Genomic DNA, 107,175 nt, shown 5'->3' on the forward strand with positions numbered 1-107,175 from the left:
TAGAAAACAACCACTTTCAAAACAAAGCGTAAAGCAAGAATCTTAAATTTAGGTAACATTTTTAAAACACGTTTTTGTTGCACTTCAATTTTAAGATATATAATCACATTTATGCGATATTAAATAAGTCACACGTACTTATTCTGGACGCAAAGATAACTATTCCAATTCAACTTATCCGATATGCTTTTTCATTCTGAAGATATAAAGTTTGAGCTTTAAAACTATTACCATATTTGCTTTTAAAATAGGGAAGATAAAACTGCCGACTTTGGAACACTTTCACCCATTTCTTGGGCATATCAGTAATATTCCAATTAAAATATTTTGTATTTTATTTACTTTTTGTTTGCTCTTCATTTCATCATTATTATTGCAGCAATAATTATTTATTTGAATAATACTTCAGAACTACTTTAAGTTCTACTCTTCAAAGCCTGCATGTAAAATAAGTTCGATTTCTGCTGCAATTATTTGCATGTGTGACCATTTACAGTTTACATTTGTCAGCAATTAAATTAAATAAATTTAGAGTATCGCTGAATATTACTTCGATCTTGATGTCTTTGCGACGAATCAAGGATATTTAAGCACTTTTTTGTTGAAACAGAAATATAAAGTTATAGATAATTTAAATAAAAAATGTCTGTCCCTAGAGATGAATAAGAACCACTTCATTTGTTAATTTCACTTTTCAAAGAAATATATAAATTGAATAGATTTGAACAAAGAAATATGAGATTCGTACTAAATGAGCAGCCTATTATAAAACACTGGATCGAACTGTGTCTAATTGTTAACAACTATTATGGCTTGATAGTTTATATTACAGAGACGGTTTCTTCTTCGAAGGATATGCCTAACATGGGCCTCCAGTTGGCACAGGCTCGTACAAGTGTTAAGCGCTATGTGGTTAGTGAGGATTGCTGATAAGCAGCCACTCATTGTTAAATGTTCATAATATCTGTTATGTAAAGTTGACTCCACACTTAATGCCAACTATCATAGAGTATGCGCGCTTAGGAGCATTGCAAAATCTCAGCCATTATTTAGGCAAGGCACCGCTTTAATTTATGAACGAAATTGTTAAAAGTCGACCAAAACCCCCCATGGCTGAGTGTCCACTGTCCGAGCGAGGTTGTCACTGTTGAACAAAAAGAGCAGCGATGGCAACAGCGTGTAGGCGTCGCAGCGAAAAGGCTCCAGCGGCAATGAATGTCCTGACGCTGCAGCTGCACGCCTATAATGAATGCCTTCAAACGCCGCCAGGCACGCGGCGCACTGTCAAGGCGCATATTTTACGCCAGCTGAAACTTTAGACCCCCCTCCCTCCAAAAAAGTAGGAAAAAATAGAAGAAAGGGAAACGCGATAGGGTGCCAAATAGGGACTGCAACTGCTGCTCCTGCCACTCCCTTTCCTGCTGCTGCTGCTGGTGCTGGAGCTGTGTTGGGCGTCGGGTCAGTCGTGCGGGCAAATGGCGAGTGTTCGCGTTGCTGTTGCCATCGTCGCTAAGCGACAAAGCAATTTGACTTAAAAATGCTTAACACTTGCATATCCTGACATCGGGCGACGTAGACATAGACGACAAGGACAACGCCAACGACGAAGTGAAGGAGGAGAACGATGGCCTACGCTGCTGACGATGGTGACGGGCACGAACGTCGGCATGTCAACTAAATAACGCAAAGGCTGGTCGACTCTGAGGCCAAGACTGGGGCGACAACAATGCCGACAACGACAGCGTCAACAGCAACAACAGTAACAACAATGGATGGTAGCAGCAGCCAAAAGGAGCAAATAAGTAGTAAAGCCTTAAAGGATCAAGAGCTGTGAGTGCGCTTAAGCTCATTTATTTAAATTAAAACAAACACTGCAGGCAAAAGGCAACACGAAAGTGCCGCAGCAATGCAAGCAGCAGCAGCAGCAACAACAACAAAAGCTACAACAACAATAGCAGCCGCCAAAGCGCGTGTGAAGAGCAGTCGGCGTAGGGTGTGGAGCTCCAAGGTGCATAGGAGTGGGTGTACAAGAATGAGAGTGAGAGCCAGTTGGAGTTGGAGTCGGCGTTGGAGAGCATTTGGCTGGTGCCTGCAGCCAGCCATGCCTGAGTGAACACATTGTGAATGCCTTTTGCCTATGCTGGAGTATGTTTATGTATGTGTGTGTGTGTGTGTGTGTGGCTGTGTGTGTGTGTGCATGTGCGTTTGTTTTGTGTGCCTGCAAGGCGTCGTTGTTGTGCATGTGTGTGGAACTTTGGCAACATTTCCGATTGCCGACGCCAACGTCGCTGCACGTCGTTTTATGCTGTTGTCCTTTGTCCTATTGATGCAGCTTTTGTTGTTGTTGTTGTTGCTACTGGCACTGCTGCTGGTGCTGCTGTCATTGTCGCACATGCAGCCAAGCGCTGCAGCGTCCATCTGTCCAACTGCACAAACAAAGCAAATTGTTTGCAATAATGCGCGTGCCAAGTGAGCCAAGCTAATGTCGACCCAGCCAGCCCCCCCCCCAGCCCCTCCCCCATCAACCCAAACTGTCGCCCATACACCAATCAAATGAATGACAATAGCAATGTGCACAGCATATCTGTGTTTGTGTGTGTGTGTGTGGATTGAAGATGGAGTGGAGTTTGTCGCCTGCCTTCAGCATTAATGAATTTTATTTGAAGTTGTAAGTGGCAAAGCCAACAACAAAGACCACAACAACAACAACAGAAACAACAACGACAATTTAGCAGAAGCATCAATTTAATGAGCATTTCAGAAAGTGTCGACAACTAAATACCCTTTGGAAACTGTGCTGAAGTGCACAATATTATCCATTTCTTTTTCGCCGTACGTTTGATTTTGTCTGTCAGCTAAAAAGAAAATACCAAACAAAGATCTAATAACGACTCTAACTCGTTGGCAGAAAGTCAACGGCCCATTTGGCCGGCAATGACCGGCAGTTTACAGTCAATTGAAATCATAGACGATTATAACAGTCACGGAAAATGTTACACTGCAAACTAATTACAAATTGCTTTAATTACTAATTAAAATACACGATGTAATAAAAAATTAATAATAATGTAATACACAATAATAAAGAAGGGAAATCTCTGACTCGATTCGATTTTAGGGATATAACTAATTAATTCCATTTCTCAATTTCAAATGAACGATATACAACTTTTGTTGGGATATAAAAATGTAAAAATTAAACATTTATCAGTAAATAGTTATAGACAAAAATGACGTTCGTTGACAAACGTTTCAAAAGCTTACTAAACATAATACCACTTATTTTCATTAGCCATATCAAGGACTCACGACATCCAGCATTAATGAATACCAGAAGTGAAAGCTCGGAATGCCTCTAGGGCTTTCACAATAAATCTATATTTGTGGAGAAGCTAACACTAAAAAGACGCTGATTGCTCTTTTGCCTTGTAGTTTAAAAATTACTCTGCTTCCATGACATTCCATTTCCACCTCAAGATACGCCTCGATCTCCCGCTTCCGGCTGCACTGAGTGTAGCTGAGTGTTGACTTCTCTGGAAACGCCGACAACCTCTGACTGTTGAACGCAATAATGCTCACGTCTAGATAGACTTCAGTCAACTGTGCCACCTCCTTGCTTTGCTATCTTAAATCTACTTATTTCTAACTGCTGCACTGCTAGACTTGTCTTGCCTCTATCGCTGTGGATCCATGCTTGCTTATTCGTCCCTTTCTACCTTGCTAGTAATTCCACTTTCTAAAATTTATTAAGTTTTTATCGGAATAGATGCTGAACAAAAGTATGTTCGTATAGAGCGTGCAGCCCCCACATTTTCACGCTTCACATGTCTATAGTCCTTTTTGCAAGCAACCTTATTTGTGTTGATGGTATTTAACTTAAAATAGTATAATTATGACTACAACTTAATTCATTTATGCCCTCAAATAAGTACAAGTTATAGTAGTTAGTGCAAGTTTTTAAGTTTTTAAAGTTTAAATCACCAGAAGAGAAGTAACAAAATTAGATTGATGTTATGCTCAGAAATTAATTGTGAAAGCACAGCTGTTTTGTTAAGCAATTTAGTTCTTTAAGAGATTAAAATTAATATTATTTGAGGCAGTGAAGACTAGTGACCAGGAATTTATATTGGTGCTGATATATGTACCTACAACTAATACTCTGCTGTCACTAAGCAACTCTATTTTTATTAAAGATAAAAGGATAAAAGGAGGAGTATAGTGTTATGTATCTGATGCCATTTTAGTTCACCTTTCTGTAAAACACTATTGTCTTATAGCGATTAAATATTTTTTTGATTAGAGAATTTTTCAAAGGCAATGAGCTCACTTCATCGGCACATTGAATGGAGAATTACCACGTATGTATATTCAAAATACATAATTATAGATATTATTTAGTTGCCTATTCATAAATTAATTGCATTATTATTGAACAGCAGCTCATCTTTATGTAGAAATAAATATTATTTCTAGCTTCGTTATGTTAAGGATTACTTGCTTTGGATAAGACGCTATCCATTGTGTGTAACAATCTGTGGCTACTAAATAAATCTATCCCTTTACCCATTCTGAAATACTCAAGTGCAGCACGCTTCTGCCGAATAGCTGTGAAATGAGGAGCAAAGCCAAATAAGTGGGTGAGATACTATCTCCAAAGTTGCAAACTTACAAGAAATTGACATCATAGCTATTCTGAAGGGTATGAAAATGTTTTGCGCTGACAAAGTTGCAGCGCAAAGTCACAAAATGCAAATGTTAATTGTTTGTTTTGCAAAAGTTTGCATTGCCATTAAATTTTTTTTATTTTATAAATTTTATTTTTATTGAACTTGCTTGCCAAGTTTCATGCGCCGCCATTAGACGCCAATTATTGGCGACTTTTTACGCCTGGGCGGTGAAGTGAGCGGAAGTGCATTTATATTCCATGTCATCGAGTCCAACTATTTGACTAACTGCATTAAAAAAGTTGCTGCACAAGGAGGACGAGCCGATAATGAGCGCTTAATAACTCAATTTCGACGACGCGGCTAAAATCGCGAGCAAAACGCGCGGCACGCTAATTAAAAATCGCCCGTCCGCCCACACTGTCGCCCTCGCCATCGCCCTCGCCACATTTTCAAATGCAAATTGCGATGTTTTGCGCTATGCACTGAGCGTTTTAGCTTAATTAAACATTTGCGCTTGACTTTTAATTGATTGTGAGCAAATTGAAAAGCACAAGCAGTTGCTGTTGTTGTAGCTCTTCTTCTCCGTCTTCTTCTTCTTCTTGTTTTTGTTGTTGATTTTCAAGACAAACATTCAAACTAAATGCCCCGCAAAGTAGGCAACACGTTGAATGCTAAGCCTTGAGCAATAGAATCGTATGGAAACGATGAGGCTGGCTGACTGGCTGGCTGGCTGGCTGGATGGCTGCTCACAAAGTGTAAATGTAAACACAGAATATAGCCAACAAAAGCAACAAAAGCAACTGAGCAGCAGAGCAACACAAAAGTCGCCAGGCGAAAGCGACAGCGACTACGAGGACTTTGACGACAGCGAACAATGCGTGACGCTGAATCTCTGAATGCTAGGAACTGGGTCTAAATGAATGTAACAGCAGCGGGCGTTTGAATGAGCAGCGCGTGCTTTGGGGGCGCACAGTCAACAGAATACCGACACCGTGCACTGTACACTGTACACTGCACACTGTCTCAGCCCCATCGAAAAGCCACCCAAAGTTGAGCAACTCATTCAAATGCTAATATTGTAAATGATTTTAGCAGAAAAAACAGATCCGGATCGAGGTACCTCATTAATTTAAGTGTTCGTTTACTTTTTATTTCTTTGCCAATTTGTGGCAGTTAAGTTGAATTGAATTATAAATCAAAATGTTCGATAAACTATGTACTAGATAGTAGTCAAAATTTTTAAAAGAAACCACTATTCAAAAGCATTGTTAATCAAAATATTATTGAAAAAACATGTAATTATTTAATTACAACAGGAATGTAAATACACAAATGGAATTTTAAAAAATGTGATTTACCTTGAATTCAAGCACTTCAAATCATTATCACTTAATTATTGGGTTGTATTCTTTCAGACTTTTACCAACCTAGCTAGTAGAATTTTATTTAAAAATTGATTACTTGGCTTATTTTTGGAATCAAAAATGTTTTCAATTTTAAAATATTTAGATGACAAAATATTGTGTAATTAGCTCAGTAATTTGCTCTTAAAACCACAGTATTTCTCAAACAAATTATTTACCTATCAACTAGCAAAGTGTCCATATAAAGAAAAGAAGGAAAAACTCTAAAAAGTATATACAAATTATGCTTATTATACAGTTTTATTAATATATAAAAATATATAAATTCCCGGCTCGGTAGAAGAATTACTTATTTATCGATAAGCTATGCTCCGATTCCCAGCACAAAGAAAGAATTAGGGAAAATTTGTTGACTAATTGTTGCTTATTATATAGTGCACCGATTTAATGCAACTTTAGAATATCATGAAGCACTTCAAATTTAAGTGACGATATCTTAAAAACAAAAATAGTTTTGCGAGCCCGATCAATATTCTATAGCTGGTTATAAATGTACAGATGGACGGACCTATTGCATTATTCCGATTAAGTGTGAACAATTGCTGTAGCTTGAGCTGCTAAAAGGGCAAAGCAATTAAGTACATCTCCGGCAATCAATTTGAAGAACGCTCCTATAGTTAGCGATATGCGATAAGGAGCTAAATTAGTAGCAGACAAGGCAATGAAATTAAAAAGTCGCATTTTGAATATTCTGCCGGTCAGTTATCTGTCAGTCAGCTCATTAACATAGCTTAAGTTTAGGCCTCATAGACATGGTTTCAATTAATTGCTGATAATTAGCCATTATTAAGTAGAATATTAGCAGGCGCATTTTTTTCCTTGTTATAGTGAATTATTTGCAAACCAGTCGCCTATTATGAAAATGTATTTATTTAGTTTTTTTTCTATCAACAAACAAAGAAACTTGAAAAATTACAAAAACATCTTATTGCTAAATAATTAAATATTTATTAAAAATTAAAGCTGTACTTTCAACAGTAAAAAAGAGCCTGTATAGCAAGCTGCATTTCTAATCCACAATATGGACACAGAGAAATATACAAACAATAATTATTCCTTCCATATTCCATTTATTAGTATATCTGTTTACTCCAGAGGCAAGATGTTATGATGTTGTTGAATTTTTCTATAATGTAGACAAGTATTTATTGATATTGATATTAGGTAATAGATTTCCTATTTGTTCACAAATATTCCTATTATGTGTATAAAATACTTATTACCTAGCAATGAAAGCAAATAGTTGAATACAAAACCAAAACATATTTGTAGCGGCAGCAAGGAGCAGGGGGAATATACTTAAGTCGACAGCTACGACTTGCAAAAAGTTAATCTTCATTTAATTTATATAATAAGATAAAATATATACGAGTATTTGCACACATTCCTCCTAAAATTGACGCAGCCCTGTTTTCTTTTGCATAAAAACGTTTCCTATATAATGAACTCCTAAGCCAGTTCACAACATCAGAAACGCATAGAAGAGAAGTTAATTATTTAAGAGCACCGTTCGTGCTGCTTTCAAATCAATGTGCACTGCTGGCAGTCAAATGAATGAATGAGTGAATGAATGAATAGCTGCTTGGTGCCTGCTGACTGCTCAGTGTCGAGCGAGCGGCGTTGAGTTGAGTGAATGAATGTAAGGACAATTGTGATAATTGCCGTTGTCTCACACCTAGGACATCGAGCTGTTGGTGTTAACTGAGTGCGTGTTTGTATTATTATGTGTGTGTAGGTGTGAGTAAGTGTGTGTAAGTGTGTGTGTGTATGAGCGGGTGCAGCGCGTGAAATGATGACAAGAAAATGCTTTTCCGCAGGCATTTTTCCTGCCAGTGGCCACACTCATCGTCATACTTCTGCTCCAACTCCTACGCTTGCTCCTGTTCCTGCTCCCACTCCTGCTTCTGCTGCTGTTCCTGCTGTTTATTCTACAATTTTATTGTTTACATTTATGTTGCTGCGGCACACAAATGCTCGTACATGTACGGGTATGTAGGAGCATGAGAGGAAGTGGGTGTGTGAGCGTGTTTGTTAGCCGATTTCTTTCATTTGTAAGACGTAGCTGGCTGGCTGGCCTTTTCATTTTCGGGCCCTGATGCTTGCGGGTCATGCTCGACGCGAAACGCTTTCTTCCGCATTTTGCTTGCTTCCTTTATTTTTCTTTTACTATCAACTTTTTCGCGCACAATTTGCATGCGAATTTGCCGCTGTCTGTCGCTTCTATCGTTTCGTTGTCTAGCTCCAGCTGTGTCTGTATGGCTCCGCTCTGCTCCTTTAGTCCTGTGTGTGAGCGTGCGTGCCTTTTCCTGCACGGCTGCCACTTGGCAGTTATGTGCCGAAGCACAGTGGTCCCCAAATATTCATCTCTCTGGACAAAAGGCGGGCTCTTTTCATTGTTGAGAGTGCATTTCATTTCATTTTTCATAAATATTCCATTCATTTCGCATTTAATAATCCCTCCACTACGAATATTTAAGGCACTGCAAGAGAAACTTTATCTTCAATTGCGCTGAATGCATTGTCTATTTGAGGCCCAGTCTGTTGCCAAATCGATCTTTAATGCACCTCGGCATTCAGCTTTGAGATAAGGCTATAGAAATATTGGAGAGGATTAAAGCCCATTTCCAAATGGAACATAATTCAATTAAAAACTGACCAACTTGCTGATACTAGTTCTCCTGATGAAAGATCTTAAAGAAGATTAAAAATAAGAAGTATCACTCTCTTTATCTTTCTTTCACATGGTTAGGAAAAACTTCACTCAGAAGAAAAATATAAAACTAAAGAAATTTGACATTTTTTTATTGGGAAAACATAAGCTCATAAGAATAGTTCGATTACAAACATGGAATGTTGAGTGCAGACAAAGGTGGAGTTCTTAAAGTAATGGCAATTATTGATTCTAGATAATAGACACTTCGCTGTTTTTAATCGCTTCAATTTCTATATTTAGTCAGCTTTTTGTAATAAGTATGTATGTAGTTTATATTAAAAGAAGAAACGCTTGATTACAAAAAAATCATCATTTTAATAAAAAATAGTGTACGCTTTAGAAATAGTCGTTTCGAAGCCAATTTGAATGTTTCAATTGCAATTTCTTGATGCACATTGATCATGTTCTGACCGCATTTTAGGAGTGGTGAATCGGATGGTTTAAATTTCAATAGAATTTCCATTGAATTTATATTTGTAATTTGGTTAACAGCGAAGTGCAGAGCCTACTAATTACTTTTGTTAGTCGTGTTATAACTAACCATTATTTTTGACTCAGTATTTTCAAACTATCATAGGACTGCAATTATCTGTTAATATTTTGCACGAAGGAACTGCCGCTTTCCAACAGCCATAGCTATTACCTTTTCGATAATTAATGGATATTTATTCATATTATTAGAAACCAATGAAAGTCAATTTTATTTTTTTATTGGAAACTCACACAATACGAGTTTGTTTCAGAATACAAAATCGCGGAAGCATGATATCGAAGTTAGGAGTTCTCATCCAACTTAGGACAGAACTTAAATAGCTGACGTTATTAATGACGTTTTGTTCCTGATTTAGGGAATATTTTGAGAATATTTGATGTTACTTCAAAAACATATCATATATTTGTAAAATAAGTTAGAATGATTGTAGGAATTTCAAAAAAATAAAATAAAGTAAACACTATAGCAGGAGCTGGATGCAAATTATGAATCAAAAACATGAGCAAAATGTACACTTAATTAATTAGTGAATTGATAAGTCTCTCAATTGGTTATCTCCTTTTAAAAGTTTTGCAACGCAGTGTTACAAAAAGTGCCAGTCTTTTTCCACAGAATTTTGCATTTTGGCCAAATATTACTTTGACTTCGACACCCACTAAGTGTTGTTATTAATTATTGAAACAGTTGAGTGCGCTGAAAAGCGTTTCCAACCAGGTAGCGTTTGCTTATGAATGCAAGAAAAAACCAGAGAGACTGCTACAGTCGTGTAAGGCCGACAGTGAAATACTCTATACCTATATTAATTACGTGTGCAAAGTTTGGTTTATTTTGGAATTTGGCAACTTTGGAATTACGAGAAAAAATCAAAAATATAAAATCAACATATTTTACAAGAAACTAAATGTTTTATAAGTACGTTCGTCACCATACCTAAGGGATGCCTGACAAATTATCGGCTATCTAACAAAACAAAGGACTATATCAAGAAAAAACATTCACGTTGATACTTTAAAAGCACACATCACACTTTTTCTTTTTGTAAACACATATTTTTTTATATCAACATTAATATTTATTTTTTGTTAAAAATAAAAATCAAGAGTTCACGGTGCTACTTCAAAAGCACACATCGCACTTTTTCATGTCGTTAATTCAAATTATTTTGTATCAACATTGAAATTCATTTTTTGTGTGTTAAAAATAAAAGTTCAAGAGTTGTGCGATTGTGGTTGCATAATTCATACATACTTTAAAGGTATTTATAAATTCAAGTTAAAACTCGTAGACAAAGCTCTGTCTCTTCTGTTCCACTTCAGCGTAATTATCCTTTTCAATTGATTTTTCAATGAGATATTTCTAAAAATTTGTCTACTGATGGCAATGGATTTTCAACCACTGTACGTTAGTTGCGTCCATGCTGCAGCCTGGGCCCTTCTTCTTGGCCCCCATTGCCACAAGTTTCATGTGTATTTTCTTTCATTTTTTTATGCCCCGTTAACAACTTTTACTCGGTTTACTTTTTCCGTGTAGACCGTCCCCGCATTGCCGCCCCCTCTCATTGCCGCTGCCACTGCCACTGCCCCAGCCACTGGCGTCGTCATCACTGTCGTCTCTCGCCGTCGCCGTCGCCGTCGTCGTTGCCGTTTCTGCTTCTTTGAAAGTTTAATTGTTGTTGCATGTCTTTTTTCGCACTCTACGACGTCGTTGTTATTTTTGTTGTTTCGCAAATTGTACGCCACACGTTTTTACGCCTGCAGCGGTGCACACAAACACGCGCACACACGCACACACACATGCAAACACACACACATTTATGTTTAAACTAAGAGCAGCCGCCAGACAGACAAGCAGAAAAATAAAAAGAAAGAAGCAGCAGTGCTAAAGACGAAGAACAAGGAAAAGACGTATCCGACCACCAACCGCCTGCATATGCATATGTGTAAGAGTGTGCGTGTGCATGTGTGTGTGTCTGTGTGTGTATGGGAAGCGGCAGAGCCGACGGAAGTGTGAAACTGAAATTGAGCAACTAAAAGACTGTTGCCTACTTGCCGGCTTCGCTGCCTGCCGCCGCCTGTTACAGTTACTCTACATACATATGCATGTGTGCCCCAGCGCGCGCGCACGTTGTTTGTGTGTGTGTGTGTGTGTGGGCAAGAGTTTTGCTTATGTGTGTGCGTGAGTGTGGCTGCGTTTATAAACGCTCGAGTTTATTTGGTTTGCATAGCGCTTGGCTTTTATTTGCCAGCCGGCCCCCACACATGCCACACAACCAAAGGCATAGAAGAGTTTTCGGAACAAAAAAAAAACAACAACAGCAATAGCAATAGCAACAACAACAACAGCGAAAAAAAGTAGAAAGTTGTTTTTGGAATAGCTTTGGGGAGTTTGTAAAACGCATTTCTCGTATATTGGTTTTACTTTTGTTGAACACTTTTAGTGATAACTCCATTGAACTGGGCACAAGGGCTCTGCTTCATATTCGACTTTTTTCTTCTTCTTTTTTATTTTTAGTCGCCTTAAGCGTGAAGCGGGAAAAGAGAAGCGTACGCTTGTCCGCGATAAGATTCCATACATATGTAACTCATATGGGCTTAATGCTCACATGTGTTGGGCCATGTTTTCACACAAAGTTCGAAAAAGGACTTTCGTGCGTCTGTATGTGCGTGTGTGTGTGTGGGTGTGTGTGTGCACACCCTTGCTTTTAGGGATTTTGTCATCATTTTGCAGATTTGCAATGGCATATCTTTTTGGGAAACTACTAGCAAATGGGTGCATAAAGGAATTTTCAAAAAAAAAATTATAAGTGAATAAGGGACTTAGGTTTATGTGTGTGTGGATTATTCCCAATAGTATATATTATTATGGAAATTGCTTAAATCTGGCAGTGGGATATAATAGATAAAGTTGACGAAAGCTGACATCGAAATTTACAAAAAGGGCAGCAATTTCGATGCAAAAAAAGAAATTGTAAATATGCATTTTGAAAATACACCTTCCGATCAATTTTTAACCATTTGACCTGCATAAGACATTATTTAAATATATATTTACGGGCGATTAAACTTATGCGAAAGCGAACCTCTAACAAAAAAGAAAGTATTTCCCACTTTAGTATAAAATGACGAGCTTTTGCGACCACAAATCGGATCATATACTAAACATATAGTGCATAGAATGAAAAAAGCGTGCGTTACCTTCAATTTTGTGTCATAGACAGTTTTCATTAATTTTGGCCTGATTATGCTTGGAAAGAGAGAGTACTCTACATTTCCCTGAGTCGAAATCATGCAAAAGATATTAGACTTTAATGCACAGAAAACTTCTTAGATGTAAGAAAAATACCGAAAGTGTTTCTAGGGTAAAGCATCTTGCAAACTTGGCAGGCGACCTAATGAAAGGTGTCAGGCAAAGTGTCTTTAAAATTCAAATATTTGCATACCTTCTCCTTTAATTTTTAATTATTTTGTATCATATATTATTTAAGTATTTTAATCTTAATGTGTTTTCTTTTACCTTTTATTGGTATTTTTACATCTTCACTTCTTCTTTGTCAGATCTAATAACGTATCTGACTACTCTTTGCTGGGCGTTTGGCAAATAAAATTCCCCCACCGAGTCGGATTCTTTATTAGACATTTTTATCATTTTTATACGCTTTTTTATTTCTTTAGTTTTATTTAGCCTGAGTTCTCTATTGTATTGATTTTCCATTTTCCATCGACAGCATAAAAAACGTGTATTATTAAGTAACGGTAGTATTAATTGGTTAGTATTAGGGATTAGTATATCTTAGTAGTAATAATATATGCTTCTACTTTTCGAAAAGTCATTCCGGAAACTTGGTAATTCAAAGCTCCTTTGAAAACTATAAAACGTTCTATTGCGAACCTGTGCTGTTTCAATTTTTTAATAGTTGCAGAAGATTAAATCGAAAAAAAAAATTGTTCTTGCCATTACTTTTATTTAATAATATATTAATTATTGCTTCTTTTCTTTGTTAGATGCATTAATTTTTAAATCGTATTATACACATATGTGATTTTAAATGCAGGCTCTATTTAATGGAAATTATGTTTAATCTTTTGTTAATTGATTGTGATGCATTAGTTAGACACCCACTCCACTCCACAAGTGGTCCACTCCACTCCACAAGTGGTCCACAGAGGTATTGTTCATGAATCGGGCATCAAGTTGGGCTTTATTCGCAAACGGATTGGCAAATCGAACCGAAAAAACTTCCTTCTAACTCTTCTGTTTCTATTTCGAACTTTATATATAAGTATATAAGATTAATGGCGTTCAATACAAGTACATTAATTATCGAATAGTTTTGCTTTCAGCATTGCATTCATTCGCTCAGAATGTGAACATACAAGTATATGAGCCATGCATCGCATAAATGTTTAGTCGGAGGGTACTAGAATGTTCTTGAAATATTCCATTTCCCATCTTCTGGCTTATGGAGGACTTTTTTGAAATTTGTAAACTGTAAACAAGACTTAGGATTGTTATTGGGTGTGTCATTTGGCTAGAGACTGCAGCACACAAGGCGCATCATGTACCTACATACATAGTTTATATCCGCCTGCCCCGCACCCCCTCTTTGAAGTTGCAACTTGAAACTCGCACTCATGCCGAAGTAACGCCCAGTCGTATTCAGTGCATATCCGCCCATGGCATCGCATTGACACCTCGTCAAAAGTTTGCTGCGACAGAGCCGCTACTCCCCAGCCGGCCTTCCCGCCACCCCCCACCCTCCTCCTGTCCAAAACATCCACATCCCGACAGCTTACTAACTGGTTTAGTGCAAATTTACTATTACGCGAGCGCTCAATTTCACACACAAATTAAATTACCGCGCTTCGAAATGCACCGAACCGGGCCGACTTCTGAGGCTGTGGCTCAGCCTGTGGAGAGATGGAGAGCTGGAGGTGGAGGTGGAGATAGCGATGGTAGTATTGGGGCTGGGGCGGGGGCTCTGGTTGGACTGGTTGTGTTGCGAGCTGGCAAAGCAAATGAGCGAACACCTCGTTAGTTTTGGTGCCTAGAAACTTTTTTAATATTTACATTCATATTTTGCACCTTTTCTTGTTCTTTTTATTTTATTTTTTTTCAGCTTTTTTTGCGCTGGCATGCGGCCTGCTTTAACCTTTTGCCGCCGCTTTCTTTTATTACAATTTCTTCATAAAGAAGGGCTGCGCAAACAAGCGCCATAGACCCGGGCCCCTCATAAATTTTTGTTTGTGTTGAAAATTGCATTTGCCTTTTGCTTTGTGTGGCACACAGCTGAGCTACGAGCCTCAGTGTCAGACTCAGACTTTGACTCTGGCTCTCGGTCTGGATCTGAGACTTTGCAGCCATAGCTCAGTCGTTAGTTGCCAGCCGCGTCTTCGTCTTCATCTATGTAGTTTACTTGGCTGGCCTTTCATATTGAAGGCGCCTAAAAGCAGGCAAGCAGCGCGAAATTCTGTTGCTCAGATAATCAAGTAAATCCAGCCATGGTGTGAAGGGTCACGCTTTCGTTGTTGTTCTTGTTTTTGCTTTTGTTATTGTTGGTGTTGGTGCTGGTGCAGCACTTAAATTGAACAGCTGTGTGTATGCCATGTTATAAATTCTAAACGAATTTTGATGTTTTGCCTTTATTTTGCAGATGTCAATGACGATTTGAAATGCATTGAAGTGAAAGCCCCTTGAAAAACTTTGCACAAACAACGCACCGAGAGGGTTGACGAAAAATAGAAATTCAAATGCAAATAGAAATAGAAATTGCTGCAACCGAAAAATACCCATAAAAATCACAACAACAGCGACAGCAACACCAACAGCAACAGCAACAACGGAAGCCGCAGCGGCATCAGCATCGGCAGCAACAGTGACAAAACAGAGGCCGCAATTGTGATTGCAACTTAAAAGTGGCAATACACAAAAATAAAAACCCAATTGCCACACAAAAACAGGCCACAATATGGAGAATCGGAACGTGTCTCTGAATTTAAATGCAGCGCTTGTTGTCATATTAATAATGACCGCTCGATTGATTGATGGCATCGCACAAAATCAGCACGGTGAGTTATTTCCCTCATTTGATTAGAGACATCTATCTATCTGGTCAGCCATTTATTTATCCATTTTAATATTTCACAGAGTCCAACTCGCAGCTGGATCCAGATCCAGAATTTATAGGCACCATCAACAATGTCACATATCCGGCTGGACGGGAGGCAATACTCGCCTGCTCAGTGCGAAATCTGGGCAAGAATAAGGTGAGTAGAAGGATCAGAAATGCCAACAAATTGTCCATTTATAATTAATAGCTTTATTTAAACTAAGCAAAATAATGTTTTCTGTTGCTGATATTGAATACCAACTTAGCTTTTTACTTCATTTTGAAAACTATTTTTATATGCTATTAATATAAATTTAATACGTGAATTGAGTGGGATGAAAATCAAATAAAGTTGAACCAGAAATAACATTTTTAGTTGGCGGGGAAAAAAAATATTTTAAAACAATTATTAATTAGTTAAATTAAAATTAACTTACAACGCAAAATTGTATGTAGACACATCATTTTTCCAACTCTAGTTCAGAATAAAAAGGTTCTAAATGGTGGAATAAATACTCCTAAAGGTATATTTTAATTTAGTTTAATTTATTTAATCTTTTTCGGACTCTTGTTGGTTTGTTTACATGCTTTTCGAACGAGCTTTTAAAATTATTCTTGTTTGATTTATTTGCAATTGATTTATTAGAGTTTTCAAAGCAAAGCTTTAACATTCAAGAAAATAAAAATAACTTTTCATATTAAAGAAATTCTAAGATTTTGATTTTGAATTAATTTTGTAGAATATTAGTATTCTCTTCATATTGATTTAATGACTTCGAATTCTGAATAAAAATGTGCATTTTTTAAGAAAAATTAAAACCTTTCATATTTGAAACTTCATTAAAACATGGCACTGTTAAAATAACACCATTTGTAAATCCACTTAATTGGTTTTAATATTTAATTAATAAAGTTTTATTTACGTCATCTTGTTTTCTATATTTTTACTTGCAGTTTTCGTAATAACGTGTATTTATTTATATATACATTTGAGGGAATAATGCCAATGGATAATGTGTTTGTTAAGCAAAAGATTATTTATTGTTTTTGGTAAACTCACAACCCAAATAATTTATTTGCAACATTTCTTTAATATAGCAGTTTGTTAAACATATCACAGAGTTGTTTGTTCAATCCATTAGCGGCCGTTGATATTTTTTTTTTTGGACTAATTGCTTTTCAGAGTAATTTATGATAGAAGCGCGTAAAATGTATTTCTTAAATAAAACAAAAATAAGTAAGGATTATAGATATTTGTCGCTTGAATATCTTGCTTTTCAGATATAACTACGAGAAATTATTTTATGGCTTTCAAGTTATAAGAAAAATAACTCTGTTTACTATCAAATGTATTGATGTCAAGCCAATTAAATCGTTATAATATATTAATAAACTTATTTAATTTAATTTAATTTGTTAGCGTCCCTAAACTCTGCTAATGCGTGCTTCCGCTTTTCAGGTGGGCTGGCTGCGTGCCTCCGACCAGACGGTGTTGGCACTGCAGGGCCGTGTGGTGACACATAATGCAAGGATCAGTGTCATGCACCAGGATATGCACACGTGGAAGCTGAAGATCAGCAAGCTGCGGGAGAGCGATCGAGGCTGTTACATGTGCCAAATAAACACGAGTCCCATGAAGAAACAGGTCGGCTGTATCGATGTACAAGGTGCGCCTTAAAACATAACTAAATACCTACAAAGTATATCTATAATATACTCAACTGATCCCTTGCAGTTCCGCCAGACATCATCAACGAAGAGTCGTCGGCCGATTTGGCCGTGCAGGAGGGCGAGGATGCTACGCTAGTGTGCAAGGCCACCGGAAATCCGCAGCCACGCGTCATCTGGCGACGCGAAGATGGCGAAATGATACTCATTCGCAAGCCAGGCAGCAGGGAGCTGATGAGGGGTAAGTCCTTCCCCGCACCCTCCGTAGCTAACGAGTTTCAGCTGCAAACTGCCTCTATTTACAGTTGAAGCCTATAACGGCTCCTCCCTGAAGCTGCTGCGGCTGGAGCGTAGACAAATGGGCGCCTATCTGTGCATAGCCTCCAACGATGTCCCACCGGCGGTCAGTAAACGCGTTTCTCTCAGCGTGCAATGTAAGTCCCCACTAGATTGTTCAGAACTCAAAAATTACATAATTCGTCGGTTTATCCTGAATATAGAAATCTTTTCAAAATTATTAGTTTGAAAATCAAATAAAAACATAAATTACTTCCCATTTCTCTAACCATTTGCAAAAACAAATTTGCTTTAATGGAATTATAGGTTTTTAATTAAGAATAACTGACTTGGAAAATTTTATGCCTGAAAATTATAGGAATCTCAGTAAAAAAAGCAATCGTAAAATAAAAGAGTTACTTCTTTCACTGAATGTGTAACGGCATATTGCTTTCGGAAAGCTACTTACATTGACGGAATAATGAAAGACCTCATATTTTAAATACTATAGTATATAGCCAGCACGGCAAAACGAATCGAACTCGCTTTATCCGTCTATCTGTTTGATTTAGAACTCCTTTTACACCCATCGAATATATACAACTTTGCATCGAGACTTATGTTGACGGACGCAGATAATATAGAATGTCGACCTTGTCAGATAACCTTATTATATTGCTGACGTAGAAAATAATATGATTTCAAAAGAGTTTTTTTATAAAATCAAAAACTTCTTTATTTCTAAAGATATGGAAACCGATTAGAATATTAAGAACTTTGCAGCCCTGTCTGATGGATTTATATCACAATAAAAATAATGCTTTCTAATGCAAGTTGAGATTGTATGGAGACAGTAGGATAGTTCGAGATCCATGAGCATAGAGGATTAAAGTTTTATGTTTAGGGTCAGTGAAGTATATGAGGCTTCGGCGCAGACAAAGATAAATGCTTGCATTGAATAAATTCAACCCGATATTGAGTTAAAATTCAGTCCTAGTTTGGGGGAAGAGGGGTTTTAAAACAATCATAATTACGAAAAAACTGTTAAGGAAACATGGAAGCGTAGGAATTCCTGGAATTTTAGTTAAAATAACTTCAAAATATTTCATAAATAAGACGGTCATTCTAGTTTTTGCTGTACACAAAAAAATAGAAAAACAAATGTAACTCTAAGTATTATGCTTTTTTATTTCGATTTTCCAGCAAGATTTTAAACAGTTTCCAAAAGTTTCGATATGTTTGAGACTATGGATCTGGAATGGAATGAATAAAATATTGCCAAAAATAAAATCGATTCAATGCCTTGTCTTGTTGCAGTTGCGCCGATGGTGCGCGCCCCCAGCCAATTGCTCGGCACACCACTGGGCTCCGATGTACAGCTCGAGTGCCAGGTGGAGGCCTCTCCCTCCCCAGTCTCCTACTGGCTAAAAGGAGCACGCACGTCTAGCGGCTTTGCCAGCATATCCACAGCCAGCCTGGAGACGGGTTCGCCGGGTCCCGAAATGCTACTGGACGGGTATGTGTGTGTGAGAGAGAGAAAGAGAGAGCGAGCATCATTTTGGCTCACATTGAAATCACTTTTTATTCCCACCGTTCCCAAAGGCCCAAGTACGGCATCACAGAGAAGCGCGACGGCTATCGGGGCATCATGCTGCTCGTGGTCCGTTCCTTTTCCCCTTCCGATGTGGGAACCTACCACTGCGTCAGCACAAACTCGCTGGGCCGTGCGGAGGGCACTCTGCGTCTCTATGGTGGGTATGCTGTGCCTTATCTCCGACCCGCACTCTCCTGCGATATTATTGTTGTAATTGCTGTCATTGTTCTTGTTGTTCTCGTTGTTGCAGAAATCAAACTACATCCCGGCGCCTCAGCCAGCAACGATGATCAACTGAATTTTATTAGCGGTAAGCGGTTGTTCGCACTTTCGCATTTAATTCATGCACTGAAAGAAATGTCGCTGCATATTAAAAAATGCATTTGTTTTAGTATTTTTATTTAAATTAAATAGGTTTTAATTTCTATTTGAATTCTTTTTATTATTTTCCCCTCAATTACATTTAAACATACTTGTATTTGTTTTTGCGTTTCCACCATTGATCGACATTTAAAAGGAAACCGGATAATGTGTAATGGTTTGTTCAACCAAAATCTAACCATAACCATGAGAAACAGATTTTGAACAATACACGTACGTTCAAATGTCCTCAGAGATATTCCTAGCCAAACAAAATCAATGAAATATGCTAGTCTGAAAATTGTTTACACCTAAAAACAGAATGTTCGTCTAAATTCAAAATTTTAATTTAAAAAATGTCATTTTCATATTGAAAAACAAAAGTGTAAATAGTTATATGTAATAGAATTTTTAATTTTCAACTGTGGAAGTTTCTTTATCATTCCTAGTGTTACGCACTTTATAGAGCCCAATTAATTTTGTTTTCTGTCAACAAAGGTTTTTCATTTATTGTTCTTAGTACATTATGTTTTCAATTTGCATTTAACTTCATTTTTAAGGAGCAACGTTTTTTTAAGTGCAGACTCAGCCAATATTTATCCCTTCCTCTCCTTGTTCTTCTTCTTCTTCCGCAACATCCTGCAGGTCCGGAGGAGGCGCGTAATGCGGTCGCCTGCAGGCATCCCAGCTGCGCGAATTGTGCGTGGCTGTCTCTGCTGCTGCTGCTCCGACTCCGGCTCTGGCTCCGGCCACTGGCCTGGCATGCGTGATATCAAAATTGAGCAGTGCTGGCCTTTATATAAATATATATATATATATAGATATATATTCCTACTGGTGAAACCCCCCAAGACCCTGTTCTCCATTCAGCCGCCTGTATTGTTGTATTTCGTAGCGTGTTTTTATTTTTGATTACTCGTTTTGCGTGAAACTGGAAAAATGGAATACATATACCAACATACTATAAAGTACATACATACATATGGCCAAAGCCTGTGGGTGTGCGCCCACAGTGCCGATATCATTTACGTACGTATCACGAACCGTTGTTCCCCCAACTGCCAAAAAAGAAATAAAATAATACAAAAAACGCTCAGTAAGGATAATGCGAGAAGGCTCGCCAGCAACTCGAAACGCTGGCGCTCCAGCGCATAATGTTACATTGCATATAAAATAAACACGAATACTATAAAATAGTGCATAAATTTATTAACATAATAATATAAATAAAGACAAAATTATTGAATAAATTATCGCAAAAATTTACAATGACCGCAACAAAAAAGAGAAAGAAATTTCCAACGTATTTCATTTCATTGGGCTGGGCTTTTCCCTCAAACAGGGCTTGGTGCGCCACTGATCCGGTATGTTGATCCACTTGGTGGCCACTGTACCAGAGAGCGAGAGAGAGAGAGAGAGAAAGAGAGCACGAAATGGTAAGCAATTTCTGAGAGAGTAACAACCAATAACCTACCCCAGCGAGAGCCCAGAATAACGGGACAGGCGCTGTGCAGAGAGCGCGGATCACAGTTGCCTGCATTGTCCAGATTGTGCCAAAGGAGAGCATTGCCTGGCTTGGCAGCAACGCTTATATTCAGCTCGGGAAAGGAAGTCGCTCCGCCTAGCGCCACTTCACTTAGCTATCGAAGCAATTAGATACATCTGATCAATGATATATAGTATATAGAACTGTGAAAAAGAACTTACATAAAAAAGTACTGTGGCCAAACGATTACCTTTTGGAAAATGTGAGCGCGGCATCTGCGTATTAGGGAGTAAGAAAATACTACAGTTTTGAAACTTATCGATAGCTTATTTAAAAACCGCATTTATCGATTAATTGGTCGAAAAACTAAGGCAGTGGTCAGACCTGCAAAACATTTCCAAACAATTTGTTTGTGTGCTGTTTTTACAAATTGGTTTTGAAAAGTAAGTTTCAATAAAAATTGTTGCTGCAAAAACTGTTTGGAATTCTTAAAGATTTTAAATAAACTAACGTAGTAATGAGCACATGGTTATGGATTGCTTAGCTTTATCGTTATAGTAATTATGCTTTGATTAGAAATAAGCGACGAGCGCATCATTTCAGAGCCACATTTCAAAGCCAATATGTTAACATATTCAGTTCCAGGTTACACTTCAAATAATATTCCTATTGATTGGAAGATGCAATTGGAATATGGAATGATAACCATAAACATTAACGTGCTGTGATACTCTTTTATATCCTATACCCGTAGGGAAAAAAGGGTATATTAGGTTTGAGCAAAGTATGTACCCCATAAAGTATATATATTCTGAATCAGCATGACGAGAGAAATCGATCTAGACATGTCCGTTCGTCTGTCCGTCCGTCCGTCTGAATGAACGCAAGGATCTCAAAAAGTATAAAAGCTGGGATAACCAAATTTGGTATACAATTTCTTCTAGGTCCGAGAAAGGACTAGCTTATTTTATTTTTTGGATTCCCCCCCGAGAAGAGGGGGCTCTTCTTCCGCTAGAGAATTTCGTCAATACTTGGCACAAGCAAGCTATATACCGTTATCTACTTTTGATTTCAATTTCATTTAAATCGGTCAATTCCAGGAAAATTTAGTACTACGCCAATAAGCTGCAGTATCAAGTTCGCTTCTGCTAGAGGCGCACATAACTCTGTGTCGGAAGCCGGTATGGCTACAGGGTATTTCACTGTCGGGCTGGCTCGACTATAGCGTTCCCTCTTGTTTCTGTCACAAAGATTAAAAATTGTGACTACTTACCTCCTTCTCGTTGAAGCCGCAATCGTGATGGTAAATATATTGCCCAGCCATCCCATAGTTCAACACTGAGAGGGCCTCACTATTCGTAATGTCGAAGCCAGTCATGTCGATAATGCTCTGATGGAGCTGTTGGGTCTCGTTTCGGGACAGCCCAGCCGACATGGATGTACGACCTTCCAACGTCTGACCAGTGCCTACAGTTGAATGATTTAAACGGGACTCTGCCAGTTGTCTAATATGAAGCATCTGGCTGGCTTGGACTACGTCGTGGTAGAGCACCAAGTACGGATCGCGGCTCAGTTCTTCGAGCTTGAGTGGTGCCAGCCTTAAAAACGGTGTGGTAAGAGTATTGTAGCGGCATTTGAGCTCAGAGCGCACAGGCAGAGTACCCGGATGGCGACAGTTTTCCAGATGAGCATGGTAGTGCGCGATTCCTTGAGAGAATACCTTTGCCTGTTTCCGTTGCTCGTTCGAGCCGTACTTGATGGCGGTTTTAAGCGCCATCGCTGCCCCATCTGCGTCATCTAGAGAGGCAGGCAAGGATGATAAATCCATCTGATATGGGTTTGTGGTGTACTTACTCATCGCGCTATGCAGGGCGCCTATTTGCATCCAAATATTTGCACGATCCGTTCCAAGCAGTTCGTGTAAGACTTGCGGGGTTTTATCGTGCAGCTCCAGGCCTATCTGTATCCACTTGAATGATTCGTTACACTTATCCATTTTAAACAAGTACTGGGCCATTTCGAAACAGTCTAATGCGCTGAGTTTCGAGCTGTTTTAAGCATTAATATCGAAAACATTGGCCTGAAACAATACTCTACAAGAAGGTGGATGTGGGATAGAAGATAATCCTTGAAACAGGGCACGAAATGAAAATAGAATGGTAGGGTTACAACATTGGAATGGAAGTATAGAAAGCATTTATGTACGCATGAATGGAAGTAAGAATGGAAGTAAGAATGGAAGTATGATTGGAAGTATGAATGGAAGTATGAATGGAAGTATGAATGGAAGTATGAATGGAAGTATGAATGGAAGTATGAATGGAAGTATGAATGGAAGTGTGAATGGAAGCATGAATGGAAGTATGAATGGAAGTATGAATGGAAGTATGAATGCAAGTGTGAATGGAAGTATGAATGGAAGTATGAATGGAAGTATGATTGGAAGTGTGAATGGAAGTATGAATGGAAGTATGAATGGAAGTGTGAATGGAAGTGTGAATGGAAGCATGAATGGAAGTATGAATGGAAGTATGAATGGAAGTATGAATGGAAGTATGAATGGAAGTATGAATGGAAGTATGAATGGAAGTATGAATGGAAGTATGAATGGAAGTAAGAATGGAAGTATGAATGGAAGTATGAATGGAAGTATGAATGGAAGTATGAATGGAAGTATGATTGGAAGTATGAATGGAAGTAAGAATGGAAGTATGAATGGAAGTATGAATGGAAGTATGAATGGAAGTATGAATGGAAGTATGAATGGAAGTATGAATGGAAGTATGAATGGAAGCATGAATGGAAGTATGAATGGAAGTATGAATGGAAGTATGAATGCAAGTGTGAATGGAAGTGTGAATGGAAGTACGAATGGAAGTATGAATGGAAGTATGAATGGAAGTATGATTGGAAGTATGAATGGAAGTATGAATGGAAGTATGAATGGAAGTGTGAATGGAAGTGTGAATGGAAGCATGAATGGAAGTATGAATGGAAGTATGAATGGAAGTATGAATGCAAGTGTGAATGGAAGTATGAGTGGAAGTATGAATGGAAGTAAGAATGGAAGTAAGAATGGAAGTATGATTGGAAGTATGAATGGAAGTATAATTGGAAGCATGAATGGAAGTATGAATGGAAGTATGAATGGAAGTATGATTGGAAGTATGATTGGAAGTATGAATGGAAGTATGAATGGAAGCATAAAGGGAAGCCTGAATGATAACATGAATGGAAGGTTTAGGTATAACTAAGAAAATGGAATGACTGGAAGCACGAATGGAAGTATAACTGTAAGCACGCCTGGAAATATGGTTTAAAGTTTGGTTGAAACCAAGACTGGATGCACAAATAAAACCATGCTTGGAAGCATGACTACAAACCGTAAGTTAGACTGGACGTATGTGGATGAGAGGTTGAGAAAGATGGCTTAGAGTGGAACTGGAAGTACAATCACAAATATACAAAATGGGAGAAAAGAGGTTTGAAGGGCGCTTGGAAGTGGGCTGGAAGTAAATCTGCATATATAACTTACTCGTATTGCTTGTGCCATAGCAGCCCACGACTCATATCTCGCTCATTTAGTTCATATGTCTCTTTAATTCTCAGCAGCCCTCTTATAGCTTCTTCTAGATTTTCCTGATTATAATCACTCAGACCGTAATTGGCAATGAAGTTCAAATGCTCTGTACGGCAATGGAATTGAATATAACATTCAAATACAAATTCAAAACAGACGAGAGTATGAAAGAGGCTTACCTTCGCCTGGCTCACGCTGAAAAAACTGAAATAGTTTGGTTGCATCATGGTGCATGCGCCTTACGAGCGGAAAACTGTTGAGCGGATTTGACACAAATGCCACTGGATCAAGAGCCGCTTTCTGATGCTCTACATCCATATCCTTCAGGACGCTACGTCCACAAAGAAGACTCTTCAACTCGTGCTAAACATACAGTATAAGAATTGAACTTACATTCGAATTTGATAAATCTTTTGCTGTAGGGCCGCTGCATATGCGCCCAAATGCTCCAGTAAATGGTCCTCCACACTCACCAGGCTAGCCATATTGTATGTCGATGACGCAAAGCTTTTACCATCCTCCATTGCAGTGGCAATGAGAAAACCACACAGCGGCAGAAAATAACGCAATAGCATTGGGAGAACAGCTCAATCGAACAGCAATGATTGACTGACAATAATAATTTCAAAACGAACTTGAAAACGAATTCGTTGCAACCAATGCTTTGGTCACACATTAGATTAAATGGAATTACGGCGCAATTATACTGGTCATAATTCTTATTTCTTGAAAACCCACCTTTAAGTTATGCAGAATTCTGTACACCTTGCAAATCTATTGCTACTTTATAAAAAATGGGGTATGCGACGAGACGTTTCAAGAAGTCCTTGTTTCTCCGCCCTCAAGTTCTCGAGTCAACGGTGAAAAGCCTTTATTCACTTTAATTTCATTGTTCATTGATTTTCCCTATAGACTTTTAATTTTAAGAGCTAGTATATCAGCCTTCATAGAGTGGATCATGCTGCATAGAACCTATAATTATTCATTTTTTGTCTTCTGAATTTCATCTTTATACTTATTTTTGTTAACAAATTTTTGTTTGTCTGATTTTATTTACTTCCATTAGAGCCCATAATTACAATTATGGAGACATCATTACATCCACTTTTTATTTTCTGTATAGAGGAAAAAGGTTTGTTATTAAAAATTATTAATAAATTATTCATAAAAAATATAGTATTATTAAAATTGTATTAAAAATAATTGCTAAGTGCGACAAAGTGTTCTTCATTGGAAAGGGGGGAAGTTTCCGAGAGCCACCTTCTGCATAACCAAGCTCTTGGATCGCTCCTTGGCACTGGCCACCTTTATCGTGTACTTCTGGAAAAGGGTGTTAAATAACTCCATTGCTCTCCGGACGGATGATCTCAGTACCTTCGAGTTTTTTGAAAAACATTTTAAAGCAAACATCTTTTGTACCGTGTCGCCAAAATCATCGATGCTTTCGAGTTCCTTCCTTTCCAGTTTATCTTCCGGATGATTCGGATTGTAGATTTTTGTCTGCCATTGGTTTGTCAGGAGTCCTTACTTCTTCCGATTTCATTGCATTTATGTGCATCGGCGGCTCTAAATGTGATGGAAGGTTTGGATTGAATGGCTCCAATTCAATTTTTTCTGCCTCCGGTTCTAAATTTGACTTACAGTTTAGATCTGCTAGCAGCTTAGGTATATCTACCTGAAAGGTAGGAACTCATTTGATATTATGTTCACCTTATTTCGTGACCCCGTTGACTCCGACGTTTTAGGCTGCCTCAGAGGACCTTCATGAACCTGATCGATTTGTTTAGCCAGCGATTCAGAAAAACCTGTCGGTCTACATTTAAATGCGACTGAAACGATTTGGACAGGTCGAGAGGAGACTGGCAGGCTTCTGGCAGCTTTGGCTTCACATTCGAGACAGTTCTATGCCCTAGGGGATGGTTCAAATAACTCTCATTCAACTGCGAGTTGACTTTCAGCTTCGGATTTGGCTTCGATACAAACGTTTGAGCAAGATTTAGGTTTAGAAATGCATCCCGTTTGGAGCTTATTTGGCTGATTTGACTTTATGGATGAACGAACTATCACTTAGCTCTGCTAGGGATTTATAATGTTCTACCTGCGGATTCGACGATGTTGTCTGATCTACCTGAGACTTCACCGAAGTGGTTCCATGATGTTTGTTTGTCAGTTCTATTGATTGGATATACGACTCCAAATCTTGAATGTTGATTATAGACTCCAGGAATGATTTCTCTATTCGTGTTGGATTTAAATTGGATTTAAAAGATTTGGTGTTGGATGACGATTCAACCATTGCTTGCGTTGAAAATCTTGTGTCGAGATGCATTTTCGTGTCCGGCTTTGTCAGCTTATAGGGACTACGAAAAAGATCTTCATGTTGCTGCTTTGATTTTGAGTGCAATTCCACGTTTTGTTCAGCCAGGGATTTGACTTCTTGAATGGGTTCCTGATCACATTTAATTCTTGCTTTGTTGGACGGTCATGAAGATAACTTTCCTCTATACATGGAATATTCGTCAGGAGTTGCTTTTTCTGCTTTATAGACATGTCGATGTTAGGTTGCTTGAAACGTTCTTGCTTGGCCTTTAAATGCGAGAGCGGCCCTTGCTCCACTACCGATTTATTTCGCTCATTTTGAAAAGGCTTTGAATAGCTTAAATTACGATCTGTTTGCGTGGCCCTCGGCCGCAAGTCTTTTAACAGCGGCAGACGGTGTGATTCAGTTATGGGTTCTTTCAAATGCTTCGAATTTAAATACGACTCGAACTCTGAATACGGCTCCAACGTATGCATCTAATTCAGGATTACGTACACTGGGCTGTACATTCAATTTTGCCGTCAGTTTCGCCTCCAATGTTTGGAATAATGTCGCCTTATCCTGCTTGGTAGAGCTTGATTCCAGACATGGTTCGCGTAAATTGACGTCTTAACCTTTGTTAGCATCCTTTATTTCTACTTCGTGCCTCAAGTCGAGCAATGAAACGCACTTGTCGAATTGAGCCTTAAGTTTTTACCCATGTTAAAGAAGAAAAACAAAACAGCTATTTGTGGTTATTCAAACGATTTCTAAAGTCATCTATACATATTCTAAATTAATCCAATTTCTAAACGATTCAAAAATGCAATTTAAATATGTATTGCTTACAAAAGCTGCGCGATTTAGAGCAATGAACTTTAGAAGGCATGTCAATTGCTTGTTGGCAATGTCGAGCAGTGGCGCCCTCTACTGATGAAATGCCCAACTGAGCACATATTGCTCTTCAACGGAACGCGTTAGTGCTTGGTATTTTAATGCGTGGTATTTTCAGGCATGTTCCATTTAGCGGCGTTCCGCGGTCGTTCCATAGTTACACAGACTGCTGCACAGAAGTGCTGCGAAATTTTCGTGAAAAAAACGCAAAAAATGTCAAAAATAATTCAAAAACCATAGCAAAAAATGTTTTTAGGTGTGCAAAGCAGTGTTTGGTGATGAAATTTTAATGAAAATACAAAGAAAATTGTGCTAAAATGTGAATTGAAATGTTGCAAACCTGATTTGTGAAGAAGAAGCAGGCATTTTTCCTCATCGTACGTATATACATATATACACACGCAAAACATATATATACGCGCGGGCGCGAGAGAGTAAAAGAGCGTGAGAATGCTTCGTTTGATGCGCGTGTGTGCGTGAGTGTGAGTGTTTTTCTCGCCGTTTTGTGTGTTTGTTTTGTGCGAGAGCTGTTGAGAGAGCTCGCGCCAAGCAGGCGAATGCAAAAGCAAAGCAAAAACCAAGAAATAACTGAACGAAAATAAAAAACGAACAAAAATACTGAATAGAGCACAAAAAAGTTGAAAACAGTGCGAAAAGCGGTCAAAATGCCCACAAATTGGTAACAAAATGCAAACATTTTATCAACTCTAACGCTCCCAGTCGGCATTTAAGACGCTCCATGGCCGACTATTGGATATATTAGAGCAGCGAATTTTTTTCGTACCAAAAACAAAAGGTAATTAAAAGCCAAACGTAGATAGGCGGCGGCGCAATTGCTCATTTTTATTTTTATTCTATTTTTTTTTTGATGAGACAATGAGTCAGTCGGCTAGTGTAGGCATTGATTTCAACTAATTCATTACATACTCAGTCATACTAAATCATACAATACAAACAAACATACTATGTACATGAAATTACTAAAACACTAATCGTAGTCTATTAAAAATTAAATACATTTGTCGAAGCATTTATTGTCGTTGCTTAGAATTACTGTAGTTGAGTAGCAGCGTCGTCGAATTGTGAAATAATTGCTAGCTTATGTCAATTAGATTTGCTAAGTAAACGTTCAAGTTAAAGCGCAAAATAAAGCTAACGAATGATTTGCATACATACAAGTATGTATGTATGTATGTATACATACAAGTATATGAATGTGTACAACCCATACAGTTACTTGTTTGACTGATGTCGGCAAATGCGATTTTATCTGCGTCGTTTTAATATTTACTACCATCTATAGATACATACTGCCATTATGAAAACTCGGTGGGAAACAAAACGAACGGTAGTCGGTCGCACACATACACTTGGACAGTAAAAACAACAGCAACACAGCATCAATAAATAAAATTTAATGTGTGCTCTGTTGTGAGTACCAACAGTTAATTGTTTTTGTTGTCGGCTCATTTTAAATCAAATTGTGCGCTCCCACACACATGCATAAGCATTATACTTACATATGCATATACGCACATACTTGTACATATAGTCGATTCGTCAAGTGTTCGTATAACTAAAAATTGAGCTGATCGTTAGCGTTGTTGCTTTTTAAACTTTTAATAAATTATACAATGAAATGAAAAGCAGCTAAATCGATTGGCCCGAGTTGCTCTCAGGCCGCCCTGCTTGTTCGGACGTCCAACTGCGCGACACACATACATACTATAACCATGCTTGGTGTCGATATTGTTGTTGTTGTTGTTGTTAGTATTGTTGTCGATTTAGTTGTGGCCGGTTGGACTCTTGTTGTTGTTGTTTGGCTGGCTGGGCTGCTGTCGCGTTGCCGATGATGATGATGTTGATGAATAATTACGAAATACTATACATAAATATTTTATATTTTGTGTGTGCTTTTGACGCCATTTTTACCGATCAAAAAGGCAAATTCAAAATCCAATCTGTGTATGTATGTGTCCGTGTGTGAGAAACTACGCCAGCAATAACATTGAAGCGCAAAACGGGTAATTGCGCATATTCAAATTTGCACACGATAGGCTGTTTCACACTTCATTAATGGGCCATACTATACTCGGAAGCAACGTCCCTGGATATCGACGTTTGAATGTTGTCAGGTTATGTGCCCCTTACTTTAGTGATCATGGTGGGCCTTAACATTGACGGAATTATGGAAGTACAGAAAATAAAGAAAATGCTGTAAACAATTAGTAAATATAAATAACGTAATCCTAATTAATAATTATCTCCGCAACACATAAAATTTGATCAAATTTGTTAATATCGATTTGGCTACTTTTCTAAAGATGATTGAATAATAATTAAATTAAACATTTAATGAAATTTAGGAACTGAAAATTGATAAGCTTACAGTAATTTAAAACTAGAAAACAAATTGCTTTGTCATCGTTTGGATAACAAATAATATCACAAATAATATACAAATGTTCGTTTAGGCGACAGTTTAAATTAATTGGAAAAGATAGTGTAGACAATTCCCATTTTCAAATCAATTTTTATTGATTAATTTGGCAAAAATAATATGTATCTTTTATTTACTTGTAATATTATTCATAATTCATACAAGATCGTTGCTTGCTTTTAGTACCTACAGCTTTTTAGTTTATGATCATAACTAAACTAATTTGTTTTTAACATGCCTTTCGGTATGCATGATGGGTTTAACAAAGTGAAGATGGATAGGGTATATAGAAGTCGTTAATGAGCAGAACGTTTGACCTCAAATTGCATGTGCCAAAATATTTTCAACGCAACAAACTGTTAGTTTTTGTTATTATTATTATGTGTATTTTGCAATACATACAGAGGTTTGCGTGCTGTGCTATTTTTTTTTTGGACCGCAGGCAGCCTTAACAGCAGCTGTCACATCTTTTACCCACCACCACCATTAGCCAGCACCAACAGTAACTTTGCTGTTGTTGTATATTTAAATCGGTGGCTCTGCGGTGGCGGCGTTCGTGGCAAATTGGTATCAAACGGCATTTCACGCTCAACTTTTAATGCTCATTCACAACACAAACACCAGCACAGTCATATGTATGGTTACTATACTAGGCTCCCCTCATATTGGCGCGAACATTTTTTTTCACCTTTGCTGTGAGTGTGTGTGAGTGTTTTGATTTTCATATCTTTTGGGTACGTTGTTCACACACCCCCGCATGCTCGTTAGTTGGCCAGTTTACCTTCCCGGTTTCTGTTGGGGACAATGCGCGCACGAATTCTCTCTCGCTCTCTGTTTCGTTGCCTCCAAGTATCGCTCTCATTTGGACACACATTTGTTGCTTGCTGGTTAAGTCATTATGGCTTTCTCTCGTGCACAACGGAACGTTTTGAATGCGCTCACTTACTCACTCACCAAAGATGCGATGGGATGCGATGCTCTTCTTTACATAAACACATACATGCATACATACATACGTATATTAGTCTCATTTTCTTGTTGGTTGTTGTTGGTGTCTCTGCGTCTGCCTGACCGCCTGACTGGTTGCTTGCTTGCCTGCCATGCACATGTATTTAAGACATTTTTGCATAATTTCATACAAATTTGCATATTTTATGTCGCTCTGTTTGCAGTGCTCGTCGTTGAGGTTGACTTCGATTTTTTTTTTCTTTATTTTTTGTGTGTTTTTAACTTGTTTTGGCTACAACAGCAACGCCAATATGTTGTTGGCTTTTAAGTGGCTTAAGGCTGTTGTTGTTGTTGTTGCTGTTGTCATGTTCGTGCTGTTATATGCTCACGTTTTTTAATCGTTCGTCAGTCGATTCGTTTTTCAATCGTCATCAGTGGCATCGTTGTTACCTGGCCGAACCAACAACGAAGGCCTGTCTGTCTTGACTTTAATCTTCTCAATTACTCGCAATTTGCAACTTGTATGCGTGTGCACCTCTTCAGATTTTGTATCTGTGTGTATGCGTGTATAGTATCTGATGTGAGAGTGTTTGTGAGCGTATTTCGTTTCATTTTACTGCTCATTCTTCTTATTCATGTTTTGTACATTTTGCGCTTGTTTTGATTTCTTAATCTTTTTACCATAATTGATGGCAATTAAATTAAAGGTGTGTGTGCGGCCTCGCGCCTTGTTCGTGTCGCCGAACTTCGTGTTTGCTGTTCGGTTGCACAGTCCCAGCACTCGGCCGGGTCGTCGATGCTTTCAAACTGGCTAGTTGACTGACTGGCTAGTTTGCCGCATTTGTTGTTGTTGCTCTTGTTGACGTAGTTGCTGTTTTTGCTGTTGCTGGTGATTGTTGTATGTATATACAACATTTATATACGTATATACATACACCACACATAGTTTGTTGTCTGCCACCTCAAAACTCAATCTCGGGCCCGTGCACTGCCCCACGCACCTCGCATGACTCTTGTTTATTGTAGCATTCAAATTATTCACACATACATGCATAAATACACATACATACACAAACATGCTCTTTTTCTCGTCGTTTCTTTTTGCCTTTTTGATGGTCGCTCGCATTTTGTCATCTTTTGCGAAAATGTATTGATTAGTTCAATTATTTAAATTAATTAAATTAATTAATTAATTAAATTGGTGTCAGCACACGAATGATATCCAGTTTGACTAGATAACTGTTTGTTGCGCAATTTATGCAATTATCGTTGCAGTATTGTTTGTTTCTTTGTATTTCTTGCGCTTATTTTGAATATTTATGGCTATAGAATTTTATTATGAAGTTAATCCAGTCCCATTTACATATGTATGTCGATGCCTTGAAAGTAAATGTGTTTAAATCGTAGATACTCGGACTACACACATATGTACGTAACTATTAACCGCCCACATAAATCAATCATCCAATCATTGCATAATTACATTACCACCCCGTCGACCCCCTCCACCTTTACACACACAAATTGGTTATTTTTACAGGCAACAAGTTTGCTTTCGAAACCAACAAAATCTGGGAATATTTATAATAATACTATGGAGTGTTTAACACTTAAACACAAGGATGTACTGCACATACTATATGCACAGTATACATACATATACTAACTATACTATGGGCTCAAATTTACATAAGTCCAAGGCTAAGGGGACAAACTATCTTGTCAAAACTTATTGTCGAAGCTGCATTGTATCAAATAAACCGTTAAAAAGCATTGAGTACAGTTGACAAGATTAACTAACTGGTCAGCTGGCCCCAGGAGCTTTGGTAACAATTGTGCACTGCTTACGTGTAAGACAAACATGTATGTATGTAAATACATATGTACATCATATGTATGTATGCATATGTATTTGGTGGTGGCCGGGTGGCAAAACAAATGCGACGAACACCTTTGGAACAAAAAACAATCGCCTAAGCACTGACTCATACATGCAGCAAAGCAACTCAACTGCAGTAGCTAGTTAACAAGCCAAACAACAGAGCGGTGGGGGCCAGACACAAACACACATGCAGAAAAACACGTTCATCGTCTTTCACCTCATTCCACCAATCGAGCCATTAGGCATTTGACAATACAACTTACCTTACCACATCCACATGCCACATGCAACTCCTGCAACGTATCAAATGCACACCAATACATACACACATTCCCACACATTCACCTCGCACACCCACCCACCCAGGTATACTCACATGCACAGCCACACAGACGCACACTCACATGCACACACATTCAGTCAACTTTCAACTTGTTTGCTAAGAGCATCGAAGCGAACTAATAAATTTCTACTTTGTTTTCCCCTTTCAATAATTTTTCCAGATTCATGAAATCGCGCGGGTAGACAAATTCGCACACACACTCACTCGCACACACAAGCTGAACAGAAGCCGAATCGCGGCGCTCAGATTTTTGTGCTAGTGTACGTTTTAATGTGTGCTGTGGGTAATGATGTAGTTGATGTGGCTGACACGATGACGATGATGTTGGTTGCTAAGAGACCACAGCAGCCAAACTGCTACCACAGTTGAGCAACGAACGATTCGCGAAAGTACAGCAATGTGGAAAATTTTGAATACAAGCAAAAACTCGAAACGTAGAAAAACTAAACGCGCAAAAAGAAGAATTTTTCATTCTCGCGTCATCATAAAACCATAAAGCAAAAACAAAAAAGGAAAAAGCAAAGAAAATCTGTCGTAAAAAAGAAGTCATAAAAGAAAACAAGGCAGAAGGGAAAACCCACCACTTAACACAAGAGGCATCCGTGTACCAACAACAACAAGAACAATAAGTAAGAACTTCAATTCCAAGCAAAAGCAACAGCAACAGCAACAACGCCAACAATGCGAAACAAGAAAATCCTGCGAAGAAAAGTTCAAGTTGTGAAGTAGAAAAACCACTTAAAACGTCGATGAGACGTTGACGGGACAACGGCGCGACGCTACGAGAATCGACGCGACGCGACGCAACGGGAAGGTGACGGTGCGATTAATTCTCTCTCGCGTGCCCGAGAGACAGTTGCGCTCTCAAAAGGAGTCTGCGAGTGCAAAGAAATAGAGCGCGCGCGTGCTAAGTGGCAAGAAGAAGAACAAGTTGTTTTTGTCTCATGCATCGTTGTTAGTTGTTGTTATAAGTAATTTATTTCTATAACAATGTATCGGGTGCATTTTAAACTATGAACATATTTAGTGGTAGTAGCGTAAAAAGGTGGTAAGCTGGCAGTAGTCACGCAAGACGAAGCAGCAGACCAGGAGCACGTAGCAACGCATTACAACAACAGTTTACAATATTAACAACAACAGCAGCAACAAGGCAGACAAAGGCAGCTGCAATTGCACCTTTAGCGCGCCGGTTATTGTCAGGAGGTGTGCACATCTGTGAGCGTAAAAGAGAGGCGTGCGAGAGCATTTTTTAAACTGTTGTTGTTGTGAATGCGGTTCGGTTCGCAAACATTAACATTAAATACGAAGCGGCAGTCGACGACGTCACCTTCGGGCTAGAAGTTGTAATTTGCAAAGCAAGGAGCGAGGAAGCCGCGCGAAACGCGTACGAAACGACTCGAAATCGGTAACTACATCAACAACAACAAAAAAAAAAAAAACAGCCCGTGGCGTTTAAGTTTTTTCGGTTGCGTGGCAGCGTGCAGGGGGAAGTTGACACATTCCAAGCGTGGCTCGGTTACAAGCATTATTGGTGCTGTCATTGTTGTTGCTTGCGTTTTAATACCGGTCTTTTATGCTCACATGAACAATGTTATTTTCGCCTTTAGTCGGAGCCATAGCAAGGAAAGTGCCGCCAACGTAGCTATCAGTGGATAACAAGGAAGAAATCGCAAATGCAAATTCAATACCAGCCATTGCGTATATTATGGGCCGCTCCAAGTTTCCCGGGAAACCATCCAAGTCGATTAATCGTAAGCGGATAAGTGTATTGCAATTGGAGGATGAAGCGACAGCAGGCACTGCGGCCACAGCGGCAGCAGCAGCTGCAGCGGAACAGCAGCAACAGAGCGAGCAGAGCGCTAGCTCAGCTTCGCACGAGAAAGGCAACAATTGTGATAACGATGATGATGATAACGCACCGAATGGGGCAATTGCTGCCAGTGGGAATGGGGCAAGCTCAACTACGGCGACAGCAACATGCTCGGGAAATGGCAACACCGGTAGCAGTGGGGGTGGGGGCTCGACAAATGGAGGCGCGGTAAACGGTGCTAATTGCAGTAACGATAATGGCAGCCACAATAGAAGTGCCACAACTGCAGCCACCACGCCCACGCCGAGTGGTGACATCAATACCGTGTCAGAGGTCACGCCTACTGCGCCCAAGGAATGCAAAAGAAACGATGGCAAACAACAAGCTAGCAACAACAGCAACAACAATAACAACAGTGATGTGTTGGAAAGGGACAACAACGACGAAGATGAGCCCGACGATGATGATGACACTGACGCTGACAGCCGTAGCGAAAAGTTGGCCAGTAATACGACGCTTGGGGGAGCAGGAGCCTTTATGCCGGGCACTTTGGTCAGTGCGTTGCAGCGTGCACGCAAAGGAGGCAATAAAAAATTTAAAAACTTGAATCTGGCCAGAGCGGAGGTGATGTTGCCTTCAACATCGAAACTCAAGCAACAACAATTGCAACTTAATTGCCCTTCATCGTCTCCTACGTCAACATTATCATCAACAACAACAACAACAGCAACGACGGCAACAGCGACGTCGCCGTCAGCGTCGGTGACGAGCTCGGGCCCGGCTGCAGGTCTGCTTGCTAACCCTTTTGCTGCCATCGAGTCAAAAGTCGTTGAGGCAAGCGAAGACGTTGCAATGGTAAGTTAATTTGTTGTTGTTTTTGTCGTACAGTACACACCTCGCTCCCGCTTTATTAAAAAGTTTAAGCCGATTTTCCTCAGTGATTTTTGTTTCGCTTTTGCTTTGCGTGCTATTTGCTTCTACTCTATTCTGCGTGTTTTTTTCTTTCTACAAAATGTAAATAAGCAAGTTGAATGGCAGACTATGGTACGCCTTGGCTTGACTCTGTTACCCCCTCAATCCCACATGCCTACCTGCTTCCAACTTTGCTACCGCCCTATTGCTCCCTTCTGTCGTTTGCCAGCCTAATTGGCTTTTATGACGTTTTAGCGCTTTGCCCTGCCTGTACTTACCTGCACATAACTTGTTTCCCCCAAAAGGTGCATTTATTCCTGTTTCCCATACCCGTTTCCCGCGCTCGACTTGTCGTGTTTGCTTGTTTTTCTAAGTATATTTTGCCTGCTTTACTAGTTACTTGCATGAATTATTGATTGATTGTGGGAAGGCAATTATGCACTTCAATTTTCGGGCATGCATGAATTAACGAAAAACCAATATTTATGCATACATTTTACCGATGCATTTTCAGCCACAGAAATCTAGCGAAATGCCCAGTGAAGCAGCTACAACCGTAGGCAACAGTGCATCCGCAACAGCTACAGCAAGCGGTGGCTCAAACCCAAATGGCTCCAATGCAGCGGCCACGACATCGACGGGAGCCTCGACTGCGACGAAACAGAAAAAGACCGTCACCTTCAAAAATATACTCGAGACCAGCGATGACAAGTCGGCTGTTAGGCGCTTCTATAATCCGGATAATCACATGCCGCTAGTCTCCATTATGAAAAAGGAGAGCATGAACCGACCACTGTCCTACTCTCGGAGCAGCGAGTGCATAGTGCGGCCATCCATATTATCAAAAATACTCAACAATAACTCAAATATCGATAAACTGAACTCGCTGAAGTTTCGTTCGTCCCATGCCACAACGTCTACTCTGGAACCAGGCTCCTCTAAGAGCGTTTTTGGAACAGCGCTCTCACGTGCTTTCGGTGCTCCAACCGAAGACGAAGGCACGGATCCGGGTACAATAACATTTCGTCTCAGCAAGCCTGACTCGGATGATGAAGCTAGTGATGACGATGATATGGATGATGATGAAGACGATGAGGACACAGATGATAATATGGAGGACAATGATGAGGCAGCTTCTGAAAAAAGTTCAGAAACGATGCCAAGCCTTAACGAGGAATCGCATGAAAAGACTGCAAAGAATGGCGAGGAGAAACAACTGGTGGTGGACAAGCATTTTGTGCTGCCTAAGCGCAGCACGCGGTCATCGCGCATCATCAAACCAAACAAGCGGTTACTGGAAGACGGCAGCATTAGCAAGAAAAACACCAATGATACCAATGTCAAACCAAAGCCAAAGAATTACTTTGGCTTAAGTAACTTTAATACGGAGCCATCATCCCATTCTTTGAGTCTAAAAACTGGCAAAGACGCATTCTCAAGCTTTGGTAACATGAAACTGAACAGCAGTTCTGTGCTGTGGGAGCCACGCCTGCAATTTCAAAATGATAAGAATGTTCCGTTTGCCTCGGCTAAGTCAATGCTAACGGCTGCCGCCCTCTCGCCCACATCAAGTGCCATTACGCCAGCCAATTCAATGACATTTGGTTTGCTCACCAGTGCTAGCGCAGGTAAGTTCTGTCTATCCATTGAATTAAGGAATTGGATATTCACTGACTATGCATTCTTACAGCTACATCACCAGTATGTGCCGTCTGCTCTGCGGCCATCAACAGCAAAGATGCACCACAATCTCGCAAGTTCGGTGTGACAGCATGTGAAGTGTGTCGCAAATTCATTTCCAAAATGACAAAAAAATCTATTTCGGCACATACAGGCTCCAGTTCGACGGCTACCCAACAACTCCAGTGCAAGGGCTCTGAAGGTAAGTCGACAATTCATATAAAGCAGTGGCCCATATTTATTAATACGCCCAATTCTCTTCTAGATGGTATTTGCAGCGTTCATTCGCTCAAGAACCAAGCTAAGAACTTTAAGAAGTTGTACAAGGAACGCTGCACGGCTTGTTGGCTAAAGAAATGCCTAGTGGTATTTCAATTGCCTGCGGGCCACAAGAGCCGACTGGGCGCAATATTACCCGCCAACATGTTGAAGCAAGTGGAAAAATGTGATTCCGTGCAAAAGGATGATAAATCCATGGAGTTACTGTCGCCGACAGGAAGTCTGCGCTTTTCTGTCGCGCCCATGAGCAGCTCACCAAGCACAACTGGCACAACAATTAAGTGGAAATCCAATGCAGATACTGCAGTCAACTCCATCAAAGCAAATCCATTGGCTGAGAATAATTTAACGTTCGGTAGCACGCCTTTGCTTCGGCCAGCCATTCTTGAAAAACCATTGTTCCTCAAGACGGGCGACCTGAATAGCAATAGCAAAAAGATCGAGGACAAAGAAACGGAGTCTGCCACGGCCAGCTTAAGTCCCAGTGAATCTGTAGGCTCGCACAAGAGTACGAGGAAAAGCAAGCAGGATAAATTGGAAAAGGAAAAATCCAAGGATGCGGTGGATAGTGAAAAGCCTCTTAGCCCGACAACCAAGAAAGCAACAGTAACATCGGAATCATTATCAGCACAGGATCATTCAAAAGAGGAACAGCTCCTACAAGTTGCAAGTGATCAAACAAGCACAGGTACAATGCCTGCTAGTCAGACTACACCGAACTCAAGTTCCGCTGCTCTGCCCACGATCACCGAACATGTCGAAGGGGCTGTTGCTCCACTTGCGGACACGCTGAAGCGCCAACGTATTGATCTAAAGGGTCCGCGAGTAAAGCACGTTTGCCGCAGCGCGTCCATAGTGCTTGGCCAACCGCTGGCCACTTTCGGTGAAGAAGAGGAAGCACTAGCTCCTGAACCAGATCAAGTACCATCTGCTGAATTGCCAAAGCCAGTTGCCACTCAAATAATCACCGATGAGAACGACAATTGCGCTACGTGCAAGGTGTTGCCATCTACAGCTACAACCGAGGGAAATTCACAAACCAAGACCGTAACAACATCAACCGAATTAAAGTCTACAAAGTCAAATATCACAGAATCTAAAAAGGATATTGCACCGACCAAACTCACGGGTAAAATTACCACACGGAACTCGGCCGCAGGTGGAACCTCAAACGGTAATGCCTTGATAGTAAGCTCTAAAAAACATATGCGGCAGTCGAACATTGGCAATATCTGTGAAAGCTCGTCTGGCGGCGCTGGCGCTGCACAGCTTGTGGCAGGCCAGGGTCGGCGCAGTGGCCTGCCTAAGGATTCTTGCAGACTGGCGCTCATTTCCATTGATTTTTGGGAAAACTATGATCCGGCCGAAGTCTGTCAAACTGGTTTTGGACTTATTGTCACTGAGACGGTGGCACAGCGCGCCCTGTGCTTTCTTTGTGGCTCTACAGGCCTGGATCCCCTCATTTTCTGTGCTTGCTGTTGCGAACCATATCATCAGTACTGTGTCCTGGATGAATACAATATCAAACACACCTCCTTTGATGACACACTGATGAACAGTCTGCTGGACACGTCAGTTACAACTACATCAGCAGCAGCGACACAGTTAAATTGCAGCACTGCTGCTCAGCTCAACCAGCTAACAAATCGCCTTAACTGGCTGTGCCCCCGCTGCACCGTCTGCTACACCTGCAACATGTCTTCCGGCTCGAAGGTAAAATGTCAAAAGTGTCAGAAGAACTATCACACAACATGCTTGGGAACCAGCAAAAGGTTACTGGGCGCGGATCGTCCGCTCATCTGCGTCAATTGTCTTAAGTGCAAATCGTGTTCGACCACGAAGGTGTCAAAGTTTGTAGGTAACCTGCCCATGTGCACGTCATGCTTTAAGTTGCGCAAAAAGGGAAACTACTGTCCCATATGCCAAAAATGTTATGACGACAACGATTTCGATCTGAAAATGATGGAATGTGGGGACTGCAACCAATGGGTCCACTCAAAGTGCGAAGGCTTAAGCGATGAGCAGTACAATCTACTGAGCACACTGCCGGAATCCATTGAGTTCATATGCAAAAAATGCGCACGACGCAATGAAAGCTCTCGTAACAAGGCGGAGGAGTGGCGGCAGGCCGTTATGGAGGAGTTTAAGGCTAGTCTCTTCAGCGTTCTCAAGCTCTTGAGTAAGTCTCGGCAGGCCTGTGCGTTACTTAAACTCAGTCCGCGCAAGAAAGTGCGTTGCACATGCGGTGCCAGTAGTGGTGGAGGAGGAAATGGCAAGATGCAGCGCAAGGCTTTACTGTTCAACAGCAGTGACAATGGCTTAGGAAGTGATGGCGAATCACAGAACAGCGACGATGTGTATGAGTTCAAGGATCAGCCGATGCAAAGTCTAGTCTCAAGTAATGCTGCCATTAAATCATCGAGATTGCCATGCACCTGCACTCAGTCCTACAATCAGTCGCAGGCTTTTAGTCTTGTGGACATCAAGCAGAAGATAAGTAGCAATGCATACGTCTCCCTTGCCGAGTTCAACTATGACATGAGTAACGTGATACAGCAGGGCAACTGTGATGAGCTCGATATAGCCTATAAAGAGCTGCTGAGCGAACAATTTCCATGGTTTCAAAACGAAACCAAGGCCTGCACAGACGCACTCGAGGAGGATATGTTCGAATCGTGCTCCTATAACACGCTCAACGATGAAGTGGACGAGTCTCCCGCTCCCTATGCCGAACACACAGCCGAGGTTCAAGGAGTGCTCGATTTACCAGCGGACGTGGACGAGGTTGGATGTGCGCTTAAAACGCGCATAGACACGCGCGTCTGTCTCTTCTGTCGCAAAACCGGAGAGGGTCTCTCGAACGAGGAGGCGCGTTTACTGTACTGTGGACACGACTGTTGGGTGCACACAAACTGTGCCATGTGGTCGGCCGAAGTATTCGAGGAGATTGACGGTTCACTGCAGAATGTACACAGTGCCGTTTCACGCGGCCGCATGATCAAGTGTACAGTATGTGGAAATCGTGGCGCCACTGTCGGCTGCAATGTGAAGTCCTGTGGTGAGCATTACCATTACCCGTGTGCGCGAAGCATCGATTGTGCTTTCCTTACCGACAAATCCATGTACTGTCCGACACATGCAAAAAATGCGCTGAAGGCGAATGGCTCTCCAAACGTTACGTTTGAGTCAAACTTTGAAGTGTCGCGACCTGTCTACGTGGAACTGGATCGCAAGCGCAAAAAACTCATCGAACCCGCCAAAGTGCAGTTTCATATCGGTTCGCTGGAAGTGCGACAGTTGGGGTCTATAGTGCCACGATTCTCTGACTCATTCGAAGCCATTGTGCCCGTAAATTTCCTGTGCAGCCGCCTTTACTGGTCTTCAAAAGAACCCTGGAAAATTGTTGAGTACACTGTACGTACCACTATCCAAAATAGTTTCTCGACGCTCACAACCCTGGATGCTGGTCGTAATTTCACCGTTGATCATAGCAATCCAAATAGCTCGATGGTACAACTGGGACTGGCGCAAATAGCTCGCTGGCAAAATAGTTTGGCACGCAGTGATCTGTTAGATGTAGACTGGTCGGCCAGCGCAGCGGAACTATCAAAACTGTTACCCGATTATCTGGTACACAGTCAAAACTCTTATGTAGCGTCGGATGAAAATACCGAGGAGGAGCCGCAGAACAACGCTGACTTGTTGCCACCTGAGATCAAAGACGCAATTTTTGAGGATTTACCGCATGAGCTTCTCGACGGCATATCCATGCTGGATATATTTATGTACGAAGACCTGGGTGATGCCAAAACGGAACTGTTTGCCATGAACGAACAATCCAAGGATGGTGTAAATAGTAGCGCTCCAACGCAGGCTCCAGCCACCGTGGGCGTAAGCAGCAGTAGCAGTAACGTGCAAATTTGTGATGAGGACACGGGCACCTCGAATAGCTTTGGAAAGCAGCTGGAACTTACCAACTCTTGGCCGGCGAGCAATCCAGTGGAGGATGCTATGCTCTCTTCCGTACGCACTACTAGCCAAGCTAAGCAACGCAATAAAACAGTGGGAGCTATTCCCAATGCCTCCGATGTTTTGAAGAAACCAGGGGCGGCGCATACGCGAGCATGGCCAAAATTAGATGGCAGCAGCGTCGCCGCCATTAAACGGCGCAAGTTATCACGAGGTCTAGCCGAAGGAATGCTCCTGAGCCTAAATCATCAGCGAAGCAAAAAGGAGATGGCCACTGTGGCGGGTGTCTCGCGACGTCAGTCCATTTGTGGTGGTGAGTTAGCGGCAGAGAGTAGCGCAGTGCGCAGCAAGAGCTTCACCTGGAGCGCCGCGACGCGTTATTTTGATAATGGCGAAAAGCGCGAGGAAACGAGCAAAATAAAGATTATGCAAATGGACGGCGTTGACGACTCCATCACCGAGTTTCGCATTATTTCCAGTGATGGTCATATGGCGGCGGCTCAGTTTACTGGACAGGTAAAGTGTGAGCGCTGTCAGTGCACCTATCGCAACTACGACTCGTTCCAGCGTCATCTACATAACTGCGAACCCATGTCAACAAGTGAATCCGATTCGGAGACCACCTCGCACAGCAGCCAGACAACAACGCAAAACGCCACGCATCTAACGGCTGATAGCTTGAACGAGTTACAGAAGCAGGCAGTGGCCGCAGCCACTCTCACTAGTGCCAATGGTCTGCCTTACTTGCAGCCCACCTTTCCACAAGTCCAGAATCTTGCCACGCTGGGTCAGTTTGGCGTGCAAGGATTGCAGGGCATACAGGGGTTGCAGAATTTGCAATTACAGCCGCAATCCCTGGGAAATGGCTTCTTCCTATCGCAGGCGAATCCAAATCATACACAGGCCAGCGCTGCCACCAACAGCAATGATGAGCTGCAGCTGTACGCGAGCTCACTGCAATCGCTGGCTGCCAATCTAGGTGGTGGCTTCACGCTAACACAACCCACGGTGAGTGCACAAGCGCAACCTCAACTCATAGCTGTTTCTACGAATCCGGATGGGACGCACCAGTTTATACAGCTGCCCCAAACCACAAATGCTGCACCACAACTCCTGCAGGCAGCACCCACTGCTACCTACCAAACATTGCAGGCCACAAACAGCGACAAAAAGATTGTATTGCCGGTGACGGGAAAGCCACTGAAGACGGTAGCCACAAAGGCCGCCCAACAGGCAACAGCTGCAGCCAAACAGAAGCAGCTAAAGGCGCACGGTGTCAAGCCGATACAAGCTAAGCTCATGGCACCAGCGACGGTGGCCAATCAGTCCCATAATCCAACGCCGATCACTGTGCTCAGCAGCACGGGTGGTGGCACCAATGGCACAACCACCACACAGCTATTGGGTCAGAATCTCCTACAGCCGCAATTGCTGTTCCAGACCAACACATCGCAAGCACAACAAGCGGCTCCCTCATTGCTGTTACCACAGACGCAGGCCCAGAACATTATCTCATTTGTGACCAGCGATGGCAGCCAGAATCAGCAGCTTCAGTATATCTCAATACCAACTACCGGGGACTTTAAGCCACAACAGCAGACACAAACGCCCACATTTCTTACGGCCGCAACGGCGGGAACCGCGACCAATGCCAACCAGCTCCTGCAGGGTGCTACTTTCTTACAAACGGATGCCAGCGGTAATCTCATGTTGACCACTGCTCAGACACCTTCTGGTCTGCAAATGCTGGCGCCGTTGCAGACGCAGCCTCAAGTAATCGGAACGCTCATCCAGCCTCAGACACTGCAATTGGCCACCACCAACAGTGATGGAAGTCAGAACACAGGGGCTCAACAACCTCTTATCATTGGCGGAACTACAGCGACCTCGGCGACGGGTCTAGACTTTGGTGCAACAGGACCGCAAGTCATACTCGCCACTCAACCCATGTATTACGGACTTGAGACGATTGTACAAAATACAGTGATGTCTTCACAGCAGTTCGTATCTACAGCAATGCCTGGAGTTCTTAGCCAGAATGCCAGCTTCTCGGCGACCACAACGCAAGTATTCCAAGCAAGTAAAATTGAGCCTATTGTGGATATACCAGCCGGCTATGTGGTACTAAACAATGCCGTTGATACCGGCAACGGCGCGGGCAGCTTCCTAAATGCGACCAGTGTGCTGCAACAGAACCAGCCGCAGGTGGATGAGGCCACGGCTCAGTTGCTGCAGAACGCAAGCTATCAGTTCCAACAGCAACACACGACGCCCACTTCGACAGCAAGTCCAAGCATGGAGTATGTCGGCGGCACGACAACACCACTGGTGGTTACTGCTAAAATACCACCAGTTGCTCAAGTGAAACGCAATGTCAATGTTCATGCAACGACCAAAGGAACGCCTGTTTCGGGCATGAGTAAAGTACAGCCCCAACAGCAAGTAATAAACAAAGTTCTGCCCACAACCATTGCCACACAACAGCAGCAGCAAATACAGAAGATGTCCCAAAGCGGCAACCTGAAGTCGATGTCCCAATTCCAACGACAACAGATGGCGGATCTCAAATCGAAAGCGAATGGCGGCAATGTAATGGGTAATCAGCAGCAAATCGGCAGTACATGTGGCGCACCACCTAGTATAGCATCCAAACCGCTGCAAAAGAAAACCAATCTTATACGACCCATACATAAAGTGGAAGTAAAGCCCAAGATTATGAAGCCAGCAGGGGCCAACACCAACAGCAACAATGGACAGGTCAAGCTGCCTGCAACAACTCTGCACCACCAACAGCAGCTTCAACCTCATCAGCAACAAGTACCTAAGGTTGGAGCTCACATCGCCGGCAACAACACAGTCGCTGCAGTGCATCGCCTGCAACAACAACAGCAGCAGCAGCAACAGCAGCTGTTGTCCGCATCCCATGCGCAACACCAACTACAAAGCACTCCCCAGCCATTGACAACCATAAACATGGGCAACACACACGCTGCGGAGCCACAGACAACACAGTTCGTGGTGACACAGAGCCAGCAACAATGCCTTGAATTGGAACAACAACAGAATCAGATGTCCGAGTTACTTACATGCAATGGAAACACTAGCAGCAATACTATTATCAGCAATCGTCTGCAACACTTCACAAGCAACACCTTGCCAACGAATGTAGTAAATCCATTGCAGCAACAACAGCCGACTCTGGCAACCACAAGCGTTACAACCAGCACCACACAACAAAGCATTACGATCAATAGTCGGCCCACAAATCGAGTTCTGCCCATGCAACAGCGTCAGGAACCAGCTCCATTGCCTAACGATCCGGTGGTGCAATCACCAACACCGCCAAAGATCGTGGAGCAAATGGCAGCAGCGGGCAGTACAAACTTCACCTCCACACAAAAGGTAGTGTCAAAATGCTATGCACAGTTGGAGCAAAAGTCGCCAGTATACGAGACCGAGCTAAAATCACCTGGTACCGTCAATAATCTAGTGGCGACAACAACGGTGACGACGATGCTAGCACAGTCGCAGCAGGAGTCCAGCTTTAATGAGCTCATCTATGAGAAGCAACGACCGGAGCAGGCAGACAAACAGAAACATGAAGATCTCATGCTCATGGAAGCAAGCGAAAGCGAAGCGCAGATTGAAGCAGTCGACAATGGATTTAATCTCAATGCAAACGATAACTGCCTTCTGGATAAACATGGCTATCATGTTGAGTCAGCAGTGGCCATGGACACAGACGATCAGTATATGAACAACAATGAACAGCAAGAACTGAAAGATGACGGCATTGAGCAGTGCAATGGCGGCGAAGCTGAAGATGAGGACGATGATGATGATGACTTCAGTCTCAAAATGGCCACTTCTGCCTGCAATGATCATGAAATGTCTGACAGCGAGGAGCCAGCAGTTAAGGAAAAGATCAGCAAGATCCTCGATAACTTGACGAACGATGATTGTGCCGATTCTATAGCCACTACGACAACAGTTGAGGCGGGCGCTGAATTGCAACACAATGCAGGCTATCAGCAAATGGTAGAGGATGTTCTGGCCACAACAGCGACAGCGGCAGAGACTGGGGAATCCTTTGAGGCCACACCTGAGGAAACGGCTGCGGTGGAGGCAGCTGCCAGCTACATCAATGAAATGGCTGAAGCCCATGAATTAGAACTGAAAAAGCTGCAGCATGAGCTGAAGAAACCAAAACCTGATGCAGCGCAAGAACTAACGCCACAATCACCAGCTGTAGAAGTGGCCACAGCCGCGCCACCGCAGCAGCCGCCGCCAATGCGCGAGCCAAAAAAGATAAGTGGACCACATCTGCTCTATGAGATACAGAGCGAGGATGGCTTCACCTACAAGTCCACCTCCATAGCGGAGATTTGGGAGAAGGTGTTCGAAGCAGTGCAAGTAGCGCGAAGAGCCCATGGTCTAGCACCACTGCCCGAGGGTCCATTGGCCGATATGAGCGGCGTGCAGATGATAGGTCTGAAGACAAATGCACTCAAATATCTCATCGAGCAGCTGCCTGGTGTGGAGAAGTGTGGCAAATACACTCCAAAGTACCATAAACGCAATGGTAATGTCTCCACATCGTCGGGTCTAATCAATGGAAGCGGCGTGGGCGTAACTGGAAGTTCAGTTAATGGGGCTGGCATTGCTTCAGTACACAATGTCGGCGACACACATGCCCTACTGGACTATGGCTCGGATCAAGATGATTTGCAGGAGAACGCCTTCGACTGTGCTCGCTGTGAGCCTTACTCCAGTCGCTCCGAGTACGACATGTTCAGCTGGCTAGCCTCGCGACATCGCAAACAGCCCATACAAGTATTTGTGCAGCCCTCGGATAATGAGCTGGTTCCAAGGTGGGTTAGAAAAGAGGAAGGTCTAAGGCGGTTAATGGAACGTAATGTCTAATGTGTTGCCGTTTTTATTGTAGGCGCGGTACGGGCAGCAATCTTCCCATGGCAATGAAGTACCGCACGCTCAAAGAGACATACAAGGATTACGTCGGCGTATTCAGGTCGCATATACACGGACGTGGACTCTATTGCACCAAAGACATTGAAGCGGGTTAGTTCAAGCATTGCCCGACATTCCCATCTTGTGGCAGCACTAATTTTTCGGACAATTTTAGGTGAAATGGTCATAGAGTATGCCGGCGAGCTGATACGCTCCACATTGACCGACAAACGGGAGCGCTACTACGATAGCCGTGGCATTGGCTGCTATATGTTCAAGATCGACGACAACCTTGTCGTGGATGCCACAATGCGAGGCAATGCGGCACGCTTCATCAATCACTCTTGTGAGGTGAGTACTACATTTTAGACGAAAATCTTGGCAATCATTATAATTTCTTATCCGCTTTATTCATTTATCTTTCACAGCCGAATTGCTATTCCAAGGTCGTAGATATACTTGGCCACAAGCACATCATCATATTCGCTTTACGGCGCATAGTGCAAGGCGAGGAATTGACGTATGATTACAAGTTCCCATTCGAGGATGAGAAAATACCCTGCTCCTGCGGCTCTAAACGATGCCGCAAGTACTTAAACTAGATTTAATAACAACTCCGATGTCATCGACATGGCGCAGTGCGTCTAACACACATACTCAAAATGAAATATAAGGATACCTTAATAGAGCGAAAGTGAAGGGAAACACACAACATACACACACACACACACACATGAAAACATTTGTAGTTAACGGTTAATTCGATCTAAGTTTGGTCAATCGTGATACTTTATTCATTTTATACCATACGTTTTAAGTACAGTTTTAAGAGTTAAAAACGTTGATATTATATTACATTTATGTACATATATATATTATACTATAAAACAACATAAATCGTTGCATATTGTGCTAAAATGCACCCATATAAGGTTCCAATACGATAAGTGCAACGTTCACGATATATGCAACATTATTCGATGCAATAGGTGTCTATATCGTCCAAGAAAACTATCAAAAACATGGAAACTCGATGATGTCAGTATTCAGAGCAGAACAGATCAGAACGCAGAATGAAAATGTTTAGCTGTATACATAAGAATACCTTATGTATTAGCTATTACATATTAATATATATATATACACCCACAAAACACTCTATATTTAGGCTTGACAGATTCTATTAACTAACATACCACTTAGATGATGAGCATGCGAACCATACGATCGATCAACAATAATTGCAATAACATTTAACATTTTGAATTGTTTAAATTGAAATTGTTCGATAGTTATCAGAAGCTGGGCAGCAAACAAAACATTTAATGATTATTTACAGGGGCTTGTGTTAGATTGTAAATATAATTAGAGAGCTAATAACAAAATCGTTAAGAATTTAACTACAATACGCAACTCTTTAACTATAACGAACGAAAGAAACTATTTTATGTAGAATCGTGCACACTTGCAAATCGAGTATTTATGTTTGTTATATTAAAATAATGAAACTATTAATAATTATAATATCCGCTTTCATGCATACACATAAATACATATGTATACATATATATGTATAAATATATATACCGTGAAAGTATGTACGAGTACATATAACTTAAAACAAAACGAAATTCTTGCAAGCAACCAACCAACACGCAACTAAGCATCACTAATGAAATTATTATTTAAACAAACAAACAACACCTTTTTGTATTTGTTGTTAATTCATATTTATTATTCCTCTTAAATTGTATGTAATTCTCCAATGTACTTTATTTTAATGTGTAAAAGAGTCCATGTACATTGTATGATTTGTTTGTAATTGCTAAAGCGAAAGTGTTCCAAATTCTAAATTATCCAATTGTGTACAATTAATTAATTGTGTAATGGCCTTTTTTAAAATTACATCCAATCCTTATTTATTAAGCTCCCTTGTATTCTATTAGTTGTAAATTATTCGGTTTAAGCATAATCTTAGTCCATTTTATTTGTATTTGTCGAAATTTCAAAGCAGCAACAATTTTATGCATACATTTTAGACAGCTTAAGTTCAAAAAAATGAAAACAAATTAAAACCAATTAAGCAAGCATACGAATGTACAGACATAGTTTTGTATATTCCAGAGCATTTTTGGCAGCCATTCGGACGCGAGCACTTTTTGCACGCCGTCAAGGAATTTTATATTTTTATTCCCTAAAGAAAAAAATTGAATAAATTACAGAATAAATTATTTTAATACATGAGATTTTATTTATCTTGTCTGATTTATTTATACTCCAACATAAAAAATAACAAATAAACAAGTTGAAAGAAATAAATTGAACTCAAATTAAAATTAATAAATTTGCATTCTTAAAATGTACTGTATCTAGATTTAACAATCCTCTGGTCGGGCCGATTTCAATTTTTCCATTACAGTTTTGGATTTCGCTATCATAAAGAACTTTTCAGCAAATCAAGCGTATCTCTTTAACAATCCTTTGGTCGGGCTGCTCCAATATTCAGCCATTCCAGCATTTGTGGAATATACTCGTTTGGATATTATTTACGTAAATTCATGTAATCTTTTGTGTCCTTATGAAGTGCTTACTATTCCCTTGATCTAAGTCTCTTGTAAGAATTGCCTAGGGGTTAATTGGAACAAGAAAGGAATGCTAAAGTCAAGCAGGCTCAACTCTAAAATACCAACCCAAAAAAAAAAAAAAAAAATTATTAAAAAATGTTTATTAATTTAATTAATTAATTAAAGTAAATATAAAATATTCCAAACATGCATACATACATTTACATTAGAATCGTGTCTATGCGTGTTTGTGTACTTGTAAATATGTATGTGTGCATTACATAATTATGTCAAAGCAGCAACAAATACACCTGCGGACTGAGCTTGCCTCTGGTTGTACCTATCATAATAAAACTTGGGATACGGATATATAATCACTAACTGGATGTGACTACCAAATTTTAGTTTAAAATTCCAAGAATAGCGGGAGTTATTTGAAATCGTGAATAGCGGGGAAGTGGGGGGTGCATCGGGGCAAATGAACAAAGTTGCCCTTTCCCGGGCGTAGGAGAATCTGGATACCAAGTTTGGTTATTCTAGCTCTTATACTTTCTGAGATCCTTGCGTTCATAAATGCTGTGGTTTTGTCGTCGAGTGTAATTGGAGACGGAAGTCAAGTCTGGGATAAGTTCTTATCTGGGGAGTCAATTGTTTTTTTGCTTAAGGGAGTCATGGTCTAGAATATATTAGGAACCAACTGATGTGACCTGAAGGACTTTGAGGACAATGAAGACATTACAGAACATACAACAGTGGCGCCTGGAATTAGTAATTTATTGAAATGTACATTTAAGTACAAGAATGGGAAAATGTGGAACAAATTGAACTTAACGCCATATACACTATTCCTCTGTGATCCATCTCTTTCGATATGTCCTGCGCCGCTGTCGGTTAATGCGCTCCTTGGCCTCGTTTGCTGCACAAGCGGCCCGTTGTGCCGCCTGTTTTGTTTTTGTAAAGTCGTTGCGAGCCTCGGTTAACTGGCGCAGCAAGAGGGTCACTCGTTTCTGGGCCGCCTCTAGAAGGTTTGTCTTATCGGCGAGCGATTGTTTACAGCCATTCGACACTTGTTCTGAGCTCTCAAAATTTTCCCGCGCAACTTTCAAGCCTTGGAGGATTAGTTTCAGCCCCTCCTTGGCTTGGGAGGCTGCTTTCCCCGCAAGTTGACTATTGGACTCGGCCGTACAGAGTGCCTGGGACTCCTCTTGAACTACAAGCTCCGCCTCACGCACCTCTAGCTCTAATTGCTCCAAAACTTGAGCTTTTCCCGCTAGCACCGCCTCAGCAGCCTTGGCGGCAGCGGCCGCCTTCTCGGCATACTCTAGCTTAATTTTTTGGGAGGCTATCTTAACTGCCGAGCTCATATCGTCGTTGGCCTTTTTGGCCTCCTGCGCAGCCTTCACAGCTATACCAGAGGCACGCTGCTTTGTGCTTCTAGAGTTGCCAAGGTTTTGGGAGAACTTCCCCCGCTGATCCTGGGGTCGTCGACCCCTGCCGTTGTCTTCTCTGTCACAACTGGCACCCGAAGCTGGATTCTCCGCATTGGTTATGCCGTCTCCATTGAAGTCGTCTAAGCCAGCAAACGCGCTTGCCTCGTACCGTGGGGGTTGCATGCGCCTTGGCCGTGCCTGGAGGTAGGGGAACTCTGCACTCACCTGCTGGGCAGGGGAGGGTAAGGTGGCAAGTAACATTACTGTTATATAAAAATATATCAGCATTTTCCGAAGTCTCGAACATTTTTCATGTATGTTTTAGTATACATCTAGTCCTTGATTGTTCTATTTCGAAACCAGGAATAGCCCTGACATTTTGATAAATTCGAGTACATTGGGATTCTTAAAATGAATTCTACACGTTTCCCACAATGCTCTATCGCCAAATTGTAACCATATTCCTGCTGATCAACATTAGTTCCCTAACGCAAGGCTTCGTTGCGAGACCGCACGACAAGGTTAGTACGGGTGGTGTCCTTAGTATCAGCCCGCAGCTAATCAGGTCTTTCAGATTTACAGCAAGCGCCATTTGCTGAGGATATATCCCGATTTTGATCTGGAGCGGTTTGCCGACGATGGTGGAAAAAAAGAAGGAGGAGGCGGTTCCGAATGTAGCAGCAACAAAAATTGTGGAGCTTCTGTTAGCAAAGGCGATCCCAAGGTGAAGGCATCGAATATCGCCCAGAAAGCGGCAGTGGAGGCCAAAGCCGCCAATGATGCACAAACGGCTGCAGCAGACGCAGCCGCCGCTCAGGTTAAGCTCGAGCTGGCGGACAAGGCGATGCAGTCGGCTCGGGCAGCGGAAGCGGCACTCGCCGGGAAGCAACAAATTATGGAACAACTGCAGCGAGAAATGGCCGAGGCGGATGCGGTGGTGACCGAAGTAACTGCTTCTCTTCAAAATACCCAGGCGAATGCGAACGCAGCCGCAACAGCTGCCCAACAGGCGCAGGCCGAACTGAACGATCTGAAACGGATAGTGGCCGCTTCGACGGGAAATCTGGCGAATATTGAGAATGTGTCGAGTGGAGCGCAACAAGAGCTGGCCGAGAAGATGCAGCTGCTGGAGGCAGCCAAGAATCGCGTGGAAGGTCTGCAGCGTCAAATGGTGGATGCCCGTCAGGACTTTGAAAAGACCAAACAGGCCGCCTATAAGGCTGCCTGTGCTGCCGTCGAGGCTAAGCAGAAGGCGCAAATGTCTCCCGGCCAATAATGTGGACTTGTTCATCTTGGATTTCGTAGTTGTTTTTCTTTTTGTGTGATATAATATCAAAGTTCATCTACGAAATATATATATTTTTTGTATGGACCGTTATCTGCAGTCTACCCGAGTAGTCTTTGATTGGAATCAACTCAGCTATCAGCATTTCAACTCAAAATGTTCGAATATATATTAGCTCTATCGAAACTAATATGCATAGCCGGAAAGTTTCGCTCATATTTCTTGTATTCCTGCTAGCGATTTCTCAACTGGAAGGCTTCAACTACAAAGCACCTCGTGCAAAGGGCTACGACGATCAGTGCATAGCCAATTTATACGGAGACAGCAGCAGCTCTGGTGGTTCCGGTGGTTCTGGTGGAGCAGGTGCCGGTTGCGAAGGTTCTGATAAGAAATCATGCGGCAGTACGTTGGGCAAGGGCGATCCAAAAGCAAAAGCCTCAAATATTGCCCAGAAAGCGGCGCAGGAGGCCAAGGCGGCTAGCGATGCACAAATGGCCGCTGCCGAAGCCGCCGCCACACAAGTCAAAACGGAGCTGGCCGAGAAGGCGGCACAATCCGCACGTGCCGCAGAGGCAGCACTGGCGGGTAAGCAACAAATTGTGGAGCAACTGCAACAGGAAATGACCGAAGCGGATGCCGTGGTCACCGAGGTCACTGCCTCATTGCAGAACACACAAGCCAATGCCAACGCTGCCTCACAGGCCGCCCAAGAAGCCCAAAATCAACTGAATCAGTTAAAGCGATTGGTAGCCGCCTGCACCGCCAATCTGGGCAACATCGAGAACGTCGCGAATGGCGCCCAACAGGAATTGGCCGAGAAGACACAACTTCTCGAAGCGGCCAAAAATCGAGTGGATGGTCTTTCACGCCAGCTCGTGGATGCCCGCCAGGACTTTGAGAAAACCAAACAGGCGGCCTACAAGGCTGCTTGTGCAGCCGTCGAGGCCAAGCAGAAGGCCAGCAGGTCACGTCGAATGGCCTATTTCAGGCGATATTTCAGAAAACCTCCGAAATTTGCGAGCGGTGCCAAGTTCTAATCCTTCTACGTTTTTCAATGGTTTCTTATATATTTCTTAGATGTAGTTTGCATTTCGTTATTTTAAATAAATTGCCAGATTCTGGCGAACTGTTGAAGCGGATGAAGTCTTCACTCCTGGATCTGGATTTGGTATTTTACATACATTTTACATATATGTACATATATGTAGGTATATTTTCAAATATACAATTTTAGATCTACAATTTCAAATCTACAACTTCAAATCTACAACTTCAATTCTACGATTTCATTCATATATCCGTCTGTGCGTCCTTCTATATGACCACAGGGATCTCAAAAAGTATAAGAGTTAGAATAACCAAACTTGTTATCAAGATTCTAAGCCCGATAAAGGACAATTATAAATTTAAGGCTATACGAGTTTTGTGCGAATGTATGTAACACACAGAAGGAGGCGTACATAAAATGTACAAGAGTATATTAGGTTTGCGGGAGCTGAAAATGTAACAGGCAGAAGGGGGCGTGACAGACTCCACAAAGTATATATATTCTTGATCAGCATGACGAGACCAGCCGATCTAGCCTAATTCTTGGAATTACTTAAAACTTAAATTCGGGAAATACCCCCAGTTAGTAATTATGTGTCCGTGTGCCAAGTTTCATCATGATAGACCGATTTAACAAGAAGTTATAGCCATAAATATATTTGGTTGACTGCGAACATGCTTACAGACACGAATATACGAGCATATACATACATACACTCACATAGACGCAATTGCTTTGTATATGTGCAATTATACACCCTTTACGTGAGTTCGAATACCAAAAGAGGTAAAATCGATCAAAAATATTTTTGTGAATTCTCTACTTTTCTAATTTCTTTAATTATTCTAAACATATGTACAAAGTATTTCAAAGTCGGGACACCCGACTTTAGCTTTTTTACTTGTTTTTTTTTAAGCTCGCTCCGATATAACGAGAAAAAAGAATAGAAAACACTGAAATCACGTAAGATTTTTGTCGACAAAAATGTTAATAATTACTTTTACTTTATCACGTTTTGTTCTTAATTATGTATATAAAATTAAGCTCTATAAACACATGCATAAATATAAGTGATAATCCCTTTTGTAATTTCGAAATCAGGAGAGCGCGATAAATGTAAATGATTTTCTTAACTAATTGATTATCCGTTCCCATCGAAAAGTATTATTAGTGCTATTCGGACATTAGTGTTGGAAAACGAAGTCTGCCATAAATGTCATTCCATCAAAAGAGAGCTTTGCTGTCACTTGCACATGACGGTAAGACAACTGTTTTTCATTCGCCTTTTGGTTGTTCGAGTTCGCCGTGCTTCGCATATCTACTATCTCCATTTTGTGTAAGAATTAAGTGATTAATCCAACACTGCCATTCCGATTTTCTCATTTATTCCAATCACAGATATCTTATTGAAATGGAAAATGAAACGCGCTCTCACCATAGCTATTCGTATAAAGAGGTAATCAATGCTTTCGCCATATTCCATAATCCATTCGGCAAGGATATATTTTGCGTTGCACTCGAGCTGGAATTGCGCCTGCAATGGATCGAGCTACCGCAGAATATTGGCGAAGATATCAATTTAATTGATGTGGCCTCGATGATATTAAGTGATGATGGGGCACGTTGTCACGCTTTAAAATTTTCTCCAGACACTTCGCTCGCAAGGATTCCCTATAAAGTGAAATTGGCTGCGCCTCATGGGTTGATGAATCTTTCAGTTTTCTACACCGATCTAAAATCCAACACCACCATTCAGCATTTGAAAGGAGGCCATACATGGTTCATTAACGACGTTGCTTGGGCGTGCGGTGGTGACATGCTGGCCTCGGTCAGCGACGATTGTTGTTGTGTGGTTTGGGATTTGAATGCCGCCAGTGGCGACGAAAACGTCGGCCGATTCCGATTGAGCTCTGAGGGCACGGCCGTAATGTCCCACCCGACTGACAGTAATTTGGTGATTGTGGCCGAAAAGAAAGGCGCCATACAAATATTTAATTTGCGCACCAAAGAATCCACACGGCTTATTCAGACACCAACAGGTCCGCTTACTTCCATTGACTGGCATCTTCGAGGAGAGAAGGTTCTCCTTTTGGCAGCACTTGCCGGTGGCTCAACATACATTTGGGACGTTGGGAATCCCTCAAGGCCACTCAATGCCAAGAAGATACATGACACGGACGGCATCGATGTGCGCTTTCGAAAAAATTGTGCTGATATCATGATTGCCAGTGTTGGAAAGCCTGGAAAAACACTTTATGTTGTTCGCAATCAGTCTAATGAGATATTGCTTACTTTTTCAATGAACTACTATGGCGGCGTAGCGTGGTACCCGAATTCTAATTACATAGCATTAGCCGCGGGAAAACATCTACATTTTTGGAAAATTCCACAAAGCTCGACCAAATAAGTACATTTTGAACGTTTTACGGTTTTTAACGTTAAAAATAGATAGGAATAGATAATACATTACTTACATTTAATACATTACAATAGAACTTTGTTCAGAATTTCAAATACATTTTTCAAAATAGAGTTTAACTCTTATAAAAATGTGCCTACCACCAACGATTAAACAAATATTGTTGTATGGATAGTTTTTTTTTTCTTTAAAACATAAATGTCTAGTAAACATCTGTGTTGGAAAGTAAAAAGAAATATTTTTAATGCAGATATAGCCTAGGTGGCTAAGGGATGGAAGCTTTGCTATTCACTTAAAAGCAGCTACTGTTATTGAAAACATTGGCAGATTTTTCATAATCTATAATCCAATTTGTTTACAAATTGTACATTAATATTCGTTTCCAGAAACAGAAAGCTGTTTCGACATGACAACTATTATTTTATATTTTTCGAAACTAAAAGTTTAATAAATATTCTGTTCATGGGCAATTAAATATGCGCTTTGAAATGTATGCCACTCTACACTATTACTTTTTCTTTACCGTACTGCATAATGAGGGGTAAAGACCCATTAGATTAAAAAAATATTGTAACATTTGTTCCAAGAACCCAATCACTTGTAATCCCATGGTATTTTCTCACACCCAACTAGTTTCATTAGACAGACGAGTTCAGGCAACAAATCGTTTAAATTACGCATACGCAACGCTGTCCGAATACAGTCGTCGCCATGCATTGGAGTTTCTTGCTGCTAGTCCTCTGCGCCCTAGGCTATAATAACGCATGGAGTATGCAGTATATATACGGCATATTGAGTCCACTCAGTTCACTGATGGGGGCCCAGGAGATAGTCTGGTTTATCAGCCTCGAGCTGCGTACGGAACACGTAAAGGAGATGGATGAATTTATACGAAAAACGGATGAGGCATTTTCCGTGACGCAGACCGTGGTGACCAACAATAGTAATATGCGAATGATACGTGCCCCGGCCAAACGCAATCATGCCAGCATTGTATTTACAATTGGTATTAAGGATCCCATAATGGAGGTTTACCGAAAGGTCCTAACCGGCCGACACTTCTATTTCTCCACGATCATACTGGTCGATAAGATAGGCGACATGCAGTCTGTCTACGATGTCTGTCAATTTTTATACGACTATCAATTTATAAACACGCTGCTTTACTTTCAGTCCACGGATGGAATAAATCAGCTTTTTGGCGCTAGCATTTATCCGGAAATGCGATTTGATAATCGTACCGATCTTTATGCCTTTTTCCGTCAAAAATACAAAGAACTGAACAGCGGCACAAATGTTGGTGGCTTCCGTTTTCACACCCCACTTCGTCAGGATCTGCCTCATCTGTTTAAATTTCGAAGGCGCGGAGGTGGCATGCACTATGAGGGCACTACCTATAACATCATTGCCACCTTTATGCAGCATCTCAATGGCAGTTTTAAGGAGCTCCCAATGCCACCGGATGAGCTGGGTGGGGAGGTCGTGAATATGAAACAAGTCCTCCAGCTGGTACGGGAGCGCAAAGTTGAATTTTCTGCCCACGCATACGCACTTTTTCGGGCAGACGATGAGCTGGAGAAGAGCTACCCCCTCCTCGTCGTACAATGGTGTCTCATGGTGCCACTGTATAACAGTGTTTCTACTTACTTATATCCACTGCAGCCGTTCTCTTGGATCGTCTGGTTATTTGTTGTGGGTGCATTCGTATCTCTGGTCCTGCTGGAGCTGCTATGGCACCACCTTTTTAGAACTGGAAGCCGCCATTCTGCTCTTCTGAACTCCTTCTGCTACATCATCAATGTGACCGCTACAAATCAACTTCAGAGACCCACACCGTTGCGTTTTCTTCTGCTCCTGACGGTTTTCTTTCATGGGTTCTTTCTGTCGGTCAATTATACATCTACATTGGGCAGCATCTTGACTGTGAATCTTTTTCATGCTCAACTCAACACTCTGGAGGATATCGTTCGAGCTAAGCTGCCTGTGATGATCATCGATTATGAGCTTGAGTTTCTGTTGAGTGAGAACAAAGAGCTGCCAGATGATTTTCGGGATCTATTGTTGCCGGTGGACAGTGCCACGTTTGTACATCATCAGAGTGGTTTCAATAGCTCCTATGGTTACTTTGTCACCGACGACCATTGGCATTTTCTGGACCAACAACAGAAGCATTTGAAGCAGCAACGCTTCAAGTTGAGCAACATATGCTTTGGATCCTACCATCTGGCCTATCCAATTGTAGTAGATTCAAGTCTGTGGCGCGATCTGGAGTACTATACCTTTCGTTCACATTCATCGGGATTGCTTTATTACTATGAACGCGCCAGCTTTGAAAGCGCCGTACGTGCTCGGTTTGTGGAGCGCTTACAGGAACATAATGAATATGAATCGGCTGGTCTTCAGCATTTGGCCATAGCCTTTATATGTCTGTTAATCATGAATTGTTTGGCAGCTCTGATATTGGTTTTGGAAATTATGTTTGAGCAGCGTACTTTTGCCATACAGGTTATTACTCCATAATTAAGGTTCTTTGCTTGCACATTTCGCGACACCATTTTCCAGATTTATATTTGCATAAGTATTACTTTTTGTATTTGTACTCACGACGAGAAGCGACCGAGATTAAAAATTTCAATACAATCACAGCCCACAAAAAAAAAGGTATTTTCAACAATTTTTCCCATTTTTAATAAAATGTATACGTTTTTAATAACTGGTAAAAGATTTTGTATTAATATTAGAGTTTGGTTTTGTTTTTTGAAGAATATAAGAAATATAACCTAACACCACTATTGCTTAAAAGTCGAGGCACCAGCTCTAAATACATCACTCAGCAGAAAGGACGCCTGCTAAATTTTATTTCATTTCATTTCTATTCATTTTCATTTAAATTTGTGCAACGAACGCCATCATCAACGAACGTTCAGGCATTTGAAATAGTGGTACCAAATAATGGGTATTCGTTATTTATTAATTTATTAATCTTCATGCGTAATAAAAAATGCTTTTTGAAATGTTGTACTGTTTATACTTTTTACTTCCCCTCACTGTATGGAGAGGGGTTAAGACCCATTACAAAATAAAAACATTGTAACATTAGCCCCAAGGAACAAAGCACTTGTAATCCCATGGTAATTTCCCACACCCAACTTGCTTCATTGGGCCCTGCAACCGAGTTCAGACAACAAATCGTTTTAATTACGCATACGCCACACTGTCTGAATACAGTCGTCGCCATGCATTGGAGTTTCTTGCTACTTGCCCTGTGCGCTCTAGGCTATAATAACGCATGGAGTATGCAGTATCTATATCGCATGTTAGGTCCACTCACTGCACCTATAGCGGCACAGGATATAGTGTGGTTTATCAGCCTCGAGCTGCGTACGGAACATGTAAAGGAGATGGATGAATTTATACGAAAAACGGATGAGGTATTTTTCGCGACGCAGACCGTAGTGACCAACAATAGTAATATGAGAGTTATACGTTCTCCAGTCAAACGAATTCATATCAGCATTGTATTTACGATTGGTATTAAGGATCCCATAATGGAGGTTTACCGAAAGGTCCTAACCGGCCGACACTTCTATTTCTCCGTGATCATACTGGTCGATAAGATAGGCGACATGCAGCCTGTCTACGATGTCTGTCGATTTTTATACGACTATCAATTTGTGAACACTCTACTCTACTTTCAGCTTACTGATGGTACTAATCACATATTTGGCGTAAGGAAGTACCCGGAAATGTTTTTTGAAAACCGTACCGATATTTTTGCTTTTTTCCGTCGTTCATTCAAAGAACTGAACAGCGGCACAAATGTTGGTGGTTTCCGTTTTCCCACCCCACTTCGTCAAGATCTGCCTCATCTGTTTAAATTTCGAAGGCGCGGAATTGGCATGCACTATGAGGGCACCACCTATAACATCATTGCCACCTTTATGCAGCATCTCAATGGCAGTTTTAAGGAGCTCCCAATGCCACCGGATGAGCTGGGCGGGGAGGTCGTGAATATGAAACAGGTGCTTCAGCTGGTACGGGAGCGCAAAGTTGAATTTTCTGCCCACGCATACGCACTTTTTCGGGCAGACGATGAGCTGGAGAAGAGCTACCCCCTCCTCGTCGTACAATGGTGTCTCATGGTGCCACTGTATAACAGTGTTTCTACTTACTTATATCCACTGCAGCCGTTCTCTTGGATCGTCTGGTTATTTGTTGTGGGTGCATTCGTATCTCTGGTCCTGCTGGAGCTGCTATGGCACCACCTTTTTAGAACTGGAAGCCGCCATTCTGCTCTTCTGAACTCCTTCTGCTACATCATCAATGTGACCGCTACAAATCAACTTCAGAGACCCACACCGTTGCGTTTTCTTCTGCTCCTGACGGTTTTCTTTCATGGGTTCTTTCTGTCGGTCAATTATACATCTACATTGGGCAGCATCTTGACTGTGAATCTTTTTCATGCTCAACTCAACACTCTGGAGGATATCGTTCGAGCTAAGCTGCCTGTGATGATCATCGATTATGAGCTTGAGTTTCTGTTGAGTGAGAACAAAGAGCTGCCAGATGATTTTCGGGATCTATTGTTGCCGGTGGACAGTGCCACGTTTGTACATCATCAGAGTGGTTTCAATAGCTCCTATGGTTACTTTGTCACCGACGACCATTGGCATTTTCTGGACCAACAACAGAAGCATTTGAAGCAGCAACGCTTCAAGTTGAGCAACATATGCTTTGGATCCTACCATCTGGCCTATCCAATTGTAGTAGATTCAAGTCTGTGGCGCGATCTGGAGTACTATACCTTTCGTTCACATTCATCGGGATTGCTTTATTACTATGAACGCGCCAGCTTTGAAAGCGCCGTACGTGCTCGGTTTGTGGAGCGCTTACAGGAACATAATGAATATGAATCGGCTGGTATTCAGCATTTGGCCATAGCTTTTATATGTCTGTTAATCATGAATTGTTTGGCAGCTCTGATATTAGTCTTGGAAATTATGTTTATGCGGCGTACTTTTGCCATACAGGCTATTGCAATTCCATAATTAATTTTCTTCGCTTTCCAGATTTATAGTTGCATAAGTATTATTTATTGTTTTTAAACTCACGGCGGGAAGCGATCGAGATTTCAAATTGTAATACACTCATAGCACACACACAAAAAAAACTGTTCTTAAAATGTATTTTCAACCAATTTTAATAAAATGTGTACGTGTTTCAATAGCTGACACAATATTTTAAAGCTAAATTGGATCTTATATTTTTTTGCAAGAGTATTAATATTTTACTACACAGGCGAGCCACCAGCTCTTAATACATCACTCAGTAGAAATGAGATTACCTTCATTTCATTTGATTGAATTCTATTTGAATAAAAAGAAATTCAAATTTGTGCAACGACCGCCAATCGTTCGGCCAATCGAAACAGTGTTACCAAACAATGGGTAGCACTTAATAACAGCTGTGCTGCGAAATCAGTTGTTCGCCCTTTCGTTATTGTGCACACAAAGTGTTATTTATGTTTATATTTAACTGCATTTTAAGTAAATGATTTATAAGAACTATGCTAATTAATAAAATACGCGTTTTAAGGAGACTGGGCGTTCGTTTAAGCAGTTCGCATTATGTTACAACACCGATTTTTTACGTAAACGCCGGTAAGCAGCTGAGGCTCAAAAGAGTTGAATAACAACTTTTATTCGTATTTTTGTAGCACCACACATAGGCCATCTATACTCGGCCGTTATAGCAGATGCTCATTGTCGCTATCGACGGCTGCTACAACCAGATGAAAGTCGCAGCTCCGTGCGCCTTTGCACCGGCACGGATGAGCATGGCACAAAGATTCAACAGGCGGCTGCAGCGAATAATGCGCCGGTGGCTCAGTATTGCGACGATATATCTGAACGCTATCGTAACGTTTTCAAGACGGCGCATATAGCCCACGATGATTTCATACGCACCACTGAGCAGCGGCATAAAAAGGCTGTGGCGCACTTTTGGGTAAGCAAATGGTTATTGGATGATCTACATACACATATTTTATATATTTATCTTCCACAGCGCACTCTGGAATCACGTGGGCATATATATTCAGCTGCCTACAGTGGTTGGTACTGCGTGTCCGATGAAACGTTTCTAACAGACTCGCAGCTACGGCTGGACGAAACTACAGGGACGCGCTACTCGCTTGAGTCAGGCCATCCTGTCGAATGGACCGAGGAGACAAATTACATGTTCCGCTTGTCCCGTTTTCAAGATGACGTGCGCCATTGGGTGAAACAGGAAGGTCGCATTCGACCGATAAAATTTGAAAAGATTTTGCTCGATACTCTTAGTGAACAACTACCGGATGTGTCGGTATCGCGTCCCTCGAGTCGCGTGCATTGGGCCATACCTGTGCCGGATGATGAGACGCAAACCGTATACGTGTGGCTTGATGCGCTGATCAATTACCTCAGCTCTGTAGGCTATCCAGATGAGCAGGTGGGCCTTAAGCTAGCGTAATGGTGAATTATTCGATTCTAATAAATTCTCTTTTTACTATAAATTACAGTATCGTGTGCACTGGCCACCTGCCCAGCAAATTATTGGCAAAGATATACTGAAATTTCATGGCATTTACTGGCCTGCCTTTCTGATTGCCGCTGGCCTGCCACCCCCTCGCCAGCTTTACGTGCACTCACACTGGACCGTCGACGGTCAAAAGATGTCGAAGAGTAAACACAATGTAGTAGATCCAGTGGAGGCGGCTAAGCAGTATACGATGGAGGGTCTGCGATATTTTCTGCTGCGAGAAGGCGTGGCCCACAGTGATGGCAGTAAGTAACCTCTATACACTTTATTGCCATGCAATGGCAACCGCAAAATCCTTTTGATGTCTGCGGTTTTTTCACTTTGTTGCTTTTGGTTTTGCGATTTGTAATATCTCAAAAAAACTGCGGTTTTTCAGATAGTTTTCCATTAAATTATAAGCACTGCCTTTTGTGGGTTGATGTGCTTTTTCAATTGCTGAGATTAGAAACATGGCCCTCATTGCCCCATGACCCCATCGTATTCTTGGACTTTGAACTTTACGCTTAAAAATATTTCATATACGTATGTACAGACATACATATGTCCTTGTACTTATAAATATTTATATTCGACTGGCTCTGCTCTGGTACTTGCCAATCTTATAGTTTTACCTTTAGTTTAATTTGCATTTCAATTTTATGCTAGAAGGGAAACAGCATCAACAACGGCAGCTAACTTAAGGGCGCCTCCTCTACATTTGGAGGCTGCTTTAGTCGACTAGAATAGAAGCTACTGACCTTTGTTTATTTGCTTGCAAAGTTTTTGTATTTTGAACTTGGTTGAAGACTTGTGCATTTGCATAAAACCATCGCTTCAATGGGTTAGCATGCCAGGCGAACCGAAGAGAACGGGCCGTTTGGTCTGGTAGAGTTTTAAAGATTTTGTAAGCGTCTGCAGGATATGATTAGTTTGTTTATTGCCACTGCCATTGTAAGTGTTTGTGTGCTTGTCAAATTGCTGGTATTTCATGAAGTTTTCACTTTGTTGAACACACATTTGCTTTAGGCAGTAAACCCTGCTTACATTGGCCGCAGATAATATAAATACAATAACAAATAAATGTTATTTGAAATCTACTTATATATGGTATCTTACACTCCCAATCGTAGCTTATGGGCACTCTACTATAATATAAATAACATTATACTAACTCTGCTACACTTGTGCAATAATTAAAGCCATAATTCAATAAATGCAGCAAAATAGATGTTTACTGATTCTCTTTGTTTTGTCTCCATGATAAGATTTGGTCTAAAGGTGTAGAGGTTCTATGTTTGTCAATTTTGTATTATTTTTCGATTTTTCCACGCTTGTTCAAATACGGGAATATTTCATGTAGCATAAACCCGTTTCTTTAATCAGATTCCATTAACTGAGAGGTGTTGGTTTATTATGTACCGATATTATATATCCATAAGGCCACACTCAACGATAGTATATAAGATGCCATCACCTTGCTTATTTTCGCAAGATATTTTTTTTTGTTAATGAGTAACTAACTTATTAATAGAGATACCCCACTTCGCAGGGTTTACTGTCTAAGGAATGGGCTTATAACAAATAGGTGAAGGCACAATTCAGATAGTCATGGTCTTTAATTGGATTTGTGATTCTGATGCTGATTGTATTATTTGGGTTCCTTCACATTGTACCACATATATATTCCATATTTGCTGATGTAGAATGCATATGGTAGGCAGATTTGTCCATTTGTTCTAACACAGTTCTTTCTTCATTCACATTCATTTATTCATTTGTGTGGCTAAAGCAATTAATATGCCTCACAAAGCTTCCAGAAGGCGGAGTACTCATTCAGGTTAAGATGCGTTTTGATTGATTCCTTAACCTTCTCAGCATTCAATTTGCATAAATGGCAGTTGTATTGTTCTGGCCATGCTGGCATTTAAATTTAATTTTCAATTTTCAATTATTGTCGGCTTTGCTTTTTGGCCAGCATTGTGTGCAGTGAGGCCTGTGAAGGACTGAACGGCCCTTCAATTCAATTTTTGTTCGCGCTCTGGCTGTGGCTTGTGAGTGCTTCGCTTGGTTTTTTATGGCCCGCTGCCCTGCGGCTAATTTAATTGCATTTTTATTGCATTTTGTGCTGTTTGAGTTAATATTTTGTAAAAAAATACAGAATCCCAACAAAAATACGGAAACCAAACATGAATGCTGTGTACTGCATAATTAAATTGTAAACTTTTTTGTGTACTTTCATTTGATTTTTCTTAATGTTTTTAAATTGTTCGACATTACTAATTCTCTTTAGAGCTTAGGCATTGCACGAAATTGTTTCCAGCATCATTTTTTTTCAATCTTATGTCTAGAATAAAAGCATTCTAAGTTGTGCTATTATGCACATAAGTACATATGTTTTTTCAAGCCTCAAGGCTCAATAAGAAATTCATTTTTCAATGTTATGTTCTTTACCAGTTTAATGTCAGTATTTTCTCTTAGGAATAAAAAGTTTAGAAAGGAAATAAAAAAAGAATCCTTCTTAAATAGCATATCAAATGACACAATTCGGGCTTTGTTAATTGTTAAAACAAATTTATAATGCATTCAGAGTATCAATGTTAAGCATTATTTTATTTTACAGGAAATACATAACTTTTAGGAAGCAAACCAAGCACTTAGTTATCCAAACAAACATATTTTTATTATTCAATATTCATACCAATAACCATTATTATGTGGTAATGGATTAAAAGTATGGTCGGGCACCCTCGTCTATAATTTACATAATATATTTTCCAGGCCATCGTTAAACCGAGGCGAATACACAATCAGCGAATGACGCTACCTTGAACTTTTTATAGTGAATTAAGCGAACGTTTCTACTGCATTCATCTCAATAAGTTTGCATTGCGTTTATTTATGCCCGCAGTTGACAAATCTGGGCGTTGATTGCATCGTCGCATTGGGCTGCGCGGTACTGCTGATTGCAGAATACCCCCAACCCCCCATGAACTTCATTTTGGCGCGCCTAACAGCATTTTTGCATTTTTATGACGATGGCCAACCTCATCAGCATTATTGAGCACACAACTTTTTATGCCAACAACTTAATTTCACTTTACTGTGGGCGGAAGGTCGTGGGACAAGTGCTACATAAAAATTGCATTTAAAATTGTGGTAACGAAACAAAATTCGCAGGCAGCAGGATTAGCATTTGTAGTCAAACGACAAGTGCATCAAATGCTGATCAAGTTTCCTTAAAAAATTGTACTCTTAGAACATCTGTTAAGTTATTATTTTTATTATAGTCATTCAATTAATGTTATTTATTAGCTTATTTTGTGAAAGAAGCGGAAATATATTAGTTTAAATATTTAATTTCGTTTTTAATTGTTGTAAGTTCCAGGATTTGATGTAATGAGCAATATTACTCTAAAAGCAACCTGCTAGTCGTATTATAATCTGCATTTTTAGATAGGAGAAAAAAATAATCACGTTCATGTCAGTTTTAGAAATTATGGTGTGATTCTCTTCCTCCTGCATGGGCACAATTTGATTTCTTTTTAGACAGAAATTCAATTTACTTAAAAAAACAAAGTTTTCGGTGTCATATAGCATTCGTGCGTACTACTTACCTAAGCGTTACAAACAACAGTCTTAAAACTATCATACTCTTTGCAAACTGTTCTTTATACTAAAAGCATGCGTAGTGAGGCGGATGTTGTTCCCTCTGGGAAACTGTCGATTTACTTTCGAATTGCTTGAGGTGAACATCAGCATAGCAGAGAAATTTTAAAGTTAGGTGTTAAAGTTTATTGGCAGCCGATAATAAAAAATGCATAGCTTTAAGGTTTTAAACTACGTAGAATTTGATGAATCATTTCAATGAAAGCAGTTGCTAAGGTAAACATTTAAATTATTTAATAAATAGTTTGTATTTTTGCATTTAATATTACATAATGGATGACAGCCATTTTATTTTAGGTATGTCTCACATTTTGCATAAACATATAGCATGTTTCACATAAAAATTTTAATTACGTCAACAAAGAACAGATTGCAATACACATGCCTTAGAAACTAACATAAAAAGCTTTAAGTCTGAGCCTAATTACAAATAACAGATTGCAATACACATGCGTAAGAAACTCTTTTCTTATTCCGCCCTTATCGCTCAGTATTAGTGTTACAATTTGAAAGAAGCAGGCACTTAAATAACTTGTGGTGCTGCAAAAGAAAGGGGAAACATAAAAGAGCCGTTAAGCTGCAGCCAGCTTATCTGGTGCCATAAAGATGCCATTAAGCATTATCTGAGCTTGCAGCATACACACATCATGTGGGGCCCCAAAAATTAAGGACCATTTGCACCAAAGAAGACTCCAATTGCACACTTGCTACTTAAAACTGTGGAAAGCAGCTAAAATGTTTGACAGCGACACTGTTCAGCTTAAAGCCAATGTCAAAGTGTTGCATCAACTTGTTCTTTTAATATTATACTACACACACCTCAGGCGAAGCACCACTTGAGTCAAAGTTATTGCAAGGCGACAAGCAAACAGCGGCAACTTTCAGTTATTTAAGCTATTTAAGGCGTCCAAAACAGTCTAAGGCGAGTCGCCGTCATGTCGAGTAAAAGGCATTATTTATATTTGTCACTCATACTACACACCCTTGCACACATTCAGACGTTCAGAGAGGTACACATACAGCGCCGCTTAACCGAATAGGTTCGAATAATCCACCAATCAGACTTGTTACCACTTCTGAGGATCTATTAAAAGTAAATCGGCTACAATACACACTAAAAACTTCAATAAATTCAAATATTAAACAAATATTTAAAAATATTAAATATAGATATTTCTACGTTTTATTGTAAATTATAAGCGGAATTTCTATAATAAGCATAAGGAACTATGAATAATATCTCTATTAGTATGATATAAGCGTTGCTAATAGAATGTAGCATTGGGAGAGCTTGTTTAGGAATACTAAACAATACTAAAACAAATAGTTTTCATTAAAAATTAACGAATAATTGTTTCGCAATGGATGTAACCAAATTCAAATCAATACTATGTACAAGTATAGATGTTTTTTTTAACAAATGCCACGTCCTCGATTAGTTTTTATCGCTCTTAAAATGTGTGGAAACAAATGTAAGCAATTATTATTATTATATTGAGTAAACTATAGTATAGCAACCAGTTAGAACGGTTTTTGTGGAATTTAGACTAAAAAAGAGTTTATTGACGTTTTAATTTCGCCAAGTCCCGTATACAAATAGCAGCTCTAGCATTAACTTTTCGGCTTCATCCCTCTTAAAAAGAAGTGCCTAAGAGAATAGCATTTGAATTGTTTTGGTTGCCACTGTCCAGTTGAACAGCAGTGTAGGAGTTTGCACGTGTATATGTACACTTGTGTTTGACTTAGTCAGCCTGTTGTCCTCTTTGCTTCTCCAACTGGCGACTTTTTGCCTTTGAGTCACGTGCTGACGGTGCAACATGTGCATGTGGCAAAAGTTAAATGAAAGTGCCGTTGTACTTGCAACTTTATGTGCTCGAGAACTTGTGCCAGCTCGCTCTTGCAATTTGTTGCCACACACGCAGTGGTCTGAGTTGCGTATACGACACGTGTTGCAAGCGATTATTTCAATTTGATGGGGGCACAGCAGCACGTGCTCTGCTCTACATAATTAATCACTAGTGTGAGGACAGAGAGGATAACTTCAATGCATTTGCATTTCCAATTGACTTATGGTGGAGAACAGGAATGATGGTGAGAGAGAGAGAGAGGGAGAAGGAGAGATGGGAAGTCAGCAAGCCTGCAACTTTCGACTGTCATTTGGCATCAGCATCAAAATTTCAATGCATTGCAAGTCAAAAGCCGCTCAACTAGAAATGTAATTCAATACGATTGCACACCCAAACACACTCACTCACGTGCATACTCGTACTGCATGAATTTCATTTCAAACTATTCAAATTCGAATTGGACGCAGCTGGCGTTGCCAACCTGACTTCAATTCACAGATGCTCGCTCGGGGCTGGAAAAAGTTCCAAATATACATACAATAAAAGTTACCCTATTTTTATTTCTTACTGTTGACTATACGTACGACTATTGTACGTACGAAACAACGCACCAAAAGTTGCACAATTGCATTAATGATGCCGAGCGCACAGAAGTAGGCAACACTTTTGGCAGAGCTCGCTGTCGCTGACGCTTTCAAGCCAACGCCTCTGCTTTGGCAGGCAAGCACAGTCGAATTTCCTTAACTCGAACAGCCAATTTAGCAGTTAATTGTCGCTCTTCATTTCTAAAGGAGAATGTTTCCATTTCAGCATTCATATTTTGATGAATTAGTTCTTGACTTCCCCTGGGTACCAAATGGAATACTCTGCTCTGCACTCTGTATAAATGAAGGAATGGTGAATAGGCTTAAACTTGTCCAGGCTATTGAGATTTTACTGTACAACATCCATACTCGTCCATATGCATGTAGTCGTATTTGCATGCGACTCTTATGTGACATTCAGCAGCTGCCGGCTTCGCCATCGTCGTTGCTCACCTCTGCACAGTTGCTCAAGTTTGTGAAATGCAAATTCAACTTGAAAGCTATGCTCTGAAGAAAATAAAAATAAATAAAAATGTGCATAAAAATCGCTTGCATTGCAGCACTTCACTAAAGTGTTGGCATGTTGGTCTGTAAAAAATCTACATAAATAAATAATCGAATTCCTCCATGCGGTGTGCGAGTTGCGTTCCATTCAGAGTACCTAATGAGCATGCAGCCCAGCATTGAGTTTGCATGCATATTTATGAGTCGAACAATTTGGTCTAATAATGCATACTGCTTTAACATTCCTAACGCTCCAATTGAGATGAACGATAAATTAATTACGCGCAGTTCGTTCAAATTCAATGATCAATAATTAAAAGCTGCATAATTTTTATATTGTTACGATTTGAATGAAGCTGCCCAATTCAAATACATGTTAAAGGTGTTAATATGACTTAAAGGATAAATAAAGTTCTATAGCTGCTTAGACGCGACCTGTGGTGAAAGTTTAAGTCTTCTTACACAATACCACTATAACATTTTAAAGCTTTAAGTAAGATAGTAAGATGCTTGAGTTCTATTATGTAAGGTTTTATATAGCTTTTAACTTATTCACTTATATTCACATAGCAGATTTCATTTCATTTTTAAATTAAATTATTTGTACAATCCTCTGAGCATACAATTATTTTAGTCCATATTGACTAAACGATTAGTTTCATTTCAAAATTTGTGTTGTTAAGCTAAGTTGAAAGAGAACACACTCCTCACACATTCATTCGAGCTTGTATGAAATTGTTATTATTTTTTTTTCCAAATGAGAATATCAAAAAATTCTCATTCCTGTAGCACCAAATGTGCCCTTGCTTGCAAGGAGAGATATGTTGTACATAAAATATATATATTCAATCCATTTTTAATTCTAATGAGGGCAGCTATTTTGTTCAATAGGTTTTAAGTCCTCATTAAATAATAATGTTTATATTTCTATTACCTATTTTGTAAGCCTCTTCGGTATAGAGTATATTTCCATTATCCACGATTATGTTTAGATTTATTTAAATAATTAATGTCTTTTTTACTTTCATATTTATGAGCTAATGATGCGTGTAATAGCAGAACTAATTTCGATTGCGAATTAAAGCTGAAATGTCAGAGCCAGCAAACAGAAACAGCAGCAACAACAACTTTTCACAACAATAACTGTAAAAAATTGCAATAAAGCTGCTGAACCGCTGGCATTGTGGCTTCTGGCCAGGCAGTCAGTCAGTTATTTCATACAATCATTTGTGCAAGCAATGTTTAATGCATTTCTACTGGCGTATTTTTGTTTGAATTTTAAAGTATTATTATTAAATTGCATATGAGTGGGGGATATTTTGCAAAACACGCAGAATTGCTGAGCTCTTTAGCTTAGCGTCAATGAAGTGCAAATTCATTTGGTATGTTTAGATATTCGAGCTATTCAGTTAGGCCATGGAAATTTAATCCCAAAGGAAATAGAACTTTTTTTTTTTTTTTGTATTTGAATGTTATTGTTATTTGACTGCTAAACTTTAAAACAGAATGAAAATATGCGACTGACTGAGCGAAGCTTTTGATTTAAAGTTTTTACATTTCTCTCTATATACTAAATGATTGAAAATGTAGTTTTATTTTGCTATTATATGGAGGCAATGATTTGCCTAAATGGCACCACTTTACCAAAGAATCTGTGGCTTGAATCATTAAGCCCGTAACAGTGGTCAGGCTTAAGATGTGCTCAGACTGGCAAACAATTTGCATATACATTTTGTTATTAATGTTATACATATTACGTGTATATCAATTGACTAAATAATGAGTCTCCACTGAATCAGAGTTGTTTGCCCCAAAAAACTTTTTTGGCATATACTTTTAAAAGCATTTTTGGTTAAATATTGAAATGTTTGTACAAATTTATTACATTTCTGATCATCGCTTAAGTAGTTGGATTAGTTCCAATTATTTATGTAAATTTGGAAAATAATATGCAACCAGTACCGGAGTGTTAGACAAACACTCTATGTCTCTAAATTTTATACACAGCAGTATACATTTTTGTTGGTGCTCCAACTCTAGCTCCAACTCTACTTACTTGTATAATTACCATTCTCATAACTCAAACAATTTTTATACATTTTTAAAGCCTTCTATTTCTGATTTATTTCCATACCGTTTTGTAAATAAATAAATAAATACAAACTTTAGAATAATTTTTATTAGACATGGAGTATTGCCGGCAGCTTTTATTTGTCAAATATTTGCATAAGCAACAAAACAAAACCATTTCCGTAATACATGTTGTCATTAACTAGATTTGCGTTTAGGACCATAATCTTGAAGGTAATTCATTTTCCATATTTTAATTTTGACTTTGAGGACATTTCATGCGTGGCCTTTAATTTACCGCAAAAATAATTCGTTCATTTTTGAAATTGCAAATTTTATGTGCACATTTATGACATCTTTTCAATAAACATATACGTGCCTAAGAAAAGTATTGACCCGTAAATAATGTATATGTGGAACAGGTAGCAGCTGAAAAAAACAGCACAACCACAACAACAGCAACAAACAAGCAGCCAGCGTCTACAATTGAAATAAGAAAAAAGTGATAAACGTTGGCGCTTACAAAATCCTTTTAGTTTCACTTCTGGCCCACTAAGCGACTTAAAACATTTGTTGTTCGAGATTTTTAAAATGCGATTTTTCATGCTGCTAGCATGGCGACAACAACAAAAATAGCAACAACAACAACAATAAGAACAACAGCTGCTATAGAAATGTCAACCCTGTTATGTAGCTTATTTGTGTTGTTGCGTGAAATGCCTTTTGCTATTGTTGTTGTTTTTTTAGGGATCCTTTCACTCCTTTATTTGTGATGAGAATGTGTACACGTATATGTGTTGTGCTTTTTGCGTTTTATCTTCAACTTTGCGAGCTTTAAACGTCTATTTGTCTGTATGTGGGTGTGCCGTCTGTTTTTATATTGCGACATTTCCTTTTGGCATTAGACGCCCTAATCCTTTTAATGGACAACACAACTAGGCAACCCATGTGGCTGTAAATAACAGATATAGATCGATATGAAAGAGAAATTAGTCCCAAGAGGCATATCAATGCGTGTGTCCTGATAAATTGTAATTTACTATTTAATATACTCGTATTTACAATAACGTATCAATTCTTTATAAATCGCAATTATAGTTGTATTTAACAACATACATTAAATGCATGAAAAGTTCATATTTGTGCAAAGGATTGTTTAAATGGTTCAGTATATAGTGTCTAATATAGCCTAGTGTTTACCTAGAGCCAGTCCTTATACCCAAGTAGCTATATAAAAGGATAAATAAGCTCGCACAGAATAAATGCAATTGCGTATATTTCCAGGAATAAAATACCCTGAACACGTTCAAGACTCATGATAGCTATTATTCGTTATAAACATAAATAATATGCTATTTCAGCTTACCACCTTCTATTGAAAATGGATTTATGTTTGCAACAGATTTCGCTTTAATCATAATACAGAATTGCGAACCTTCAATTGAGAGTTAAATTGTCTATTTCATGTTAAAATCGATGTTAAGCTGGAAAGCCATCACTCATTCGTCAACTTGTCGCAGTCTAAAAATGATTCCAAATGGCGGACGTTCTAATGAATATTGCAATGCATGCTTGTAAAGGATGTCATGGCTGCCCAAAGCGCTACCAGACCGCAGTGCACTTCTGCCGAGCCGAGTATTAATCAGTGTGTGTGCATTCGCAAATTGGCAGCCAGTTGATTGGCGGGCCAACACACAGCAACAACTATGAGAGTACGAGTATATTGGCCTACACAACTGACATTGCTAATTAAGCGCATGGGATGCAAATAGGCTCTGGTTAAACGACAATCCGAAATAGAGTACCACTTGCCCTTTAAGTTGCACGATTATTGAGCACTATATTGTGTCTTTCAGCTAAACTTGCTAGTACATTAACTTTAATCGGGGACTTGAAAATGTTGGTATGTGCTTAACTGCGCAGACACTGAAGTATTAGCCGTTTTCGTTTCTTTTCAACTCAGAAGCTCATCCCTCAAATAGTCGGCAACCATTATAAAATGTGGAAAATGCGAATATTGATTTAATTAGAAAATTGTGGCGACCAACTGTGAAAGTCTCTCGGAAAAAGAAAGACAGTCGTGTTGTAGTCGTATTTTTTTACGCACTACGTTTTCTTCTTTACGCTAAGAGTTTGGGTGCATAATTCTTAATAATTCTTCTATAAAATAATCGAATTTTTACGCACTACCTTTTCTCCTTTACGCTAATAATTCTTAATAATTCTTCACTAAAAGAATCGCCTACTACTTTACTTATTTATGCCATAATCGACCAATACACACGTAGATGTGTTGTTAATATCGGAAATAGTTTTTCTTTAAATACAAGTACAAACATCTGGTGCTGACACTGCTACTATATCATGTTTGCTTTCTCTAGATTATAGCCATGTAAAGGCGTTGCGAATACTTAACTCAGAGCTGGCTGACACTCTGGGTAATCTACTATCGCGTGCCTGTGCCAAGTCCCTGAATCCGGCACAAATTTATCCCGCAATACATGCCGAGCACTTGGCGCACCTATTGAAACACTTGGAGGCGGCTCAGAAGCTGCAGGCGGCATTACTTCAACTAGCAGGTAAGCGCATGGCCAAGAGCAAGTCACCATGTCATTTTTAATATTGAAGCAACCAAGCTGAAGTGTGCGCTGTTGTTATTTATGAGAGCTTGAGCTCGCTTCCTAGTTTGGCAAGCGCACTTCAGGATGGCCAACATGAGTGGGCTAATACGTGCTTGGCATTTGCATTACTGCGACTACATTTGCTTACTCATTGCAGAGCGCTGCGCAGAGCACTATGAAGAAAATCACTTCCACTTGGTGGCTGACACGGTCATTTCTACTCTGCATGCGGCCAATAATTTCTTTGAGTGCGCGCGTCCATGGGAACTGAAAGTGGGCGCTCGAGCTGCCAATCCGGCTCAGCTGGAAACGATAATCGGCATAACAATGGATGCGTTGCGGCTGTGCGGTATTGTGCTGCAGCCCCTGGTGCCGCAGCTAAGCGCACGGCTGCTCGATAAGCTAAGTGTACCAAATACTCAGCGTAGCTGGCGCAACTTAAGCGACAACTTTGCCACGGGAAATTCAGTTGTCGTTCAACGGAAAAGTGAAGCGCTGGATGCAGCCACAAGTGCGCTGCTATTTCAGCGCATTCTGGAGGAGAAGGAGCCGAAGCTACCGGAACAGTCACAGCCACAGTCACAGTCATCCAAGCAAACGAAGCGCAAGAAAGTTAACAAGCAGCATCAGCAGCAGCAGCAGGCAGAGAAGGAGCAGGGGGAGCAAGGGGAGCAGGGCAAGCGTCTGGCATCCTGAAGTGTTCCAACTTGTCACGCCTGACTGGCACGTAGCTGCAATAAAATGATCTGAACTCAACTCAACTCAAGTCAGCTCAAACCAAGTCGACACTCATTCGTCGTATTTATTGCGCCGACCATTGTGACATTTATTCATTTCGTTTTGCTGTTTATTGTTGCCATGCGGCGTATACTTAATATGCGCAAAATTTTGCCTGCACATCGCAATCAAACAACTACTCGTTAGTCGGGCGGGAAGCTGAAGCTGAAGCTGTGCACAGCTCTCGCTTGTTACTTGTGGCCTAAACGGCCGCCGCTCATTAAAAGTCACTTAATTATGTTGGTTTGTGCCAAGGGAGGGCCGGAGCAGCGGCGACATCCCATTTAACGGCATATCAGCGCACATATTTTGTTATTTATTACGCATAATTGACATTCATTCAGGTGTTGGGCATAATTTATGAGCCTTTGGCGACAGCCACGACAGCGACAGCATGCCAAATGAGTGCAGGATGGAAGACATTGATGCGAGGGCAGGACATTTATTTATTGGAGAAAGATTGTAGGGAACATGTTTGTAATTTTACGGTAAATAAAATGTGTGACAGTTTTAATTGGCAGTATCGATTGAAATAATTGGCAAATTATGACTAAAAGATGGTCGATTGCAATATTTTGGTAGCTCGAATAACGGATAGAAATGCTTTATTGTTTAGGCAATAAAACTGTCAGTCAGTCTGTTAAGTGACTATATAATATTTTTCAAACGTCTTTGAGAAACTAAAAGCGCTCATAATGTATTTTTACATCAGGGGTTAAAACATAATTTTTCTGCTTTGAACATTAATGAAGCGATCCTTTTAGTAACGCATTAACTAGCCCTCGGACCAAACATAAGACGTTCGTGAAGTGCTAAAAGGCTCCACTGGCTGACGAGCTTAAGTATTTCATTTTGTGTGGCACTCAAGTCGATATGAAACTAAGACCCTAATTAGCTCTCAAGTGGGCCAAAATGCACCGAAACTGAGCGTAATTTATTATAATTTGCGGCAAGCCAGCTGAACAAACAAATTGAACAAACTAAACAAATAGAAAACTGCAAAACAAATGGAAAGTAAGTAATAAAAATAAATGGAAATGTTGCTTTCAATGTAAGTAGAAATTCATGTTATACTAAAAGAAAGAGAAGATAGTCAAGCTGGCTGGACAGTAAAAGTTACAAACACACACAAACACATATATACATACAGATACAAATACATGCACATGCACAGACAACTAATGGCAAAGCGCTGACTATTGCACTTGGCCAACTCCAGCGCCAACGCCAACGAAAAGGCGGAGGCAACTACGAATAGAACAGCATAGAATGGCATTGGTGTGCAAAGCTGATTACATTAAGCCAAGCGCATCAATGGCGCGCAAATTTTATTGACCAGCTACGGGCAAAATGGAGGCACTGTGTGGCGTATACGTAACGTGCACGACTGCTGCCTAAATTGAAGCTGCAACTAAAGCGAAACTCATTACACTCATTCTGCTTCAATGGAGCGGTGTGCACCAAACTATGCAACAATGTAATGCAATCAAAAAAAAAGAAAAAAGACTGCACTGCCAAACAAATTCGAAAAAAATAATTGGCTCGAGCGGCGAAAATTAATATTTCTGCACTGCTATCAGCAGAGCGTGGTGGTTAGTGTTGATGCTGAATATACTCTTACTTAAACAATCAGGCATGACTAGAACCCGCTTGCGGCTGCTTAAAAAAACCGATGTAGTTTGATTGAGACATAAAATTTGTAATTAATAAAAAAAAAAATTTTTTTTTTTATGTCATTTATAGATTGAAACCTACTTAAAACAAACTAATTTTTTTTTAAATTTTTATATAAATTTCTAAATTTTAAATTTGAACTATTGAGGTATGAAATAGCTCTGCCTGCTGCTCTCAAGCATTTGCATTTTCGAACCTTCATTATTTTCTTTGTGTTTTGTCGATTAAACTAGATATATCTATAATATATAATAACTAGAATTATGCGCTTTTAATGGGGTTGGTTTCAGACTCTGCTTGAATCGGCTTTATTAGTTTCATATACGAATATATACACTTACACGTGTGTGTTGATTATCAACTATTTCAAATTATTTTATAATTTGTTAAAAGTAAGCACACGACTATTAGTCATCTGAGTCCCGACATACTATATAAAAATAACATATTTCAGGTAATGCTGTCCACAAAAGCAAAATATTGAATCTGCAGTTTTTTCAATTTAAGTTTTGAAAGTCAGTGTGCTATTTTGTAAATTGGTGTTGTGATTATTTGAGCTTAAATGTGTGTGTAAATTGGAAGTTTGTTTGCCACCGACGCTGATAAAATCTAGTTGTGTCCTGCACGGGTGCGCCCCATTTACATGCAATTTGCTTCCAGTGCCACTCGTTGCCACATCGAGTCTACCTGTAGGCCAGATTCAAGCTGCTTAGGGCAGCCAGTGGGCCAACCTGCCATTTCACGTGTGTTGCCGGCAAACAATTTTGTGGCGCACATACCTTCGGCATTTGTTTGCACGTACACTTTGTTTGCTGTTTTAATTTTGGTTTGGTTGTTTTTGATTCTTACCATAATAGCTACTATATGGGTATGTCTGCGGCGAATGCCGAGAATCGTGCGGGTGTGTGGCCAGATTTGCGTAAACACATTTGAAGCGAGTAATTAGCGTGAGAGCTCTTTGCCTTTTGAGGGGGTTTTTAATCAGTCTGTTGTGTAAGTGATGAGAATGTGGCTGGAACTGGACATCTAAAATGGTGGCGCTAGTAGCCTACCTGTCCTGTCCGAGCTGAGTTTATTTTCGTACATGGCTCGAGCACTCTCAAATCACACAAAGCGTTCTTTAAAAAGTAAACAAATCAGAAAAATATGTAGTTTTCTTAAGTTTAACTGTAATTTTAGTTACTTTTAAGCAGCATATAAACATATTTATTTTTCTATCACAGTCCTTTAATAATTCTAGATTCTGTATATTATAAATAACTGAAATACAACAAAAAAAGACATAATAAACTGAAACCGTTAGATGCGAATGCTGTCTCGATATGTGCTCTTTCCTTGCCTTGACTAAATTACGTTTCTCCCACAGAGCATTAGGTTAATAGCTAATCCTCAAATGCCCTTCATCAAAAATGAAGTGTAATGGATATTTTCCGAACACACACATATTAATATCGACAGACATCGGATAGAAATAAATAGCTACAGCTCGCCATTGCTAATGTACGACGTCAAATTTAACGAATGCCTTCATAAAATATGTAAAAAGGTAATTGCTGCTTACAAAAATATGGGAAATTGAAATGTTGCTTAAGGGCATCTTGCGAAAAACATGCAATTAAAAGCGGGTAAAGATAAGTTGTGTAAAACGAGCATGTACGTGTTTGTGAGTGAAAATAAATTAAATGCAAGACAACGGCAGCAGCAGTTGCGGCAATGGGGCCACAAAAAGAGCAGCATCATCAAGACAGCAGCAACAACGTTGCGTATACGCAATGCAGAACGGCTTAAACTTTACCTTTAACGTACAGACGTAGTAAGCAGTTGCGGTCGTAGCGGGCAAAACATCAGCAACAACAATAACATGGTTGACTTGTAAGAGCCTGTTAAGTTTGTATTTAAAATTTAATTATGCAAGGAAGCCAACGAGGAGGCAGGCCAAAAGGCAGTCTGCGAGAGCCAGTCAAGGGCAACAGCCGCAGCAGCAGGAAGAGGAAGAGCGACCGCTGCTTGGTAATAAGGTTAATGATTGAGTTTTAATGCTGCTTTAACTTGAACGCAAACTCGAACGCAAAGTGCAACATTGTTGTTACCCACGCCCAGCCAAAGGAGTGGTCCTTGTTGTGGTCGCCATCTTGCTGCTGTCGTTGTCGTTGCCGTTGTCGTTGATGTTCCTGCTTCTAAAGGTTCTTGCAATTTGATTAATTGCACTGTTGACTGTTGTTGTGTGCCTTTGCCTTTGATTGTGCCTTGGAGGTATTGCTTTGTTAGGCATAATTGAATTGCACACCACATGGCGTATGTGTAATATTACTATTAAAAGTACTTCATATATAGTATATATGTGTATGTATACAGGTAAACGCAACCGCAATTTATTCAGCATTTGTTGAGAATATTGTAATATGTACTTCTTAAAGTGAAATCTGCGAGTGCACATTGATTTTCATTCATAATGGTGTTCTGTCCTGTAAACCTCTTAGTGCCACTGCCACGATCAGGTGTCTAGCAATTGAAGTGCTTGTTGCGAAAGCTCAGCTCTCTGTTTTCATCCTTCGCACACTTTTGTGCGCTCGGCCATGTCTTAAAGCAGCTCAACGCCATGAAACTGGAGCAGGAAGGTTTCCTTTGATTTATGCTGCCTGTTTGCGCCTCAGCTCTCCTTTTAGCATGTCTTATTCTATTTTAATATGCAAAAGTACTTGCAGCTTACCACAACGTTGCAGTTTGATTAAAAACATACTTTCGAGTTCCTTCTGGCTCGGTGTGCTTTAATTCCTGCGCTGCCAATTCTGACGTTGCACGCTTTACACTTTGCCGCACTCTCATTAATCAGCAAGCTGGGGCAGCATCGTCCATGCATCTACTCAAAATTAATGCCATAACGTTTGCGTAGAACATTTTCAGATTACATTTCTTGGAGTTTACAGATATAATTCCAATTTGTGTTTTACAAGATTAGTGACACACTATTTTATGTGGCTGTGACACATTGTGGGTTTGAATATAAAGTTTTCCTCAACAATAGTTGCTCATGAATGAGTTTTAAGCAGAGATGGTTGATTACAATTTTCCTTAAAGGGCATTGAATAAACGTGGGAGCTAAAGTCAATCGATGCTTTATTATGGGGCCACTTATAGTGCAATAATAGAATGTTGATTAGAATCTTTGCATGGCCGATTTGTAACTTTATCGGCGTGCGATATGTTTGTTTCATATGTCTGTGAAAGTACAGATTCTCTTAGCTTTAGGCGTTGGTATATTAGTGTGCCGTTTTATTGTAATTGTTTTGGATGTTGGAAACTATAGAGAAAGTGGAAATAAAATGTAAACATCCAACATCTCATTTAATAAAGGAATCATATTGTTGAGAAATGTTACACTAAGAATATTCGTAGCCCACTGCTCTTTGCAGCTCTTGGAATAGTAAGAGTAGCTCTTTTTAAATTGGCAAGTAATATTAAAAATAAATTAATTGCAGAACATTTTTTAAACAATAATAAATAAATCATAAAAATATAAAATTCTTCTATTTAGAAAAGGGAAAGTAATTTTACTTTTTAAATTCAAGAAAATAATTTAAACAAGATAGAACGCTACAGTCGAGCAAGCCCGACAGTAAAATAGCCTGTACTCTCCACAAAAAAGAAAAATTAAAAAAAAAAAATTAAAAAAAAAATTTATAAAAAAAAAATTTTTTTTAAATGAATAAATGAATTAATTAATTAAATTAAATTAGAATACATGTTTATGTCCAGTTTTAACAGCATACATTTACATCACGTACCTATGCGTGTTCATATGCGTGTATGTATGCAGCACAAAGTTGAACCAAAGCAGCAACAACAACAACAGCTGCGGGCAGCGCTGCCGACAGAGCTGCAGGCAGCGCATGAGCAGCGATTTTACTTATGGCTATAACTTTCTTCAGAATTGACCTATCATGATGAAATTTGGCACACGGACACACGGAATAGTACTAACTGGATGTACCTACCAAAATTGATTTCAAAATTCCGAGAATTACGGAAGTTATAAGAAAAAACATGAATTGCGGGGGAGTGGGGCGGTGCATCGAAAAAAAATTCAAACTCGTACTTTCTCGGTCTGAGGAGAATATGGAAACCAAGTTTGGTTATTCTAGCTCTTATACTTTCTGAGATCCTTGCGTTCATACGGACAGACAGACGGACAGACGGACGGACGGACACGGCTATATCCACTCGGCTTCTCATCCTGATCAAGAATATATATACTTTGTGGGGTCTGCCACGCCTCCTTCTGTGTGTTACATACATGCGCACAAAACTAGTATAGCCTTTCACCCTTTGGGTACAGGCTATAAAAACCAGCTGAATTTAGTTTTTTTTTTTTTTTTTTTTTTTTTTTTTGTAAGTTACTTTCCCTCTTTGGCGGTACCTTGGCTAATGTGGATTAATTTGGATTAGCTATCTATATACGTTTAAGTCCCTACTACCTTTCACGTTTCAAAAAATTAATAAATTAATTTTAACAAGATAGAACGCTACAGTCGAGCAAGCCCGACAGTAAAATAGCCTGTACTCTCCACAAAAAGGAAAAATTAAAAAAAAAAAAATTTAAAAAAAATTAAATTATTAAAAAAAATGAATGAATGAATTAATTAAAATAATTAATTAAATTAAATTAGAATACATGTTTATGTTCAGTTTAAACAGCATACATTTACATCACGTACCTATGCGTGTTTATATGCGTGTATGTATGCAGCACAAAGTTAAACCAAAGCAGCAACAACAACAACAGCTGCGGGCAGCGCTGCCGACAGAGGCAGCGCATGAGCAGCGATTTTACTTATGGCTATAACTTTCTTCAGAATTGACCTATCATGATGAAATTTGGCACACGGACACATTAGTACTAACTGGATGTACCTACCAAAATTGATTTTTAAATTCCGAGAATTACGGAAGTTATAAGAAAAAATACGAATTGCGGGGGAGTGGGGGGGTGTATCAGAAAAAATAAACAAACTCGTTCTGCCTAGGGCTTATAGGAACCTTGATACCAATTTTGGTTATCCTAGCTCTTGTACTTACTGAGATCCTTGCGCTCATACAGACAGACGGACAGACGGACAGACGGTCAGACGGACAGACGGACATGGCTATATCGACTCGTCTTCTCATCCTGATCAAGAATATATATACTTTGTGGGGTCTGCCACGCCTCCTTCTGTGTGTTACATACATGCGCACAAAACTAGTATAGCCTTTCACCCTTTGGGTACAGGCTATAAAAATAACAAGAAAACTTTTCATATAATTCATAAAAATTACCATAAAAGAGAAAAGGTTTTACGCTTACTAAAAAAATTGAAGCCGTTGCGGTATTCCATTTATTCTTAGAACTATGCATATGAATGTCCAGACTATTTGTTTTAAGCTATTTGTGTAAAATTACTCGAATATACATATACATACATACATATACGCGATATGCATCATATACAAGTATACGTTTTTATCTGCCATCACAGAGCAGTTTAAACGAATTCTCTGCTAGCAATGTTTTCAACGAGCTTCAATTGCTGAAAGCTGAAGTACAAACCCATTTGAGTGTAGTTCGACTAACTTTATTTGCAAAATAAAATAAAATATAAATAAATACATGTGTGGCGGACATGCCTATTATTGACTTAAAATACATAAATTTATGTTGGGAGAACAAATGCAAATTTACAAAAGTAGCATTTAAAACAATAAATAATTGTGCGAATAATATGGTCATTTCCTTTTCAATAAATTACAAAATAAACAGGCAGTCGGGCGGAATGGTTAATAAGTAGGAAAATTCAGGAGGAGGCAATAGAAAATCATGACAGCTACGCGGAAGGGGGCAGAGTGCGGATCTGCCAAGTTAAATAATTTGCGCATTAAGCAATTAAATATTTAAACTGAATTGAGCACATTTGGCATTTACTACAATACATTACTAAAGCGCGTTAATTAGTGCAGATTTATGTGGGACGAGGCCAGTTAGCATGTAGCAAAAAATCACAACAATCCCAGCTCAAGCGCCCATTTAAGCCACTTGAATGTGACAAGGTGGGACAGTTGAGTGGCATTTAAGGGACACATGTGGTCTGGGCTAAACTATTTTTGAAGACGAGACAGCTTAAGCCACTTGAGCCATGTGTGCTGGTGATGGTTGTGGTGGTGGTGGTGTGTGGCCACAATTGGGCAACTTAAACATAATCGCAGGATCCGTCGTCAAACGCATTTGCCGCTTCACATAATTTGTAATTAAATTCCACTAAAAATTCTACGAAAATTCCTAATCCTTTAAAACACACATGGACAGCAGTAGCCCTTGCCATCACTTATGCATGTCTCTGTTTGTGTGTGTATGTGCGTGTGTATATGTCGTTATCCCTTTTAATGAATTTTTTCTGCTCGCCTGGCTTTTGCTACCCGTTTGTGATGCCACCAGTATCGCCACCATTCCCTCCCTGCCCTCTCTTGTTGCGAGAGCAAATATTTTACTGTGGCACTATTTAAAGCGTCCTTTCAGGGCTGTCAGCGCACCAGCAGCTGCAAAATCTACAACGCAGCTGGGGCGTGTTGGCCACAATAGCAACAAACAACAACAACAATATGATAATAACAACAACGATACCCGCAATGAGGGCAGCAAACTGTGCTGAAGCAACAGCCTGGCATTGCTGCCATTTTATTTTGTAATATTTTTCAGGTCAACATGTCGTAGAACTTTTATTAACTTCATGCCGAGCTGGGCGCTTTCTATAGCGCTTCTTTAGTTTGTTTATGCTCGTATGTGTGTGTATGTGTGCGCGTGTATGTCTGTTGACGTCTAAACATCAAAAGTAGCTTAGTGTTGAATCTTATTGCTATTGCGCTATGGATTTTATGAGTCGTACACACAAACCTACGCGCTCATACAGACATAAACAATATGTACTATACGATAGACATACATAAATGGCTAAATATAAACCGGCGCTTTAGTACACTTTACAAATCGCTCTTATACGTTTTCTTTGGTCGTCATAATTATTACATTTTGAGTTTATGTATAAGTTTTTCCTTTAAAGAAGATGCTTGTTGACGAACTTATTTCAGTTAAGTTTCGATTAAATGCTAAAATATTTGTTGATAGAAGCACAAGTTTAAAACGGACAGAGTGCTTAATAGTCGGTAGTATAAGAAGTACAAGTATCAGAGTTCTTTTAGTTAAGCCCCTCTTTGGAAAACTCTAAGTTGTTGAGAATTCTATTCATTACTGCTCTGCATTGATAAAAAGTTTGGGCCAATAGGGGAAATTTTGGCGAATAAATGAAAAACTTGTTGACAAAAGGACCCCATTAGTTGCATAAAACCATACTTTGTGCTAGTCCTGATAAGGTAAAAAATGTTAAGCTTTTTAGTCTTTTATAATGTTTGGTGTAATTGTGTTTTTGTTGGGAAACCATTAAAAATAGAGACTCTGCGAAATTGCTAACAGCCAAAAATTTCGCAAATATCGCTATAATTCGCTGCCATTTTTCTACTTTTTGTGTGTCAAAATTATAATGCTCTTCATGATAAGTAAAACAAATTAATTTGCTGCACTCTTGCTGGTTGCGTTTGTGTTGTTACTTTTGACTAACTCTCGTTTGACGGCATGCAAATAAAATAAATATGAATGAGAATAAAAACAACACAAACAACTATTAGCAATTTCAACAAAAGCGTAGAAATGTAATTTGAAAAGCAGAGTGGAAAGCTGCTAGAGTGGAAAAGGAAGGCGCCGTCGACGACGTGCAACAAATGAGCGCAAAGAAATTAATTTCACCTAAAAATACTTTTCAAAAGCGGCAGTATGTGTGTGTCTGTCTGTCTTACAGTGTCAACTGTGCATTGCGAACTCTGAAGCAAACATTTGACAGGAAGTTAAATGCTGGGGCATAAAACTTGCCAACGCACGAAAGTATGCTACAATAAACGTTGCTAATGCGTTTTGCTTACTCCCAGAGCAGAGCAGAGCACAGCACTCCACTCCAACACCCATAAAGCGCCCACCCGATATCGTGCCAAGTTTGCAAACATAAAATATGGCAAAAAATAATTTGCTGCGCAACTGAGCATTTAGATTGCTACATTTGTCAACACGAAGCTTCTCGTCTCAGAGCACTTGATGCGAGCGACTAAGGAGCTTAATTTGCGCATTGGGATTCGAGCCTTGCCACAATGGGCTGACAAACGGAGCACGCAGATCTACTTGATGGTAATCGGAATACCGTCCGCCATCTCAATATCGTCAACCAATTCCAAATTAGGGAGCAGTGCAATCTTCTCAGCAGTTATTCACAATTTCCCATTTGTTCTATGTTCAAGAGTTGGGGCTGAGACGAGTTGAAGGCCGTGATTTCTGTTAGGTACTTGATAATTTCTTTTTCTACTAAAACTTATTCCTTATTTTCGTTTTTCTTACAGTTAATTATACAAATTATAAACAAAAATCTGCATAAAACAAATCGCAGCACTGATATAAATAGATAAAAAAAATTATTAGCGATTCAGATTCAAATAGATTAAATACAAACATATTAAATATAATTATATATAATAAAATATAAAGATATGAATTATTATAAATTTTTGCAATACTCTGTGAGCGAAAAGAAAAAATAGTAAACAAAGTTATGAGCTGATTTACGTGGCAGTCTTCGTCTTTTTTTTTTATTTTGCTTTGTATATAAGTATGTCAGAGTTGAATTTCCCTAATCCACATACTACCAAATGTATATTAGATGCCTGGCCATAGTCCTTTACAAACCACAGCATGCATACAAATCAGCAACTCACAATTAATATTTATCGCACTATAAGGTAGAAAATCCACTGATGAATTATATTCTAAGCGTTGAACATCAACGAAACAAAGAAACGGACCTCCAATCAATGAAATTTCCGAATACATAGAGCATTTGAGTAGCCATGTGGGGGAGAGTTTGGGAGTTTGGTTCGCAATTGTTGTCTCTTTTTGTAGAAGATTAAAATTAGAATAAAAGTCCATTAGACTCGATTTAGGTACACTTTGCAAATAGATTTCTTGTTATTTCAAGTATGATTCGGGACGAATTTAAGTACGTTAGGCCTGAATTTTCGTTGACTTTCTTGACTGTGGAGTGTTGTGAGTGACTTTTAACATTGTAATGAGGTTATAACAGCTTAAGTCAATTTTTAATGAGCACAAATAGAGAAAACCAGCCAAAAAGAAACGCCAAGGCTAGCATTCCAAACAGAGGCGGACATTTTACAATAAACGCAGGTGCTGTCTACTATTTGTGTTTCCTGATGCCCTATTAACTAGGAGATTTTTTGGAGCATTCGCAAACTGGCTTCAAATTTGATGGGGATATATGAATCTACGATAACTAATTGACGATGCTCGAGCAGTTGTCGTGAGTTTGGTTTGAAACGTGTGCGAATTGTGTCACGCTCCCATTCAATTCACTCAACCCATTTATTCTTGCAACTTGTGGCCACCCTTAGCCTCTGTTGAAGTAGGAAGCGATACTTACAAATTGCAACAGGATGGTCCAGTCAGCGACAGTGCTAGTCAAAGGCAACACGCAAAGCTGCAAAAAAGCAAATAGAAGAAAAAAGTAGAAGGAAAAATTGAGATTAGGGAGGATGGAGCTGCAGCTGGAAAATGGAAGCGTGCGTGTCAAAGTGCAGTTGCTGCCTTTAGTCTCAGCATTTGACTTTTGTGTGCTTAACCTCTGCACAGAGCGATTTAGCACTTCTAGCCCATGAGGGGGTGAAGAAGCAGGCGGAACGAGATACAGACTGAATAGCTAACTGCAGCTTGACTTATGACTTTGATGTACTTGTAATTGAAGTGAATGTACATATGTGTTTGTCTTAGAGTTCTTGTTGCCAGGCAATGCTAACAATATGCCTGTGCTGAAGTAGGTAGCAGGACGAATTGGCCTCTTTAAGCAGCTTCAACATCTAATATTAACTTATCAAATGTTACTTAGCATTGGAATCACTGAATGGCAGATAGTCAGGCAACAACCAATTAAAAACGGCCATAGGCACAAAGCCACTTCAGCTCCATGTAGGTATAAATTCCATGAAAGAAGGCAACATGATGCGGTGCTGAGCCGCTTTAAATATTTTTCTTTTCGCTTTCCTTTCCTTTCAATTCTCTTCCTTTCCACCCCCAAATAAAAATAACTAAAAAAATTGTTTGAGACAACCGAATGAAAATCAAATAAAATGGTGCTTATGCAGGGGGAAAAGCGGCCGGGTTAGGCACAACCGTAGACAATGGAAAGGTGGTTGTAGCTGTTTGTAGCAGCGAGCATAAATCTCATCAATCAAATGGAATTGTACGCATAAAGTTATCGGCTCAACTTACATCAGATAACGCAACTCAACTCAAATCAGCTCAGCCCGGCTCGGCTCAGCACGATTTTGTTGCTTCCACATTGTTGGCTCCGCCACAGCAATTTCAATTTATTGTTTCAGTCTGTTAAAGGGCCCAGGGCAGTGGAAAACAATGAACTGATTGGGCGATTGATTTGCTTGCTGCCCATATGAGCCGATTTCATATGTTTTTGTGTGTTTGTGCTTATGCTTGGAGCATGCCTCTCCTAACAAACGTGTATGGGGTGGGAATCCATATACTCGCCTGCATTAAACACAAATCGAGCATATTCACTTGATACTCGCAATCAAATGAAGGGCCAGACAACTAAAAAATATGTTCAGTGCTCGCAGCGACATTTTTGTTGTGTTTTTTTTTTTTTGGCAAATGTTCGAACTATGCTCGCAATGGAGCTTTATTGGTTTTGTACACATACAAACAAGGATATTAGGAGAGTTTTTTACTTATGGCGTCCAAGTAAGTTGTCCTGGCTTGCAAGAGAGTCCAGCTAGCTATCTGCGTCTATCTGCGGTCTTTTGTTAAGTTTATTGTAAGTATATTGATGCCATGATTAGAAATAGGCAGAAATATTTCCACAAATCAATTCAACAATAAGGTATTAATGTGCTTCATTTATTCATATATAAAACAATAAACAACAATAAAAGTTAAAAATGAAAAGTAATATTTAATAGAAGCTGGATTTTATACTTGGAATGGAAGTGGTTGAAAGATTCGGACTCATCCGCTACAGCACATTTTGTAACTCAAAGATTATGTAATGTTTCTGTGGCTTAGTTTGAATTTCCTGTTATTTACTTTATTCATTTTTTCTTTTTGTTGTTGTTCCAGCAAATCCGATTTATTTGCCAACGGGTGCGCTTCTATTTGTATTATTGTTAGCTGTTTTTGTTTGGCTGCGGTGGCGGTGGCGGTGGCATAGGTCAGTCGGCCGGTCTTCCTAGCCTCAGCTTATGTTCACGCTGCCTTTGTAAACTCTCTAAATACAGTGTCAATATTGTGGCAACTTCAATATTTATTAAAGCTTAAAGTTAAACTTTTAGAAGCGGTACTCGTAGCTTCGCTGCCTATTCCATTGTCACAGCGAGTTGAGAGCAACGTCTGGCCAAAACCTGAACCGCTTAATTAAGCTGCTTAATTATTTATGAAAATTGACTTGGGGGCACTTTTTGTTGGGGCCCACATGCACGGTTCGCCTGTGCAAACATTTGGCTACGTTTCCGTTGCTGAAGCGCCGACGGCCATATTGATTAAGTGCGTAAATATGACTGCGATGTTGGGTGGCTGGACTAGCTTATATGGCCATTTATTTTCCATTAAGGCAGTTGCCTTTGAGCCAGCGTAGCCGATCAGCTGAAATTAATGGATTTCGATTGTGACTCGTCGCACTTTATAAAATTTCCAAGAAACCGCACAGTAGTTACGCCTTTCTGCTGCCCTTCCACCTCGCCTCCTTGCCTTGCTGCTATTAAAAATGATGGGTTCGCCGTCTGCTCTGTAAAACGTTTAACGCGTTGGGGTTGCAAAGTTAGCAAGAGTGCGCAAAAGTTTGTTGTTAATACATTCACTGCCAATATTTGAAAAGTTGCGCGCAGAAGTTGTTGCTAATTTGGCTCGAGCGCTTCACAACTCTAATGTGCCGTAATTAACTGAAACGCTACCAGCAGCGGCAAGAACATTTTAATAGTCTTTGCATAAATTGTGCACGCGCTCAAAAATTGTTTGAGTTATTAATAAACTTTTTTGAAAAGTTTGCTAATAATCGATAGGCACTAGAGCAAACTTTTACGAAACCAAAGTGCAATCGAAAAGCTGAAGCTGTGGCATACGCGCATCAAGTATACGCACTGTGACGCATATGCTGTTGGCTTCTTTCTTTGGCGTGCAATAGGGCTTGACTAATGATGACTGTGACCACACTTAGTGCACATATAATTTCGCTTTGAAAGCAACCTACATCAGCGGAGCGTCCAAGAACAACTCCAACAACAATAACAACAGCAAAAGCAGGATTACAACTCATGGAAAGTAAAGATAAATTGTCGTTGAAATGTTGCTGTTGCTTTCAAGCTGAAACAAAATATGTATCGTAGTCGACAGCAGTTTAAAGAACGTGGAGAATACACACATCCATGTATCTGCTGGATGCGCTCCTCTTATATCGACAATGTATTTGTGTAGGTAAAAATAAAAATGTGGAGGATACGGCAGCCACAGCAACAGCGACAACAAGCGCATTTGCAACATTTATTGAGTCGTTGAACGAGTTGAATGAGTTTGGTTTTTATTTTTAAACGCAAGCTGACTGAAGTGAACGCTGCGTGGACTAAACGAGAGTACACCATTTAAATATTGATTTACGAGCACGGCACACAATTTCTTTCTCCACACATACACACACATGCATGCATATATAGAACATAGGAGTACATATATCCCAGCTTACTCGGCCCTGCAGTGACACGGCATTCAACGTATGCCTGCTGCTGATCCAGCGGTGGACTCCGTCCATAAACGCACGACAATAATTCAATGTTCGATTTCGTATAATACCCAAGCGGTAAAATATCTTATTCATAATATCACAACAAATTTTTACATTTTTACCATATATTTTGCAGTGTATACATATATATTACAGTTGAACTCTATCTTGACGAGTATACTTGTATAATAGTGATGAGGGGAATAAATTCTAGTTTTTCGTGTGATTTTCATTAAGGAAATGAAATCACCGATACAGCTTTATTTTGTTTAAAAAATAATTTGAATTTATTTACATCTTTGAGGTAAAAACTTTAATGAAATACTCTATCTATTATTACAAAAATTGATGATCAAGAACAGAACAGATATGATTTTGAAGCATAAAATATTTTAGTAAAATTATTCGAAAATGTTCATTTCATTTTCACTAAACACGTAATTGGAAAAAACTTGTATTGCGATACTTATTAATAGATGTTGTTATTCTTTCTCTATATACTTGTATTGTACAGCTGCTTGAAAAATCTACTTATATTATATTAAATCGGTTAATTTATTCATATTTTGACCTTTTATTGTACATAATATTGGATATAAGGAATATTGTTCTTCGTACATGTATGGAATAAAATTTTCCTCGTACATAATTCAAAATATTTACCTCCTGTCTAAGTTTCTCTACTTAAAATATACTTTCTTTATTTTTGTCAACAGACGATTCAAATATACTTGTAGTATTTATCTTTTAGTTTGTACTTTAGCTTGCTAACTATTAATGTTTTAAGTAATTGAACACAATTATCAGAAACTGCGTTTTGTCCATTGTTGACAATTTTGCTGGCTGGACCAATTTTATAAACTGTGCATGCATCACGAATTTTTAATATAAATATTACAGCAACATTTTAAAAATCTGTGTGCAAAATGAAAATGAATATTTGAACAAAGGAATTGATGTAAGCAATCTACAACCACAACAAAAATTAGTTGCACTGCACTGCTGGAAGTTGCACTTTCTATTTTTTTTGTTAACAGAATTGTCCATGCCTTCTACACTTGTATTTGCAGTTAAAATAATTATCGAGAATGGAGGCAGAGTATCTTGTGGCAATGCGCTCTCGACTGTTACGGTAATTCTTATTTTTAACGGGCCCATTAATCATGTGTTGGAATGATCACCGCGAAAAGTCGAAAATAAAATCTTTATCTGCGCCGGTATTGCAATCACAACTAATGGATGCTTTAATCTCTTTGAATGCACTGACCTTTACAGCAGGCGTAGACGATGGATCAACTCTATTGATTGCCGCAGTTCATGCTGCAATTTGTGGCAAGTGCAGATGTGGCCGCAGCACAGTCTTTACAGGCCCAATGTATGTGATGGGAACTTTCATTTGGCGCACTTATTGCTTTTTTATGTGCTTGCGTAATTCGTGTCGATGCTTGTGGTCCTGGCAACTTCTTGCTGTTGCCTTCAGTGGAAATTGTAAATACGTATATGGATATGCATAAGTACATAGAATTGCAGAAAAAGCGCAGCTCTTACAATCTGGATTTCAACAGAATCTGTTAACCCAGATAAGTCTAATTAGTGCGCTCTGAAAACTGGCTTTAGTTTCAAAAATGTTTCTTGCTGCAAAAGTAATGCCTCCTAAAGTGCATCATGCCTGGATTCATTTCAATGGAAAGAGTTTCAGTTTCACCTCAAAACTACGCACTGAATCTCAACTGAGCTTCGTGGACTACATTTCCCGTTAGTAATGAATAGGGCCAAGGGACTTAAATAAAAGTGTAGAGTTTTTTTGAGAGTAGCTTCATAAGCGGCTTTCCTTTTAATATGGAACTGCCCTTCATGAGTATACGACATTTAATTAAGAATCAACATTTAAGAAGACTTGCACACATTTAATAAGCACTTTTCGATTTTCTTAACACTTTTATTACAATATTGCATATCTTTCTTTCATTTCTTTCATTTTAGTTAATTTAAATAATGATCACTTTTTTGATAGAACAAAGATTGAGTAAAATGCATTTAAATTAAAGACGAAAATTTAATATCAAGCCCCTGGCCCCAAAACTCATATATACTATATACCTGCCCAGAAAAGTATGCAACATGTTATTCTCAAGGCGCTCTGACAGCCAACGAAGCATTACGAAGTCGTCGCTGTTGCAGATAAATGCGCAAATTGGTTTCAGTTAACAAAGCAAGCGTGAAAATAATGCAGCCACCAGCTCTGATTCTATTTCTCTGACTTCTATTCACAAAACTTTTGCTATTGGAGCCAAAGCTCGACCAGGCATGTCCCCAAACCTTTGCCTTGACTGTGACTTGAGTGTGTGCACATATGTATGTATAGCTTTTCCAAAATATACCTGAATGTTGTATTGCTTATTGAGTAGTAAATGGGTATTAAACAAGGTCAAAATATGAATAAGTAGATAGGTGGAAACATCTACATATACATACATGTGTACAGATTAAAAAACGCATTTTATTTTTTAACTGACAAAAGTTCGGCCTTAGTGTAAAAAATAGAGTTAAAAAAATAAAAGATTCAATTATTTCTGCATACTTAGTCGCTTTTATTTCTTTAAAGATAGCTTCTTTTATGTAGAATATAAAACGGCAACTGTACATTTTTAGTGATGCAGTTTAATTTGATTTAAGTACGTATTTATTTTTATTTTTTACTTTTTTGACAAATTCTAAATACTAAACTTAATATTAAATTAACGAGTGCCAGCTACTCGGGCCTTCTACTCTCATCTAAGTAGTTGTTCTTTTTTCTTACAATCCACGCAAAGCATGTTTTGGGGGTATTTTTATAAAATGAGAACAACATTTTGGTGAGCTTTTTACAACATTAATAGGTCTTTGGAAACTTTTGATAACTTTCGGATGAAAACTCCAAACGCTTTTTATTCAGTTCCGGAACAAATCTAAAGCAACACATGTGACTTTTTAGGTCCACTGTAAAAGGTTATAATTGTTGTACAGTTTCGAACCAATAACCAGGACATCAATTAAATAAATAAAACTAAAGGCCTAAAATGGAGATCAAGGGAAATATATGTATTAATCGATAAAATGCTACAAAAAACCCAAGCGTTTTAAGACTGCCCCGAATGTGACCCTCACTAACTCACTTCATTAGCTATTAGGATATGTTAAAAATATTTCATAGATTCCATTCTTCAAATTCGCAACCCATTGGAGCCTATGAAGTATATACTATATTAGATTATTGAACTTTTGGGTACAAGTAGCTGAAATATAATAAATTGGTGCAATAAATTTAAAGCGTTCTATTTACTTTCTGTTACGACACAGTATACATTCTTCTCTAAAAATACAATATTATATAAACTTACTATATATTTGCAGCTTTCATAAATATGAGTAGCTTGTGCTCATTTGACGGGCCTGTCAAAAGATTGAGCTGCTGCTTAAACATATGCACTCGAGTACAGCTATAACTTATCTATTTGTGGCATGATGTTGACTTTGCTTTAGAAAATTGACGCACTACTCTTCAATGATTGATGCCACGGGCTGTTGTGCATACATCAATCATGCGCTTACACTTGAATGATAATTTGATTGATTTCGTATTCGCTGGCAACGTTAGCAACTGTGTTGGCGTAGCTGCGTCTGTGGTGGCCTTTTTGCATTTCCAATGAACTGGCACATTTAAAATTTCACATTTCGCTTGCAAAAGCTGCCGTTTGATTATTTATGCAAGCAGCAAAATGCGCAGCTCCAAAAAGGCGCAAAGCGGACAAAGTGCACGACTTTGCGGTTGCGTAGCTGCATTAAAAATGCTGCAAGCCAATCTATGCCAAATGTCAGCCAAGCGAGTAGCCAACAAGCTGTGGTTTTCATACCAATGCACATAACTGAATAAACTTTTGGCTCATACTGTCAGCGGCAATTTGGCAGAAAGTTGGTTGGTAGCTGCGAGTTGCTATTCGCGCATTGTGGTCTTATGATGATATTTTGTTTATTTTTTCGTACTGTGGACAACGACTTTCGATGCTCTCCGAAGGATTTTTCCCTGTCTCGCTCGACGCTGTTGGCTTCCATTTGTGTTGAGGTTGTTGTGACAACGGCCACTGGGCCACTTCCGCCGCTGTTGTACAAGTAGTTGCCGCCGTGTGGCTACTGCTTTAAGCTATTTTAAAATGATTGGCTTTTATGTCAATACGCTTGCAGTTTCATTTCTTTTTGGATTCATATTTCCATCGCTTGCTTTTTGTTATTTGCCTTTCTTTTTATGTTGTGTTTTGTTGCGTTGGAGTTGCTTAAGGCAGCAGACGACGCTTTTTGCAGCGTATTCTTAGTCTGTTGGTTCCCCCTTTTAAGTGCCTCAATAAAATATACAGACGAATATAACAGGCACACTTACACTTGTTGACATTGCTCTTAACCCCCAGGCAGTTGCCTTAATGTCGCCCTGCTGGACTGTGTTTTGAGTTTTTACAAGTCGATCCCCCTATGCTGGTAGTAAGGGTCCTAAAACTGGAAGTCGACGTTTCCAAAGTTAAAGCTACACTCATCAAACTTGATATAGTATTCTCCAAATTGGAAGTCAATATCTTTTAAGTGAAGGTCTGGTTTAGCAAACTCGAAGTGGAATCATTGTTTTCGAATGAAAGCTGGGATGACCAAATGTATTCTCCAGATTGGAAGTCAGTATCTTTAAATTGAAGGTCTGGTTCAGCAAACTGAAAGTTGGGAAGCGAAATCATTGTTTTCGAATCTAAACAGGAATGTCCAATTGATATGATGTGTTATAAACAAAAAGTGTGTTCTGCCAAGAGTGAATGCGGGCTTTAAAAACTTAACTTAAAATTATTAGATCTTAAGCTTTAAAACTGTGCACAGTTTTTGAGTTTAAAGATAGCTGAATAACCGATTTGCCCTGCTGCGACAGAAAATGTTAGCATACTTTTTGTAATTATTTGCTTGGGTCTATTGCATATTCTGATCGCGAGGACCCCTTCATGAAACGCTATCGTTTTTTGAACAAGTTTTATTATTCTAATGATCTGTATTTAAATTTCGTTCAATATATTTTTATAATTTAAATCTACCTGTTTTAAACTCGAAAACACTCCCCTGCTATTAGTTCACATCTTCATAGCACACACGTGTAGAATGTTTAATAGCCAAAAGGGCGTGGCTTGTTCAGTCCCTCCATAAATCTTCCATTCACTACATACCCAAGTATGTGTCTTCAAAACAAAGGAAAAGCATGGAGAAGGAATGAAAAACCTCTGCACCGAATTAAATGAAACGACAGCTATTGCTGGAGGGCATGGGCACAAATCAAATTTTCACACCGGTTGCCAACAAAATCAGAATAAAACGCAACGTGAACAAGAAATCGCATTTGCAATAAGTTGTTGAAAATTGAAGCGTAAAATAAGCATTCGTCACTCAATTTTTCTTGTTTTCCCATTCATTTTTCTTCTGTGGCAAACTTAAAATAATTTCAACATACATCCACACAAGCTGACAATCTCTCACCATTGGGCACAAAATGGGGCCAGAGGAAAACCCAAAAATGATTTGGGTTTGATTTTGAATTGGATTTGTTGGATGCTCGATGTTGATAGGGTGGGCAGTCAGTCGGGTACGCGTTAAAAGTAGCACGCACAATTGATTTATGAAAATGTATCGCACACACTCTTACACGTGCGCAGCACATGTTTGTGTGTGGAACGCGTGGCGTATGCGTAATGGGCGGCGGCCTTTGGAACGTTACGTTTGCCAAATTAAATGCATTTAAATGCGCATTTGTTATCAATTCGAGACATGCAGCTCAGCATCAGTTGTCCGACCACCCATCCCGATCAATTCGTTCATCATCGTTCGGGGCAATAAAATCAAATGTTCGACTGCATCTGGTCGTTAAAGCTAATGAGCCTGCAAGTTCCGCTGGTGCTGTCATCGCCATTGCTTCCGAAATTCTTGCCTTTGTATGCCGTCTGTTAAACACACTTACCCAAATTTATGTGTATGTAGTAAGTTTGTATGTACAGTCGAAAAGAATAAAATGGCGTAAAACGCTGCTCGAAACAAGGCGAATGAAATGCAGCTTGGGCTCACATAAAAATGGAGGCTACCTACGACAAATTTGGCATAAAATTTACGAAGATTGTTGCTTGCCGTTGCTGTTTTTGTTGCTGTGTGTGCGCATAAATTTTATACAAAATAAACAAGGGAAAATGTATAGGAAAGTGTGCGACATTTCTTTTCGGGGCTATTTCCTAACGAGGAGAGGGGGGTAATCCAGCCGCAGCTGATTTATGCGTTGATAATAAAATGAAATTGTTGCGCATCGCATTGATGCGCAGGGTCAGACAGCAGGCGTTGATGTGTGCACGTGGCGTATACGTGATGCATTTAATATATACAAAGAGTCTTCAACCAAAACATACACACACTTTGCCATTAAACCACCAGCTCGATAGTCCGTAGGCTAAGTATGTAGGCTAATTAAGCGGCTGGCCCCAAGTTTTGCATAATAATGCATCTATTTAGTAGAAAATTATTCGTGTGCTTGCATTTTGATTTCAAGTGCATCAGTCTCGTAGACGGCAGTAGAGTGATGGTCCTAATTTGCCAACATCTTGGTTTCTATACCGAAGGGGACTCGACAGTTTGATTGGCTTGAACTTGAATACTTGAATATTTAAAATTTGGGGGCTGTCTGTTTTCGTTTCCCTTATATTTTAGTAGATCCACGCCAATTGTGATAGTTTAAGGAAAGATGCATGGAAGTTAATTTGGTGACCATGCAGAGCTTTAAAAGTAAGAGGCAGATAGGAACAATCTACATTATTAGTGAAAAAATAAAATGAGAAGTGAACCATTGATCGTTAAAAATTTTGAGTTGATTTTTATGTACCTGAAGGGTATCGGTTCGCATGAATCTAAATTATATAAAAAAGGTTTCAAGGCTAATATAAATGTTTTCAGGAAACCTACAAATAGGGCATTTGACTTTTAAAAAAAGTCAACAAATGGAGTGAACTTATGAAGTAAGAATTCAGAAAGCCAATCATAGAGTTTGTGATCTGATATGACATCACTATTTTTGCAAAATTAGCGCGACTCTACAGTCAAAGCAATAATGAGATCAGTTTCGAATGAAAGAGCATTCCTAATAACCAACAGTTTTAAAAACGTGTGTAACAAGTTTATTCATTCATTGATGCATAATTATTTTAATAATAGTACATGTTGTCGTTGAAGCTAATGTACAACAATTTGAAAATTAAATAATTTAATAACTTTTTAACATCATCCATGAATTAGTATAAGGAATGCAACGCTTTTTGATGAAATATTCGATGCTTTAAGCTTCAGTGACATTAAATGGGAGCTGCTGCCCAATCGTTTTGCTAAATATTTAAATGCTAATGCTAAGATAACAACGATGTTAAAATTAAGTAGCGTATACAATTTTCACAAAGTTGTCGCTTAAAGTCTAGGAGGTCTTTAAAAATATACGTGTAAATATTTTGTATGGGCAAAGTGAAAATACTTACCAACATACTCGTACTCGTAATTCATTATTTTATTTGGCGAAGAAAATTAAATTTACGCCAAATCGCACAAAATTATAACAAAGCTTGCGCAAACTCGAACTGATTATAAAAGTTTGGAAACAAAAAGTCTCCTGAAAACAGTCGGAACGGCAACAACAACAATCGCCATAAGAGTGCACCTCGAGCGTGCAAAAGTTCGAGTGTGTTTTGGTGTTAAAAGTTTTTGCAAAGCGGTCGATGCTAAGATGGTAGTATTGAAGGGCGTTTTATACACATAATTTTTTATACATTACTATAACATTACACTGCATTACATTATATTACATTACATTATTAAAAGTTGCCGCAAAAATTCGAACTTTTCATCTAATAAGCCGAGCATTCTCTGCAAACTTGGTTATTGTCTGCCAGTCTTGGTGGCAGAATCGGAGGCGACTTCGCCCAGGGGAGGATGAGGGGACAGACTTATTCTTTTTCATTCTCAGAGCAAAGTGAGGGCTATTGTTTTGTTTTCCTATATTTGTTTTATTTTTTCTCTCTCACCAAACAAGTTTGTTGCCTGTGCTCAGAGAAAACATATTAATTCGCAGCTGAGAGGTGAAAAAACATAAACAAAGTGGTATTGAAATTATACATCAGCTGATAGAGGCGCGGCTATCATCTGAACAAAACAGACAACGAACGCCGGATTGATGTTGTAGAACTCTCACATTATGGGTATTACCTTCGGCTCTACAGTGTTAGGTGATCGGCTACTGATTTGCAATACTTGTATGCTGTTGTGTTTTTAGTACACGTTCGGTTCACACCGAGTAGAGATGAAATCGGCACCGACCAGAGCTACATAGGGAAGCAAATCAATGGCTATTTGCAGATCAAGTCTTGGTGCGCGGATGGCATCGTTATCGCTGGTGCTCATTAGTCTGATTAGTCTGGTATCTCGAGTAGATGCACAGCGTCTGCCAACAAACAACTGCGGCAATATTTTACGATATCAGCGTCAAGGCGACAGCTGGATCGGTATTTTGAAGGCATCAACAAATGGCCTTAGAGAATTGGAATGGAGATTACATTTCAACTACCTCGCATCTAATCAGGTAAGCCCTGGTTTCTATAATGGCAATTAAATGGCCTTTTCAATTGAGCAGGATTCTGTTAATTTTGGAGAAGTGCTGTCCTACCCTGATGATTCCACAGCCGTTAGAATCCTTTTAAAAGGCGGACAGGTTGAGATGTACTTACGCTTCCGAAACTTTAACGTTGAGTTGCCAAAATTAGTCCTTGCCGAACTCAATGGCGTACGGATGTGCACAGCTGAAATATGTAAGATGTCACAAATTGTTTTCTTTAAAATGTCCTTTGGGATTGGATTTTTGCGTCTGAAATAGTGAAGATGTAACATTCAATCTCCTAATAGAAGAACACATTCGTTGTTCTAAAACAAATGATGAAATTTTTTAGGGTTAACAAAACTCTTAACTATCAACATTCGTTCTCACACATAATTTTCAATTTTGTATACTTTTTATGCCAGCGCTAGGCGCTGGTTCGACTTCATCTGCACCCACATAGATCGCGAACGCTCAAAGAAAGCGGAGATCTACTCCTACTATGGCTTACGTGCTCGAAATGGAATGTCAACGGCACCACCCTTGGATATTAGAAGATTACCGACAACTTCAGAAATAATTGTCCGTGTAAGGCCTCCTCCGCGTGTACAGCCCCCAGCAGATAAATGTGGTGAAGAAGGTCTTATTGCACTGTTCATTGGTGGCACAAATGTGCCAAGAGGGCGTTTCCCCTGGGTAGCACCTCTGTACCACGATGACAATCCCGATCCGTACGTCGTTGATCTAAACTACAAATGTGTGACAACACTGGTATCGACCCGCACAGTAGTTACTGCAGCGCATTGCATTTGGGGCAAAAAACGCGAGGAAATGCGCGTCTATGTAGGCCGCCATGATCTGGAATCGTATCCCGAGGAGGGCGCCGTTCTAATGGAAATTCAGAGCGTTCATACACATCCGGACTTTATAGGCGATGTGGTGCCCGATTCGGACATAGGCATACTAGTCTTCACCACTCATGCGACGTAAGTTTTCAGCAAGACTAATTAGTAGACTAATCATTCATGTGCGATATTACAGAATATCTAGCTATGTACGTCCCATATGCATGTGGTCGTTGAAAGCTTCCTCCAATGAAAGCTTATTCGAGGAAGCAGTTGTAGTTGGGTGGGGAGTAGATAAGAACCAGAATCACTTACGCTTTCCCAAGTCCGCTGAGATGCAGATTGTATCAAGGGAGACTTGTCAACGGAAAATGATCTCCGCCATTCATTTCTTGACTTCTCGCACACTCTGCGCTGGCAATAAAGATGCGCATGGTCCCTGCTCCGGTGATTCGGGGGCTGGACTCATGGTCAAAATAAACAATCAATGGACCCTTAGAGCTGTCGTTTCGACGGCCCAGCGCTTGGGCAACACCTGTGACTTGAGTGGTTACGTCATCTATAGCGATGTATCAAAGCATCTTCAATGGATTGAGAGCAAAATTGTGCGATAAGAGCATTTTTTAACAAATAAATACTATATATATATATTGGATTATTTATATGTCATGATTTTATCAAAATGTTCCAAAAAATCTTCATTTTTTCTTAAAAGTTGAAAAAAAGGCAGCGGAGGCTGTCGAATTATGTTAATTAGTTAGATAGAATTAATTATTTCCATCAAATAGGCATTAAAACGCACAGATGGGGAAAATCAACAGCTATACATGTGTGATATTTTATTTTATTGATTTTAACATTTCCGCCTGTCAATTCAAAAATAGTTAATGAAACAAATCTTTAAAAGTTGGTAAAATGTGAAACAGTCAAATAAAAGAAAAAATACATTAGATTGCACAATTTTGTGTAAACACTTTCTAAACTCTTGGCAAGTGGTATTATTGGAAGGCATTGTGTGCAAGAATTATTTCCAATACATTTCTATAACACACCTTGTACACATACAATGTATTTCGTTATTGCAAAACAGCCACAACCCCCTCCACCATTAAAAAAGAATTTAACTTTCCATTGTCAAGCTAAAGAGATGTCCCCCCAATTACATTAAAACTTTTTTAACAGACGCTACAACCAGAGTTGCGGAAACATTCAACGCTAAAGCTTACAGGCAGAACCACATAAGAATTCAAACATTTTAAGTATTGACTTAAATGAATATGCTCGAATATTATTAACTGTCAAAAGAATGATGCTTGAATTTCTTGTTTTTGTTTTATAAAACCAGCTTTTTGCAAGTGAATAATACAGAACAGTGTGGGTATCACCATTATCTCATTTCGGAGGAAAATAGGTTCTAAAGGGTCATGGGGAAAAAAACAAAAAGACTAATGGAGTTCCCGTTCAAATTTATCAATTTGTCAGAATAAATAAAAAAAAATAAAAAACTCCAATATTTACCCTTTACTAAGAACATTTTTTAAATGAAGTGTTAATATAAGCTGTATATGTATTCCAAATCTATTTGTTATAGTTGTAAGTACACCTGTGCAACTGTTTCACTTTTATTTAAGACTTATTCAAATTCAGCTGTAGGATGCCGAATAAGCCGTAGAACAGCAGATCAGACTGACCAGATCCACCTCTAGTATGCCAGCCTAAAATATTCCATACCATTTTTAATGAACGATTAGCTTTTAGTGCGGCTTTTAGATATTTGTCAGATTCGATTTTTGCCAGTAGCTTGGGAAAGCCTGAAACAGACGGTTATCCAATAATGCGCTTACTATGCAAAAATAAAATCTACGAGAGACACTCTAAAAAGACATAAATCAGCAGCCTGCATTTGCGTTTACGTTTAAATATGGCTTAATGTCTTTGAATGCCTATGAATATGTTGCGTTGTAAATAAAGATTCTGATAAGGACTTTCCATTTTCTTTGCCTCTACGTTCAATTTTCATGTGCCATAGAATCACTTTGGAATTGAAATTTATCTAAATAATCAGAAATGTACATACAGGTATATAATTAAATTTGTTACGATAATTGTTCATAAAAATATTCGAATTATTCATATTTTCATTAAAAAAGCTTCTCGTTTCCTCTTCGATCATGACTATCAATACTTTGATCTTCGTATATGAAAATATAAACAAAGTGCATCAAAACTGTCGGGCTTGCTTGATTGTAGAGTCTGTGGCATTTGTTTACTATATTGCTAGGGGTAAAGCCCAAACATTGAAACCGGTTATTTGCTATCAGCAAAGCCAGACAGAGGGAAAAAAGAGAGAGAGTGAGAGAGAGAGAGAGAGAGAGCGCTGCTGATGGAATAGGAATTTGAATCTCTTTAACCAATATATGCCGGGCAAGATTTGGCAATTGCCATTTGTTTACTATCTTGCTGGGGGTAAAGCCCAATCATCGATTCCATTTACTTGCTATCAGCATAGCCAGGCAGGGGAAAATATACTGGGAGGTAAAGCATGAGAGAGAGAGAAATGCTGATTTAATTATAATCTTAATCTCTTGAAATATGCCGAGCATCCAAAATATTTATTTTTCGTTGTGCTTGACTTAATATTTGTGTTTAATATTTGCATTTAGTACACTTTTGAGTTGCAAAGCTCTCGGCCGAGCCCATCAGTGCCGATGAATATCAGCGACTTATCTGATTTTATTATTTGTTTATTTCGAAGGAAAATTTGCAACAATGTTAGACAAAGCAGCGGCGATGGATGGATCCTTTCCATATTCCAAAGGACTCGTAACTTTAGCCAATTTGAGCTAATACAAGTGTTCATTTAACATATCTGGGTAACAGAATAAATCTCAGTCTCTTTGATTTTTTTACAAAATGCGATTGTAGTCACAGCGACTAGTTAGTTCAGTATAAAGAATTAAAGTTAAACTTATTTTGTACTTGTTGCTTCAAATGGCGTGATTGTTATGACATGCATTTATGGCTCTTTCTATGAATCGGAAATTTGTTTACTAATTATAGTCGTAATGCTGCTGTTGCTCTCAGCTGCATTCTCAAGTCGTTATTTTTCGCTGATCATTCAACAAAAACAGCGAACCACGTTTAGTGCATATTCAGCTGACGAGCAACCCACATGGATAATGCTTTTACTGACTACCATATGGCTGATAGTATATTTTAGAAGTGTATTTGTATTGGATATAAGTATATGTCAGCATTATCCAATGTCTTGAGGTGGCCAAGTCAGTTACTGGCTGCTTGAAAAATTATGTTTGAATCGGTAAGTGTTATTTATTTTAGTCATTTCATGCAAGCCATATGGCATTTGATTGCTATTTTGTTAACCTCTTTTCCACTTAGATTTTATTTCAATGTGATCATAAACTTTCTAGAAGAGCACATTTGCTGTTACAAAACTTTCGAGCACATGTATTGAGAATTGCTGTTGCTTCAAAGAGATTATTATGCCGTTTACGATAAGGGATTATATTAAATGGAATGATGATCGGGTGTTTTTAGTTCTCTGCATATAGCGAGAGTAAAAAAACACACCAGGGTAAAGAAGGGCTTAAAATAAGTCAATGGTAATCGTGATGTGGAATCAGAACTTATGGATGCTATATCTATTTCTGACACTTTCCCCAAGTGTTTTGTTACGAGCGGCAAGGCAATGACTGGATTGGTATAATAAGGCCACATAGAAATGGCCTCAAGAGCATGAACTGGAGAGTGCGTTTTCTGGTACACGGCCTGGGCAAGGTAACCAGAATGTTCAATATTGTGAGAGTTGCGAGCGAGCTGAACCCTTATCCAGACAACGAAACGGCGATGCAACGGATGCTCCAAGATGGACGTGCCGAGAGTGCCTTTTCGCAACTACGGAGAAGAACTGCCTAAATTAACGTTTGGAATGCTCAATGGAGAAGAGCTTTGCCACAGTCCGGGCTGTGAGTATGCTATGAGATATACAAGTATATGCCACCACTTGACTAACGTTTGTCCATACAGACGATCCGCCTTCGACTGTGATGTCGAGGTATCTGAATATATCGGTCTCAACCTACAAGGATAAAACAGAACTGAGACCTAGCAGTGGTGAATTTGCCAGTGGAGGGGGACGCGAATCAAAGAGTGGTGCTGCCAGTGGATCACACAACATAACCGTTAATAAAATAACGCAAGATAGCCCAGCATCCCATCAATGTGGAGTAGAAGGCTTTGTTGGCCTGCAGGTGGATGGCGAAGCTATACCGCATGGTCGATTTCCTTGGATGGCAGCCCTCTACCATGATGATGACCCCGATCCGAAAAAGGTCAGCCTGAACTACAAATGTGTGGCTACGCTCATTTCTGGTCGCACAGCTGCCCATTGTCTGGGAAAAGAAACTCGAGGAGCTGCGAATATATGTGGGCTGCCACGATCTGAGTTCGCATCCCGAAACCGGAGCTATCGTTATGGACGCGGAAGTGTTACACGCATCCGAACTTTGTGTGAAATGTGGTCCTTGCATGGGTGATTCGGGAGCTGGACTCATGATTAAGCACAGTGGGAAGTGGATGTTGCGTGCCATCATCTCTCTTGCCCAGCGCTCGGGCAACAGCTGCGATCTGTTCGGATACGTCATCCTACTGTGATATTTCCCAGCACTTAAGCTGGATTGAGAGTAAAACTGTGAGATAATTCGAATAAAGTTCTATCAGGCCCGAACTTTTTCCCCGTGATTCTTAGCTGACAGTCGTGAGCCGATCATAAGATTTGATTAAAATATATGTATATAAATATATAAGTATCTTAGGGTCCTAGTTCAACAATATTATATAATGTGTAGATGGGTTTTCCACAATTAGATTTACAATGCAAAAGCTCGCCATTTTGAATTGCGTTGGAGATTCTGTGAGTCTCAATGCTTATTATAAACATCGTCTAGCGGTGGCTCGGGAGCGCGGAATTTCCAGTTTGTTTACCATAAGACGCTGTTGCGATTAACGCTCAGAACGTTCGGAACAACTAAGGCGAATGAAATGTGCATTGACCAGCATTGAGACGACGTGCAACAGGTTCATTTGTTTGCGAGCAGTCGTCGCATGTGCAGCGGTTAAATTGCATATTCATAATCAATTAATTAAATATCTTCCCTTTAATTGAGGCGGAAGTGATTTCTTTCCTCAACAAACCTCTCCCATGCAGATGATGGTAATGAAATGGCTTATAAGTCTAGCATCGACGTTGACAATCAGCTGGACTTGCAATGCTCAGCTGTTGCCCGAAAACAATTGTGCTCAGTATTTTCAATATGTCAGCGATCTGCCCGGCACGTGGCGCGGAGAGATAATGCTGCCGCAATTGTCGATTGGTCGAAACCGGTTGGAGGTGCGTTTCTCACAACGGGGCGTCACCGATGTACGTATTGTGTTAGAAATTTATTTACCTTGTGTCTTAATGCTTCACATTTCATAGCAATCTGTGGTCGGCCAACTGCTGCCCCATCCCGACGAGGCAACGGTGCGCGACTCCATTGGCACTCAGCGTGCCGTGAAGTTTCGCCTGCAACTCATACCGGACGCGAGTGGCACGTTGGCCAAGTTAACGGTCTTTAAACTCAATGGCAGACAACTGTGTGCGGGCAATGAATGTGAGTACCTTCAACAAATATTGGCCGACTGATGGAATGCTTCAAAATCCTACAGATGAGCGACCCAACAGCTTCTTTAACCGCTTCTATGAGATACATAAGAACAGCATTCCAGCACAATCCTTCAACACTCTACCTGTATACAATGAGCAACCGAACTTGGTTGTGAATACATTGTATTTTACTCAGGACCAGAAACCCGGAGCAGGCTTTGAAGTTTTGCCCGTTCCAACAACAAAACCCATGCCACCTGTCTACGCACCACCAGCCACCGCAACACTAGACCCTTGGGCTATATGTTCATTCCCATGTCAGCAGGCAGGCATGTCTTGGCTCCCACCTCCAACCACTGCAGTTACGCCGGGTGCGGTTCAGTTCACCAATACCCAAAGAAGTCGCTTCAATCCCCTACCAGTACCAGTACCAGCGGAACCAGCAGCAGCACCACCACCACCACCACCTACTATTGCAGCTATACCGATACAACCACCCATCAGAAAAACCACCCTGGCTGTCATCTGTGGTCGGGAGGGAACTATAACACCATTTATACAAAACGGACATCAATTTCCGCGTGGAAAGTATCCTTGGCTTGCGGCCATCTATCACAAGGAGTCGCTGACACTTGCCTTTAAGTGCGGTGGCTCGCTAATATCCAGCAGCATGGTCATTACAGCCGCACACTGTGTCTATAAGGTGAGAGAGGATCGCGTGCTGGTGGGTCTTGGCCGTTACGATCTCGAGAACTACTACGAGGAGGGCGCCGAACCGCGGGAGGTCACAAATATACGCACCCATCCGGAGTACTCAACTCTTGTAGTGCCAGATGCGGACATTGCGCTTCTCACATTGGAGCGACCCGTCAGGTACTACTGTATATACTATAAATGTGAAGTCAGCTTAAACCTTCGGCTTTACTTTCAGTTTCAATGATGTCATTGGTCCTATATGTCTCTGGCAAGACACCGACACGGTCATCACTGCTGAAACAGGCTCCATTGCCGGCTGGGGTACAGACGAGCGGGGAAACTCCATGACCCGCTTTCCACGTGTCGTCGAAGCGGCCATCGCTTCAGATGTAGATTGTGTACGCACCTGGAAGTTGCAGTCGAAAACCTCCAATCGTACGCTCTGTGCGGGCAACCTGGACAACTCGGGACCCTGTCTGGGTGATTCCGGTGGTGGTCTGATGGTGAAGCGCAACAATCGTTGGCTCTTGCGCGGCATCGTTTCATTGGGAGAGCGCGGAACACCGGGTCAGTGCAACCTCAATCAATATGTGCTCTACTGTGACCTATCCAAGCATATGGCTTGGATTATGCAACATTTTATATAGACAGTATATACCTATTTAATAATAAACTCACCCTAAAATTTAATCAGCTATATTTCCTGTTTTGAAAGCAAAGCAGCAACGCCATGCTACACACTTAACGCTTTCGCTCCTAATAATAAATCATGACAAATTTAAATAAAATGCTAAGCATTGGAGAAAGAATTGTATTTAAAGATATTCGAGCTTAAGAGCCGGCCTGCTCCCAGAAAAGCCAAAGTATAAATACACTTTCAAAACATTATTACACAGGTAATTAAAATTTAAGAACAAAACTAAAAATTATACTTAATTGAGTCAACACATAAGAGCTTACTTGTATAACATAGTTGTAATCATTTAGAAGTCAAATTAAATGCTGATATTCTTGAAAAGATTAGAAATAGCTTTCTAATGCATTCATTCTCTTATGATGCAGAATCGCTTGAGAACCAGCTTAAGTGAAAATTTTTCCGTATCCCTTTGCCGCTTTAATGGGGGGAGGACTTATTTGTATTGGAAATCAATTTGTTATCCGACTCTAATAAAGTTTTAGAGCAGGACAAAGTCGCGTTTGTTTAAGTTTTAAGAATAGTTGACTTTAAGGGCAATAGAATAAATAAAATAAATAAGCAATTAGAAATTGTAAAAAAAAAATTAAAAAATAATAAACAATTACAAATAATGACCTCTAATAAATTCCTCATTATTTAGAAAATAATTTCGTTTGTAATAGTAAGAATTCAATTGTTAATAGCAAATTTCTTTGAAATGTATTATGATAATAATTTTTAATTATTTTAATTTTTAATACCTATTTCAATAAGATAAATAACATTCCTGGCTGTATTTGTATGGCCGGATTGGCAAGCAAACTTCCTTCATCAAGTCAAAACACCTATTTTTAGATATTACTGGAGCTTTGATAGCTTTTTTTAATAGCCAAATTGTGTTATTTTATTACATTTGTATGTATTTCACTTGTCTTGGAAATATAGTTTGTTGACTCTAATGAAAAAGGAAGTCGTTAGGACACATACTCCAACATAAATACAATTAAACAATTATGGAATTGTCTTATAATGACTTTCTACAGCAAGTATTTGCAAGTTCATGAATCAATGTCTGAAAAACTTGATCAGAGTCTCCTAAAAATTTCAAAGTAATGCAAAATCGTACCGAAAATGAAACCATTAGAGCAATTCCAATTTATGAGACCACAAATCGCAAAATTATAACAATTAAACCTAATCTATCACGATTTATAGTCAATTATCATCAGATACGTTAGACGTTGAAAATAAAGAAATTTCAGAATTTCAAATAAACGCAAAGTATTCTAAAAAAATTAAACATAAAAATAATATTTAATTTATTTTTAATAAATTTAGAAACTATGGTAAATCTCCAAAAATAACAAATGATTAGAACACATTTTATTTTAAAATCTTTTTTCTACATCTAAACATTTCCTTTTCAATGAAAGTAACATAATGTTTTGCGTAACAAACGACATTATTGGCTGTATGTTGCAATTTATTCAGTTGAAAACAAAGTTTTTCGTCTTTTCTATTCAACTGAATTTTGAGTTGGTTGTTGGTTTCCATTACAGTCATTAAACGTGGTATTCAGAGTAAACATTTAAAAACCAAATCAAATCAAGTAGAAATTGCAGTTCTACTTATAAGGAAAGCTTTAAGCCATAACAAAAGTGTTTTGTATTCTCTTTTTATAGCCTAATTAAATAAATTGTACAAATTACTTGCCTGTTTGACCAAAGCGTTAGTTTCTCAACGCAATTTCCCTAGTTTCGTGAAGATGGCATGATTATAGTCGAAGTAAGGTTGGTCACTTGAGAAAGAGTATGCACAAATACTGTTGGGGCTATCAAGTTTCGCACGCGTCGCTGCC

At 39.7% G+C, this 107,175-nt stretch overlaps 13 protein-coding genes across 15 annotated transcripts; 11 read left to right on the plus strand and 2 right to left on the minus strand.

Moving 5' to 3' along the window:
• The first annotated feature begins 14,951 nt into the window (after positions 1-14,951).
• LOC115620193 (lachesin) lies at positions 14,952-20,071 on the plus strand. The gene is made up of 9 exons (XM_030513324.1): positions 14,952-15,362; positions 15,442-15,560; positions 16,863-17,070; positions 17,139-17,312; positions 17,377-17,505; positions 18,665-18,863; positions 18,950-19,098; positions 19,192-19,251; positions 19,947-20,071. Exons 1-9 carry the CDS (start codon positions 15,263-15,265, stop codon positions 20,069-20,071), a joined length of 1,263 nt encoding a protein of 420 aa, XP_030369184.1. The 5' UTR covers positions 14,952-15,262.
• A 479-nt stretch (positions 20,072-20,550) lies between these two features.
• Positions 20,551-24,928, minus strand: LOC115621491 (prolyl 4-hydroxylase subunit alpha-1). The gene is made up of 8 exons (XM_030515159.1): positions 24,761-24,928; positions 24,547-24,698; positions 24,323-24,473; positions 22,642-22,835; positions 22,061-22,584; positions 21,009-21,062; positions 20,776-20,941; positions 20,551-20,689 (listed from the first exon to the last, which is right to left on the minus strand). Exons 1-8 carry the CDS (start codon positions 24,889-24,891, stop codon positions 20,610-20,612), a joined length of 1,452 nt encoding a protein of 483 aa, XP_030371019.1. The 5' UTR covers positions 24,892-24,928; the 3' UTR covers positions 20,551-20,609.
• Positions 24,929-27,831: 2,903 nt separating this feature from the next.
• Positions 27,832-49,037, plus strand: LOC115621574 (histone-lysine N-methyltransferase trithorax). 2 transcript variants are annotated; one of them, XM_030515262.1, is made up of 9 exons: positions 27,832-28,356; positions 33,334-33,802; positions 34,781-35,838; positions 36,410-37,523; positions 37,586-37,777; positions 37,841-46,694; positions 46,769-46,902; positions 46,967-47,142; positions 47,220-49,037. In XM_030515262.1, the coding sequence occupies exons 3-9, from the start codon at positions 34,879-34,881 to the stop codon at positions 47,391-47,393; spliced, it is 11,604 nt and encodes a 3,867-aa protein (XP_030371122.1). In that variant the 5' UTR covers positions 27,832-28,356; positions 33,334-33,802; positions 34,781-34,878; the 3' UTR covers positions 47,394-49,037. The 2 variants fall into 2 exon arrangements, with proteins under 2 accessions (XP_030371122.1, XP_030371123.1); XM_030515263.1 differs by lacking the exons at positions 33,334-33,802; positions 34,781-35,838 and having other exon boundaries at positions 27,835-28,356; positions 47,220-47,393.
• Positions 49,038-50,112: 1,075 nt separating this feature from the next.
• LOC115620196 lies at positions 50,113-51,046 on the minus strand. The gene has a single exon (XM_030513329.1). The coding sequence runs from the start codon at positions 51,044-51,046 to the stop codon at positions 50,198-50,200; it is 849 nt and encodes a 282-aa protein (XP_030369189.1). The 3' UTR covers positions 50,113-50,197.
• A 122-nt stretch (positions 51,047-51,168) lies between these two features.
• Positions 51,169-52,163, plus strand: LOC115621551. The gene is made up of 2 exons (XM_030515220.1): positions 51,169-51,306; positions 51,360-52,163. The coding sequence occupies exons 1-2, from the start codon at positions 51,220-51,222 to the stop codon at positions 52,059-52,061; spliced, it is 789 nt and encodes a 262-aa protein (XP_030371080.1). The 5' UTR covers positions 51,169-51,219; the 3' UTR covers positions 52,062-52,163.
• An 85-nt stretch (positions 52,164-52,248) lies between these two features.
• On the plus strand, positions 52,249-53,107 carry LOC115620197. The gene has a single exon (XM_030513330.1). The coding sequence runs from the start codon at positions 52,262-52,264 to the stop codon at positions 53,105-53,107; it is 846 nt and encodes a 281-aa protein (XP_030369190.1). The 5' UTR covers positions 52,249-52,261.
• A 1,422-nt stretch (positions 53,108-54,529) lies between these two features.
• Positions 54,530-55,525, plus strand: LOC115620198 (nucleoporin Nup37-like). Its single transcript, XM_030513331.1, has one exon. The coding sequence runs from the start codon at positions 54,530-54,532 to the stop codon at positions 55,523-55,525; it is 996 nt and encodes a 331-aa protein (XP_030369191.1).
• Positions 55,526-56,308: 783 nt separating this feature from the next.
• On the plus strand, positions 56,309-58,057 carry LOC115620199. Its single transcript, XM_030513332.1, has one exon. It carries the CDS (start codon positions 56,309-56,311, stop codon positions 58,055-58,057), a length of 1,749 nt encoding a protein of 582 aa, XP_030369192.1.
• A 776-nt stretch (positions 58,058-58,833) lies between these two features.
• On the plus strand, positions 58,834-60,585 carry LOC115620202. Its single transcript, XM_030513337.1, has one exon. It carries the CDS (start codon positions 58,834-58,836, stop codon positions 60,583-60,585), a length of 1,752 nt encoding a protein of 583 aa, XP_030369197.1.
• A 474-nt stretch (positions 60,586-61,059) lies between these two features.
• Positions 61,060-74,175, plus strand: LOC115621177 (methionine--tRNA ligase, mitochondrial). The gene is made up of 6 exons (XM_030514741.1): positions 61,060-61,197; positions 61,254-61,543; positions 61,604-62,026; positions 62,097-62,361; positions 73,148-73,345; positions 73,545-74,175. Exons 1-6 carry the CDS (start codon positions 61,104-61,106, stop codon positions 74,081-74,083), a joined length of 1,809 nt encoding a protein of 602 aa, XP_030370601.1. The 5' UTR covers positions 61,060-61,103; the 3' UTR covers positions 74,084-74,175.
• A 22,971-nt stretch (positions 74,176-97,146) lies between these two features.
• On the plus strand, positions 97,147-98,933 carry LOC115621348 (serine protease gd-like). Of its 2 annotated transcripts, XM_030514968.1 has the most exons (4): positions 97,147-97,423; positions 97,475-97,649; positions 97,899-98,421; positions 98,477-98,933. In XM_030514968.1, the coding sequence occupies exons 1-4, from the start codon at positions 97,187-97,189 to the stop codon at positions 98,892-98,894; spliced, it is 1,353 nt and encodes a 450-aa protein (XP_030370828.1). In that variant the 5' UTR covers positions 97,147-97,186; the 3' UTR covers positions 98,895-98,933. The 2 variants fall into 2 exon arrangements, with proteins under 2 accessions (XP_030370828.1, XP_030370829.1); XM_030514969.1 differs by having other exon boundaries at positions 97,147-97,649; positions 97,861-98,421.
• Positions 98,934-101,459: 2,526 nt separating this feature from the next.
• On the plus strand, positions 101,460-105,584 carry LOC115621745 (serine protease 42). The gene is made up of 6 exons (XM_030515479.1): positions 101,460-101,599; positions 101,680-102,266; positions 102,328-103,720; positions 103,778-103,952; positions 104,008-104,818; positions 104,877-105,584. Exons 3-6 carry the CDS (start codon positions 103,502-103,504, stop codon positions 105,286-105,288), a joined length of 1,617 nt encoding a protein of 538 aa, XP_030371339.1. The 5' UTR covers positions 101,460-101,599; positions 101,680-102,266; positions 102,328-103,501; the 3' UTR covers positions 105,289-105,584.
• LOC115620203 lies at positions 102,167-102,954 on the plus strand. Its single transcript, XM_030513338.1, has 3 exons — positions 102,167-102,266; positions 102,328-102,632; positions 102,682-102,954. The coding sequence occupies exons 1-3, from the start codon at positions 102,167-102,169 to the stop codon at positions 102,952-102,954; spliced, it is 678 nt and encodes a 225-aa protein (XP_030369198.1).
• Positions 105,585-107,175: the final 1,591 nt, after the last annotated feature.

The sequence above is a fragment of the Scaptodrosophila lebanonensis genome, unplaced genomic scaffold, assembly GCF_003285725.1.
Source record: "Scaptodrosophila lebanonensis strain 11010-0011.00,11010-0021.00 unplaced genomic scaffold, SlebRS2 tig00000024-arrow-pilon, whole genome shotgun sequence".
In the NCBI taxonomy this organism is placed as follows: domain Eukaryota; kingdom Metazoa; phylum Arthropoda; class Insecta; order Diptera; family Drosophilidae; genus Scaptodrosophila; species Scaptodrosophila lebanonensis.

Bases quoted from the DNA above. Each gene is read 5' to 3' on its own strand.
- LOC115620199 (XM_030513332.1), top strand. From the start codon at position 56,309: ATGCAGTATATATACGGCATATTGAGTCCACTCAGTTCACTGATGGGG.
- LOC115621491 (XM_030515159.1), bottom strand. From the start codon at position 24,891: ATGGAGGATGGTAAAAGCTTTGCGTCATCGACATACAATATGGCTAGC. The intron at 20,942-21,008 runs GTAAGTTCTTTT...TTGCTTCGATAG, and splicing joins TGGCCACAGTACTTTTTTAT to CTAAGTGAAGTGGCGCTAGG. The intron at 20,690-20,775 runs GTAGGTTATTGG...TCTCTGGTACAG, and splicing joins TATTCTGGGCTCTCGCTGGG to TGGCCACCAAGTGGATCAAC.
- LOC115620198 (XM_030513331.1), top strand. From the start codon at position 54,530: ATGGAAAATGAAACGCGCTCTCACCATAGCTATTCGTATAAAGAGGTA.
- LOC115620193 (XM_030513324.1), top strand. From the start codon at position 15,263: ATGGAGAATCGGAACGTGTCTCTGAATTTAAATGCAGCGCTTGTTGTC. The intron at 18,864-18,949 runs GTATGTGTGTGT...CCGTTCCCAAAG, and splicing joins CCCGAAATGCTACTGGACGG to GCCCAAGTACGGCATCACAG. The intron at 19,252-19,946 runs GTAAGCGGTTGT...AACATCCTGCAG, and splicing joins TCAACTGAATTTTATTAGCG to GTCCGGAGGAGGCGCGTAAT.
- LOC115621177 (XM_030514741.1), top strand. From the start codon at position 61,104: ATGCTAATTAATAAAATACGCGTTTTAAGGAGACTGGGCGTTCGTTTA. The intron at 61,544-61,603 runs GTAAGCAAATGG...TATCTTCCACAG, and splicing joins AGGCTGTGGCGCACTTTTGG to CGCACTCTGGAATCACGTGG. The intron at 62,027-62,096 runs GTGGGCCTTAAG...TATAAATTACAG, and splicing joins TAGGCTATCCAGATGAGCAG to TATCGTGTGCACTGGCCACC.
- LOC115621745 (XM_030515479.1), top strand. From the start codon at position 103,502: ATGCAGATGATGGTAATGAAATGGCTTATAAGTCTAGCATCGACGTTG. The intron at 103,953-104,007 runs GTGAGTACCTTC...AAAATCCTACAG, and splicing joins ACTGTGTGCGGGCAATGAAT to ATGAGCGACCCAACAGCTTC. The intron at 104,819-104,876 runs GTACTACTGTAT...CTTTACTTTCAG, and splicing joins ACATTGGAGCGACCCGTCAG to TTTCAATGATGTCATTGGTC.
- LOC115620202 (XM_030513337.1), top strand. From the start codon at position 58,834: ATGCAGTATCTATATCGCATGTTAGGTCCACTCACTGCACCTATAGCG.
- LOC115621551 (XM_030515220.1), top strand. From the start codon at position 51,220: ATGCTCTATCGCCAAATTGTAACCATATTCCTGCTGATCAACATTAGT. The intron at 51,307-51,359 runs GTTAGTACGGGT...CAGGTCTTTCAG, and splicing joins TTGCGAGACCGCACGACAAG to ATTTACAGCAAGCGCCATTT.
- LOC115621348 (XM_030514968.1), top strand. From the start codon at position 97,187: ATGGCTATTTGCAGATCAAGTCTTGGTGCGCGGATGGCATCGTTATCG. The intron at 97,424-97,474 runs GTAAGCCCTGGT...TCAATTGAGCAG, and splicing joins ACTACCTCGCATCTAATCAG to GATTCTGTTAATTTTGGAGA. The intron at 97,650-97,898 runs GTAAGATGTCAC...GCACCCACATAG, and splicing joins GATGTGCACAGCTGAAATAT to ATCGCGAACGCTCAAAGAAA.
- LOC115621574 (XM_030515262.1), top strand. From the start codon at position 34,879: ATGGGCCGCTCCAAGTTTCCCGGGAAACCATCCAAGTCGATTAATCGT. The intron at 37,778-37,840 runs GTAAGTCGACAA...ATTCTCTTCTAG, and splicing joins CCAGTGCAAGGGCTCTGAAG to ATGGTATTTGCAGCGTTCAT. The intron at 46,695-46,768 runs GTGGGTTAGAAA...TTTTTATTGTAG, and splicing joins GATAATGAGCTGGTTCCAAG to GCGCGGTACGGGCAGCAATC.
- LOC115620197 (XM_030513330.1), top strand. From the start codon at position 52,262: ATGCATAGCCGGAAAGTTTCGCTCATATTTCTTGTATTCCTGCTAGCG.
- LOC115620203 (XM_030513338.1), top strand. From the start codon at position 102,167: ATGGACGTGCCGAGAGTGCCTTTTCGCAACTACGGAGAAGAACTGCCT. The intron at 102,267-102,327 runs GTGAGTATGCTA...TTGTCCATACAG, and splicing joins GCTTTGCCACAGTCCGGGCT to ACGATCCGCCTTCGACTGTG. The intron at 102,633-102,681 runs GTCAGCCTGAAC...CTGGTCGCACAG, and splicing joins ATGACCCCGATCCGAAAAAG to CTGCCCATTGTCTGGGAAAA.
- LOC115620196 (XM_030513329.1), bottom strand. From the start codon at position 51,046: ATGTTACTTGCCACCTTACCCTCCCCTGCCCAGCAGGTGAGTGCAGAG.